General features: G+C 47.0%; 1 protein-coding gene and 1 pseudogene across 1 annotated transcript; one reads left to right on the plus strand and one right to left on the minus strand.

The window, feature by feature from the left end:
* Window positions 1-9795: 9795 nt before the first annotated feature.
* LOC100664087 (suppressor of cytokine signaling 6-like) lies at window positions 9796-13039 on the minus strand (annotated as a pseudogene).
* A 357-nt stretch (window positions 13040-13396) lies between these two features.
* On the plus strand, window positions 13397-99468 carry LOC100676509 (calpain-8). The gene is made up of 19 exons (XM_064276954.1): window positions 13397-13633; window positions 26032-26101; window positions 60139-60257; window positions 61212-61345; window positions 62280-62448; window positions 64973-65056; window positions 68293-68378; window positions 72513-72587; window positions 73832-73992; window positions 77053-77228; window positions 82322-82333; window positions 85324-85558; window positions 90316-90410; window positions 90608-90676; window positions 93392-93449; window positions 94260-94333; window positions 98288-98366; window positions 99194-99310; window positions 99353-99468. The coding sequence occupies exons 1-19, from the start codon at window positions 13397-13399 to the stop codon at window positions 99466-99468; spliced, it is 2166 nt and encodes a 721-aa protein (XP_064133024.1).
* Window positions 99469-144179: the final 44711 nt, after the last annotated feature.

A 144179-nucleotide genomic window follows, 5' to 3' on the forward strand; every position in this document is an offset into this window, starting at 1 on the left:
CTCCAGGGGAAGGCTTTCTCTGTCAGCTCTGGAGGAATGTCCTTGTCACCAGTCTTCCCTTGGCCTAGGAGCTTCTCTGTGCGGCAAGCTTTGGACATACTCTGCTCCTGGGACTGCTTTCTTGGTGGTATGAGGTCCCCATGTCTCTCTGTTTGCTTCTGTCTTTTATATCTCAAAAGAGATTACGGCACTCTCTAATCGTGTAGATCTCGTCCATATAGCTGCCACTAATCTATCTCGTTACATCATACTGATAAAATTTACAACATATAAGGAAATCATGTCAAATGACAAAATGGTAGACAATCATACAATACTGGGAATCATGACCTAGCTAAGTTGACAGATATTTTGGGGGGACACAATTCAATCCATGATACCTTGCCTCAGCGATGTGGGGAGCTGGGCGTGGGAAACTTGTCTGTCTTCCAGTGCAGCTGACAGCCTGCAAGGGAGAAATGATTACAGGGCTGTGAACAACTTTCTTCCATCCTATTACACTCCCAGGTCTGCAGTGGGACCAGGGTTGTCAGATTTGAGGCTCCTGGGGCAGGATTCCCAACCTATAAATAATTTCTCCTCTGCCTCTGTGGAAATCTTTTTTTCCTACTGTCAATTTTCAAAATTGGATTAATTATAATGCTTGATTCATGACACGCTCTCGTCATTACTCAGCGCATGGCTTTCTTTATTATCAACAGCATAACGAACTCCTATGTAGCCACCACCCAACCCAAGAACTAAAACATTGCCTAAAACTTTGTGTTAGCTGCCACGGAGTAGACCCTGCACTGTGGTGACCCCATGCGCAATGGAACAAAACGCTGCCTGGCCCTGTGCCATTCCATGACTGGTTGGGAATCAGACCATTGTGATCCATAGGGTTTTTATTGGCTGATTTTTGGAAGTAGATTGCCAGGCCTTTCTTGCTAGTCTGTCTTAGGCTGGAAGCCTCACAGCAACACACAAGCCTCCACTAGCAGACGGGCGGTGCCTGTGCATGAGGTACATGGTCCGGGAATCACATCTGGGTCTCCAGCATGGAAGGCGAGAATTCTACCACTGAACCCCCCATATAGTCCTTCACATTCCATCTCCTACTCTTTGGGATGGAAGGAACCCCCATCCTCATCTCTGTGTTTCTCTTTCCTTTTTTGGTATGTATGTTATATATTTCCACATTAAAAATTTCCCCACTAAAATCTGAAGAGGAAGACCCTCAGCTTGGAGAAAGCATGTATGCTGTCCATGGGAGTAGAGTCCGGTGGTGTCCTAACATATGTTTCTTACTGAAAACCTTTAAAATTTCTCTCACAAAAATATCTCTAAGTAAAATGACTCCAAGAAAACACGCCATGTTTATGCTGCACATGTCACAGCATCCTGGGGGTGTCCCCAGTTGGAGAGGCACTTCTGGCTTCCATGACTGCTGGCAAAGTGGGCTCCAACAGCCTGCCAGCAGAGAAACGCAGGGGCCAGCTGCTGGAGCAGACGCACACCACAGCCCGTGGGGCTAAAACTGGCAAAGGGAGTCGAGGGGTGTGGGCAGGGTGCCGATGTCATGTGCTTCGGCAGTGAATCCATCAGGTTGGTCAGTGACATAGGGACTGTGTGGCTTGGCTCAAAGAGAAGAGCTGGGCCAAGGGGATTCTCACTCTTGGGAATGTGAACTATGAAACACAAAAAGAATGATTTGCTAGTTAGTGGTGGGAGCTGTAATTGACAAGTTATGAGACGGGGTGGAGCTGGAAAGCCAGTGAAGGGCCATGGGGAAATCAGATTTATGCTGGAGCAAAAGCCGTGAGTTGTCCAAAGAAGCCAGTTGATAGCAGGGCAGGATTAGATGGTTGAGCAGGGCTACGACTCACGGGGGAGCAGTAGCGTGCAGGCCCTCAAGTCCCTCACTCCAACCCCTCTGGATTGTTGATGTTCTCACGGTGCCGGGTGCGGGCTATTCCTTCCTGCCATTGTTCATGTTGCTGCCCCATCTCAATGTCTTTTTCAAAATCCTAATCATCCTCCAAGTGCCCTATTCTTCAGGATTCAACCAGGATGTTACCTCCTCTGGGAAGCCTTTCTTATCAGCCACCCCTCAGAATTAACCACTCCTTTCTTTGGGTGTGGCTCTGTCCTTTCCAATGTACTGAAGTTCCTTGTGTGCAGAAATGGTATTTTATTTGTCCATTTGTCCTTCTAGCCATCATGTATTCCCTTCCCAGTGTAGTGTTCACACAGAGAAGGCTTCTGGGATGGAAGGCTGAATTAATCAATGGGTTTCTTCCTTTCAGGCATTATACCTCACAGCCAATTGCCTAGATCAGGGCTTCTCACTGGTCTGCGATTAGGTCTGGTGTCATGGAAAGAGTGTAGCATTCAAAATCAGAAGACTTGGGCTCAAGTTTGCCACCTGACTAAGCTCAGGACAGTCTCCAAAAAGGGAAGATGCAGTCTGCACTGTAGACTGCCCGTGAGACGCTGATCAGCCAATGGATGAGAAAGTACTATGCAGACCTAACGTTCTATTTAAACATGAGTTCAAAGGAGCCCTGGTGGTTAAGCCTTTGGCTGTTAAACCAAAAGGCTGGCGGTTGAAACCTACCAGTCATTCTGCTGGAGAAAGATGTGGCAGTCTGCTTCTGTAATGATTATAGCCTTGGAAACCCTATGGGGCAGTTTACTCTGTCCTGTAGGGGCTCTACGAGTTGGATTGACATGACAGCACACAACAACGACACAGCGTTAGCATACTGGTCAGCAGGATCTGGGCAGACCACTGGGGGGCAATTGCATCTGGCTACCAACTGGCCTTGGCTGGGATGAGGGTCTGTGGGCAGTGTGTGACTCCAAGAAGTGATGAGAGTGATCCCACAGACTGGGAGAGAGATGAGTCCATGCCCTGATCCATCAGACCTTCTGTTTTCTCTGGGCTGATTTGATAGGGCTCTGTCTTACAGCTCTGGAGCTCTTTGGCCTGGGCACTTGCTTTCTTGAACAGATGGGGAGCCAGTATTTTCCTTAGAAACAATTAGTGAATGCCTGGACCTGAGCAGGCCTTCCCCTCCATAATACTCTTTTTTTTTTAATTAAAAAAATTAATACATAATTCATATAACATACAGTTCACCACTTTAAAGTGTACGATCCTGCAATTTTTAACATAGGCAACCATCACCAGTATCTCATTCCAAAATGTTTCCATCACCCCCAAAAGAAACCCGGTACCTATTCGCAATCAGACACAATCCTTAGCAACTACTAAATACTTTCTCTCTTTATGGATTTGCCTATTCTGGGCATTTTATGAAGTTCAGTCATGCAATATGTGGCTTTTTGTGTCTGGCTTCTGGTTTTCAAGGTTTATCCCTGTTGTAGCATGTATCACCAGTGCTCCATTCCTTTTCATGACTGAATAATATTCCATGTACGGATGTTGTTGTTAGGTGCCGTCGAATCGCTCCTGACTCATAGCGACCCCATGTACCACAGAATGAAACACTGCCCGGTCCTGCACCACGCTCACAATCCTTGTTCTGCTTGAGCCCACTGTTGCAGCCACTACGTCAATCCATCTTGTTGAGGGTCTTCCTCTTTTTCACTGACCCTCTACTTTACCAAGCATGATGTCCTTCTCCAAGGACTCATCCCTCCTGACAACATGTCCAAAGTATGTAAGACCTAGTCTCGCCATCCTTGCTTCTAAGAAGCATTCTGGTTGTACTTCCTCCAAGACAATGTATGGATAGATCACATTTTGTTTATCCATTCATCGATTCACGGACATTTGGATATTTCCACTTTTTTGTTATTATGAATAATACTGCTAAGATTATTCGTGTACAAGTTTTCGTGTAACACGTGTTTTCATTTCTCTTGGGTATTTATTTAGAAGTGGGCTTCTTGGGCTCTATGGTAACCTTTTGAGGAACTGCAGACTGTTTTCCGCAGCAGCTGCGCTATCTTACATTCCCACCAGCAATGGCTGAGAGTCCTGTAATTCTCTCACCATTAGATTCATCCCCTGCTTGCCTTAGAATCTGAGATGGGAAGGCCCAGGAGAGGGAGTTCTCGTGCCAGCCTTTCCCACGTCCCTTGTCCAAGGTTATAGTTCTGCAAGACAACAAGCTCTACAAATGTTAATTGTCTGTAAAGCACACTGGGGACTCTGACGCAGCGGGATGATTTCTCTTCCTTGCAGTGGGGATAATACAGCCTTGGCCTTTCCAGGCTGAGGAGGAGCCGTCTGTGGACACAGCCCGTGCTCTGGCTCCACTGCTGAGCAGAGAAGGGGCAGCACCCCCTGGGTTGTGGTGGTTGTGTGAGCAGGTATCAGGAGTGAGGTTCCGTCCTCAGGCTTCTTGGAAGGGAGCTGGCGCTGGCTCCTGCGTGTGTCTGAATGTAAGCTAGAGAGACATCTGTCCAGGGTGACAGAGCTGCTGTCTTAGTTATCTAGTGCTGCTGTAACAGAAATACCACAAGTGGGTGTCTTTAACAAAGAGGAGTTTATTCCCTCGCAGTCTAGTAGGCTAGAAGTCCAAATTCAGGATGTCACCTCCAGGGGAAGGCTTTCTTTCCCTGTCAGCTCTGGAGGAAGGTCGTTGTCATCAATCTTGCCCTGGACTAGGAGCTTCTCAGTGCGAGGACTCTGGGTTCAAAGGACACACTCTTCTCCTGGCTCTTGTTTGTTGGTGGTATGAGTCCCCCTGTCTCCCTGCTCACTTCCCTCTTTTATATCTCAAACGAGATTGGCTCAAGACACAATCCAATCACGTAGATTGAGTTGTGCCTCATTAACATAACTGCCTCTAATCCCATCTCATTAACATCGTAGAGGTAGGATTTATAACACATAGAAAAATCACATTAGATGACAAAATGGTGGACAATCACACAACACTGGGAATCATGGCCTATCCAAATTAATACACATATTTTCTGGGGACACAATTCCATCCATGGCTGCCATCTCCTCCTGGGCATCTGGCCGGATCACCAGGAGTCAGGCTATGGTGAGTAGCATCGGCCCGACTCCATGAGCTTTCCTGTCTATGACAGGTGAAGAGGGCTCCATGTGGGGCCACTCCACCCACTTGCCCAGATGAGGACAGACTTGTTTGTGCAGCTTCTGGGTGTGGACGAGTGAGGTAATTGAGGCAGGTGGGGTGGGCAGGAGATTTTGAGCCCCAAAGGAGTTCCCTTATGGAGAAGGAAAATTACCAGCTGTGTTTCTTCTGCAATTGGAAGGGGGAAGGGCTTGCTCATTTCAGTCAGTCTAAAGGGATGTTTCAGGGAGGTGTGGGGAGAAACAGAGCCAAGGAAAATAATCCCAGAGATCCTGGCTGACCAACTGATGACCCCGCCTGCAGGTGCCAGGCCCATCATGCTGGTGTTCCTGTATAAAATCACTGCGCTTTTTATACCTGTGGGTGTTTATTCATTCAACACATATTTATTGAGTCCCTGCTATGTGGGTACAGTGATGGTTCAGTGCTAGAATTCTCCCATTCTGTGCAGGAGACCCAGGTTCAATTCCTACCCAGTGCATCTCATGGACAACCACCACCAATCTGTCACTGGAGGCTTACGAGTTGCTATGATGCTGAACAGGTTCCAACACAGCTCACAGGCTAAGACGGAGTAAGTAGAAAGGCCTGGCTATCTACTTCTGAAAATCAGCCAGCGAAAAACCTGTGGTTCACAACAGTCCCATCCCTGACTGATCACAGAGGTGGCACAGGACTGGGCAGTGTTTTGTTCCTTTGTGCGTGGGGCTGCCATGAGGAGACTGACTCCATTGCAGCTAACAACAACTAATACTAGTGCCAGGAGCTTTCTAGGCCCCGTAGGTACAATGATGAGCACAATAAACACGAGAATTGTCCTCGTGGAGGTTAGAGCCTGGTGCGGCACAGGGGCATTAAGTAAATAATTGCAGGGATCAGTGCGGAGTCCCTGGGTGGCACAGATGGTTTGCCCTTGAGTATTAACCTAGAGGTTGGTGGTTCGAACTCAACCTAGAAACACCACGGAAGAAAGGCCTGGAAAGCTGCTCCCATAAAGATTACAGTCAAGAAAACCTTATGGAGTACAGTTCTACTCTGTAACACACGGGGTCGCCGTGAGACGGAATTGACTCAACAGCGATGGGTTTTTTCATTCAGTGCTGAGCAGGGCATTGCAGGTTGCCATGAGAGAGGTAGGGGAAAATGGCTTAGTGTGGGAGATCTGTAAAGCCTTCCCCGGGGCCCCCCGGGTTCTGAGGGCTGAGCAGGAGTTCACAAGTGCAGGGATGGCACGGGGAGAGAGCATTCCAGGAGCTGAAAGAAAGCCAGGAGAGCAGAGAGGGAGACAAGGCAGGGAGGGAGGGAAGAGCCCGTCAATTCAGCGTCTTGGAAAAAAAAAAAAATCTACCGGTTGCCGTCACATTGATTCCTACTCATGGCAACCCCGTGAGTGTAAGGAGAATTGTGTTCCACAGGGTTTTCGATGGCTGTTTTTTCAGAAGTAGATTGTCAGACCTTTCTTCTGGTGCCTTTGGGCGGACTCAAACCTCCAACCTTTTAGTTAGCAGCTGAGCATGTTAACCGTTTGCCCTCTTAGGGTTTTATAGGCTCTGCAAAACATCCCCTTGTTCTTAACCTAAGAGCAATGGGCAGCCATTGGAGGGTTTTAAGCTCAGAAGTGACATGGTCCGATTGGTGTTTGAAATGATCACTTTGGGTAGAGTAAGATTACTCATGGGATTCAATCACAAGACTCAGATAATTAGGCATTAGGTTCAAAAGTGAAGATAAAAGTCTCCGTTTCCTTTCCCACACAGGGTTCCTAGATTTCTCCTGGAATCCAGTGTGTGTGAGGGGACTCTGTGTGGATTCAACGGAGGCGTGGTTCTGGTTTTGGGGGAGGATAAGGCCACCTAACCACCCGAGTGAGACCAGGGTCTACTCTGTGGGCTGGTGAAAAGTAGCTGTGAACACTGGATGAGCTTACTGGGGGGGGGGGTGGTGGATGTAGGGGGGAAAGTGGCGCAGAGGAAACGAAGGTGGGTCCTCCAAGGGGGTGGGGCCAGAGCTGAATCCTTCTGGTGCTGGTTTGATCCCTTGAAGGTCAATCTGGCCTTGAATTTCTGATGAAGTCTAGTGTTATGGATTGAACTGTGTCCTGCAAGAATGTGTGTCAACTTGGCTAGGCCATGATTCCCAGTATTGTGTGGTTGTCCACCATTTTGTGATTTGGCTTGGTTATCCTATGTGTTGTAAATCCTAACCTCTATGATATTAACGGAAGCCTTGATGGCGCAGTGGTTAAGGCTATGCCTGCTGACAAAAAAGGTTGGCAGTTTGAATCCACCAGCTGCTCCTTGGAAACCCTGTGGGGCAGGTCTACTCTGTCCTATAGGGTCTGTATGAGTCGGACTCGACGGCAACGGGTATGATGCTAATGAGACAGAGTATAGGCAGTTATGCTAATGAGGCAGGATTCAATCTACAGGATTAGGTTGTATTTCGAGTCAATCTCTTTTGAGATACAAAAGAGAGGATTGAGTAGAGAGGAGAGGGGCCCCCTACCACTGAGAAATAATAGGCTTTGGATCCGTGGTTCCTGCACTGAGAAGCTCCTAGACCAGGGGAAGATTGATGACAAGGACCTTCCGCCAAAGCTGACAGAGAGAGAAAGCCTTCCCCTGGAGCTGGCACCCTGAACTTGGACTTCTGACCTCCTAGACTGTGAGAGAATAAACTTCTATTTGTTAAAGCCACCCGCTTGTGATATTTCTGTTATAGCAGCACTAGATAACCAAGACATCTAGGAAACCACATTTTATCCTGGACCTCAGGGAAACAGACTCTTTTTTCTGCTTGCCCAGGCTGCCCCCCTAACTGAGGGTTTAGTGCATGGACTGTCACGGATGCACAAGGTCGGAGCTGGAGGCCTCAGAGGTGAGCTGGTTCAGAGAGTCTCAGGGCATGGTCCTTGGCCCCCTTCATCACTGGGGTATGGTTTAAAAGCTGCGGATTCCTGAGTTTTACCTCGGATCTACTGAATCAGAAGTTATTTTTAGATGGGGGCAGTGGCAGGGCCCACCAGGGAGTCAGTATTTTAAGCAAGTGCCCCAGGGCACACTCTATTAGTGCTCTGTGGCTCCTTCCACAAGTTATAACAAACTTGGTGGCTTAAAATGGCAGTTTATTCTCTCACAGTTCTGGAGGCCAGAAGTCTGAAATTGCTTTCACTGGGCAAGCCAAAGGGCTGATGTGACCTCTTTTTCTCTGGAACCTTTAGCAGAGAATCAATTCCTTGCCTCTTCCTGCTTCTGGTGGCTGCCGTCATTCCTCGGCTTGTCGCCACGTCACGCCAATTTCTGCCCATGGTCACTTCGCTTCTTCCTCTTCTGTGTGTGTGTCTGCCTTAGTCACAGGGCCCTTGTAATTGCATTTAGAGACCAGAGCAAAGATGTCACCCTGAAGACTAAGGTGCGCCTGACCCAAGCCATGGTATTTTCAATCGCATCATATGCATGTGAAAGCTGGACAGTGAATAAGGAAGACCGAAGAAGAGTTGATGCCTGTGAATTGTGGTGCTGGAGAAGAATATTGAATATACCATGGACTGCCTAAAGAACGAACAAATCTGTCTTGGAAGAAGTACAACCAGAATGCTCCTCAGAAGCAAGGATGGAGAGACTGCATCTTACATACTTTGGACATGTTGTCAGGAGCGAGCAGTCCCTGGAGAAGGACATCATGCTTGGGAGAGTACGGGGTCAGCGGAAAAGAGGAAGACCCTACGAGGTGGATTGACACAGTGGCTGCAACAATGAGCTCAAGCGTAACAACAATTGTAAGGATGGCTCAGGACCAGGCAGCGATTAGTTCTGTTGTGCACAGGGTTGCTATGAGTCGGAACTGACTCGACGGCACCTAACAACAACAACAACAGGCCATCCAGGATCATCTCTCCATCTTAAGATCCTTAACTTAGTCACACCTGCAAAGACCCTTTTCCCAAATGAGATAATATTTCCAAATTCTATGGCTTAGGACCTCATATCTTCGGGAGGCCACTTTCCAGCCTACCACACACACTAGTTTGAAAATCGCTGAGCTGGTCCACATTCTCACATTCTCAGGGTAGATTTTATTATTATTATTTTTTTCAGTTGCCATGGAGTCGGCTCTGACTCTTGGTGACTTCACGTGTGCAGAGTACAGCTGTGCTTCACGGGGTTTCCAAGGCTGTGTGGACCTTCTGCAAGGAGATCACCAGCTCTCTCTTCTGAGGCACCTCTGGGTGGGCTCAAATCACTTACCTATTTGCACCACCAAGGGACCCTGGGTAGACTAAGACAGAGGAAATTGGAGCCCAGAGAGAAGTAATCAACGCAAGGTCACCCAGCCTGTAGTTATTTTCTTAGATGAGAACCCAAGATTCCGGATTCCCAGGCCTTCTCTTTCTGGTCCTAGTTTGTAGGGATAATGATACTGGATATTTACTGTTTCTTTCTTTTTTTCCATTCTGTAAGTTTTCACTCAACTTTACTTAGGGTCGAATACACATGAGATGTGCTTTTCACGCATAAAAACCGCAGCAGCTAGTAGCAAAGCACTTGGAGAGGGGCTTAAGGAGAACCTGAGAATTTACACTGTGATTATTCTGCACATAGACAACAGATAATTCACACTTCCCAAGCTCCAGACTTCCCCTTTGAAAAAACCAAAATAAATCCAAGATACCTTGCGGACACTTCCCCCACCCCTAGACAAGCTGATGACTCTTCTACCCAGAAAACTGAAACAGTTACGGCAGCAAAGGATTTTGATAGCAATGAACGTTTGCAAACGGCATTTCCATCTCTTTCCTTGTTCCCAAAGTGCAATTTCCAGGGTCTTCAATCTTTCCATAGTGCTTCTCCTGTAGCTAGTCCTTCATTTTGTGTGGCAGAGGCAGTTTCTGGAGGAAGGCTATCCTGGTGTACTGCCGTATCACACAAGGGCCAGGTACTCACTGCAGGGAGCGCACCTTCGCAGAGTGGACACCCAAGGCTGCGACTAACAAAAGCACTGTTCTCAGAGTCCCTGATTGAGTGTTCAGGGACACAGACTGTCGACCTGTATCCTTCCACATCCGGCTGCTCATAGAAGCAAAACCTGCCATTCTAGTGCATGATCCTAGTGTGAAGGAAGTGTTTTGCCATCGGAGCGGAAGCCCAAGCATAAAAGGTGATGGTGCTCAGAACTGTCCCGGGTGAGAGGAGCCACCTGGCATGTTCGCTAGCTTCCCGTCTTGCCTCCCAGAGAGTGATCATCCCTGGTACCATCCTAGTTTTAGCTCCTCGGTGAGGCTTGTCACCACCAGAGGTCCACTACTTGGCACTGAGTCGTAGACTCTTGCTACCCCAGGAGCAGAACTGGATCAAAATTCAAAGGATAGGACACATGTTCAGACATGTGGGCACCTGTGCCAGGGAGTCCGCTGAAGTTCCTTTGGCTGTGGTGGCTCTACATTGGAGGTATCAACATGGGAGTGGATGACGTCCTGGTGCCGTGCTCTCAGGCTTGGCAACAGGACCCCTGTGTGCCAAACAGCAAGCCACTCACCTGCAGGCCCACAGAGAAGTGCTGGGCGCACACAGGTCCTGGTCTACCTGACTCTCATCTTCAGGAAAGAGCTCCTCTCCCTGGAGGAGGGACTGCAGAGACTTCCTTGGGGGTGGAGCTGTCCAGACAGTAGCTCCACAACCTTTCCAGGGGATTCCTCCCCTCACCTGAAGTCCTGAATCCAATGACAACAGGCACGTGTTCGTCAAGGTGAAGGTCCAGATCCCTGTTGCGAGATTCTGTGCTCGTCAGGGAGCCGTCTGCCCTTGGCACACACTCTCAGGCTGTGGGCCATGGAAATCCTTCTGGACCCACCGAGGGCTGGACTGGGCCTGGAGGAGTGGATCAGGGCTTTGACCTTCACCTCCATCTTGATGGATGTCTTCTTGGAGTTTTGGGCCGCGAAGTCCACAGGGCTGGACTCCAGTGGTGATTTTGACTGAGGCCAACCCTATGGGCCTTTGGGCCCTCAAGTCGTTGAAGACCATCAGAGCCAGGAGAAGGAGGTGCCCTCCTTGGCCAAGCTCCCAGAGGGCGCACTGCCCTTGCCTCTCTGCTTCTGTTTCACAGAAAGCCGCCTTTTTAGTGTACCCATGAAGTTTTCACTTTTTGATCCATTTTTTCCACTTTTTTTTATTTTCACTGTTGATATCACAGCTGGCCATATCTTTACTGTAGCAGCTACTGTCTAGTCATCTGGTGCTGCTATAACAGAAGTACTACAAGTGGATGGCAGGCTAGGAGGCTAGAGGTCTGAATTCACGGAGCCAGCTCCAGGGAAAGGCTATCTTTCTCTGTCGGTTCTGGGGAAAGGTCCTTGTCATCAATCTTCTCCTGGTTGAGGAGCTTCTCAGCCTAGGGACCCCCGGATCCAAAGGACATGCTCTGTTCCTGGCACTACCTTCTTGGTGGTATGAAGTCCCCCGTCTCTCTCTCTTGCTTCTTCTCTCTTTTGTATCTCAAAAGAGATTGACCTAAAACAACCTAATCTTGTAGATTGAGTCCTGCCTTATTAACATCATTGAGGTAGGATTTACAGCACGTAGGAAAATCACATCAGATGACAACGTGGTAGACAATCACACAATATTGGAAATCATGGTCTAGTCAAGTTGACAGATATTTTGGGGGGACACGATTGAATCCATGACAGCTACCAAATAAGGGATCATCTTTCCCCAAATCTCTGGCAAGTGCAGGTTGTTACACTACCATGAAATCACTTTCATCTTTACTTTTATTCAAGTTGAAAGATTTCCGGAAGGTTTTAAGACTAATTTTCTTCTTTATGACTAGTCACCTAAGCCAGGGGGATCCATTTCTCTCTGGGATATTGTCCCCGAACATCTGAAGAGGCCGCCGTGCTGTCTCTATGTATTTTTCCAGCTTCATTTAATCTCTGGAGCTGTTTTCTGCTAGAAAATTTCGGGGTGGAGTAGTGACCCCTTTAGGGTTCACTGTGGTTCAGGTCATGGTTTGCCTCCCAGGCCTTCCAAGATACTCTCCTCTCTTTAATGCCGGCTTGTGTCTTCTCTGACTCTGAAGACTCTGCTGCTGAGGAAGACGGGACAGCTGCTGCTCCCCAAACTAATTCTCCAAATGCAATGCCCTCCGAGCCAGTACGTTCGCATGTGGCAGCACGTTCTGGGAGAGGCCCTATCCTGCTGGTCCTCAGCCCTGGCCCCGGAGCAAGGTCTGGGCCCGCTCGCCCTGGCTGTACTGCCTGGCCTGGCCTGGAGGTCCACAGGATGAGACAGGCAGACCTGCAGGCCCCGGCTCCTGGCTCCCAGCTCCCAGGTCACTCGGGCAACAAGGGTCTGCGGGCTGGGATGCGGTGGGCACCTGAGTGTTTCTTATTTACTATTCTAAGCCAATTACATGTACTATCTCATCACTCTTCCAAAGCATCCTATGAAGTAGGCCCTATGTTATCTTCCACTTTACAGAGGAGAAAAATTAAAGGGCAGAGAGATAAACAACTTGCCCAAGGTGAGGGAGCTAATTAATGGTGGAGCTGGGAAGGAAACCCAGACAGTCAGATGCCAAAACCTTCATCTGTAGGTTCAACAACCTCCAGGTAGACTTAGGCTGACTCTGTCCGTGAATTACCCTTCTTGGATAGTTTTGCCCTAAGTCCCTGGGTGGTGTAAACAGCTAATACTTGGCTACTAAAAAAAAGGTTGGAGGTTTGAGTCCACCCAGATGCTCCTTGGAAGAAAGGCCCGGTGATCTACTTCCAAAAACTCAGCCATTGAAAACCCTGTGGAGCACAGGTCTACCCTGACACACATGGGGGCATCATGAGTTGGAATTAATGCAACAGCAGCTGGTTGCTGTTTAGCAAACATGGAAGCAAGCTTCTTTGGAAGGAAAGAAGCCTCCCTTAACCACTTGCTGTCCTCATGCTCAGAATTTGCCAGCTCGTGGGTGACAACTTTCCTCATACTGCATGATCTTAGTTGATGGGCACAATGGGAGCCAAGCAGGCCCTCAAAGAGCTAGGGCTGGGTGTGATCCTAATGGGTTTCTTAGGCTAATGGCTTGGGGTGGGCCCTGGAAGACTCTCAGCGTCTTTAATCATCTGCTGAAAGGCAGAGGGAGGGAGGTGGGGCCCGTCCATTTACACCTTGGGTACATATTTGTTCCAGGCCATGACTCATGCCCTGGAGCAGGACCTCAGGTGAAAGGCTGACCTGCTCCACCTCCCTTCAGCTGCCTTATAGCTCCCTTCCCAGTGGGGCAGGACTGTTGAGTGTGCGGAGCAGCCTTGCCCTCCGGTCCACCCAACAGAGCCCACGGCCATGGCAGCCATGGCCGCTGGAGTATCCAAGAAGCGGGCAGTGGCCCAAGGTCTTGGCTCTAACCAGAAAGCTGTGAAATACTTGGGCCAGGACTTTGAGACCTTGAGGCAACAGTGCTTGGACTCAGGGGTCCTGTTTAAGGACCCGGAGTTCCCAGCATGTCCGTCAGCCTTGGGCTACAGGGACTTTGGACCGCATTCTCCACAAACTCAAGGCATCGTCTGGAAACGGCCCACGGTAAGGAAGTGGACTTGTTATTGAGTGTCACAGTGGGTGGAGGGCCCTTGCTTGGGTCAGAAGGAGTGTATTGAGAGGTCATTGCTCTGGATCTGAAGTTCCTGGACCCCATATTTCAGAAAGCTTCTACCCCTCCTCCCCCCGCCCATTTTTAAAATCCCTTTAGTGAGGAGCCCTGGTGACACAGTGGTTCAGAGCTTGGCTGAGAACCAAAAGGTCAGCAGTTCGAATCCTCTAGCCGCTCCTTGGAAACCCTCTGATGCAGTTCTACACTGCCCTGTAGGGTCACTGTGAGTCGGAATCAACTCCACGGCAATGGGTTTTTAGTGGGGTATACAGGGAAGGGCATGTCAAGATGCTCGCCATTTGTTTGAAACCAGACAAATTGGATTGGAGTCCTGGCTCTGGCATTTTGTGTGTGTGTAGCCTTGGGGAAATCACTTGACCTCTGTGAGCCTCAGTTTACTCATCTGTAAAATGGTGCTGTTGTTAGTTGCCGTCGAGTGAACTCTGAATCATGACGACACCACGTACAACTGAAGGAATTGTTGCCTGGTGTTGCGCCATCTTCATGATCATTGGTATGCTTGAGTCAATTGTTGCAGGCACTTGTATTTTGAGTGTCTTCCAAGCCAGGGGGCTCATGTTCAAGCACTGTGTTAGACAATATTCTGTTGTGATCCATAGAATTTTCATTGGCTAATTTTCAGAAGTAGATCTCTAGGCCTTTCTTCCTTGTCTGTCTTAGTCTAGAAACTTTGTGGAAACTTGTCTACCCTGGTGACCCTGCTGGTATTTGAACTATTGGTGATATAGCTTCCAGCATCACAGTAGCACACAAACCACCACAATAAGACTTATTTTACAGGGTTGCATAGTAGGTACAAAATACACAGTAGGTATTATGGCACAGGCCTCCTGGGGTAGCCCACAACAGAACCAATCAATGCTAGATGCTGTCAGTCCTAGGGCAAACTGTGACGTCATTGCTGAAAGGGGCAGGGCGGCTTGCAGTTATCAACTGCCATTGTTCCATCAGGGCTGGTGGGTAGGATGGTGGGGGCAGTGGATCCATGAATGCAGATGGAAGTCAGGGGTCATGAGTGCTGCTATTGATGCCAACCAAAGCTCAAGGGTAGGGCATAGAGAACTGTCAACCCCAGTTCCCGTCCCACATCTTTCAGCTGTTTAACCTTGGCCCAGGTACTTACTGTGTGGCCCTTAGCAAGTGACTTGAGCTTTGAATCTCAGGGACAAGGCTCCTGTCTTAGTTATCTAGTGCTGCTGTAACAGAAATACCACAAGTGAATGGTTTTAACAAACAGAAATTTATTCTGTCATAGTTTAGGAAGCCAGAAGTCCAAATTCAGGGTGCCAGCTCCAGGGGATGGCTTTCTCTCTCTGTCAACTTTGGGGGAAGGTCCTTGTCTTCAATCTTTCCCTGGTCTAGGAGGTTCTCAGCACAGAGACCCCAGGTCCAAGGGATGCGCTCTGCTCCTGGCACTTTTTTCTTGGTGATATGAGATCCCTTTCCTCTCTGCTTGCTTCTCTCATTTATATCTCAAAAGAGATTGACTCAAGATATAACCTAATCCTGTAGATTGAGTCCTGCCTCATTGGCATAACTGCCTCTAATCCTGCCTCATTAACATCACAGAAGTTAGGATTTACAGCACATAGGATAATCACATCAGGTGACAAAATGGTGAACAGTCACACAATACTGGGAATCATGGCCTAGCCAAGTTGACGCACATTTTTGGGGGACATGATTCAATCCATAACAGCTCCCCTCCACACAGTGTGGTTGTAAGACTTGAGATGATCCATGTGAAGTGCCCTGTCCTGTGTCTGTCACCTAACAAAGTCTTAAAAGAGGGGGCTATTCCATGCACCCACTCCATGCTCTTGGGTGGGGCTCCTTTTGTCTTCTAGGCCACAATGGGGAAATCAAGTCACAGCACCTATTTTACTGGAAGTGGTTGAAAAGGGAGGATAAGGAAAGAACAATTCTTTTGAAATGGTTGAAATCACACCAGCCATCTCTATCCTTCTGCTTTCATCCTATCAAGAATTCCACAACAGCTTCCACCTTCATCCTGCCTCCCCACTGCCACCAAGCCCATCTTACCACCCTTTCTCTGAAAACTATGGGGCTACCCTGCAACATTGGTGAACCCTAGATCAGGAGTGATGGTTTTATATTCTAATTTCAGAGTTCACAGCCACATTTCATTTCAACAGTGTTTTGAGCCTCTGTTTTGTGCTAGGCATTGGCTCTGCCCTGTTTGGAAAGGCGATGTGGGGAGGAGTGAGCTGTGGTCTCATCTCTGATGGAGATGATGAGGAGACAGACATGTGACTAGAGGATTGATGGCCCGGGCAGAATAAGTAGGCAAAAACCCTGGTGGTGTAGTGGTTAAGTGCTACGGCTGCTAACCAAAGGGTCGGCGGTTCAAATCCGCCAGGAACTCCTTGGAAACTGTATGTGGCAGCTCTACTCTGTCATATAGGGTCGCTATGAGTCAGAATCGACTTGATGGCATTGGGTTTGTTTGTTCTTTTTTTTTTTTTTGTAAACGGAGTCATTGACAAGGGGCTATAGGAACCTGGGATGTTACCATCGCATCCAGACAGACTTCATAGAGGTGAGAGCATTCTATTGGAATTGAAGGATCCCAAGGGTTTGGGGTTGGGAGCTTGGGGGATTTCACTTACAGACCAAAGCTCGGTATCAGTTAACCTTTGCCTAGTTTTCTGCTTTCCTTTGAGATTCTTAAAGCCCCTACCTTCTCAACCCCATTGCCCCTTCTTCCCAAACCATGTCTTCACCTGGTCTCACTGTCCACGTAAATACAGTAATGACTAGATGTGCTGATTGTGCCTCTCCACAGAAGATACAAAATTCAAAGGATGAGCAGAGGAACCTTATTAATGTGGAACTGAAGAACTCCTATTGTTTGCAGTTTTCAGACACTTACTTGTTGAATAAATAAACATATGGCAAAATTTGGCCTCTCCGTCTTCAATCATCAATGAAGGATTATCACATGGCTGCTGTAGGCCAGGCTCATGCTCACACACACAAGGGTACATGGGAGGACACAGCCTTATCCTCTAAGATCTTATAAATCATCAAATAGACTCTCGAGTCCCCAAAGATCCTGATGCTATCTCTATTGGGGATGTGGCTTGGAACCTGGGAAAATCAGTCTGTTCCTAAATGCTTCATTTCTGTCCTCCAAGAGGTCTCACGAAGGACTGCAAGCAGGTTGGGTTGTCCAGAAATCAGATGCATTGCAAGGTCACTTGTGACTTTTGAGGGTGACTTCTTCCTTCTTTAGTTCCCAGGGCTTCAGGCCCACTGCCCAGATGTGGCTCTTATGGCCCTGGTTCTCAAAAAGATGTCAATTTTCACCTGGTTTTGGGGGAAAGGCGATGAGATGGCCTGAATATATATGGATACATGTTTTTGCCCTCTCAATAATAAACTGGATATTTAGATGTTTTCTGAAATCACAAAATTTGACATTTTGTCCCTGCTGGGTATTTCCGCCTGTCTTTAATCTGCTGAGTAAGAGGTTGACTTGTGCTCTTGTCTCAAGGGTTAGGAGACAATACTGCCTGACGAAGATCTCAAGTTCAACCATAGGTTCTCAGGATGTGCTGTTGGCCATTCAAGATCCTAGAGCAATTTTTTCCACTAGCAATGGGTAAGAACAATTCTACCGCAAACAAAATGGCGATCTGTGTGTGATCAGGGACCTCTCTAGGCAGCTGCTTCTCTGTAGCCCTCATTTCCCAGCTTCCCCACTGTGCTGGGTCAATGCCCAGCCAGGGCCCCTGCAGTTGGAGGAATGCCCAGTGTGAGCGGGCCCTACTGCAGCCCAGTCAGTGATATTCTCCTCTAAAGTGTCCACTTTTGGGCAGTTAAGTAGTTTATTGATCCAAAGGAGAAATAGAGAGAGGAGTGAGGCAATGTCAGCTGCATAATAAAGAGCTGTGAAATAACCAACCCAAGTTAAAAGAAACATTGAGACGCTAAATTGCTGGGAGAACGCTAGGATAAGGACAAGGTTGGCTTCCATTCTTCCTCCATCCACTGCCTCTTGGGTTAGTGACTCTAGAGTTTTCAATTCAACAATGATTTTTTGAGTGCTGGTCATGTGCAGGTGCTAGAGAGGAGCCTTCGTGGAGCTTCAGCTAGCTAGGGAGATAGTGGACAAGCAGGCAACTGACAGGCAACAGAGTGGTTAAGAGCATGGGTTGGGCAACACATGGATCAGGGTTTTGGTTCCCTCTCTGCCATTTATAGCTGTATGGCCATGGGTATGTTCCAACTTCCCCAAGACTCAGTTCCCACATCTATAAAATGGGAATGATGATATTACCACCTCACTGAGTTATTGTGAGGCTGGAATGAGAGAATGGGTTTAGCACAGTGGCTGGCACGTAATACATACTTAATATAATGAGCTGCCACTAGCTATTATCACAAGGCTGAATGTCCAGAGTGTGAAACAGACATCTGAACACAATGTTATGGGAGTTCAGGGGAAGGAACAGTTAAGTTTAACTCTGGAATTGGGGCAGGTTAATTCCTGGAGACATTTGAGCTGGGCTTGATGGAAGGAGAATCGTGATAGAGACCCAGGAGAACTCTATCCCAGACAGAAGACAAAGATGTGAGCAAAGTCATGAGATTATGCAAGTATATTCAGAGAAAGGCAGTTGTTAGCTGCTGTTGAGTTGGCCCCCGACTCACGGTGACCCCAGGCACAACAAAATGAAATGCTGCCTATCCTGCCCTGTCCCCATGATCATTTGGGGATTGGACTATTTGATCCACAGGATTTTTCCTTGGCTGACTTTTTTAAAATTGTACTTTAGGTGAAAGTTTACAGCTCAAGTTAATTTCTTATACAAAAATTTATACACATACTGTTATGTGACACTAGTTGCAATCCCTGTAATGTGACACTACACTTCCCTTTCCACCCCAGGTTTCCCCATGTCCATCCAACCAGCTTCTGTCCCTTTCTGCTTTCTCTTCCTGCCTCCAGACAGGAGCCGCCCATTTAGTCTTGTGTGTTTGCTTGAATTAGGAAGTACACTTTTTACGAGTATTATTTTATAGTTTTTTTTTTTTAATCTTTGTCTGAAGAGGTGGCTTTGGGAATGATTTTAGCTCTGGGCTAACAGAGTGTCCAGGGGCCATGTCTTCTGGGGTTACTCCAGTCTCAGTTAGACCACTGAGTCTGGTCTTTGTACGTGAATTTGAGTTTTGCACCACACTTTTATCCTGCTCCATCAGGGGTTCTCTGTTGTGTTCCTTGTCAAGGCGATCACTGGTGGTAGCTGGGCACCATCTATTTATTCTGGTCTCAGGCTGATGGAGTCTCTGGTTTATGTGGCCCTTTTTGTCTCTTGGGCTAATATTTTCCTTAAGTCTTTGGTGTTCTTCATTCACCTTTTCTCCAGGTAGGTTGGGAATGGTTAATGCATCTTAGATGGCTGCTTGTAAGCTTTTAAGACCCCAGATGCCAGTTACCAATGTGGAATGCAGAACATTTTCTTAATAAACTTTGTTATGCCAATTGACCTAGTTGTCCCCCAAAACCATAGTCCCCAGATTCCAGCTCCTGTTACCGTGTCTGTCAAAGTGTTTGGTTGTGTTCAGGAAGCTTCTTAGCTTTGGTTTAGTCCAGTTGTGCTGACTTCCCCTGTATTGTGTGTTGTCCTCCTCTTCACCTAAGATAATTCTTGTCTACTATTTTTATCTAGTTAGTGAATTCCCCCCTTCCTCCCTCCCCACACTCGTAACCATCAAAGAATGTTTTCTTCTGTGTTTAAACCTTTTCTTGAGTTCTTATAATAGTGGTCTCGTACAATATTCATCCGTTTGCGACTGGCCAATTTCACTCAGCATAATGCCTTCCAGATTCATCCATGTTGTGAAATGTTTCTCAGATTCATCATTGGTCTTTATCGTTTTGTAGTGTTCCATTGTGTGTATGTACCATAATTTGTTCATCCACTCATCTGTTGATGGGTACCTAGGTTGTTTCCATCTTTTTGCTGTTGTAAACAGTGTTGCAATGAACATGGGTGTACATATATCTGTTAGTGTAAAGGCTCTTTTTTCTCTAGGATATATTTCAAGGAGTGGGATTGCTGGATCGTATCGTAGTTCTATTTCTAGCTTTTTAAGGGAGTGCCAAATCAATTTCCGAAGTGGTTATACCATTTTACATCCCCACCAGTAGTGTTTATGTGTTCGAGTCTTTCCACGACCTCTCCAACATTTATTATTTTGTGTTTTTTGGATTAGTGCTAGCCTTGTTGGGGTGAGGTAGTATCTCATTGTAGTTTCAATTTGCATTTCTCTTATGGGTAATGAGCATGAGCACTTCCTCACGTGTCTGGTAGCTGCCTGAGTGTCTTCTTTGGGGAAGTGCCTGTTCATATATCCTTTGCCCACTTTTAAATTGGGTTATTTGTCTTTTTGTTGTTGAGGTTTTGCAGAACCTTGTAGATTTTAGAGATTAGGCCCTGATTGAATATGTGGTAGCCAATTTTTTTTTCCTGGCCTGTAGGTTGTCTGTTTACTCTTTTGGTGAATTCTTTCGATGCGCATAAGAGTTTGATTTGTAGGAGCTCCCAGTTACCTAGTTTTGCTTCCGGTATTTGTGCATCGTTAGTTTACGGCTTGTATTCTGTTTACGGCATGTATTAGGGCTCCTAGCATTGTCCTTATTTTTTCTTCCATGATCTTTATCATTTTAGATTTTATATTTAGGGCTTTGATCCATTTCGCATTAGTTTTTGTATGTGGTGTGAGGTATGGGTCTCGTTTCATTTTTTTTCAGGTGGATATCCAGTTATGCCAGCACCATTTGTTAAAGAGGCTGCCTTTTCCCCATTTAATGGACTTTGGGCCTTTGTCAAATATCAGCTCCTCGTTGGCTGACATTTGGAAGTTGCTTGCCAGGCCTTTCTACCTAGTTTATCTTAGTCTGGAAGCTGAGATGAAACCTGTTCAGCATCATAGCTACGCGCAAGCCTCTCCTGATGGGAGAGTGGTAGTTGTGCACGAGATGCATTGGCCTGGAATCAAACTTAGGTCTCCTGCATGTAGGTGAGAATTCTACCACTGAACCACCAATGTCTCCTGAGGAAGATAGTAGTCCTCTGTAATTATAGCAGAGATAGCATTGTGGAAAAGATGGAAACATCAAATGGGGTCAGATTAGAGAGGGTCAGGGCGCTGGGCTAAGGAATGTTGGCATCACTGGTGGTATTGATGATGAAGGTAGTGGCCCGAGCTCCTGAGATGCCAAACCTAGACTCTTGAACATGATCTAATGACTTGGGAGAGCAGTGCTTCCAAGCAGCTGTCATCACAGAGCATGTGAGGCTTTACACCCACTTCCTGCCTCGGATTACTTACTGAAACCCACGTTTTCCTTGTGTCCACCCATCAGAGGCTTAGAAGAGGGTTGAGGAGTTAGTGTTTACAGAGTGTTTTGTCATGCTTACCTGAGTCATAGTAAAATGTTATTACTAAAAAGACATGATTATTACTAAGGAAGAAAAATACAGCACCCCAAGTTTGGATAGGTGGGAGCTCAGCTCTTCACAGGGGTCTACATCTTTTAAACGTCTTATTCCTGGGCTGCCAAACTGCCTTGTGCCTCTGATCTGAACTCCAGCAGAAAATTAGCGTGAAGAGAAGATGTGGGCAAATTCTCCCGGCAGGACACTGAGATGCAGTCTCCCTGCAAAGCGGAGGACTTTGTGTTGCCCCTCAAAGACTCATACAGTTGTGTTAATCAAGGCATTTCTGGGCTGTTTTCTGGGGGTGGGGTGGGGTGAGGAAGGTATTTTGAATCCTATTAACGAATAAAGTAGTAAAATGAACATTCCGTCTCCCGATAAACCCCCTAGCACCATTCTGGATTTAACACTTTCTACTTAAACTGTAGCCTTTGCTAACGAATTTGTTTTCCAGCCCAAACTCAAAACTTTAGCAGAACTTGGTAGACCTATTAGATAAGAGTCTAGTGATCTCATATCGTGTGAGCAGTGTGACATGGGTAATTGAATCTACAGCCCAGGGCACTATTTTGCAAGTGTCAGCAGCATTTTCTGTAGTTAGTAGTCGAAGCCATGGCTTTGGATGATTTCACTGTGAGAGAGTGCTTGGCCATGTTATTACTCCATGAAATGGGAGCAGACCAGAGGGCCTGGGGTGCCCTGATGCTAAGGGGTGAGAAGAGGAGAGGAACCCCTAAAGGAAGCTGAGAAGGAGAATTCAGAGAGGTGAGGAGAAATCAAGAGGGAGGAAGGACTCGGAAGCCAAGGGAGGTGAGAGTCTTCAGAAGGAGGAAATAGGCAACATTATCACTCGTTGAAGAGCAGTAAGGAAGGTTGGACTACAGAAATGCCCTGCCAATTTTGCAAATTCTGTGACTACTGGTGACTTAGGTAAGAGGAGTCTCACAGGAGCTGTGGCTGTAGCAGTCAGACTCAGGGCACTGCTGGGTGAATGGGAGATGGGGAAGAAGGGGCTGTCCTAGGAGGTTTTTGAAGGAAAGAGATGCTCCCAAGCCCCTGTTCGGTGTGTTTCCTTCCCCTCCTTCTCAAGGAAACAACCTCTCCCTTCCTGGTCTTTAAAAAAAATATTGTTGTAAAAATACATATATAACACAACATTTGCCAATTTAATGTTTTCACGTATACAATTTAAGCTCTCACTTTCTTTTAAAATACATTTTTAATTAAAAACATTTTTTTATCCCTTCCTTTTTATTTGTGATTTTTCTCATCTCTCCATCTTTTATGCACCAAGAGAGAACTGCCTGAAGACTGGGAGCTCTCAAGCATTTAGGATTGGAATTTGCAGCTGCCCGCTTTTAAACGCCTAGTCTGTCTGATGCCACTTCTCTCTTTAAATCACCAACAGATACTGCAAAAAAAAAAAAAAAGAGAAAAGAAACCAACAAAACTAAAAGTCCGTCCTTTACAGTGAAGTTATAAAGATCTGTGTGTGCTGATAAGACGTACAAATGGAGGTGGCTATAAAAGGTGGGGGAAAGGGGGACTCATTGGTTAGGGGGCATTGAGCTTACGTTACAGGTGGTGGACATGTTTGGGAGCTGACAGGGGCGAGGAAACCCCAGTGGTGCCACGGTTAAGAGCTATGCTGCTAACCAAAAGGGTGAGCGGTTCAGATCCCCCAGGCGCTCCTTGGGAACTCCACGGGGCAGTTCTACTCTGTCCTATATGGTCGCTATGAGTCAGAATCCACTTGACGGCCTTGGGTTTGGTGTTTTGGATACTGGTGATGGTTTCACAATGTGGCGAGTGAAATTAATGCCAATGAATTGTACATGTAAAACACATTGAAATGGCAAATCTTTGTTTTATGTATATATACACACGTACACGTATATACACACACACACACATATATACACACACACACCCCACAGTGAAAAACGGGTATGCGTATGTATACGTAAATGTGCGTTTATATACAACGACAGTTTCTGGAAACATACGTAAGAAATGTTGACAGTGGGAAATCTAGGATGGGAGGGACTTTCTAAGAAAAAAGTTCATTAACGTGTTTTAAGCTAAAAACAATTCAATGAAATGATATATATATTTAATATACACATATTAAAATATAATATATTTAATATATATATATATATATACACTTAAAAAGCTGCAGCCCAAAGGAGCTGTTTCTACCCCTTTAAGCAGGAGCTGGTGACTTTATATTGGGTGTAGGGCTTCCACTTGGAAGGCTCATTGTCAGACAGCAGAATCCCAGAGCCTAGCTGTTCATTGCTCCGCTGTGACCTGTGGGTCCTGGGTGTCTGCCCTCAGCATCACCCTCTTTGCTTTCCCGTCCTTTTTGATCTACGTTTTTCATCACTATAGGTCCCTGGTGGCACAAATGGTTTGTCCTCAACTACTAATCTAAAGATTGGCGGTTAGAACCCACACAGTGGCACCGCAGAAGATAGGTCTGGTGAACTGCTTCTGCAAAGATTACAGCCATTTGGAAGCCCTGTGGAACGTAGTGCTACTCTGACACACACTGGGTCGCCATGAGTTGGAAGAGGCTCGATGGCAATGGGTTTGGTTTTTTTTTGTTTGTTTGTTTCATCGCTATGGGGTAAAGTAGAAATACTCCTTGTTCTTTGTGGTCAGGCGGTCCATGATGTAGCAGAATTCAGGATGCCTCTGACTAAATGTAGGCTGAGTTCTTTTTCGTCCCTTCGTGGTAAAGGTTTGCCTGGGGCTAGGCAGACCCATCTCTTCATAGGCTGCTCCAGGATGGTGTCTTTCTCATGAACACATCTCATCCGCACCTCACAGTCTTTCAGCCAGAATCCACAGTGGACCTTTCTCAGTTCTCTGCCTTTGTGTATGTAGTCTACGCACCATCATTACACACTCATGATTTTTTTCATGAATATCAGTCTTTGTTTCCCACGTAGACTGAAAGTACTTTGAGATGAAAAAAACCCCATGTACTTCGTGTCTTTCCTATCTGCATTCCACGGTGCTTCTTTCCCCTCCCACCCCCATCCGCCAGGATACAAATAGATCTGTCAGTAGAATGAAGCCAGTTGTCCGCAAGTCAACCCCAACGCGTGGCGACCCCGCGTATGTCAGAGTAGAGCTGTGTCCCATAGGGTTGTCAGTGGCCGATTTGTCAGAATTAGACTGCCTAATCTTTCTTCTGAGATGCCTCTGGGTGGACTTCAATCTCCAACTTTTTGGTTAGTAGTGAGCGTTTAACCGTTTGCATCACTCAGCAAAAAAACCAAACCAAATCCTTTGCTGCCGAGTCAATTCCGACTCACAGTGATCCTATAGGACAGAGTAAACCTGCCCCATAGGGTTTCCAAGGAGAGGCTGGTGGATCTGAACTGCCGACGTTTACGGTTAGCAGCCGAGTTCTTAACCACCGCACCACCAGGGTACTCAACAAATCCGTGCTGGGTGAACAAGGAAAGAGAGAACGCCTGAAGAATGCCTTGTGTGCCAGCCGAGCTCTCGGGTCACAGACCGCCTTTGGGCAGATGCTAGTTTGAGGCAGGTGAGTGGAGGAAGTCTAGGTTGGATGCTGGAACATACAGGAGCTGAGGTCCCCTGTCTGCATATGGCACTTCCTGACACCTCAGTGTTTCCATCAGCAAATGGGATCATTATCACTTAGTCAAATATTTAATGAGCGTCCACAGGGCTCATAGCATTTTGCTAGAGTGCTAAACATTATCCTAATCTTCTCTTTCTGTAAATAGGGGTGTTGTCTAAGTGAATGAGGTCACATTTCAGCACCTTATTATTCCAGCCTTTGCCTTTTTCCTACCTTCCGCCCCCAACACCCACATGGCATGCATAGCAGTAACAACTACTGGTCATCACAGGGCACCTGGCTAGCTCCTGCTCTGGTGCTCCCTAGCCGTGTGACTGTGGGCAGGTGGCTTCACTTCTCTGGGCTCAGAGTCCCCAGCAATAGAATGAAGTAAGGCAGTCCCCGACGTACGACGGCATTCCATTTCGACAACTGCGTCCTAAGTCAGTTCTGATGTGAAGTCGAATACCTCTTTTTTTTTTTTTTTTCAATTTCTCATTATTATTGCCTTTTATTATCAGTATCTTTATAAATCCAATCTTTATTAGTCTTTGGGGGCTGGAAACATTACATGTAAACATCGGAGAGTGAACATCTGAGAATGATAACATCAGCAAATTACGTGCCACAACATTGTATGTAGTACAGAAAATTCCAGAACAGACAGTGGTGAGCTGGATTCATTGTAACTCAAATGTATTGTAAATTGGTGACTACCTATATGTGCAGTGGAGCTCTGGTGGCGCAGTGGTTAAGAGCTTAGCTGCTGACCAAAAGGTTGGCAGTTCGAAATCCACCAGCGGCTCCTTAGAAACCCTCTGGGGCAGTTCTACTCTGTCCTATAGGTGACTATGAGTTGGAATTGACTCAACAGCAATGGGTTTGGTTTTTTGGTTTGTATGTGCAGTCAGTGATCTGCTAGGTTTCTTCAGGTCTGGAATTCTGACTCTAATGCTCCTTTGGGAGTCCCTGGGTGGTGCAAACGGTTAACATGCTAGGCTGCAAACCAAATGGTGGGAGGCTTGAGTTCACCCAGGGGTGCTTAGGAAGAAAGGCCTGGCAATCTACTTCTGAAACATCAGTCATTGAAAACCCAATGGAGCACAGCTATACTCTGACACACACGGGGTCACCATGAGTTGAAGTCAACTTGATTGGCAGCTGGTTTTAACGTTCCTTTATCCACGCAGCTAACATCACTAGCATCTTGTGACTTGTGTTTGTCCCTAATTACTTTCAGGAATTGTGTCCCAGCCCTCAGTTTATCGTTGGTGGAGCTACTCGAACGGACATTTGTCAAGGTGGTCTAGGTGAGTAACTGGGGAGAGTCCTGTTTGTTTTGGGAGGGGGCTTGTGTGTTTGGAATGAACAACATCAGATTAAGCTGTTAGACTTGACCTAATACATTATCTACCAAACACATTGCCATCAAGTCGATTCTGACTAATAGCGACCCTATAAACAGAGTAGAACTGCCCCACGGGGTTTCCAAAACTGTAATCTTTACAGAAGCAGACTGCCACAGCTTTCTCCCACGGAGTGGCTGGTGGGTTCAAACTGCTGACCTGCGGTTAGCAGCCAATCGCTTTAACCTCTGCTCCACCAGGGCTCCTTAAGTCATGTACATATGGGTACTAAAATTACGCACATATGAGTGTCCGTACGGGTTTGTGTCTTTGAGAGTGCCTTCTTCACCAGGCATCTGCAATGCTGGCAGTATCTTTTGGCTTCACCTACCAAGAGATTGGAGCCCTGGTGGCAGAGTGTTTAAGAGCTTGGCTGCTAACCAAAAGGTTGGCAGATCGAATCCACCAGCTGCTTCTTGAAAACCCTGTGGGACAGTTCTACCCTGTCCTCTAGGGTTGTTATGAGTGGGAATTGACTGGATGGCAATGGGTTCCCTCGGTTTTACCAAGAGATTTTCAGCAAGCTCATTTAATCCCTTTAATGCTGGAGTAACAAGCCAGGAGTATATGCATAAAGGAGAACCATGTTTACTGTGTTTTTATAATGGGTACCCTTAAGGTGGACATAACCTGCTGTGTGGCAATGTCTATGTAATTATGGATGTTTTTATAGTTTACATCATAATAGATGTTTCTGTAAGTTATAAGAAAACAAGAATCTTATCTCTCTAGCCCAGCTGTCTTTCCTAGGCCCAGAATCCTGGAACCTAGGCCCTTTCTTTCCCAACCTTTCATTTCCATTCAAATCAGGTGCAGTTGAGCTTAAAAATGACTTACTTTGTTTCGTAAGTTCTAGCCTCCCTTGTCAGACCCCAGGTGCTGCTAGAGGGCAGATTTCTTCGCTTTGCTGCTCTCCCAAGCCCTTCTGACCCCAGGGCCTCTCAGGCGGGAGCTTCTGTATTGAGCTGGACAACGCTTAAGTTTTATGGGACAATATGGCCTTGAATTGAATTCACTGGGCTTCTAAATCACTGTCTAGTGACAGCTGCAAAATAGAGAACTGAAAGTGAAGGCCAAGAGGAAACAACACAGCAAAACAAACAAAATACTCAGCATCCGTACACACTCAATGGCCCTTTATTTTATTTGTTTAGATTTTCCCTCTTTCTCCCTTGTTCCAGCCAGGAAAACCTTTCTCCAGCCGGCTTGAAATCCTCGTGATTCTGAAAATCACAAGGCACTTTATTTTAAGTGCTTCCAATGTTCTTTCCCTTAGTGGGTATAGCAAATAGGCCTTAGCTCCAGGTCGTGGGGCGCAGCTCTAAAGCCTGAAGGGTGATCCATTCTCCACACAGGAGGGCCGAGGGCCCTGTTCCCTGATACCCACAGCTCAGAGTCCTCAGCCTTTGTGGCAGGGCTCTGGGGAGAGGAGTAGGGTGCCGCTCTGACCTTTTCTTCTTCTGGATCCGTGTGATGTGCCTTTTCACTTTAAGCTAAGTGTTTAGCCTAATTAGCATGTGTCTCAGGGAAATGAACCAAAGCCTTTAACGGCTCCTTGTTACAGATTTTGTTTAAACTTTGGAAAAGGTATTTAATAAGTGCCTTTTAATTGTCGACTTGGATGGATTTTCCTTTGAATAGTTCTAAGCAAGGAGAGTTAACCCTGGTGGCGCGGTGGTTAAGAGCTTTGGCTACTAACCAAAAGGTCGGCAGTTTGAATCTACCAGGCCCTCCTTGGAAACCCTATGGGGCAGTTCTGCTCTGTCCTATAGGGTCCCTATGAGTTGGAATCGACTCGAGGGCGATGGATTAAGGAGAAGAAAGTGTTTCCAAAAGGAGGCTTGTGAGTTACCATGGTGAGTATGTGCTGCTGATGGAGACAAGGCTGGAAATGTAGGAAATGAACCCAAAGGAGTTCCAACTTGCATCTAAACAAGTGTGGCAGCTGAGCTGCTGTGATTTCTAATGGATCAAGGGAAACGAAATGCAAAGTCAAGGCTCCTGAAAGGGGCTGGAGGCTCTTGGTAGGGGGCCTGGGGGGCCCATTGAACAGATTGAGCCTCAGTAAGTAGAAAAGTGGATGCCTCACACCATAGGGGCATCCCTGGGTGGTGTAAACAGTTAACGCGCTCACTGCTAACAAGGTTGGAGGTTCAAGTCCACCCAGAGAGGCACCTTGGAAGACAGGTCTGGTCATCTGTCTCTGAAAAATCAGCCATTGCAAACCCTGTGGAGCACAGCTCTACTCTGACACACATGAGGTTGCCATGAGTTGAAATCCACTAGAGGGCAACTGGTTTCACCACATAGCAACTCAGCACCAGGGTGGGAAGCCAGGGGCTAAATCTCAACAATGGGTGTGGCCCACGAAATTTGAGCCAGGGCTGGCCCTTAAACAATGCGTGAATTGTGGCAAGATTAAGAGGGGAGACTTCTCACCCGATGACAGGCAGTGTGTGTTCCCAAAGAACAAGGCGGCACCATGTGGCGTTTGTTGAACTTGGGCGGGACGTGGATTAATATTTGGTAAATGTTTCCTTGGCTTTTCTGAGTTCAACATAGCACAATGGGGTCCGCCCTAGGTTTTTCTTTTTTTCTTAAACAGTTGATATATATATACAAATTGTCTTTTTTTAAATAGATTAATCATGTTATATTATTTTTTAACATGACACGGTTCAAACATTAAAACAGCTAAAAGGTACACAGTGAAAAGTCGGCCTTGCACCCCTGTCTCCATTTGCTCCGCGGCACCTTTTCTTTCTTCCATGTGTATCCTTTCTGTGTTCCTTTATGCAAATTCAAGCAAATCTAGGTACATAGTCTTGTTTTTTATCCCTTTCTTGCATTAAAGGTTGTTGTTATCTGCCGTCGAGTTGGTGCCAACGCCTGGCAACCTTAATACGACCAGAACAAAACGTTGCCTGGTCCTGCGCCAGCGTCACGATCGTTGGCGTGTTTGAGTCCATTGTTGTGGCTTTTGGGTCAATCCATGTCACAGAGGGCTCCCCTCATTTTTGCTGAGTCTCTAGTTTACCAAACAGGATACTATCTCCCAGTGAGTGGTAGCATACAGTGCTGCTTATTTCACTCAAATGAAATATCTTGGCGATCTTTCCACATGAATTCACAAAGAGCTTCATCTTTTTTTTAACCCTGAGAATGCTGTACTCTGTAGTGTGGCTGTGTCACAGTTGACTTGACCTGTCTCCTATGGATGGACACTGGGACTATTTTTGCTCTTTTGCGACTATGAAAAACGTTGCAGTGAATACCCTGGTCCATATGCCATGTTGTACGTGTGAGGACATCTGTCAGCAGGTCCGAAGTGCGGCTACTTTGGTCATCATGGGGGCATCCTTCTGCCTTCCCCTTACTGTTCTCGCTATGCCAGACCCTCACCCCGAAAGTGTGAGCCTCTTGGCTCCCATCACAGTTTATGCCCACATAAGCCCGGGAGCTGGCTTTCTTTGGAGACAGAATTGCAGGAAAATAGAGATTGGGCTACCCGTAATGTCAAGGATCCAACTGACCCAAACAGCTCTTGCTGCAGACAGAATGTGACTTCCCTTTGGGTAGGTTATTCTCACAGGAGCAAGGTGTGGCTTGAGCTCTTTTGGTAAAACTGCCCCCAAAGAAAAGCCCTCACTGGATCCCCAGGCCAAACTCCTTTCAGCCTGGCAGACTGAGGAGGGATTTCTCCAAAGACAGTGTCCCATGCAATCCCAGCCTTCCCTCGCTCTGTCTTTTTTGAGGACTCCTTACTCGCCAGGTCCAGCAAGGACCACATACACAGTGTCCTACCACAGAGTGAGGAACCTCAGGGCACTCCACATTGTGATGGAGTGAGTTATGAGCATGTACTCCTCTGTAGGTCATGTCTGTGGGCACCCACTTCTGACGTACGCTCGCGGTTGATACATCGCTTTAGGAACTGCAGAGACCTCGCTGGTCCCTCTGCTGCCTGTTTCAGTGCAGTCTCGCTCTCCCGGAAACTTTGGCACATGCACCTCCCAGAGCATCTTGAGACCTCGGTGCTACCGGAACAGACCGTGTCCTAAACGTGAAGTATGCATTTCTGGCTTTGTGCACCTGACAAAGTAAGTCATGCCTACGTATCAATCCAGACTCCTCTGGTTGCTGGGTTTAAAAGTCTAACCCAACTAGCTTAGGAACCACCACCCATCTGTCAGTTTGTTGTACTGTGGTGGCTTGCTTGTTGCTAGGATTCTGGAAGCTATACCACAGGTTTTGCAAATACCAGCAGGGTCACTCCCGGTGGAAAGTCTTTAGCAACCTTCCAGGCTTCAAGAGACTAGGAAGAAAGGCTTGGTAATCTATTTCCAAAGATTAGCTAATGAAAACCCTATGGATTCCATGGAATATTGTGTGAGACTTTGACTTGCTTACTTTGGACATGTCACTGGGAAGACCTGATTGTTGGAGAAGGACATCATTTTTGGTAAAGTGGAGGGCCAGCGAAGGTGAAGGAAGCCCTCAGTGAGATGGATTGGCACAATCCATCGCTGAAGTAATGGACTCAAACATACCAAGGATCACGAAGATGGCACAGAACTGGGCAGTGTTTCATTCTGTTATGTACGAGATCAGCATGAGTTGGAGCCAACTCAATGGCAGCTAACAACAACGTTAAGAAATAAAGGGGGAATTTATTGACTTGTCTAAGTAGCCCGTGAAAAGAGAGGGACAGAACTGGCTTCAGTGAAGCCTGGCTCCAGGGATTTAAATGTTGCCGAGGCCCTCTCTGTTTGCCTCTCATCTCTGCTGGTCTCTGTGTGTTGGCTTCATTCTCTTTCATGGCTGGCAGGAAATAGGACCACTAGTGCTTCCGAGCTTCATCCCAGTAACATTATAAACCAACTTTGGTTTCACAGATCTCAGAAAAAGATTTTGATTTGATGGTGTCATGGATTGAATTGTGTCCCTCCAAAATATGTGACAACTTGGTTAGGCCATGATTCCCACTATTGCGTGGTTGTCCTCCATTTTGAGGTTGATGTAATTTTCCTATGTGTTATAAATCCTAATCCCTGCCAGTGGTTAATGAGGCAAGATTAGATTACCTTAAAGAGGATTAGGGTGGGATGTAACACCCTTACGCAGTCACATCCCTGATCCAACGTAATGGGAGTTTCCCTGGGATATGGCCTGTACCATCTTTTACCCCTCGAGAGGTAAAAGGAAAGGGAAGTGAGCAGAGAGTGGATAACCTCATACAACCAAGAAAGAAGCACCAGGAGCAGAGCACATCCTTTGGACCCAAGGTTCCTGCACGGAGAAGCTCCTAGTCCAGGGGAAGATTGACGTCAAGGACCTTCCTCCAGAACTGACAGAGAAAGAAAGCCTTCCCTTGGAGCTGACGCCCTGAATTTGGACTTGTAGCCCAGTAGACTGTGAGAGAATAAATTTCTGTTTGTTAAAGCCATCCACTTGTGGTATTTCTGTTAAAGCAGCACTAGATAACTAAGACAGATGGCGTGAGTCTTTACTCCCTCCTTGGACTATTTACTGCAGCCAGAGGGGTGAGGTAATATATGATTGGCCCAGCCTGGGTCACGGGTCTGCTCTTGTGGCCAGGTTGATGCGTTTATGATTGGGTGGCTCCCTCTAAAACCACAGAGGAAATTTTTCAAAAGAAAGGGGCAGTGGCTCTGAGCAGGTAAAACAAAAGAACACCTCAATGTGTAAATAAGGGGTAGGCTCAGGTATGGCCTCTCTACGCTCTCTCTTTCTGTCTTAGTCATCTAGTGCTGCTATAACAGAAATACCACAAGTGGATGGCTTTAACAAACAGAAATTTATTCTCTCACAGTTTAGGAGGCTAGAGTTCCAAATTCAGGGCACCAGCTCCAGGGGAAGGCTTTCTGTCTCTGTTGGCTTGTCATCAATCTTCACCTGGTCTAGGAGCTCCTCAGTGCAGGAACCTTGGGTCCAAAGGACATGCTCTGCTCTAGGTGCTTCTTCCTTGGTGGTATGAGGTCCCTCTCCTTTCTGTTCACTTCTTTCTTTTATATCTCAAAGGACATTGACTCATGATACAACCTAATCCTGTAAATTGAGTCCTGCCTCATTAACATAGCTGCTTCTAATTCTGCCTCATTATTAGAGGATTTACAGCACATAGGATAATCACATCAGGTCACAAAATGGAAGACAGCCACAAAATACTGGGAATCGTGGCCTAGCCAAGGAGGCACACATTTTGGGGGGTCACAATTCAATCCATAACACACTCACCAGATCATCTTTGCTCTCCGAACCCAGTGGCCCTGACATCTTTCCCCTTTCTCTAAATACATTGCCCTGCAAGGGTCCTGGAAATGCCTTTCCCTGGGGACCCCTCCTCTTTCTCTGGGATTTACCATTAGCAGTGATTATTCAGCATGCTGTGATGGAAACAGCATACACAGGGAGACCTGGGTCTTCATGGCCTGCCTGTGGCCTTGCCACCTCAGTTTTCACAGCTATGAAGTGGGGGTACAGTCAAGATCAACTTGCCAGGTGGTTATGATGAGTACAGAATTGACACTTGGGTCCTTGGCCTCTAAGAAGTAGGCACTCCCAAGGGTGGAAGCGGATGTTAATAACTCTGGGAATCCCAAATATACATTGGCTCCATGGGACTCCCTTAAACAAACAAGCAAACCAACCAACCAACCAACCAACCAACCAACCAACCAACCAACCAACCAACCAACCCAACCAACCAACCAACCAACCAACCAACCAACCAACCAACCCAACCAACCCAACCAACCCAACCAACCAACCAACCAACCAACCAACCAACCAACCAACCAACCAACCAACCAAACCAACCAAACCAACCAACCAACCGGTTGCCGTCAAGTTGTCTCTGACTCATGGGCACCCTCTGTGTGTCAGAGTAGAACTGTGCTCTGTAGGGTTTTCAGTGGCTGATTTTTCAGAAGTGGTTCACCAGGCCTTTATCCCGAGGTGCCTCTTGGGGGACTCAAACAGCCAACCTTTCAGTTAGCAGGAAAGCACTTAACCATTTGCACACTCAGAGGCTCCTTAAAAAACTGATTGCTATCAAGTTGATTCTGACTCATGGTGACCCCATGCCTGCCAGCGTAGAACTGTGTGCCATGGGGTTTTCAATGGCTGATTTTTTCAGGTGTAGACTGCCAGGCCTTTCTTCTGACGTACCTCTGGGTGGGTTGGAACTGCCAACTTTTCAGTTAGCAGATGAGTTGCCTAACCATTTGTGCCACTCAAGGATGTCCTGAATATATATTAGTTCCATGGGGCTGTCTTAGAACTCTCTAGAACCACTGCATCTGGGGCACAGCAGTGTTTGTTGACCTTTTGATCTGTTGACCTAAACCTTCTGCTTTTGAAAGCAGGCATACGCTAAACCTGAGACTACTCATGTTCCTTTCTGACTTCCTTGTCCCATGTCATCCTTGACAATAAGGCTGGGTCAGGCTTTTAGGATAAAAATCCCATCCTGAAGTTGTCTGTCTTTATTTTCAAAGGTTTTCAAAATTTCATGCAAACCAGCACATCTGCTTGTCCTGCCTGCCTGACTCGCTGGCTCTGTTGGTAGGAACATAATGGTGCTGGAGGTGCTTGCTGATCCTGGGCCAGTATAGACTGTGACTGAGGTCGTCCCGAGCCTCTGTGGGCTGTGGATAAAGGAAAGGAACACAGACAGAAGCCACCTCTTACTGTTGACTGCATTCTGTGAGCCTTGTGGGGCTCTGCTCTGGGCTTCTCAGAGCCTGCCCGTCTCTCCCAGGCTCAGTGGTGCCTGCTAACTCTCCCTGCCACACAGCTGCATTTAGCCCTGAGCCTAGGTGCACCCACATGCAGGAAACACTAAGAAGTTGTATCACTCATGCCTATGGTTGTGAAAATGCAACAGGACTTGAAACATCTCTAGGTGTAAATGGGCCCAAAGGCCACTTAATGAAGGTGTTACTCTATAATAGGAGAAGATTTTGGCCTCTGAAAAATGAAATACGACATTCACTGTTTTCAGGAATAAACAGCCCTGGTGGCACAGCAGTTGAAGCACTCAGCTGCTAACCAAAAGGTCAGTGGTTCAAACCCACTAGCTGATATGTGGGAGAAAGACGTGGCAGTCTGCTTCTGTAAAGATTTACAGCCTGGAAAACTCTATGCGGCAGTTCTACTCTGTCCTTGTAGGGTCGGTATGAGTTGGAATCATTTCAGTGGCAGTGGGTTTGGGTTTCAGGAACGGCGAGCAGGAGATTTTCTTTGTTAACAAGAGTAACCGAGACTTCTAGAATTTACATACAAATCAGAATGCCTTCTAAATTATGAATGCTACAATGTTTATTCAACATTTTAGTATACTCGGTGGTTTGTTTTCTGTATGAAACCAAACCCATTACTGTTGAGTAATCCTGAGTCATGGCAACCCCACGTGTTTCAGAGTAGAACTGCACTCCATAGGGTTTTCAAGAGCTGTAATCTTTTTTTGTTTTTTGATTTTCTTTTACTGTACTTTAGTTGAAGGTTTGCAGAACAAATTAGCTTCTCATTAAACAGTACACATACCGTTCTATGACATTGGTTAACAACCCCACCACATGTCAGCACTCTCCGTTCTCCGCCTTGCATTCCCTGTTACCAGCTTTCCTGTCCCCTCCTGCCTTCTAGTCCTTGACCCCTGGCTGGTGTGCCCCATTAGTCTCGTTTAGCTTTATGGGCCTGTCTAATCTTTGACTGAAGGGTAAACCTCAGGAGTGACTTCATTACTGAGCTAAAAGCGTGTCTAGGGGCCATACTCCCAGGGTTTCTCCAGTCTCTGTCAGGCCAGTAAGTCTGGTCTTTTTTTGTGAGTTGAATTTTGTTCTACACTTTTCTCCAGCTCTCTCCAGGACCCTCTATTGTGACCCCTGTCAGAGCAGCCAGTGGTGGTAGCCGGGCAGCATCGAGTTGTATTGGTCTCAGTCTGCTGGAAGTTGTAGTAGTTGTGGTCCATTAGTCCTCTGGACTAATCTTTCCCTTGCATCTTTAGTTTTCTTCATTCTCCCTTATTTCCAAAGGGGTGAGACCAGTGGAGTATTTTAGATGGTCGCTCACAGACTTTTTTTTTTTTTAATTAACTTTTATTAAGCTTCAAGTGAACGTTTACAAATCCAATCAGTCTGTCACATATAAGTTTACATACATGCTCACAGACTTTTAAGACCCCAGACACTACTCACCAAAGTCAAATGTAGAACATTTTCTTTACAAACTGTGTTTTGCCAGTTGAGCTAGATATTCCCTACCAATAGCTGTAATCTTATGGAAGTAGATTGGCAGGCCTTTCTTTTGCTTCGGCTCTGGGTAGATTTGAACCACCAGCTTTTCGGTCAGTAGTTTAATTCAAACAGTTAACACCACTCAGGGCCCATGTAGAGCAGGATTAATAAGTGAGATGAGCTTTTCTTTGCAGGCTTTGGTAAGTATTGGGTTTTCGCTTTCTCCATCCTGCCTTCCCTGTCAATTTTTCGCTCTCGGTCTTATACTCTGTGTGTGTTTGCATATGTGTGCTTGTATGTGCTTCTCTCTTCTACCCTCCCCCTTTCTCTACTGGCCTGATTTTTCCTCTACCTCTGTGGAATTGATGTCTTTTTCATCTTTCATTGTATTCATTGAATAGAGTTTTATATGCAGTGTTCTGGACTGTATCTATTTTATATTCCGTATGACTGGACGGTTTCATGTGTCTTGAAAGACAAAGAACCAATAGCCACGACCTAAATTCAGTTGCATTCTCATCTGCACCCCTCAGGTTGATCTTCTCTGTGAGTCAGCACTCCCCAACCAAGAAGGACCTGCGTGCCCGGATCGCGGCCAGGGCGCTTCCGGCTCCTCAGGAGTCAGGAGTAATGCCAACATCTTGAAGAGCACTTTTTAGACACAGCTCTAGTGGCACAGTGGTTCAAATACTTGACTGCTGACCGAAAGGTCGGGAGTTCAAAACCACCAGTTGCTCTGTGAGAGGAAGATGTGGCAGTCTGCTTCTGTAGACATTGACAGCCCTGGAAACCCTATAGGGTCACTATGAGTTGGAATTGACCCGATGGCAGTGAGTTTTTGGCTTTGGTGTCTGTAGCATCCTTGGAAGGCTGGGCCAAAGTAAATCAATTCACTAGGTCTGAATGGTTATTTTAATGAGCAATCAGAGGACACCTCAGGGAACTTAAAGGTCCAAACCTGCTCATTGATTCTGGAAAGTCAGGGGCAGACCTCCAGAAGCAGGACAAACAGCCAAGGACTGTCCCATTTTGCCCAGCCACGGGCCCAATCTTGATATGGGGAAGTTTGCTTTTGCTAATGGGGTCTTTTCCTATCTGTACCGGTTCCCCTTCCTTGTGGCATATCTTGTTTCTCTGTCTTGGTTCCTAGTGCTCAGTGCCCTCATGTTCGGTCCTACCATCACCACTGTCCTGTCTATTCTGAGGCAAGGGCCAGGGACAACCATTTACATGGTAGTGTGAATTTGAGTTAGTGTGTTACATCTTGCATCTTGAGTGTTAACAGCATGAAGTTGTTCCGTTCTATCTTTAGCTTCACTAACGCCTGACTAAAATTTATCATTTTCTTCATTGTGAGAGCAGGCAGTGAAGCACAGTAATAGAAATCAGAGATTATTTTCATATCACATTACAGTTGTTTGTTGCAAACACCTCAAAGTACTATTTCTGCTCTTTACTACCTCAAAATTATGCTGTGTATTAGGCCCTTCTCCAAATCCTTTATATAGACCATTGATAAGAAGCACAGATATAACTGTATTACAATTTTTAACAAATTTTGGTCACTGTGTTTCAATATATTTATTTTTTTATAGTCTTATTTTTTAATTTTATGCATTTAGAAACATTATTCTGAGCACGGACCCTAGGCTCCATTGAATTGCCAAAGGGGCCCATGTACAGAAAAGATAAAGAGCCCTGCATCGAGGGAATGCTTGGTCTCCTCTGCCCGTGGAGAAATCTTTTTGTGAGGACGCTGTCAGCACAGTCCAGTTTTACCTGTCCCTCACTGGTGAGGTGAGCCTGTGAGTCCCCACGGAGAGATCTGCTTACCCTTGAGATTAATTAAACTTATGAGAATTGTGGTATTGGTGAAGAACAATGAATATACCATGGCCTGCCAAAGGAATGAACAAATTTGCCTTGGAACAAGTACAACCGGAATGCTCCTTAGAAGCAAGGATGGCAAGATTATGTCTCACAGACTTTGGACATGTTATCAGGAGGGATCAGTCCCTGGAGAAGGACATCATGCTTGGTAAAGTAGAGGGTCAGTGAAAAAGAAGAAGACTCTCAACAAGGTGCATTGATGCAGCGGCTGCAACAATGGACTCAAGCACAGCAAGGATTGTGAGGATGGCGTAGGCCTGGGCAGTGTTTTGTTCTGCTGCACATAGGGTCGCTCTGGGTTGGAACTGATTCACCTAACAACAACGACAACAGCGAGAAGGTGGTGAGTGGTCCAGGCCACGGGCTTCTCTCCAAGCTTTGTCTCGGACTGAGTAGCCTGAGGTTTGAGTCTGAAAACTGAGCATGACTTAGGCTGGAGCGATGGTGGCTCACTGGTAGAATTCTCGCCTCCCATGTGGGAGACCGAGGTTCCAGTCCTGGTCAGTGCTGTGCAGCCACCGCCTGTCTGTCGGTGGAGGCTTGCATGCTGCCATGATGCTGAACAGGTTTCATCAGAGCCTCCAGGCAAGACAGATGAGGAAGAAAGTCCTGTTGATCTATTTCTGAAAAATCAGCCAATGAAAACATTATGGATCACAACGGTCCAACCTGCAAACAGTCATGGGGATGATGCAGGACCAGGCAGTGTTGCTTTCCTGTTGTGTGTGGGGTCACCATCAAGTCAGGCCCCTGACTCAACGGATGTGAACAACAACAGAAACAAGACTGTGACCGTTTTCTACTCAAATGGATTTTGCTGGAAAACTTTTGTTGCACATGTTTGGTGGATAATCATTTTAATATACTCCACAGAGCCAACAGGACTCACCCGACTAGGGCAGACACCCCACCTAAATAAAGCTCAGCGCACAGCGAAAAGACTGTGGCCCGTCCATTACCATGGGGCTTAGGCTCTGCCTTTGCAGACATCACCCCAGGGCTCAAGGAAGAGTTCCCCACTGCAGGCGGGCTTGTGAGTACAGGCTCCTCCATCTCCCTAACTTGTCAGGAATACACAATTGCCCCCACCCTAGCCATCAGGCCAGCACCCCAGGCTGGTTAAAGGGTGTAATTAAATGTGACCCCGGTGCCATCTGCAGACATGTAGTTGATCTAACACCAGTAATGCAATGTCTGGGTCCCCAAGACTCTGGGGAGCTCGTGTGTGCTGACCTCTGGGGCTGTCACCTAAAAGGAACAAGTTGAGGTGGAGGCAGGCTGGTGCAGGAGCGGGAAGGGTGAAGTCACAGGTGGGCTCAGGCCTCCGTGGAACTCAGAGCGGCCTCGGGCATTTATTAAAGCCCCCACAGCAGCATTTGGGGCTGTGGCACAGAGGCACACGCCTTCAGTTCCCCAGTAGCGATTTCCGTCATCCAGGGAAGGAAAGCAGGCGTTCTCCCTTCCCTTCTTCCATCTCTCCTCGTCCCAGAAGAGCATGGATCTCTAGGTTTGCAGCAGCAAGCCCACGCCACCCACTCCTGGAGAAAGGACGGTGCTTCCTTTGTTCTTAGAGGCTACGCGGACTTGAGGAATGGAGACAAGTGGAGTCTTCCTTGGCACCAGTCTGGGTCACTTCCCAAGCACCACTCTCTGTCAGAGCTTTCTCTTGGTCCTACACTTCTGTTGCCCACCTCTTCCCATCTCAGCTGCTCTTGCTGATCTTGGCTGTGCAACCCAGCGCCGGTGGATAGAAACTGGTTGAGTCTGCCAGTACAGAGGCGTAATCCATTTCCTATAAGCCAACAGCCACCTTGTAAAAATTACAGTTGGGTTTCTTGTTGGTTTAGGGAATTGCGTAAGGCCACTCCATTCCTCCCCATGCCTGCTTCTTGTGGGTGGGACCCTCTCCATTTTGCACTTTGCTTTATTTACCTTCTCACGTTTTGCTCTAAAAGTCCCCTTTATGTCTTGCTTGGAAGTCCCACAGGATGGCTGTGTAGCCCTGGGGTTTGTTCCTGGGCTCCATGACCCAGCCCCTGGCCACTGCAGCCTACATCCATGCCCTCAGTCTTGGTCCCTGGGATTCTGCTACCTGGGCCCTCCATCCTTCTGCTCTGTAGGAGGACAGAGGCCTGGGGACCCTTGTCACATCTCAGGCCCCTTCTGCACACCTGTTCAGGTCTCAGGGACTGTACTTCTCCATCACACTCTCCAGGGCCAATACTGGAGGAGGTGCCTCTGCATTAGGACTGGACATTGAGTTGCTGGCCTTTCTCTTGTGTACCCCCTGCCTTATTGCCTCAAATTCTGTTTGCTCTTACTTGTTCTCCTCACCCCCTTAGGCCCAGAATCTCCTTTCTTCCCTGGATCCCATGTAGCTGGAGTTGGTGGGATCTAGGGGAGAATTAGCTCCAGGGGTTACAGATCAAATACCTACGCAGGCCACAGAGTTGAGTAAAGTAGGGCTGGAGTAGATGGCAATAGAGACTGGTGGGGACTGTGGCAAACTAGAGAGCCTGCTCCATAAGAGGGGGACGCCATAACCACCCATCTTGAGCCAGTTGTTGCCGTGAAGGAGCAAGGAGATTACCCTGACTGCCCTCTGTTAAAATGGCACCCCCCTGGTTGATCTCATTCCCCTCATTCTACATTCATTTTCTGTATGGCGGTTACCAGGCATGTGTCTCTTCTTGTTGTTCGTTTGTCTTCCCACTAAAATGTAAATGCCATGAATGCAAAGCCTTTCCTTCCTTCCTTTCCTCCAGTGTCGTATCCTTAGGGCCTAGCGTAGTACTTGGTACACAGAATCGATGCCCATTAAATGTTTGTAGAATGAATGTCCGTAGGAATTTTGGCCAGACTTGGCAGTTTTTAAGGGAAGACAGACATCTGGATGTTTATGTGAAACCTCCCAATTCGGATATGTAATTGGAATCACTAGGGCAGGCCGGCAGTATACATGCTGAACAAAAATAGAGCTGCAAGCCAGTGGTGACCGGTTTATCACCTTTAGCCTACACCGAGCCCCTGCTGGGGCTGACTCGAGGCACTGACCCTTGGACTTTCTGGTATTCTAGCCAACTTCCATCCTTCTGATCTACATTGAACTACTACTGCGAGCAGTTCTCACTTTGGTCTTTGGAGAAACGCTGTTTTTTGTAGATGAAACTCAGGCACGCCTGCACTGGTTTCTGGATGAAACAGCTTTCCCCTGGCGGTTGCCCTACTTGCCAACCTTGACAGGGTTCCTCCGCCCCTCTGCCTAGGAGTTTTGCTTCCTCCTTGTCTCTTTACATCCTTTTGCTCTTAGGTACTGTGCATAGGCTATTTCTCCAGCCTAAATAAACCTTGTTTCCTGCCCACAACACCCCACCTCCTGGGCAGTATGATACCTGAGTTCACTTCACCTCATCTCTTGATAGTACATTTGAGCTTTGAAGTCCTTCCTCATCTTGCTGTGGACTCTCCACTGTCCTTTGTTTAATATTGTTGGTGGTGCAAACGGTTAAGCGCTCGACTTCTAGCTGGAAGGTCAAACCTACCCAGCGGCACCTCAGAAGACAGGCCTGGTGATCTGCTGCAGAAATGTCGCAGCCCTGAAAACCCTATGGAGCACGGTTCTACTCTGCACACTTGGCGTTGCCATGAGTTGGAATTGATGCGATGGCAACTAACAACAACAAGGACCCACATGTGTATTTGGAAACCTCGTGATCCCTGTCACCCGTCTGGGAGTGCCATGCAATTTACAATCATTTTTGGAGGGTGGGGGGCATTTTAATCACCTCTCACAGGCTGCTTGTGGCATACACAGTGGGACATCACTTTCTACTTGGCCACATGCATCCCAGCCCATCTCGTTATTTCTTTTTCCGTTAGACCTGGGTTCTAGCATTCTGTCTTTTTGAATCCAAAAAGGCATTATCATTAAACTCAGTGAGCAAGCCACTTTGCCTTGCCACTAGCTGTCAGATGTATTTACATACGCACCAAACATATAGGCTTAGTGGTTGTAGCCCCTGGGTGAAACAATCCCATTTATAATCTACTGAGAAATTTCCCTTCTCTAAATAGCATTACAGGTCTGATTTAAAGTTGTGGGGGGTTGGGGGGGGGGAGAGCAGAAAGTCCAGAAGCAGTTTCACATCGTTGAGCTTCATTCCTTCAACAATAGCAGAAATTAGATGGAAATTGGCCTGGTGGGCTTCATGAGCACCTAGAAGAAACTCTGTAATAATCTGAATAAGTCCCCTCGGCTGTGAAGACTTTCTTTCTTTCTTCCTCCCCACTGATAACTTAGAAAGTAAAGCAAGATGGCCTCTGGCTCAAAGATGACCTGCCCACCTTTCCTGGGTTTTCCTTTCGGTTCTGAAGTCATTAACTCTCCGGGGTGCTCTGCAGCTCCTGGAAGCGGAAGACCCCCTGGCCCAGAATTGTCCTCGGCTGAATGCTGCCATGCTAAGCTCCCCTCCGTGCTAAGCTGCCCCCAGCCTGCTGTCAGGTCTCAGAGGACCTTCTGGGTTGCCATGGGAACCAGAGAGTGGAGGCGCAAGGCGACCTATGGGGGGCCACAGAAGTGGATTATTCAGTGTGCTCTATTATACGTAGTCCAGTTTGAAAGGAGTTATTTTGAGGATATAAAATCATAGTTGCCATAAGTGAGTCATACTGCCATTGCTCAGAAGAAATCCCAGTAAGCTTGGGGGTGAATCTTTGAAACCATAGTGATGACACTTCTCCCAGAGTGATCCCAACACCCATATCCTGCTGAGAATATGGCACCAGGACTCTCAAGAAATTTGGGATACCAGGGTTTGAGGTACTCCGGGGTCTTGCTTCTAGAACAGTGGTCTCATGCTAATGCAGCCACAAAATGAAGAAAGATAGTGCAGTAAGGTGCGCCGGATTCTTTAATGTACAAATACAGCTGCGGGGGGCGGGGGTGGTTCACAGCATCGAATGGTGGTGGATTCACGTCTGTTGGTGAAGGGACATGTGGCTTATCTGATGGACTAATCTGTCAGAATCAGGAAGAACTTTCAGAGCTCATTCATTCATTTATCAAATGTTCATGAAGTGCCTTGTCTGTATCAGGCGGGCAGACTCTGGGGAAAAGGGAGACACAATAAGCACTGTCTTTTTTTTTCTCTTCTCCAGGTGAAGAGGGCGGGGAGGAGGGCTGCAGGCAGGCAGCAGAAATCATATGGCCAAAGGGCCCTGGGCGAGAAAGAGCACACCCGCTGGTGGGGCACCCGAAGGAAGAGGTGGGGGTGGAACATAGAGGGAGCAGGAAGCAAGGAGCAGAGAACCTGGGAGTGGAGGGCAGTCCCCGGGCCAGATCATGCAGGGCCTTGGTGCTGCGTTAAGAATTCTGGGCTTTACTTTAAGGGCAATGGGGAATCAGGGAAGGCTTTTAAACAAGGGAGCTGTACAGCCAGATTTGCTGTCGTGTGGGGAATGGGAACACAAGGCAACTGCAATACAAGGACCAGCTGTTGTCAAGTTGACTTCGACTCATGGCGACCCCATGTGTGTCAGAGTAGAACTGTCCTCCGTAGGGTTTTCAGAGGCTGGCTTTTTGGAATTAGATCACCAAGCCTTACTTCTGGGATGCCTCTGTGTGGACTCGAACCTCTGACCTTTTGGTTAGCAGCTAAGCAAGTTAACCTTTTGCACTACCCATGTTTCTTTTTTTATTATTTCATTGTACTTTAGGTGAAAGTTTACAGTGCAAATTAGCTTCTTATTCAAAAATTTATACACAATTGTTTTGCGTCGTTGGTTGCAATCCCCACAATGTGTCAGCACTCTCCCCCTTTCCCTTCCCACCCCACGTTCTCTGTGTCCATTTGTCCAGGTTTCCTGTTCCTTCCTGTCTTCTCATCTTTGTTTTTGGGCAGGTGTTGCCCATTTGGTCTCGTGTATTGATAGAACTAAGAAGAACTTTCCTCACGTGTGTTATTGTTTGTTTTATAAGCCTGTCTAATCTTTGACTGAAAGGTGAGTTAGCAGGGTGTCTGGGGGCCATATTCTTGGGTATTCCTCCAGTCTCTGTCAGACCAGTAAGTCTCATCTTTTTTGTGTGTGTGTGTGAATTTGCATTCTGTTTTACATTTTCTCCCGCTCTGCCCGGAACCATCTATTGTTACCCCTGTCAGAACGGTCGACAGTGATAGCCGTACGCCATCTAGTTCCTCTGGGTTCAGGCTGGTGGAGGCTGTGGTTTATGTGATCCATTAGTCCCTTGGACTAATATTTTCCTTGTGTCTTTGGTTTTCTTCATTTGTCTTTGCTCTGGACGGGATGGGACCAATATAGAAGTATCTTAGATGCGAGCTCTTAAGATCCCAGACGCTATTCAGGCAAGTAGGATGTAGAATGTTTTCTTTACGGGCTATGTTATGCCAATTGACATAGATGTTCCCCAAGACCATGGTCCCCAGCCCTCAGCCCCAGTAACTCTGTCCCTTAAGGTGTTTGGATATGTCTAGGAAGCTTCTGTAACTTTGTGTTTGTCAAGTTGTGCTGACTTCCCCTGTACTGTGTGCTGTCTTTCCCTTCACCAAAGTTAACACTTGTTTACTATCCAGGTAGTGATTTCTCTTCCCACCCCTCCCCTCCCTTGTAACCATCAAAGACTTTTTTCTTCTGCGTGTAAATCTTTTCTTGGGTTTTTATAATAGTGGTCTCATACAATATTTGTCCTTTTGTGATTGACTTATTTCACTCAGCAGAACACCCTCCAGATTCATCCATGTTGTGAGATGTTTCACGGATTCATCATTGTTCTTTATCTTCGCATACTATTCCATTGTGTGTATGTACCATAATTTGCTTATCTATTCATCTGTTGATGGGCACTTAGGTTGTTTCCATCTCTTTGCTACTGTGAATAATGTTGCAATGAACATGGGTATGCATATGTCTATTTGTGTGACGGCTCTTATTTCTCTAGGGTATATTCCTAGGAGTGGGATTGCTGGATCATATGGTATTTCTATTTCTAGCTTTTTAAAGAGGTGCCATATTGTTTTCCATAGTGGTTATACCATTTTACATTCCCACCAGCAGTGCAGAAGAGTTCCAGTCTCATGACAACCTCTCCAACATTTGTTGTTTTCTGGTTTTTTTTTTTTTTTGGTTAGTGGCAGTAATGTTGGGGTGAGGTGGTATGTCGTTGTTGTTTTGATTTGTATTTCTCTAGCGCCTAGTGATCGTTTCCTCATGTGTCTGTTGCCTCCCTGAATGAGGCCCACGTTTCTTAATAAACAGTATTTAAAAAGGTGTGATTGGTTTATTCTTTGAGAAATAAAACAAAAAAATTATGAGTACAATTTACCTTGTATTTCATAATATTTATGTAATAATTACAGCTTTGTGCTAAATCTTAGAACAAGGCATGAATCCACCCTTGACTTTCTGAGAGATGTGATTTTTTCTGAAACAATGACAAGACAGGAAGATGCAGCAGTTCCCACTTCGCACTTGACTTTCTAAGCAGAATCATGAAAACATTCAGATTTTATCAGTTTTCCCAAGGGCCCTTCTCAATCCTTCGATACTCAAACCATTTGCTTTTGAAGTGTCAATCCTGCCGTCGTCCTAGTCGGTTTCCTGTTCCTCAGCTACAACCACTATAACTCTGCCAAGTTCTCCTTTGTCAGTGGCCTGGGAGCACCTATCCAACATCACTTTCATCACCTTCATGAAATCTTGCAACTTTAGCAGATAGTTCAGCACCACTTTGCCATCACTCTGCATCGCGAATGCAGGTATGACTGGCGTGACTTGTAGGGACCGCTGCTAGCGTTTGTGGGGAGGGATGTTTGTGTGCAAACAGATGCATATTTTCAGGTCTTGACAGTTTTGTTTCTTTCTACAATCTTCTAATTACAGCTCCTGGGTAATGAATATTCAGAGAAACTAAACCCAAACCAAACCCACTGCCATGGAGTTGATCCCAGCTTATACTCACCCTGCAGGACAGAGTAGATCTGCCCCATAAAAGGGTTTCCTGGGCCTTAATCTTCCTGGGCCTTAATCTTGCTACGTCTTTCTCCGGCAGAGTGGCTGCTGGGTTTGAACCACCGACCTTTCAATTAGCAGTTGAGTGCTTTAACCACTGTGCCACCAGGGCTCATTCAGAAAAAGAGGGTCCTTTCTAGTCCCAAGTAGGAGAGAAGGAAATGGCAGTGGTGTTACAGAGGAGGGGACAGGGTTTGAGAGATTTTTAGGAATAAAACCAAAAGCTTTGGGAAGCAACTGGATATAGGCAGAGTGAGAGAAAAGGAATCAAATGTCTCTCAGTTGTTTGGTTTGAGCAACTGAGAAACTAGTGGTACCGATGCCTAAGACAGAAAACTTGTGGGGAGAGGCAGGAAGTGGGGGCAAGGTGGTGAGTCCTGCTTCATCAGTCAAACCTGGGGCTGGTATAGGGAATTACCCCACCAGCTTCCTAGCACCGTTTTTATTTTTGTTTTCCTACAGGCGTTGTTGTTATCAGTGTGCAGAGTAGAGCTGCTCCACAGGGTTTTCAAGGCTGTGACCTTTTGGAAACAGATCTCCAGGTCTGCCTTTCGAGGCACCTCTTGGTGGGTTTGAACTGCCAACCTTCCAGCTAGCTGTCAAGGACGTAGCCGTTGGCGCCACCTTTTTATAGGTAGAAGACAATAAATGTTTGCTGACTCACTTGCTTGGGCTCCTCTGTGTTTCGAGTTGTTTGTTTGTTTAGGTGATAACAAGAAGTTTGACTGAGGGCTTGCTTGCTGGCAGACACCAAGCCAGACACTTAGCACATACGATCTCATTCTTATCTTCATAACAACTGACAAGTAGCAACCATTTGATCTTGCAATGTAAGCAGATGCCAGTACATGAGGAAGGTCAGAGGGTGAAATAAACGTCTGCTGACAGGCAGAGGGCAAACGTGATGTGAGGACCAGGGGAGGCTGATGAGAAGACGGAAGATGTGGCTTAAGGGGAGAAGGGACAGTGCCTGAAATGTCTTGCTCCTTTCGTCCAGAAGTCCAGGGCATGTGCTCCAAACAGTGATAATCCTGTTTGCTCCTGCTTGCGAGTGGTGCTGCAGGCCAGTCAGTAATCTTGCTGGGCTAGTCCTGGCTTTGACACTGGCTGCTCACCTTGGGAGGTCACTTAACCGCTCACGACCTCAACTTTACTCACCGGGAAATGGGGGATTAGGTTCCCACTTCATCTGGTGCAAAGCACCGAAGGATTCAAATGCAGGGAGGCCTTAGAGAGCCCCGGTGCAGCGAACTAGTGTGCAGAGGCCTATGTGGTTTCAGGAATCCCATCTCAGAGCCCTGGTGGCGCAGTGGTTAGGAGCTACGGCACTAACCAAAAGGTCATAGGGTTGCTACGAGTCCTAATTGACTTGATGCCAATGGGTTTGTTTGTTTTTAGTTTGGTCTTGGAGGGTATAGATTTCCCAGGGCTTCTCTAACAAAGTATCACAAATCGGGTGGCCTAAGACAATAGAAATTTATTCTCTCGCAGTTCTGGAGGCTAGAAGCCTAAAACCAAGGAGTCGGCTGTGCCATGCTCCCTCTGAAGGTTCTAAGGAAGAATCTTTCCTTGCCTCTGGGTGTTCATTGGTTTGTAGATGAGTCCCTCCAATCTCTGCCTCCGTTGTCACATGGCCATCTTCCCGGTGTCCCTGTGGGTCCTCTTCTCTTCTTGTGAGGTCCTCTTCTCTTCTTGTGGCCCTACTTCCAAACAAGGGCACAGTCACAGGTACTGGAGGTTAGGTCTTCATGTCTTTTTGGGTGACACAATGCAACCCAGAATAGAGGGTGAAGAACTGTGCCTAGAGGTTTTTTTTTTTTTTTCTCATTTCCGTTATGTAGGACCTCACCCTGCCCAGAAACCATTGGATAAACCTACGTTAGGGTTTAGCAGGATTTGTTGAGGGCAACTTCCAGACATTGAAGGTCCATTGATTCCAAGTGCATTTACAAGCTCAAAGAAGGTGAAGGGGACTGGCGTGTAAGGCTGAACCCGAGCAGGCCTGTGGTCGTGGGCTGAAGGCGTGACGGCAGAGCTGGCTTTGAGGCAGGGCTCATGGTACACAGGGCTGAGCGTGAGCCACTGCTTACAGACACATTTCCTTTGGCTCAGTGTTGTTCGTGTGGGGAAAAGCAAAGAGACCCACTGCAGAGAGAGCCTGTGGCCCTGGCAGAAGCCCCACTTGCTGTTCCAGGAGGCACTGCAGGTCCTGTTTTGCCCTGGACCCTGGAAAGCCAGTGGAATTGCCTCTTATTAGCAGAAACCAAGTACCAGTGGCTGTCAAGTCAGCGCTGACTCATGACAACTCCATGTGTGTCAGAGCAGAACCGTGTTTTTCACAGGGTTTTCAAGGTTGATTTTTCAGAAGGTGATCGTCAGGGCTTTATTCTGAGGCACCTCTGCGCAGACTCAAACTTCCAGCCTTTTGATTAGCAGCCGTGTGTGTTAACCCATTACACCCACCCAGGGACTCCCAGGAGTAGCGATAGGCTAAGGAGATAGCATTATCGTCATCAGCAGCAGCATTGATAAAATACTGAGCAACAGTTTAGAACAGTGGACTTGTAAGAAGCCATCTTTTCCACCCTCCCTCCAGTGCAGGAAGCTTTCCTCAGCTCCTGATGTTACTGTAGTAATATTGGTTCCACCTGGGGTTCTGACTCAGTAATTCTCACGGGAGGTGATTTTGCTCCCCGGGAGGCATTTGGCGATATCTGGAGACATTTTTGGCTGTCACACTGGGAGATGCCACTGGCATCTAGGGGTAGAGGCCAGGGATGCTGCTGAACATCCTACAAGCCACCGGGTAGCCCCCACAACGCAGAATTATCTGGTTCAAAACGTTAATGGTGCGGACCTTGAGATATCTCATTCTTGTTCGATATACCTATATTCTAGGAGTTTATTAACTAAGACAGTAGCTCGAAATCTGGTTCTAATAAAGTAGTAATATGTGGTATTTTATCTCTCCCTGTTGGAGATACCAACTGCAAAATGGGCTAAATCATAAGACTTTCTTGCTGGTAGTCAAAGTATAAATTTTCAAGTCAGTTTTGACAAAATCCTAACAAAGTGATTTCATTCAGTAAGCATTTTATGCTGGATTCTGTGAAAAGGATGAAGCCAAGAGTCTGCCTCCAGAGAGCTCTCAGTCTAGCTAGAGAGATGGAAATTGTCAACAAAACAAGAGCCAAAAGCACCTGTGTGTGTGCGTGCTTTTTGAATGTAGTCAGAATGGTATGAACTAAATGCTGAGTGCTTGATGAGGCAAGTTCCCTTGCTGGACAGAGGGCAGCCTCTGTGATAGCTTGCAGAGCTTCGAACCAGTACTTCCCGGTTCAGGCATGGCCAAGGAAGCGAAACTGGAACAGACCTGAATTTTTAAAATTTGGGTGAACTGGAACAATAACTGGAATGGGAAAAATGACCCAGTGAAGCCCTGCTAGAAACCTAATCTCCCTCTTAGAAAACAAGGACAGTGCACGTGTTGCATAGCAACCAAGTCTCTTGTCCATTGGATTTTGAGCAGAGTTGGAAACAGTGGCGTCTCACTCAAAGATGGCGGCTGACCACAATGCTTTGAATGTCTGCCACTCTCCACAGTCCTTCCAAAAACCCAGTGTCACACATCGGGCTCCTGAAAGGGCTCACTACACCTCCTCTGAGTCTCCCATTCCAGGGCTTTGACCCATAATTTTTCCTGTTCCGGATCATCCAAATTGTAAAAATTCATGTCTGTTCTGTTTTCACTTCCTGGGCCATGACTGAGCTGGTTTGAACCAATTCAAAGCCCTAATTTCTTGGCAGTATGTGTGGAGCTGGAACGACAGCCATGGGTACAAAACACTTCGATCAGCCTTACATGGAAGAGAAGGCAAAGGATGCCTCCAAACACCAAACCCACTGCCGTTGTGTGGATTCTGACTCATAGCACCCCAAAAGGATGCCTCAGCTGTGATAAAATATTGAAGATGGGTTGCTAGAAAGCAAGCATGTTTTAGCTGGGTCAAGATCTTCACATTGCATTTAGACGTACAATCAGCGGAGCATTCTTTACTTTTCTTGCCTGTTCTCAGCTTGCTCTGGAGCCTTGATTTCCACAGCGAGTGGGAGGGAAATGTCAAGTATCCAATTAAAGGTATCTCTGTTTCTGCCTGTTTCAGGTTCTCACGTCTTTCGGATAAATATTTCTTATTCAATTACTTTATTTGGATGGTTTCTCGCTTCTTAAAAGAAGCGCTGGTGGCACAATGGTTAAGTGTTGGCTGCTAACTGAAAGGCTGGAGATTCAAGCCCACCACCTACTGCATGGGAAAAAGATGTGGCAGTCTGCTTCCCTAAAGATTAGGAAGCCCTATGGGGCAGTTCTACTGTGTCCTACAAGGTTGCTGTGAGTCGGAATCAACTCGATGGCACACAACAACAGTTGTCACTGATGACTTGCACGCTACTAAATCCAGTGGTCAATTTTCAGTCCTCATCTCAGTCACCCCTCCCTGATACACTTCCTTCGCTTGGTTTCCAGGACACCCATGGGTAGGCTTTCCTCCTAGCCCGGTGGTTGCTCCTTTTCAACACTTCTCTGCTGTGAGAACTATAATTTAAGGAACACCTACTATATTCCAGTTGTTACTGAACTCATTTGATCCCAAAGTACTTATTGCAGTAGGTGTTATTATTACCCTAATTATAGAGATTAGAAAACCAAGGCTCAGAGAGGTAGTATGTCTTTCCCAGGTTCACATAGATAGTCAGTGGTGGAGAAGGGACTCTAACCTGTGTTTTTCTCTAAAGGGATTATATTCCTCACTGTAATCAACCTGGAAAAGGCTCCAGGAATCACTTTTTCTCTTGCCTTTTCATCAAGACTTTCTGAAAGGAGGAGTACCACCAAGCCCTGGGCAGGGTTTCTCATTCCTCGTCATCTTCTTCAGGAAACCCAGAGCTGTCAACAACCAGTTTCTCTCCCTATCCCTTGAGAACCCTCATGACCCTCTTTTTCCACAAGCCCTTTTAAGAGATGTTGGACTGGGTGGGTGCCCTGCTTTGGCCATGAGAACTTTTCTCTGAAAACACAAGGTCTCTTCCTAACAAATAATCAAGGCAGATTCAAAGTGGAGTCCTCTGGCTCCCACTCAGGGCTGTGCTCGCCCCAGTAGCTGTGGTTCCTCTAATGCCTGCCTCCTTTGTGAGCCCGATAAAAGCTACTCCTTTTTTTTTTTTTTTTCCTTCTAAGGCTGCTCCTGGTACCCTCTCCTTTTCCAAAGTCTCTGCAGCTACAGTTTGCTGCAGTGAGACCACATTGCTGGGAAAGAGTTTCCCTAATACTCCACCTTGGGAACCTCTACTTCCTGCCAACACTGCTCCTGCTTGTGCTATACCAGGCGTCTCCTGGCTCCTTCTCTGCATTGGGTAAAGGGGAGAAGAGTGTCTATGGCTAGTCTTCTGTGCTAATCCCACTCAAGTGGGCCAGGCAGAATCCCAGATTTTCCAGGCTCAAACTCCTCTTTCTCTTCTTCTTCTCCTTGGCAACATGCATGCTTGCCCATTATTCACACACGCACTTGCACACATGTGCACGCATGCACACGCACACCACCTGCCATATATGTATGAATAATTCTTACAGATATCCCTTAGAAGAACATCTTTCTTGTATTTCAAAGCATATGCATCCTTACTGGGGGTTGCCACCATGTGTCTGTCAGTTTGTCGTACTGTGGTGGCTTGCATGCTGCTATGATGCTGGAAGCTATGCTACCAGTATTTCAAATACCAGCAGGGTCATCTGTGGTGGACAAGTTTAGTGGAACTCCCAGAATAAGTCAGACTAAGAAAAAAGGCCTGCTGACCTATTTCCAAAAATTGGACAATGAAAACCATGTGGGTGACAGTAGCTTATCACTCTATTACCAGCAATCATGACGATGGGGCGGGACCGGGCAATGTTTTATTGTTGTACGTGGGGCCACCACGAATCAGAGCTGACTCAACAGCAGCTAACAAAAACATTTGGGGAGTTGGTCGCCTCTAGATTTTTTCAGGCAGCCTCCTTTACTGTTCCAGCCCATTGAGGTTCACCTGCAAATGCTGTGACCCCTCCTTGGAGACCAGACACAGGCAGCCCACCTGGGTCTTCCAGGCTCACTAGAATATATTCAACCCAATGCCTTGAATGAGGAGAAAATGTATGTATTTCAACTGTGCCCCTGTTATTAACATTATTTTGAATCCCTTGTGGAATTTTTTCTCAGAGCCAATTAATGGGGCATACCAAATTCCCTTGTAGTCATTCTCATTCAATCGGTTAGGAAAATGTTTGGTTGCAAGTAACATAAAACCCAATAGTAGTGGCTTAACAAATAGGGGCTGATTTTTCTTTTATGATAGAAGTCTGGAGGTAAGTAGTTCAGGGCTGGTGCAGCTGTCAACAATGTGCTCAGACCTCCAGACTCACCTTCTCCTTCTGTTTTACTGTCATAACTTTGACTTTCATCCTGTGCTTGGTGCCTTACAATTGCAAGATGGCTCCTGCACCTCCAGGCATAATGTGGCCTTTCTAGGTGGAAAGAAAGGGAATGGCAAAGCGCAAAAAAGACTCTGCCATTCAACTTGGTTTCATTTTATCAGGAAATCAAAAGTTTTCTCCAAAGTCCCACTGACCTGACTTTTGCTTCGAGCTCATAAGTGAGAACTCTAACCTCTGACTACCCCTAGCTGGAGGGTATCTGGGGAGGAGGGGCTTATCCATTGTCATGGATTGAATTGTTTCCCCCCAAAATATGTGTCAACTAGGTTACACCATGGTTCCCAGTATTGTGTGGTTGTCCTACATTTTGTGATTATAAATTTATGTTAAGGAGGATTAGGGTTGGATTCTAACACCCTTACTAAGGTCACATCCCTGATCGAATGTAAAGGGAGTTTCCCTGGAGTGTGGCCTGCACCACCTTTTATCTTACAAGAGATGAAAGGGAAGCAAGTAGAGAGGGGGAACCTCACACCACCGAGAAAGCTGTGCTGGGAGCAGAGTTCGTCCTTTAGATGCTGGGCTCCTGCGTGGAGAAACTCCTAGTCCAGGGGAAGATTGATGAGAAGGACCTTCCTCCAGAGCTGACATAGAGAGAAAGCCTTCCTCTGGAGCTGACACCCTGAAATTGGACTTGCAGCCTACTCGACTGTGAGAGGATAAATTTCTTTTTGTTAGAACCGTCCACTCGTGGGATTTCTGTTATAGCAGCACTAGATAACTAAGACAGAATTTGGTACCAAAAGAGTGGGGTGCTGCTCTAACAGATACCTAATATGTGGAAGCGATTTTGAAACTGTGAAGGGAAAGAAGACTCAGAAGGAAGCGAGAAGAACTGTTAACACTGGAAAAACAAAAAAACCAAACCCAGTGCCGTCGAGTCGATTCCGACTCATAGCGACCCTATAGGACAGAGTAGAACTGCCCCATAGAGTTTCCAAGCGCCTGGCGGATTCAAACTGCCAACCCTTTGATTAGCAGCTGTAGCACTTAACCACTACGCCACCAGGGTTTCCATTAACATCGGAGAAGGCGCAGATCGTGATAAACAGTAGCAGAGGACTGGCAGCAGCAGTGAACTGGCAGCAGTAGGACCAGAAGACAGTGCTAAACAGTGCTGGAGCCACCCCAGGGAGTTAGAGAGCTGAGTGTCTGTGTGCTGGAGGCTTCCTGGCAGAGTGGGGTGCCTCTGGGCACTTATCAGTGGAACTACTGAGCTTTGGAACACTTCCCCCAGCAGAGCAGATGCAGGCATGAGGCCCAAGGGCTGAGAGGCCAAGGAACACAGGAAGCTGAGCTCCCCAGCCTCAAAAGGTATGGCCATGACCTCTGAGGTTTCAAAGCGTGGAGCCACGGCCTCTGGTGTTTCTAAGGGTGGAGTCACCACTCAGATGGACTAGGACAATAGTGCACCTAAAGCCAAGGGAGCAGAGTTGCCATCCCAGTGGGCCTGGAAGGGGGAGCTGAAGCCCAGAGCCAGGGTGCGGGTGGGGGGGGGCCTCCACTCAGAATCTGGACAGTGTGGCCAATACCTACAGTCTGGAGGGTGGGGCCATTTGTGTAAATGGTCTCAGAGGACAGATGATTATTTGCAAAGCCTTGAGGGCTAATGTAATGTGTTCTGCTGATTTGCTTGGTACCTGTTATGCTTTCTTTCCTTCAATTTCTCCCATTTGTAATGGAAATGTCTAGCTTGTGCCTGTTCTGCCAATGTAACTTGGAAGTAGACAACTTGTATTCTAGATTTCACAGGTGAAGAGGAATTTTTGGATATTGGACTTGGAGTTGATTTAATACTTTTGCTATGAGATAATGGGGTGAATGTGTCTTACATGTGGCAAAGATATGAATTTTTGAGGGCCAAAGGTTGGAATGTCATCGATTGAATTGTGTCCCCCCAAAATATGTGTCAACTTGGTTAGGCCACGATTCCCAGTATTGTGTGGTTGTCCTACATTTTGTGATTGTAATTTTATGTTAAAGAGGACTAGGGTGGGGTTGTAACACTCTTACTGAGGTCACATCCTTGATCCAATGTAGGGAGTTTCCCTGGAGTGTGGCCTGCACCACCTTTTGTCTTAAAAAACTGGAAAGAAGCACCAGGAACAGAGTGCCTTTCTTTGGACTCGGGGTTCCTGCGCAGAGAAGCTCCTAGTCCAGGGGAAGATTGATAAGAAGGACCTTCCTCCAGAGCTGACATAGAGAGAAAACCTTCCCCTGGAGCTGACGCCCTGAATGTAGCCTACTAGACTGTGAGGGAATAAATTTCTTTTTGTTAAACACATCCACTGGTAGTATTTCTGTTATAGCAGCACTAGATACTAAAACATCCATTGATATGTTTTCCAGTGTTTTTATCCACCTTGTTCCCTTTAAGGACTAAGGTGCACCTGACTCAAGCCATGGCATTTTCAATTGCCTCATATGCATGTGAAAGCTGGACAATGAATAAGGAAGACCAAAGAGAATTTGATGCATTTGAATTGTGGTGTTGATGAAGAATATTGAGTATACTTTTTTTTTTTATGGACTTCCAGAAGAATTAACAAATCTGTCTTGAAGACCTACAGCCAGAATGCACCTTAGAAGCAAGGATGATGAGACTTTGTCTCATGTCCTTTGGACACGTTAGGGGGAGGGGCCAGTTCCTGGAGAAGGACATCCTACTTGGTAAAGTAGAGGGTCAGCGAAAAAGAGGAAGACCCTCAACAAGATGGATTGACACCGGGGCTACAACAGTGGGCTCAAACATAGCAACGATTGTGAAGATGGTGCAGACCCGGGCAGTGTTCCCTTTTGTTGTGCACAGGGTCACTATGAGTTGGAAGGGACTTGAGGGCACCTAACAACAACAGTGCAAAGATCAAATCGTTATCTCCACTGAGAGTAGCCAAAGAACGTGCCACAGGCTTCGAGGCAAGTCCCAAAGACAAGTTCCTGAAATGTCCTGAGAAAGAGTAAAGGCCCATCCTCCCCAGAGGACCCTTTGAAGGGGAAAACACTCGTCTGGATATGTTCCATAGAAAAACCATTCTTGTCGTCACAGCCCATTCACACTTGATGTAGTGACTGGCAGGAATCCAGAAGTCCGTGTTCCCACTTCAGCTCCTCCTCAGAGGCCCGTACTTGCTGCAAGAGCCAGGGAGACCCTGTGAAATGTCAGCAGGGAGTCAGACGAAGAGAAAATAAACTCTCCTCCAGCTGGGCAGCCGAGTTTGATGTCAGCAACCAGGGAACCTTCTGCTGTTGTGCGTTGAATTGCAGTGTGTAGAGAGGGTGCCAGGTGGACATGCAAAAAACATGCAGGAGTTTCGGGTTCTGTTCCCTGTGGTGCTCCTGAACCTATGGTTCCCCTCTGCTCTGGGCTCCTCCCGCCTCTCCTTACATACAGACCAGCTGCCGTTGAGTCGATTCTGCCTCATGGCAACGCCACGCGTGTCAGAGTAGAAGTGCATTCCATAGGGTTTTCAGTGGCTGATTTTTCAGAAGTAGATTGCCAGGCCTTTCTTCCAAGGTACCTCTGGGTAGATTCGAACCTCTAACCTTTTGCTTACCAGCCGAGCGTGTTAACTGCACCACCCAGGGACACCCCTCCTTAACCTGGGGCCATGAGAAGAAAGCCAGTAATGGAAGTGTGTGGCTGCCCTGATGAGCCACCTGCCTCAGAGGTGGGGTGCAGCTCAGTTGCCCTGCCCACTCCCTAGGGTCTGTGTCTCTGTATTTGGCCTTCCTTGTTTCTCTCCACCTGCCTAAGAGCTTTGGGTGACAAAGGACCTTGATGCTCGCTGGTGGAGCAGAATCACCAGGTCCAGCACACGAACTTGTTGGCCCTCACTTCTCCACGGACCTGGGAATTGTTGTTGTTTGGTGTTGTCGAGTCGGGTCTGACTCATAGAGACCCTCCCTATGTACAACAGAATGAAACACTGTCCAGTTCTGCGCCATGCGCACAATTGTTGCTATGTTTCAGCCCATTGTTGCAGCCACTGTGTCATTCCATCTTGTTGAGGGTCTTCCTCTCTTTCGCTGACCCTCTGCTTTACCAAGCATGATATCCCTTTCCAGGGACTGGTCCCTGCTGATAACATGTCCAAAGTTTGTAAGTGGCTATAGGGTATTTGCAGAAGAAAATACGATTCACTGACTCATTTGGTCATTGATTATATTAGTTTCCTAGGGCTGTATGACGAATTTCCACAAACTTGGTGGTTTAAAACCACAGAAATTTATTCTCTCACAGTTCTGGAGGCCGGAAGCCAGAAAATCAAGGTATCGGCAGGGCCTCCATCTCCATGTGGTCTTGTGCTCTGTGTGGGTCAGTGTCTTCTCTTCTGTCCCTTATAAGGCACTTGTCATTGGATTTAGGACCCACCCAGATAATCCAGAATAATCTCCTTTTGAGATCATTGACTTAAGACCCCTTCTTCCAAATAAAGTCACGTTCACAGGTTCCAGGGATTAGAATGTGTATGTATCTTTTTGGGGGCCACCATTCAACCCATTGCTTACACACATTTATTTATTTATGCATTCATTCATTTATGGTAAAATATATATATAGTTTTTCTTTCAACTTTTTTTTTTGCTTTAAAAAAATTTTTTAGTGGTAAATATAATATTTGCCATTTCAGTACTGTTTCCATGTATAACTCAGGGACATTAAATACGTTCATCATGTTGTGCAGCTGTCACCGCTATTCACTCCCAGATTTTCCCATCATCCTTAGCAGAAGCTCAGTGCTCTTTAAGGAATAACTCATTTATTTTTATTCATCATTGACTGAGCCCTGACTATGTGCTAGTTGCATGCTGGAAATTCTAAGACGAGCAGATCAACGTCCCTGCTCTGCAGGAAGGTCAGAAAGGAATGGCGGGAGAGAGGAAAACGGTCACACTGGAGTAGCCTAGGAGAGTGCTGGGAGCGCCAGGAAGGGAGTGCATGGGGGTGGTGAGGCAGGTCAGGGCAGGATCAAGGGAAACTCCAGAAGGTAGCTGATGCATGGATGGAGTTTGGAATCCGATATGAGTGATAAACATGATTTGAGGCAGCCTGTGATAAGTACACAAAAAAACAAAACCAAATCATTTACCATAGAGTTTATTTCAGCTCATGGCGACCCCATGAGTGTCAGAGTAGAACTGTGCTCCGTATGGTTTTAAATGTCTGATTGTTTTGGAAGTAGATCATCACCAGGCCTTTCTTTCAAGGTCCCTCCAGGTGAATTCAAGCCCCCAACCTTTTGGTTAGCAGCCAAGTGCTTAACCATTTGCCCCACTCAGGGACTCCCTATAAGTGTGCAAGAGAAGTATAAATAAGGTCTTTAGGAAACACAAAGAAAAAGAGGTGACTTCTGGCCGTAGGGTGAGAGACATCAGGTGAGGCTTTGCAGAGAAGGGGTAAGATTCGGCAGGCGAAGCTAAAGCAAGGACTTTGCAACAGATGAAACAAGTGAGCAGAATCATGGATGTGAGTAAGACCAGGGCATGTTTTCACATATCAGGTCTGACAGGAGGACTAGATTCATGGTAGGGAGTATAATGAGGAAAAGACTGGAGCAGTGGGTTGGAGTCTTGATACCCTGTTCCAAACTCATTGCCGTTGAGTTGATTCTGACTCATAGCGACCCTGTAGGACAGAGTAGAACTGCCCCATAGGGTTTCCAAGGAGTGGCTGGTGGATTCGAACTGCCAACCTTTTGGTTAGCAGCGAACACTTAACCACTGCACCACCAGGGCTCCTTATACTCAGTTGGGAGTTTTTATTTCATCCTTAAGCAATGGAGGCTAGTTGCGGTTCTTGAGCAGAGGAATGACATGACCAAAGGTGTTAATAGGAAGAAGACTGGAGAGAGAGGAGCTGGGTTGGGGGAGGAAACGTAATGTTCTTCTACTCACTCTTTGGAAGTTGCCTTTTAATGAGTTACTGCCCCACTTGGGTCTTCTTTGGTGGGAGGCAATAACCCAGGCCTATAAAAAAAAAAAAAACTTTTCTTTTTATCCATACCTACTCTCCCCCTGATTGCTGGAGCTAATGTCACCCTGGAGCCCTGTTGCCATCATGAAGATGGTGTTTGTTAGTGAAATGGAGCCTGGTGAGAAAGGGGTTGCCTCTTCGATCGGAAAGACTTCAGAAAGTAGATGTGTGTGTGTTTGTGTGTGTGTGTGGTGTGTGTATAAGAGAGACCAGGAGTTGGAAAGAGGAGGGAGAAAGAAATGGATTTGGAACCAAATCATGAACCTCTGTTGAGAAAGGTAAGGGCAGATAGAACAAAAGGGCTTTCCAGGATGACCTGGCGATAGGGTCGTCCTGAGCCGCGATGGAACTTCCCGTGTAGGCTCCTGGGTCACAATTTATTTATTTATTTTTTTGCTCAGGCAGCCTGAGGTAACCGTGCTGGGTCCGCACCTGCAATGTGTATGCAACTTTGCCCACAGTGCTAAAAGAAAACAGACAAGGTCCTGAGTGTCTGAAAGGGTAAAGGGTCTTCCACCTGAAGATACATTGAAAAGGTCCAGATTTTTGATATGGCAAAGCTACCAGGCAGGACTTTGTTCAGCAAATCCTAGCCCCCTAGAGCTGGAGCTCTTCAGTGGAGCTGGAGGGAGGAGCTCTTGGGCCAGTATGAGGAAGCGTTCTTTCACTCAATGGGAAGCACACATAAGGACATTGAGGTGCACAGGTTGGTGCTGAATAAGCATGTAAGTAGATGTGAGAAAATTTTACATCAGTTCCAGGATGATAGATCAGTCATAGGAAGTTAAGGTAAGCAAGGGGTGTTTGAGGCTTAGGCTTTTGAAGATGACACCGAGAGAGACAGTGATGTCTTCCAAGGGAGCACTGAACTCTCACAGAAAGGGGTCTTCTTCTGCATTTACTTGAAGCCCCAGAGTAACCAACATCAAGCCGTAGGATTTTTAACCTCTCTTAACTTTGATTTCTTCCACCCCAAGTTGTGATAATTTAATGCTAATCAATATCTCAAGAGTGGTATAATCAATGAAGCATCAAGGCTGTCACGGTAGCCTCTGAAATGTGAAAGGGAGTGCGCTGATCAGACCACGTAGAGCCAACTCGCCATTATCCAAGGTCAAGAGGGGTGAGGAGCACACACAGACACACAACCCACCCACACTCTTACTGACGCCCACACACATGCTTGTGTATACACTCACATATACACACACATGCACACACACCCACACACACACATGCACACACACATACACACATGCAACCCCAACACACACTGACATACACATACGCAACTACCACACGTGCACACACACTTACATACACATATGTGTACACATGCATTCACATATATAAATGCACACATACATACACACACACATTAATTCACAAAAACACATACACGCAAATGCACACACATATATACACACACACACAGATGCACACATGCATTCACATACATACACACAAAGATGGATACATACATAGACACACATTCATACACACAAATGCACACATACGTATACATACACTACGCACACACACTTAAATACAAATGTGTCCACACACAGCCACATACACATACCCACACACACACAAATGCACACATATACACACACTTACATACACGTATGTATGTACACACATTTGCATTAACACACAAATGCACACATACACATATGCACACACACGTATGCGTGTACACACAAATGCACAATACATATACACATATATGTGCACACATGTGTGCATGTACACATAGTCACAACAAATGTACACATGCATATACACATATATGCTCACACACTTACATACATGTATGTGTGTACATGCATCAACGCACACATATATATACACACACACTCACATACACACGTTCTGGGCTGGCCGAATAGCTTCACTCTTTTCCCCGATCAGGGCTTTATCAGAGTTGCTAATAAGGGCCAAATGGACTGATTTTTATTTCTTTTGCTTTCTTTCCATTTTCTGCTCCACTGATTGGGTTCCTAGGAGATGTGAAATGGCCAGGATGTGGGGGCAGTAGGAAGGCGCAGAGAATTTCCAGTCCTGAGTAAGTGACTCCCAGAAAGGTGTTAGAAGCAGATGGCTGCCTGTGCATTTCAGACCACAGAGCTAGATCCCATGACATGACCCAGAAGGGAGGGCATGACGCAGACTCCAGGTTGACTAGGACAGCGAGGGCCAGGTAAAGCAGGGACCCTGCAGGCCCTGCCGACCAGTGTGTACCTCTCATGATGTGGTACAGGTGACTGCTGGCTTCTGGCAGCCATTGCCTCCCTCACGTTGAATGAAGAGCTGCTGTACCGAGTGGTTCCCAAGGACCAGAGCTTCCAGAAGGGCTACGCGGGGATCTTTCACTTTCAGGTATTGTGCCTTGCTCCTGCTCCTTGACACCGCTTTCCCTACTCTTGGGTTCACCCAGATCCACTGAATCGGAAATCCTGGGATTGGGGCCCAGTAACCTATGTTTTAGAAGCCCTGTGGGCGCAATGATTAAGTGCTCAGCTGCTAACTGAAAGGTTGGCAATTCGAACCTTCCCAGCGGCTCCGTAGAAGAAAGACCTGGCAACCTGCTCCTATAAAGATTACAGCCTAGAAAACTCTATGGGGCAGTTCTACTCTATCACATGGGGTCACCTGGAGTCGGAACCGACTAGAAGGTGCCCAGCAACAACGACAACCTGTTTTGGAGTCCCCGATAGTGCAAATGGTAAATGTGCTTTGCTGCTTAACCTAAAGGCTGGAGGTTGGATTCTGCCCAGAGGTACTTCGGGAGAAAGGCCTGGTGACCTACTTCTAAAAACTCAGTCCTTGAAAACCCTCTGGAGCACAGTTCTGATGTGAAACACATGGGGTTGCTGTGAGTTGGGATCAACTCGACGGCCGCCGGTTTGGGATTTTCTGGTCTGGTAACCTGTGTTTTAACAAGCCCGCCAGGTGACGGTGACGCACACTTAAGGTGGAGAACCGCTGCTTTCATGCACACACCCGTCCCCCCTCACCACTCACCCACGACCTTGAGGAAAGCACTTTGACCTCAGGAAACGTGTGTTGAGCGGCCACAGTGTGGCCACGTGCGAGACTGGGCAAGTGTCCTTACCCGCAGACTCAGAGACTGGACTCAGTGTTTCTCGCACCTGCATGCTATTTGGTATCTCTTACGTGCAAGTGTAAGGTATGGGTCCTGCTCTGACGGAGCCTGAAGTCCAAGACTTGAACGTTGCTGGCCACAGTGCCCCCTTCTGAGGTCGGCTGAGGAGCCTCGCTCTTCCCCTCGGCTTATTCCCATGAGCAGCCACTGTGTTTTCCTGTCCCCAGTTCTGGCAGTATGGCGAGTGGGTGGAGGTGGTCATTGACGACCGACTGCCCACCAGGGACGGGCAGCTGCTCTTCCTACACTCCGAAGAAGGCAGTGAGTTCTGGAGCGCCCTGCTGGAGAAAGCCTACGCCAAGTAAGTGGGGTGGTTAGGGGCTCAGGGGACCTGAGGACTCCACCTGTCCCCCTCCCAGGGTGACATGCTCATGTCTTTCCCAGCACCTGGGACCCCCATGTGCTGAAAAGAAAGCATCCCTCAGTAACTAGAAACTCAGGGCCGTCAAGTCAGTTCCGACCCACAGCAGCCCCACAGGGTTTCTGCGGCTGTAAATCTCCACGGAAGCAGTCTGCGACACCTTTCTCCAAGGAGCCTCTAGTGGCGTCAGGCCGCTGACCTTGGGGCTAGCAGTCCATCGCTTTAACCACTGCGCCACCAGGGCTTCATACTAACTAGAAAGAAACAGAAATTTGAGCCAGGAGTTAAAAAACCTCAGCTCTGTCTCACATGACCGTGTGACCTCACATGAAACTACCCAGCCTCTTGGTACCTGAGCTGTTTCCTCTTTCAAACCCCAAGGTAAGTGCTTAGGTCATTGTGAACTTTTAAAAGAATGATGAATAATGAAAAAAAAAAATTCTTGGATATGAAACTCAACGAAGTCTCCACCCTTTTCTCCGGAGTCTTTCTCTTTCTCACTGGCACTGGATACTCAAAGCCTTCTTTTGAGTTCTTTTAATTAGTTTCATTTACTGGTATCCTTTTCTGCAACCTGAGTTCCTTTCCAACGCTATTCCCAGAGCAATCCTAAGCTGGATGCCTCTCGGCCTCACCCCTACCCTGCCCCCAGACCCCAGAAACCCAAGAGCCTGGGTCAGCTCTGCAAGGGCTGCACTCTGCACTCTGCTTTCTGAAGGCGTGTGCGGCCTGGTGCCAGCATCGTCAGGCTCCTTCCAGGTGACACACTGAGCAGGCCCACAATGGGTCCTGAGCACTGCCCGCAGCCCATGTGGCCCCTCGCCGGGGTGGCTGATGGCTGTGGGTTGGACATGTTTTCTCTCTTTCCTGGCAGGCTTAATGGTTCTTATGAAGCTCTTGTAGGAGGGTCCACGATGGAGGGCTTTGAGGATTTCACGGGCGGCATCTCAGAGTTTTACGACCTGAAGAAACCACCAACCAGTCTGTATCAGATCATCCGGAAGGCCCTCCGCGCGGGGTCCCTGCTGGGCTGCTCCATCGATGTGAGCCTGGATGGCGGCTCTTTGCTCCCCATGTGTGGCGGGAAGGGATCAGCCAGGGGGAGAAAGGCCCGGGAAGGCTTTGACCCAGAGCAGTCTGGAAGCAGAGTGTGGGAGGTCGGGTCACACATTGTCCCCAGCACTTAGGAGCTGGTTAAGACCTCGTTAAAACAAACCCATTGCCTTTGAGTTTATTCTGACTCATGGCTACCCCATGAATTACATAGTAGAACTTCTCCATAGGGTTTTTTTTTTTTTGGCTGTAATATTTACAGAAGCAGATTGCCAGGCCTTTCTTCAGATTGCCACTGGGTGGGTTTGAACTGACAACCTTTGGCTTAGGAGGTGAGCACAAACATTTTGGGCCACCCAGGGACCTTCTAAGACCTAATTATTAGGTGGGGATTGAGTTTGTCTGGCTGAGGAGCCCAGTTTTCCCCCTGCTGTACAGTCCCTGGTGGCACAATGGTTAAGCCCTCGGCTGCTAACTGGAAGGTTGGCAGTTTGAACTCACCCAGAGACTCCACAGGAGAAAGACCTGGCAATCTGTTCCCATAAAGATTACAGCCTAGGAAACCCTCTGGAGCAGTTCTCTCTGTTACATGGGGTTACTATGAGGCGAAAATCAACACAGCAGCACCTGATGACAATCACAGGGACAGTCCAGCCCTTTAGCGCTGCTGGTATTTCCCTAAGTACAAGGCCTCATCCCTGGGTCCCAGCCCCTACAAGGCCTTCATCCATGGGTCCCAGCCCCTACAAGGCCTTCATCCCTGGGTCCCAGCCCCTACAAGGCCTCATTCCTGGGTCCTAGCCCCTACAAGGCCTTCATCCCTGGGTCCTAGCCCCTACAAGGCCCCTCATCCCTGGGTCCTAGCCCCTACAAAGCCTTCATCCCTGGGTCCTAGCCCCTACAAAGCCTTCATCCCTGGGTCCTAGCCCCTACAAGGCCCCTCATCCCTGGGTCCTAGCCCCTACAAAGCCTTCATCCCTGGGTCCTAGCCCCTACAAGGCCCCTCATCCCTGGGTCCTAGCCCCTACAAAGCCTTCATCCCTGGGTCCTAGCCCCTACAAGGCCCCTCATCCCTGGGTCCTAGCCCCTACAAAGCCTTCATCCCTGGGTCCTAGCCCCTACAAGGCCCCTCATCCCTGGGTCCTAGCCCCTACAAAGCCTTCATCCCTGGGTCCTAGCCCCTACAAGGCCCCTCATCCCTGGGTCCTAGCCCCTACAAAGCCTTCATCCCTGGGTCCTAGCCCCTACAAGGCCCCTCATCCCTGGGTCCTAGCCCCTACAAAGCCTTCATCCCTGGGTCCTAGCCCCTACAAAGCCTTCATCCCTGGGTCCTAGCCCTTACAAGGCCCTTCATCCCTGGGTCCTAGCCCCTACAAGGCCTTTCATCCCTGGGTCCTAGCCCCTACAAGGCCCTTCATCCCTGGATCCTAGCCCCTACAAGGCCCCTCATCCCTGGGTCCTAGCCCCTATAAGGCCCCTCATCCCTGGGTCCTAGCCCCTACAAGGCCCTTCATCCCTGGGTCCTAGCCCTTACAAGGCCCTTCATCCCTGGGTCCTAGCCCCTACAAGGCCTTTCATCCCTGGGTCCCAGCCCCTACAAGGCCCCTCATCCCTGGGTCCTAGCCCCTACAAGGCCTTTCATCCCTGGGTCCCAGCCCCTACAAGGCCCCTCATCCCTGGGTCCTAGCCCCTACAAGGCCCCTCATCCCTGGGTCCTAGCCCCTACAAGGCCTTTCATCCCTGGGTCCTAGCCCCGGGCTTTGCTACCTCCTTTTGCTAAGTGATCTTGGGACTTAGGAAAACAAATGTGATGATCTTGGGACTTTGAGATCTCTGAAGACAAGGGAAGAGGTCTGACGCCAGGGGTCATGGTCAGACAGCACAGCTGGCTGAATGAGATTCCAAGGTGGCCACAGAGACCAGAGCCTGGAGACCCTCAGCCCTGAGGCCTGGTTGTCCCCTGGCCCTCCTGTTCTTCCTTCCTCTCTTGCCCCCACCTGGTGATCTCAGGCACGCTAACACCTGAGCAAGGCCATTCTCCTCTCTGTGAAAAATCCCAGCAGGATTTGCACGCTATTGAAAGGGAGGAGATGTGGGGGTGGGGAGGGAGGTGGGGCCACAGAGGAGGGCTGACTGGGAAGCCCTTGTGGGGAAAACGTTGGAGAGCCAGGACGTCCAGACCAGCTGTCGTGGAAGTCTGTCTTCCTTGGGCAGCACGGGGTCACTCTGGTGAATAAATGAATTCCTGGCTTCCTGGTGGCATTTTAAAGGCTGGCAAGTCATAGTCTAGCCTTGGCAGCCACACAGCACCCTGCGTGGACCTGCGGCCCTGACCGAAGGAGGGTCGGATGGAGATGTCTCTATTTAGCTGAGGCTCAGGAAGCACACCTGTACTCCCAGTCCCTCTCTGGGTCCCGTCCCCATGGCCAAGTAGCACGTTCTTAGAAGGCATTGTAGGGGTGGTTCCGTGAGGTCAAGGATAGCCTCCCTGAATGGACTTTGTGCTCAACCTAGGTCTCCAGAGCAGGTGAAACAGAAGCCATCACCAGCCAGAAGCTGGTTAAGAGTCACGCGTACTCCATCACGGGGGCTGAAGAGGTAAAGTCAGGTTGGTGGCGGTGGTGGACAGTAGTATGTAGTAATATTGCTGTAAATCCAGGACATCCCTGAGAGGGAGGGAGAGGACCAGAACCGGCTTTTCCGCTCCCTGCTCTCTGCTGAGGTGCAGTCTCTCCCTGTCTGGGCAGAGCCGCCGATGCTCCAGGTGTGCAGTTAGCACTTGCTCCTTACCTGGGAAGGCGCTCTGACTCTTACCTGTGCTGAGAAGACGGCAGCTGGAGCTCTGTAGTTTCTAAGGGAACACAGGCTCCCTTCTCTGAGGTGTGGCCAGGAAGAGGAAGAAGGTTCTGGAAGAAACTTGCAGAGCTTCTCAGTTACATTCGACACACATTCCTACAAGTGTGTTTGTGTAGGTAAAGCAGTGGAAACCCACAGGAAAGCCAGCAAGGCCTGCTTGACTTTCAGGGTGGGCCATAGTAGTGGGAAGGAACTCAGCTATTTCTCGCTCTTTAACCCAAAAAGAAAGCTTAGGCTGTATTTTTCATCATTTCCTGTTATCATATTCTGTCTACTTTTTTAAAAAAACCATATTCTGTCTACTTCCAAAAAGGACTTAGGAGACTTATGATAAAAGGGGAGGCCTGGTGGCACAGTGGTTAAGAGCTCAGCTGCTAACCCAAAGGTTTGCAGTTGGAATCTACCAGCTGCTTCTTGGAAACTCCAAGGGACAGTTCTACTCTGTCCTATACTGTCAGATTCAACTCGATGGCAACATGTTTTTAATGGGTTATGATAGAAGGCATAGACACAATAAAACCATACAACTAGGTAAGAAGCATCAGACCATCTAGGCTAAAGACAGTGCTACAGCTGAGACATTAGTTTTGCTTTTGGTTTCCTGATGACCAAGGCAAAAAGGGAAATACGATGGGTGTCGTATTTATTAAAATGGGATGAATGCTCACTACAATGTGTTTGTGTTTCATGAATATGCCCTTCAAGCAAGTCAGTTCCACAAATATGAATGGAGTACCTATGCGTATACACTGGGTTAGGGCGTGACAGAAGATACAAGGGAAAGTCAAACACCCAGGTTCTAATAATTCATTGTGTTTGTGTGTGTGTTTAAGAGTGCAAGCATGTGTGCTGGGGTGTGCGGGGCTCCAAGTGAGAGTTGTAAGAGAATGTACAACTCAAAAAAGAAAAAAATGGTTAACTTCCCCTCGTGCAAAAAGGAGAGAGATTCCCTCCTCCCTTGGAGCATTTTCTTTAGAAAACTTGTAATAGTAAATTCTTTCTCGGCCCATTTCAGATGTATGTAGAGCTCTTTAAAAGCTAAATAAGCCTTTTGCCAAGGCTTGATTGGTTGCCGTTGAGTCCATTCCAACTCATGTGTCAGAGTCCAGCTGAGCTCCACAGGGCTTTCAATGGCTGACGTTTTGGGAAGTAGATCAGCAGGCCTTTCTTTCCAGGTGCCTCTGGGTAGACTTGAACCTTCAACCTTTTGGTTAGCAGCTGAGCATTTTAACTGTTTGTACCACCCAAAGACTCCTTGCCAATGTTACAACCCAGGAATGTCTTTCTCAAGGATCTGGGAGCCATCTTTTTGAAATGTAGTCATCGAGGAAGATAGTGTTGCTGTCTCCCCGTCTCCGTCATAGAAATACGAGAGGTTTATTATTCCTTTGGATAAAGACACTTAGCAAACACAAATGGCCTCCTCCCCATTACCAGGTGAATTTAGGATGAACTATAACCTAAAGGTTAGTGGTTCAAACCCACCCAGCGGCTCTGGGGGAGGAAGACCTGGAGATCCTCTCCCGTGAAGATTACAGCCTGGAAAGCCCTGTAGTGTAGTTCTACTCTATCACATGGGGTCATTATGAGTTGAAATCAACTCGATGGCACTTAACAACCACCACAACGTGTGTGACAAATAGTGCTGTCAAATCCTCTTGTTTGAGAACTAGTTACTGTTTATCTTGGCGACATGGATGAAATGAGTTGCATCTGCTTGCCGTGTCCAGGCTCAGAGCTCTTTCTGTCTTTGTAGTCTCTTTATGAATTAATTGCCTGTGATACATCACATTCTGGCTTAACGCTTAGTCAATAATGAAACTCTTTTCTTTCTCTTCTGCCTTTGTGGAGAGGTTTTCTGTGTTGGGAGCGGATTATGTTTTTAACTATATTTCCCCAACAGTGTTCAAAAAAATAGTCAGGGAAGGCAGCATGTGTGGGTCCCAGTATGGGCTTTGGAGACAGACTAGATTCCCATCCTGAATCTCCCACTTCCTACCTAGGTCATCCTGATGACTGAAACGCTCCAAGTCTCAGTCTTCTGGTGGTAAAATGAAAATAACGCTGGTACCCCCCAGGAGGATTGCTGTGAGGTTTAAGTGAGGCAAAAATGCACTGGAAATACTTAGCACAGTGACTGGCCCACAGTTTGCCCTGAATAGGTGCTACCTGCTGGGCTATGGCTTGGTGCACGTTTATTGTCGTTGTTGTTAGCTGCCGTCGAGTTGGCTTTGACTCGTGGCAACCTTACGTATAACAGAATGAAACGTTACCCAGCCCTACATCGTCCTCACGATCACCAGCATGTCTGAGTCCATCATTGCAGCTACTGTGCCAGTCCATCTCACTAAGGGTCTCTCTCAGCCTTGCCGGCCCTCCACTTCAACCAAGCATGATGTCTTTCTCCAGTGGTTGATCCCTCCTGATGACGTATCCAAAGCAAGCAAGTCCTACATCGTTCCGTTGTGGTCCATAAGGTTTTCACTGATTAATTTTCAGAAGAAGATTGCCAGGCCTTTCTTCCTAGTCCATCTTAGACTGGAGGCTCTGCTGAAACCTGTCCACCATGGATGACCCTGCTGAAATTTGAAATACTGGTGGGAAAGCTTCCAGCATCACAGCAACACACAAGCCACCACAGTAGGACAAACTGACAGACGGGTGGTGGTGATTATCGTCAGGTCCTACATATTAGGATTGGGGAGTCAAGCTTAGTGAACTATAATATTTAAATCTAAGTGAAAGCACACATAAACTTGTTTTTATGCTAGTCTCATTCTTCATTTATTCAACCCAACTGGGAAAAATTGAGCACTTGGCAAAAGCCTGAAAATACACGTTAAGATAAAATAAAAGTGAGCTTGTTTAGGGATGTTTGAACAATTTTAAGCAAAACCTTCTCTCGCGCAGATGTAAAGGCAGGACAGCCGTAGTCCAGTAACTCAGCACCTGAATTTTTTTGTGTGTGGGACTTGCAGGTGGATTTCCGTGGCCGTCCAGAGAAACTCATCAGACTCAGGAATCCGTGGGGCAATGTGGAGTGGAGGGGGGCCTGGAGCGATGAGTAAGTAGGTCCTGTTCCCAGCCCCTGCCCTTGCCTCTCCTATGTAAAGGCCCTATGTAAAATAAACAGTCACGACGAGCCTGACATTACAGGAATTCACAGCACTGTCTGTCCACAGAAACCCTGGTGGCGCAGTGGTTAAGAGCTACGGCTGCTAAGTAAAAGGTTGGCAGTTCGAATCCACCAAGCACTCCTTGGAAACTCTACGGGGCAGTTCTGCTCTGTCCTATAGGGTCACTATGAGTTGGAATTGGCTCGACGGCAACAGGTTTAGTTTTTTTTTTTAGTCTGTCCACAGATTATCTGGTATGCTCAGAACAGAGTAATAAATGTTTCCAGGCGGGGAGAAGCAAAACAAAACCCGCTTAGCTGGAGTCTTTGACAGTGGTGTCACTAGGGTTGGGGTCACCCATTGCGGTAACTCATGGTGTCACCAGACCATACAGAATCCTTAGTAATGTTTTCTGTACTAATAAAAAAAAATTGTAGTTCCCGTATATCACTCCTTCTTTTCCTTTAATTTCTACTTCATTCTCAAAAAAGTTATTGAAATTAGGTCCACTAATACTAATTACCATAATAAAAAATAATACTGTTAGCTAAAACACCAGAAAATTTGACAAAATCAATGACTAAAAACACCAGCAGCAACGAAAATAACAGTGCATCTTTGTCATGGAAGCAGACGAAACCACGTGATCTGCAGCGTCACTGCACTGGGTGATAATGACAGCTCTGACTGGAGCCCATTAGAAGTTCAAAAAGTAAATGAGCATAGAGTTTTACCTCATAGGTATATTGATACATGTAAGTTGGGCTTATGGAAAATGTTTTTGTTGTTATAAGTAACAACAGGTTATTTTTATAAAAAATAATAAATTTCTGCTGAAACACTGCACAAAAATTTTATAGACAGTCCTTTTGGGGTCGCCTCCTCTGACAGTGTTGCCCGGTACGGTCTGTATCCCCCTCACGCCCTCAGTGATGCTGCTGGTCTTTGATTCTGGATTTCGGCTCTGGCATTTGGAAGTCTGGCAGCTCAGTCAGATTTTGCTTAGCTCTGAAGGGTTTGCCCGGCTCTTACCTCCTACACTGTGGTGATCCAAAGGTCAAATCGATCATTCACGATCGAATTCTTTCCACTCCACAAACCCCAGTCACTCTGATAAAGGCCAGGCCCCTCAGCACCGAATGGAAACGACGCTTAGAAAATGGAACTTGATCCTAGGAGCCCAGGGCAGCGGGATGACGCATGAGAAGGGAGCCCGTTCCTGGGGGCAGATGTTGATCTCCCCTGACAAGATCACTAATGACTGGAGAGGCGGGCATGTTAGGCAGCCTCTCGCTGGTGAGAGAAAGTCAGTCAGAGATGGTGGCTGGACCCCACCCAAAGTCCCCCGTGATGCCAAGGGGCAGGTGTGCCCTGGAGCTGATACCCCCAGGGGCAGGAGGAAGGAAAGCATGAAGCTGGCATGAAGGAGACAGATTGAAGCTGGGGAAGGACTTAGAATTTGCCAGTATTTTCAACACAGAACCACCAGAGATGCTACCAGTCACAATAGTAACCTCCTCCCAGTACGCCCTGGTGGCACAAGGGTTAAGTGCTCAGCTGCTAACTGAAATGTTGGTGGTTCAAACCCACCAGCCACTCTGAGAGAGAAAGACCCAGCGATCTGCTCCCATAAAGATTATAGCCTAGAAAACCCTCTGGGGCAGTTCTGCTCTGTCCTATAGGGTTGCTATGAGTCAGAATCCCCTTGATGGCACTCGGCAACAACAACATATCCGTAACCTCGAGTGCACCCTTCAGCGCTGTCCTTACTCAATGATGCCATTTAGGGCTTTTGAAGGGATCTTGATTACGTTTAATCACAGCATCGTTGCTGCTCCCACCTGCAGCGTTTCCTCTCAGGTTTGTGTCATGAAGAAACTTGTGTCCCAGGGGCCATGGATTGGCCCCCTGTATTAAAGGACTTTTTATTTCATTGTCTAAGATTGAAGGGGACCCCAAACGTCAATTCTGCCAGTTGCCCAAAAAGGATGACGTGGCTGAGTGAAACCGAAACCCCAGGTTTTGACCGTTTTAGCCAATAGCCGTTTGCCAGGCTGACAGAAGGACTTCTGTGATTTCACCTCCCTTTCTGGGGTCACCGAGTCCCTAGGAGGCTGGGCAGCTGATAGGAGGTGACTGGTGAGGCTGGTTCCTCACCAGCTGGGAGCCCGGGGGAAGGTGGGAGGTAGGTGTCTCCCAGGTAACATTTCTTAGCTCAGTCTAATGCCTACCTAAATTTTTATGCATTTTTTTTTAATTAAAAAAAAAATCAACGGGGAGATTTAGGTCAGATCTGAAATTCTCCAGCATGTTCTCTAACCTTTGTTAACAGCTAGAACATTCTGAGATTCAGCTCTGAGCAAATTAAAGGTTCAGTGAATTAAGGACCCAAGAACTCTTCTGCCTGATCTCCCAGGGGACTTAGAGGCTGAGAGAGAGACACACACACACAGACAGAGAGACAGAGACAGAGAGAGAGGGGGAGGGACTGGGCTTATGTGTGCCTCAGTTTTATGCAAGAGAGCAAAGGCGTTCTGGTTTTGCTGAAGGTATTCAGCAGAAAGGGTATTTTTAAACGGATCTTGACACTGCTCAGTTATTTAGATGTTGCATAATTATTTCAGGAAGACCTAACCTTGCACAGGTCTGCTGGCTGGAGAGGGCACTGGAATAAAGTGTCTGCAGAGGGAGTGGGCAGCACCATAGAAAGGCCGCCAGCAGGAGTCCTCCCAGGGTGACATTACTTCAGGGAGATTGCCAAAAACTGGGCCTGATTGTCATTCTTGCAGACCCAGAAAGTAGACCATGTCCCTACACCCCGAGATGGTCAGACCCTGTCACAATGTGCTTACCCAGACTGATAAAGAGGCCAGGGTGACAATTTACTAATCAATTCTGGTGTGCCTCCCTTTCTGGTGACAGGAATTCCCACAGTTCTGGTCTTGGACATCCTCATTCCTATTATCAAGGGCCTGGGAGTCTCAATTAGAAATGAGAACGTGCCTTAAAAACGCCCAGCTGCCGCTGAGTGGACCATAGCTCATGGAGACACATGTGTCGGAGTGAAACTGTGCTGCATAGGATTTTCTTTCTCGTCTTTGCTGTTGTTTTTGTAAAAATAATTTATGTGTGTTGTTGAGAATATGTATGGCAAACGCGTACCGATCAGCAGTTTCTACAGGCACAATTCGGTGACATTGACTACCTTCTTGAAGTTGTGAAACCATTCTCACCCTCCTTTTCTGAGTTGTTCCTCCCTTATTAACATAAACTCACAGCCCCTCAGGTTCCTATCTAATCTTTCAAGTTGCTGTCGTCAATTCGATCTCCTATATCAAAAAAAAAAAGATTCTGACTCATAGCAACCCTGTAGGACAGAGTAGTACTGCTCCATACGGTTTCCAGGGAGCACCTGGTGGATTTGAACTGCTAACCTTTTGGTTAGCAGCTATAGCTCTTCACCACTATGCCACCAGGCTTTCCAATCCCATAGAGACAGATCTTAAAAGAGCGTAATGCTCAAGACAGACATTCTTTACTAGTTAAGCTAAATTACTGTTTGGTTTTCAGAAGACTTCAGGGGATATTTTTGTTTTAAAATTCAACGATTATCTCAGGGCAATAGTTTTGGGGGTTCACCAGCCACCACAGCTCCAGAAAATCTAAATTCCATGGGAATTTGAAATTCTGTTCTGCATTTCCCCTCCCCGCTGCCATAGGGTTTTCAATGGATGATTTTCCAGAAGTAGGACCACCAGGCTTTTCTTTCAAGGTGGTGCCTCTGGGTGGATTTGAACTGCCAACCTTTTGGTTAGCATTGAGTGCTTTCACCATTAAAGCAAGGCCCATGACCTCAGCGCTCCTGCCACACATTGCCCTCTGCTGCCCAGAGTCCAGGACCCTGATCTGCACCCCTTCCCCAGGCTTTGCACCCCGGCACACCATCTTCCTGCCTGCCTGCCTCCCTTGCTGTTTTTCTGCATTCCGTTTCTGGCCTTTTGGGGAAAGTTAGCTGTGGTAAACAGCTTGCACTACAGCCGAACCCCCCAGGAACAGCCTCCTCTGCTTTGTTTTTTTTCCAGTGCACCAGAGTGGAATTACATAGACCCCAGGCTGAAGGAAGAGCTGGACAAGAAAGCTGAGGATGGGGAGTTTTGGTGAGAGCGTCATCTCTGGAGAGCTGTCCTGTTAGCCAGGGTTCTGTTCTAGGCTCTGATGGTGGGGGCAGTGTGTCTCTAAGTGTTCTAGGAATGCAGCAAGCTTCTGACCAGGGGGCTTCATTTCTCTCCCCTCTTTTGCCCTCGTCTAATTCTCCCTCTATAGCAGCATGTCTAAAGCATTGAAGCCAACATATCTGGGCCATCAACATGAATTAGCCATCAGCCTGTCTTCCTCAGTTTGTGTCTTTCCTACAAAATAAGACCAGTACTGCTATCTCTTTAAGGTCTAGTCCAGAAACACCCTAAGATTTAGGTGACCATCACAATAGAGCTGCCTTTGCTGGTGGGCTAAGGACGATAATAAGGGCACCTTGAATATAATGTGACTGAGAGGAGGTGGTGGCATCTCTGTGCTGACATCAGTAACAAATACAAACTGCTGGTGGAAATGTAAAACCACGCAAAACAGTTTGGCGGTTCCTCAAAAAGGTAAACACAGAAATTACCGTATGACCCAGCAATTCCACTCCTAGGTATATGCCCAAAAGAATTGAAACCGGGGACACAAACACATTCTTGTACACCAGTGTTCACTGCAGCCCTGTTCACAGCTGCCTAAAGGTAAAACCAGTACGAGTGCCTTCAACAGATTAACAAAAATGTGGTCTATCCATGCAATGGGATATTAACCAACATAAAGAAAAATGAAGTCCTGATACATGCTACGACCTGGATGGACCTTGAAAACTTTACGCTGAGTGAAATGAGTCTATCACAAAAGGACAAATATTGTATGATCCCACTTATGAAATATCTAGAGTAGGTAAATCCACTGAGACAAAGAAGATTAGTGGTTACCAGGGATTACTAGTGATTACCGTGGGGGGAGGAGGAAATAGGGAGTTAAAACAAAAAGGTGCTAACAACAACAAATAATTAAATAGGAACCAACCTCTTATGGGTTTAGATGGAACACAGCCTCCTGGGGTCTCCTTCAGTTTAGGGTTCAGACTCTTTGCAGGTTGGGTGGATACGTGAGGGGGCTCTCTAATAAGAATTGAGATGCTAACGGCAGTGAGGAAGTTGGTCATGGTCTCTGCATACTTGTATCAGTGGTCTGTAGAAAGGTTTCCAGTTAGCCCAGGGCCGCCAAGGCCACTGTCATGGCTCCTGCCTGGGCCCAGTAGCATGCGTGTCCTCAGCTTCCATCCCACCTGTCTTAATGGGTGCTCCGTCAGCAGGATGTCCTTTTCGGATTTCTTGAGGCAATTCTCTCGACTGGAGATCTGCAACCTGTCCCCAGACTCCCTGACCAGTGAGGAGGTGCACAAGTGGAACCTGGCTCTGTTCAATGGCCGCTGGGTGCGGGGCTCCACCGCCGGGGGCTGCCAGAACTACCCAGGTAAGGTGAAGGGCCCACCTGGTCTGGTGGCTCCTTGTTGTCCCCAAGCTAGGTGCCTTTATATCTTTGGAGAATGCCTTTGGACTTTGCTCTCTGGCTCCTGGGTGCCCCCTGGTGGCGCTGCTACTCCCCTGGGCTTGGCTGCCAGGGCAGCAATGGTGGGCAGCGGTTCTGCAACCTGTACCTGAGGGCTGATCTGAGGTAGTGCTGTGCTCAGGTAGCGCTGTTCTTCGGTGTCTGTGTGTTCAAACCACACTGCTTCACCCACCTGTCCCTGAAACTAATCATGCTCTTTCCACCCTACACTGAGCCCTTCTGTTCTTCTCTTGGGCTTCCACCATCCCAACCCAACCTGCCGGAGACCCCAACCCACTGAGCTCTGGGATGGTGTCTAATGGTGTGCTGGAGGAACGTGGCGTAAGGTCTGCTCTTTCAACAGCCTGAATCTATGAGAGCAGCCGCTCTGCTTTGTATTTGCGCCTGAGTCATAGGCGAGGGGTGATTGTGGCAGGAGGCACACACGAGGCCTGGGGTGGCTCTCCCCACTCCCAGATTTCAGATCCATGGCTGGTGGAGATGGTTGGCTGCACACCTTTGCCTCCGCACTAACTCTGGGCCTCACCTTAATAAAGGTGGAAGCCTTCCCCAGTCTACAAACTGGCACTAATACCTATACAGGCTCCTTCTAGGGTGAATCAGCTGAGGTGAGGCAGCACCTGATGAAGAAACTCCGAAAATCCACCCCAGCTCTCTAAGGAGAAATGAAGAGAAGCAAAGCCAGCTCTCTCCACTTTGCGCCTCCCCACCGCTGCTCTCCCTCCCTAGTTTGATGTTGGTTGATGATGTTGATTGACAGGCCATAAACACCGAGGCAGGGCCATCCTGGGGCTATGCTCACAGTTGTTGGAAGTGACATTATAATAAAAATCCCGCATGGGTACAGTCCTGGGATCTCGACAAAGTTCCTCCTCTATCCTCCATCTAGTCCACAGCGACCCATTCTAGCAACAGAGACAAGCGCTGAGTGAGGGGAAGGAGCCAAGCTAGTTTCCTGTCCTTGTTGCTTAGCTTAGGGACCCTGGGGATGTCACTTCTCTTTTCTGAGCCTCAGTTTCCTGACCCTCAAAACATGACAATGAGACCCATCTTGCAACCTCACTGGGTTACTGTGAGCATTGTAACACAGAATGTGTAGGAAAGCACTTTGTAAACTGTGTAGCATCATACAAATGGGACGTATTATTTTTATGGCCCATTCTCTTCCTCCAGTTCTGTTAAGGAGTAAACAGAAAGTGTAGGGATGGCAGTAATGTTGCATTTGGGAGAAATTAAAATATGCTCACCATTAGCAAGCTCTTAGAAACGTATAGGAAATTTGCGTGGATCATTTTGGGAGCTCGGAACTGTAGGAGATGCCCAGGCATCTGTGTGCACCAAACCACTGCTCCGTCTGTGCTGCCAGCTAGCTGTCAGGAAGGGATGGATTGCCCTTGCCCCTTGGTAACGGTGTAAGTATGGAAAATTACAGAATTTTCTCTGTCTTCTCTGGAATCTACAGGTATTTGGCTTTAAAATCCATTCACTTGTGCCTTCAATTAGAAAAAAAAACCTAGAAGCATAGATTCTGGGAAGTACATTTGAATAAGTAATTTCACTATTAAGAAGAAACATAACCAGTAGCTCTTGGTCAGCTGTGTCTTGTTATTTCACCAAGTCAGACCCTATTTTAGAGGATATGAGGGAAGCCCTCCCCTCTCCTCCCCACCCCCTTTCTTTCCTGGTTAGCCACCAGCATTTAGGTTAGCAGTCAACTCGAAATTGTTGAGGCTTTAGCGTAGAAATGCCTGTCAGGCTTGTCTTCTTCAATTATGCTCTGCTGCTCAGTTCCTGTTGCAGAAGTGCTGTGTGCCCTTGGATAATCTGTTTGACTTCTCTGTGCCTTGGCAGGTGTAGTCACTATTTTGAAAGATTAAAAAAAAAAGAAAAGTCATCTTTGAAACAAAGTGGTCTTTAAATACTCATAGGTGATGTGGCAGGAATGCTTCCTAATTGCCAATTATCATTCCTCATGCATTATTAAATGACTTAGTCTTGAAGAACGTGTCTCATCTGGTCTGTGGCACTGTTGCCGTCAAGTGAGGCTGCTGGCTGACAGACAGGGGAGCAGTTCTGGGGCTGCTGGGGCTGTGATCTGAAGCAGGGTCCTCCCTGAGGGAAAGCGCACGTCAATCAGGCTGGGCTTTCTGGGGGCGGCAAGAGTGGCCAGCCCTGTTTCTAGCCTGTCAGGCAGAAGCCCCCTTGGTAGCTAGTCTCCTCTGGGACTTTGTCCTCATTTGTCCAAGGGCTGTATTTTTTACTCAGAGATCTCCCTTCGTCAGGAGGTGGGGTTGCCTTCATAGGCCAGGGAGCTGAGAACAAGGAGATGTTAACAGTTTCCCAGGTAGGCCTGGAGGTTCCTTCCCAGTGGGGTACAGAGGAGCCCTGGGATCATGGCCCTTGATAATTCCCACGCAACCATCCCTGGGCTGCAGCTCCATCAGTCAGAAGTACACAAACACCAAATGCTATGGGATATTTATGTGTCTTTGTCCGTCTGTGCGTCAGGGTGGGGTGGGGTGGTAGGAGGAAATGCCTGGCCACCTTGTAGAGAAAACTTTCCGGGGCCTGCGTACAAGGTACTGTTTGCCTAACTAGTAGGTTCCTGGGTGGCACAAATGTCTTGTGCTTGACTGCTAACCTAAATGCTGGTGGCTAACCAGTTGTCGTTGAGTTGGTTTTGACTCATGGCCACCTGCGTGTGTCAGAGTAGAACTGTGTTCCACAGGGTTTTCAGTGGTTGATTTTTCAGAATGTAAAATCAGGCCTTGTTTCCGACTCTAAACCTCCAACCTTTTGGTTAGCAGCTGAGCTTGCACTAACCATTTGCAACACCCAGGGACTCTACAGTTTGCCAACAGTCATGCTTGCACTGGCTTGATCAAGGTTCTCCCCTTTCGTTTTATTCTTCCCCTGTCCTCACCCCCCTGTGGGAGGAACCACCACCACCTGGGTGACTTTCAGCCACCTACTGGACCAATCCCCAGTTCAAAATCCGTTTGGAGGAGGTGGACGACAGCCACGAGGAGTACGCCGGAGAGCCCCACTGTACGGTGCTGCTGGGTCTGATGCAGAAGAACCGCAGGCGGCAGAAGAGAATAGGACAAAGCGCCCTGAGCATTGGCTACGCCGTCTACCAGGTACCTCAGCTGGGCTTGTCCTTCTCTGCACGCTCGATTCTTTGGCCTGAAGATTTTGGGTGGTGATGGGAGCACGTGTTTTCTATTGCTTGGACGGTCCTAATTGAGCATTCTTGCTTCCCTGAATACATCTCCCAGTGGCCTTATTGAGGTCTGAATTCCACCATTAGAGATTCGTTCTTATGGCTCAAGTCTTTGTCTACTGTTAACACTGAGGCATATAATTCATTGAACTTTGCCTGTCATTTGGATCTCAGTATAGATCCGCTAGAGCCCTGGTGGTACAGTGGATAAGAGCTCGGTTGCCAACCAAAAGGTCAGGAGTTCAAATCCACCAGCCGCTCCTTGGAAACTCTTTGGGGCAGTTCTACTCTGTCATATAGGGTCACTGTGAGTAGGAATGGACTTGACAGCCATGGGTTTTATTTGGCTGGTATAGATACACTTATTAGACTCTTTCCAAATATGGACTTTCCAGGGGGCAGGAACCAAGGATATGGGGGCACAAGGCATTCAAGGGGACACGAGAAGGATGAGGGGCAGGTGTGAGTGGGGGGAGAGAGGCTGGGTATGGGAGCCAAGGGCAAACACTCCCTTCCTCTCACCCTGGGCAACCTTGAGACACTTGTTGGGGTACACAGGATGTGGAGTGGGGTGAGGGAAGCCACACAGCCACTTCTAGTTCACTTGGCTCTGGCTCTGGAAACCGAAGCTGGCTGTGGTCTCAGGCTGCAGTCCGTGGCTCGATAGTCCAGTTGGTACTGGTAACCCCCCACTACGGACTTAACAGCCTCAGAGATACGTTAACACAAGACCTTCGGGTCTTTACAAGCCTAGCCAGGAATAGATGGGAATCCACTTTTATGTACAGGCAAAGGCTCCTTATAACAAATTCCAGAGGGATTCATAGTGGTTGTTTTTGTACAATTTTGTTAGAAATAAACCTCCAGAGAAACAATACAATTGTAATCAGGAAGACCAATGTATGACACAGAGCTGGCTGTAGGTGCAACAACTCAGCATAAATTAATGTTTAGAGAAGAAATATTATAATTAGAACCAGTAAGGACAAGTGAAGGAGCCCTAGTGGCACAGTGATGAAAGTAATCAACTGCTAACCAAAAGGCCAGTGGTTCAAGACCACCAGCAGCTCCTTGGGAGAAAGGTATGGCAGTCTGCTTCTGTAGAGAGTTCCAGCCTTGGAAACCCTATGGGTTGGAATCAACTCAACGGTAGTGGGTTTGGTTTGGTTTTGAAAGGAAAAGTGGGATTGTCAAGTGGGCTTCTGCTCGATTAAATGGAAGGGCAAGAATTCCAAATGGCATGGGTTGTTTCCAGCCTCTTCATTTCTTTTATTCTGGAATTTAGGGCTTTAGAGTTTAGGGGGTGTGCGTGTGTATGTCTCTGTCTCTGTGTTTTAGGTTGGAGGAATGGAAGTTAGGAAATAATTGCTTCTTGATGGCAGGACACAAGAATTGCAGCTAAATCAGCTCCAATTCTGCTTTAGCTTAGCTCTTCCATCCCACCTAGAAGGTAAACAGCACAGAAGCAGAGTCTCTGCTTACAGGTTAAAAGCCCGAGAAATCGCTTACAGTATACAGGCCAATTCAACAAACTTTAGGGAGCAGGGCAGTGGTTAAGCGTTTGGCTGCTAACCAGAAGGTCGCCAGTTTGAATCTACCAGTCGCTCCTTGGCAACCCTATGGAATAGTTCTACTCTGTCCTACAGGGTCACTATGAGTTGGAATTGACTCAATGGCAATGGGTTTGGTTATTTTGGTTTTTAGTGGACCCTTACTATGTGCCAGGTCCTGTGCTGAAAGCTGGGGACACTGAGAAGACAATCACATGGCTACTGCCATCGAAGTGCCCACAGTCTGGAGTGGGGATCAGACACACGCCCAGTGAGCTCTAGTGCACTCAGATTGTACTGCGATGGGAGCCAAGATGGTGGGCTAGAGCCACCTCCAAGAAGGACAGCTTCATGGAGACTTTTGACCGGGGCTTCGGGAATGAGTCAGATTTCAAAGGTGAAGAAGGGAGTGGAGAGTAGGAGGGCAGGGCTGAAGGTGGGTTCCTCAGGGCTGTGTGGCCACCAGGCTCATTGTGCATCAGGCCAACTTTCTATAAACTGATCCACAAAGCCTTCTTTCAAAGGCACATGAGCTAACACACTGAAATAGTTTTGTTTGGCACGGCTTTTGCTCTAATAAATAATATATAAGGCATGCCAGTTTTTCAGATGCCAGATTATAGCTGCTTATAAAACAGAGCAGTGCATGAGATCTGTGGACCTTCTTATGGCCAGAGGCATATCATTCAGAGCATGACAGCTGTGAGTGGAAGATTTTGAAAGTTAAGTTGAGGAGGAGGGTGTAGGGAGGTAGAGAGCTCTCTACTCTGACCCCTGCGTCTGCCTCTTCTGGCTTTAACTCTCTGCGAACTAGAGTCTGGTTTGAGGTTGCAAACCTGACACCGATTGAGAAGCAGCCAGGATCCCTGAAGGCTAGAGAGCCCAGCTTGTCCAGATTCCTCTCTCTCTCCTGTTATCTTCCTGCCGTGATGATGGGCTCACGCCAGGCAGGCCTGTCATTTGCATTCAGGATCCTGCGTTTCAAAGAGGGCCGTCCCTTCCATGCATCAGTGGGCAATGGCTAAGGCATGCACTCCTGCCTCGCTGCCTGGATTTGTGCCATGGAGAGCCCCCCACCACTCGCCTGGCTCAGTTCCTGCCCAGGGACTCTTGGCAGGGTGGATTCAGAGCATATAGATACACGGTGGTCGGGTTGTTAATAGGACGGCAGCCAAGGTATTTCTGTCCCCACTGGCTGTTTCCAGTTGCTGTCTGGTCGGCTTCAGCTCATGGTGACCCCAGGTCTGTTAGAGTAGAACTGTGTTCCATAGGGTTTTAAAGGGCTGGTTTTTCAGAAGTAGATCGCCAGGCCTTTCTTCTGAGGTGCTCTGGGTAGACTTGAACCTCCAACCTTTCGGTTAACAGCAAGTGTGTTAATCATTTGCGGCCTACATGGAAGGGGCAGAGGAGGGAAAGGCCCAAATGGAGACTTGAACCTCTTCTCTCCCCTGGCATAGGACCTCTGGTGCCCTGGGCGTGGGAGGGCTCCACTGTGGATCTGAGATCTGATCTTCGTGGGGGCAACATTTTCAGTTGCAAATTAGTAAGTCCTTGGGTGGCACAAATGTTTTCTTCTCGACTCCTAACTGGAAGGTTGGTGGTTCAAATCCACCCAGTGCAGCCGTGGAAGAAAGGCTTGGTGATCTACTTCAGTAAAGATTACATCCAGGAAAACCCTACAGAGCAGTCCTAACCTGTAATGCATGGAGTCGCCATGAGTTGGAACTGACTCGATGGTTATGGATTTGGTGGTTTTTTTTTTTAACTTGAGCTAGAATAGTGGAAAAAGAATTTATCAGGTCATGTCACCAAACGAAGGGAAGGGCAGGAATGCTTGGGACGAGGGCCTTGGGTGTGTTCCCTCCACATGTGATCTATGGTATCTGCGCCCTTCTAGTCTAGCTTTTTTCATCATCTTCCTAATATCACCCACATAAAGGAAGGGGCCCCCTTTCCTTAGTTCCAATTTAAAAATCCCAGAGAAGTCTCTGATGGGCTCAGCTTGGCCATGTCCTTGGACCAATCACCGTAGCCGAGGGCAAGAGAAACTGTGGCCCAGCTTGAGTGAGATTCCCTCCTCCGGCCAAGCACGGGACATGGGGGGTTAGGTCTGTAAGATGTTGTCAGTAGTTGCTGTCGAGTCAGCTCCAACTCATGGCCACCTTACATATAACAGAGTAAAACATTGCCTGGTCCTGGACCATTTCCATGATCTTTGGCATGCTTGAGCCCATTGTTGAAGTTAGTGTGTCAGTCCATCTCATGGAGGTTTTTCCTCATTTTTGCTGACTCTCTCCTTTAGCAAACATGCTGTCTTTTTCTAGCGAATGGCCTCTCCTGATGATGTGTCCAAAGTAAGTGAGCCAAAGGTGTTAGTTTTCTTTAAATTTCAAGGTTATAAGAGTTTGGGATCCTGGTAGATTATACAGAGCCCTGGTGGCGCAGTGGTTAAGAGCTTGGCTGCTAACCAAAAGGTTGGCAGTTTGAATCCACCAGCCGCTCCTTGGAAACGCAATAGGGCAGTCCTACAGGGTCACTATGAGTTAGAATTGACTGGACGGCAACTGGTAGATTATCATTACTCGTTGCCATTGAGTGGATTCCAACTCATAGTGACTGTCGTGGATTGAATTGTGTCCCCAAAATTTCTGTCAGCTTGGCTAGGTCATGATTCCCTTGTATGACTGTCTACCATTATATGCGATTTCCCTATATGTTGTAAATCCTATCACTATGATGTAATAAGATGGGTTAGCAGCAGCTATATTGATGAGGTCTATAAGCCAACCTCTTGTGAGATATAAAAGAGAGAAGTGGGGACCTCACACCAAGAAAGCAGTGCTGGGAGCAGAGCGTGTCCTTTGGACCTGAGGTTCCTGTGCTGAGATGCTCCCAGACCAAGGGAAGACTGATGACAAGGACTTCCCTCCAGAGCTGACAGGGAGAGAAAGCCTTCCCCTGGAGTCAGCGTCCTGACTTTGGACTTCTAGCCTACTGGACTGTGAGAGAATAAACTTCTCTTTGTTAAAGCCATCCACTTGTGGTATTTCTGTTACAGCAGCACTGGATGACTAAGACAGTGACCCTACAAGACAGAGTAGAATTGCTCCATAGAGTTTCCAAGGACTGTCTGGTGGATTTGAACTGTCAACCTTTTGGTTAGCAGCCATAGCACTCAACCACTACACCGCCAGGGTTTCCTGTCATCTCTAAGATAGAAGAGCTCTGCTCCCCCTCCCCCGCCCATATTTCTAGGGCTTAGTGCTCTACAGCTGGCCTTGAAATTCACAAGGACTTTCCAGTTTCAGAAGTGCTGACTCATCTCTCACTTTAGCACGCATCTCCTCCCTGGTGGCCCAGGACTGCAAGTCTGTCTGCAGGATGCGGGGGCGGGATGCGAAGGCAGGAAGGGACAACCTCAGGGCTCTCAGATGACTGGCTCCTTTCTTCTGCCCTGCAGGTTCCCAAAGAGGTATGTGAGTGCTGACAGGGGTGTCCTCCTTTGCTAAGTGGCGTGGCTGCCTTCGGGGCAGGCACGGCAGCATCTGCTTCTTCTGATGGAAGCCTGTGCTCCCGCGGACAGACTCCCGCGTGATCCGGTGAGCTGGTAGCTTTGGGAGTTGTAAGGACAACCCGGAGTCCCACCTGCCAGGCCCCCACGAAAGAGGATGGTGGTAACCTTTGCCTTCTGTGTACCTGGTGGTCTGACCTAAACAAGACGGTTATAGCACACTTCAGGTTCCTATTTATCTGACCAACAGAAATAAATGCCCTGATGCCTGAGAAGAGTAGGAAGCACTGACATTATCTCTTTGGCTCCTCAATAATTTGTAACTAGGCTAGAAAATCCTACCATCAGTATCATACTTAATACACTGGGGTTTCTTCCTGCCATCCTGGGCTTCACTGGCTGTACCCTCCGCCTCAGCCAGGTGAAGGTAGGAGCTCTGGGCAGCCTCCTGGGGAGGGGCCTGGTGTGGCTACCTTTGAGAGTGCATTCTGGGAATATTCTTGGCCCCCCTGGTGGCAGCCAGCACAAGGCCAACCCCAATAAATTCGAGCTCAGTGATCCTGTCCTCAGCTGCATGTTAGAACCACCTGGGGAGATTTTAAAAATCAATGTTCAGGCGCCACTGCAGACCAGTTACATCAGAATCTCTGGGGTGGAGCCCAGGCATTGAGTGTTTTAATAAACTACTCAGGTATTCCAGTGTGTAGCTAAGGCTGCAAACCGCTGTTCTGTCTGGGGCTCCCTCCAGCTGGGGTCAATTGCACGAATTATGTAGCGGTACATCTGTTCTGCTTCGTTCTCACTCCCACTGTCAAGGGCTCTCAAGCTTAACCAGCTACAGCTTGTACCAACTTGACCTAAATTCACAGGCTCCATCCCATGCATTATTCCAAGGCTGCAGACTACTGGTCTACCCTGTCCCTGTTATTGATGATGGAGGGAAACGGACAAGGGAGTAGGGATACTCTAGAGCAAACACCTCTTCACTCACCTCTTCACGACTGGAAAACAGGACAAAACCTGATTAAGTCCAATCGCTGGTAGTTCCCATCAGGAACATCACATTTAAACGAGTAAGGAGTCATATGCACAGATGGTGGAACGCCCTGCAATAGTGCCACGGGGTGCCCTCAATATGTCGCCATGGGTCCTGTGCTCTGCAAGTGCCGGGGGTCTTCAGGTCTGAAACCACTGTGTTAGAATCCCCTGGAGGGCCTGTCAGAGCACAGACTGCTGGGCCCACACTCAGAGTTTCTGATTCTCTAGGTCTGAAGCGGGGGTGAGCAAGAATTCACATTTCTAACAAGTTCCCAGGCGATGCTGATTCTGGGCCCACACTTTGAGAACCACCCTCAGTTAAACCTGCCCTACCCTTCCTGTCACTGCTAGTGGAGCCATGTTGAGAGCAGTGTGAGGGCCAGGGACCTGGTGGCACCTGCCTGTTTGGGTCCCTGATAGGACAGAGGGGACCCAGCTCTTGCTTTAGCATTATCCCATTCCCACTCTGGCCTCCCAAACAGAGTTTGGTTTCTCTAATCTTCCCTGTCCCTGGATTATTGATGAAACTCAGTTTGTTCCCTTCCCACCCCAGCCCTAAGGTGGCTTCTCTACCTCAATTCTACAGAGTACTGTCTCCTGCTTGTTCTGTCTCCTCTCCTTGCTCCCAAGAGCAATGGAAAGAATGATGTTCAACTCCATGACCCTTGGCCTTTGGCCACAGCCTGACACTCTCAGCATTGTCCTGCCCAGAGTGTAAGCATTTTCAGGGGAATCCCAAGCTCTGTGGCTGCCCATGTGCGAGGTCAGTGGAGGTGCTGGGGTTCCATGGAGTTCTGACCAGGGCAGTGGGGGCAGGTGGCTTTGCAGACAGATGGTCCTAAGAGGGCCTGCTGACTGTGAGTGGACACTGTCCGCTCCGGAGTGGGCCTCCTGGCACTGGGTCACACAGAAGTCACAGCCCCGTGCAGCTTGTCAGCACCTGTCCTCTGTCACGGGCATCTTGATGAAGACTGATCATAAAACTACAGTGCTGCAGGGAAGCTCAATTACAGCAGTAGGGACACTGGCACCTGTGTCTTTGAAGCTCCCCGCGGTTACTAATTACCTTGTGTCATACAGCAAAAGCCTCCCTTTCCCCCCTCAAAACAGGTGGGTCATGGGGAGCATCTCCCCCCTTCCCAGGAGATCCCAGGCTCTGAGGAGCAAGGAGGGACCCAGAGCCAGGCTGTGCTGTGGCCACCCTCTCTGTCTGCCTCCTTAAGAGCTGCCACCTTGGCCCCGTGGCCTGAGCACCCTGGTGACCTTGCAGAGCAATTTCCCAAATAGTCACAGGTGAGAAGGCCCTTCTGGCTGCTTCTGCTCACAGGACTGGGATTTAAGCCTCAGGCCGGTCCTGGGATGTCATTGCCAACACCTCCCAGCCCTCCCCCCACACCCTGGGAGGTCAGTGTCATCACCCCCCAACTTTCCCCCTCACACCCTGGGAGGTCAAGGTCAACGGCCCCCAACTCTCCTCTTCACACCCTAAGGGGTCAATGCCAACTACAGAATAAAAGATTCAAAGAGCTGGTGACTCATGAGGAAAAATATCCAGTGAGAAGCTGAGCACACACCACAGACCCTGCTGTTCAACTCTTCCTTTCCTGGGGAGGAAGCAGGAGCCCAGAGGCAAGGGGTCTGGCTATGGGCACAGTCAAGGGCAGTACTCAAACAGGGCCTGACACACAGAAGGCGCTCGCAACACAGCTGGTGATAGACACACGGCGAGTTAGCGACAGACCCCAAGGTGGGAGCTCAGGCGAGAACGCGGGCCTCCTGATGCTTAAAAAAAAAAAATGCTTAGCTTGGTGTTAAAAACCAACAAGCTCCAGATTAACGTCACAAAACTGAACTCTTCTGCCCCATCTTCCAGAATTTAAGGAGAGATTGACTGTGACTCTCACTTTGTGCAGCTGGGGAACCATACCGATGTGCACCTGGGCCAGGACTTCTTCCGGGGCCACCAGCCCTCAGCCCGCTCCAGCACCTACGTCAACCTGCGTGAGGTCACCGGCCGGGCCTGGCTGCCCCCGGGGGAGTACCTGGTGGTGCCGTCCACCTTCGAGCCCTTCAAGGATGGCGAGTTCTGCCTGAGGGTGTTCTCGGAGAAGAAGGCCACGGCCCTGTGCGTGCTCCTTGCCCTCCCTGGTGGGGGGTGTTGTCTGAGAGCTCGGGCCAGCTGAGGGGAATGACCAGAGGCAGGCACTGGGCCCTGCTGGCTGATGCTCCTGGCTGAGGCCTCTCAGAAGATACCTGTCAAGTACCACAGGACCCAAGGGTCCATAACTGGGTGTCCCCTTCTGTCCCCACTATTTTGGCCTACATGACACAGGGGAAGTTTTTTCGAAAAAGAGGCCAAGGGGTGGTTGGCAGTGGCACCAGGAGCAGCCCGGTTAGAAGGTCTTCCACCCGGCATGGGGGGGCACCAGAGGCCCAGAGAATCCGATCTAAATGGCAGTACCACCTTCTCCTCTGTCTGAGACACGCACGTATACGTACACATGCACATGAGTGCACACGCATACACATACACATGCGCACACAGATGCACACGCATGGACACGCACACACATGCACACGTGCACAAATATACACACATGCACACACCCCATGCATATGCACATATATGCATGCTCTCATGCACATGCACACACATGCACACACACATGCACACATACACGTATTCACATGCACACCCACCCACACATGAGCACACACACGCACACACACCCATGGATGTGCACATACATGCACACACTCACGCACGTGTACATACACATATACATGCACACACATGTGCACACACATGCACACATATACACGTACACACACATGAACATCCACCCACGCATGAGCACACACACGCATACAGAGGTGCAGGCATGCACACGTGCACACACACACAGGCACACACACGCACGTGCACACGCATGCACACGTTCTGCATGGGCTCGCTAGCTCATTCCAACAGGGGTTTATGCAGCTGTGTTCCCAGGGAGCGCAGGCTGGGGGAGGGGAAGAGCGAGAACTGGGACAGGATGGGGAGAAAATCCCCAAGAGGAGTGGCCCCCAGGGCGCAAGTTCTAGGGTCCGTTAAGTCAAACGAAATTGGCAGCTCTTTTCTCTGATGAGGAGTCTCCAGGTGACGCAAATGGTCAATGCGCTTACCCGCTAACTGAAAGGTTAGAGGTTCTAGTCCACCCAGCGGTGCCTCAGAAGAAAGGCTTGGCAATCTCCTTCTGAAAAATCAGCCACCGAAAATTCTTTGGAGCTCAGTTTTACTCTGATACACATGGGATCGACATGAATCAGAGATGACTCAATGGCAGGTGGCTTGTCTCTGGTGGAAACTCAGGGTAGGGTGAAGGCTGGGAAGGGAAGAAAGGATGCTGGTTAGAGATTCAGTTCATGCAGTTTGGGGCTAGTAGGAACTGAAGTTCTGGGATGGGAAGCCAATCCCTCAGGAGGTCAGAACTTCCTAACTTGGCCATGAGCTGTGCATTTTACTGACTTCATTCTTTCTTTGCATTTCAGGGAAATTGGAGATGTTGTGGCTGGAAACCCACATGAGGTATGAAGTCTTTTAGGATGCCAAGCTCTGACATTGTTACACAGCAGAGATTCGAGGTTTCTTTTTTTTTCTTCTTTTATTGTACTTTAGATGAAAGTTTACAAAGCAAACTAGCTTCTCGTTAAACAATTAACACACATATTGTTTTGTGACACCAGAGGTACCACAGAGAGCTGGGTTGGCTCTGTTTGGCCAAAGTGGGGCAGGGCGTATTCTATTGTTGGGCTTAAATCAAATTTGTAAGCTCATATTTCTGCAGATACAGAAGAAGGTGTCAAGTAAGGATCCATCTTATCCTGTTGGTTTATGTCATGAGTTTGTTAGATAGAAAATGCTTGCCCACATTGTCTGCTAACCCCTGCCCTTGACAGATGTGACTTCTCCCAAGTCTCCTGGGACTTGGTGCACTGTAGTTAAGCCAATAGCCTAACCACCTTGAGTCAGCTGCAATACCTGGCACCAGAGCCCCTTTCTGTGCTTGCGGCTCTTGGTGAGCTGAGCTCCTCAGAACTCCTCCAACCCTGCCCCAGCTACAGGTGCCAGTTCAGGCCCCTCACTGTCCCCAGGAGGACATATCTAACTATCAGTCCCAGGTGTGTTAGAAAGGCCAGTGTGCCTGTGAGGAGGGTGTGGATTCTGATACACAGCTCAGGGGATAAAAATTATCCAACCCCCTCCCCTTTTTTCTGGTTTCCACTAAGTCAACTTAAAACTGACCCTAGGTTCGCATTGCACCACGAGTCCAATGGCAGTCATGCTGTCATTATTGGGGCTCCCATCTCCACCTCCTATGGTCTTGGGGTTCTCTGAAGCACCAAAAGCAACTGGAAGTCCCTTCCAGTCGTGGGTCCACATTGGCCTCAGCTCGTGCCTCAGCTCACGGTTCCTTCATGTCTGATGGCTGTTGACCTGGAATCTTTGGTGAACTGACAGCCCCAGGCCGAGGGTCCATTCTTCCCTTCAAAGGTCCCAGGCATGGCCATGGAGCCGTGCAAGGATTCCCAATACTTCAAGGCCCTGTAGACTTCAACTTCTTCTTGGTCTCAGGAAAACTCTGCCTTTTCTCTCTCGGCACCCTCCCTACCACACACACAGAGACACCCAGTACAATGTCTGTAGGGGACTTGGACTTTTACAAGAGGCAGGAAGAGCCATTGCCTTCAAGAACTTCTGTTTTTCTCCCTCCAGAAATCTCTAAGGCACAGTCAGACATTGGAACAGACACACTCTTGGAATTTAGATACGTTCACTTTGAGCAGGACTGTAAAGATGCCGTCACCTCGTGACGTGACAATAAAGTAATTTCTTAGTTTTGCCGTGCTGCCTTACTATTTACAGAGCATTCCACATCTATTTCCCCAGACAACAGATGACTCCACTCTAACAAGTTCCTGGAGAACAAGGACCATCTCTTGTTCTCCATTGTATTTCAGGCACAGACAGGAGAGTTCCCAGCATGTGCCAGTTGTTTAGTAAATCTTATTTATTTATTTTTTAGTTTTCCGTATGTTCTTTATTCATCTTTTTTTTTTTTTTATTATTGTACTTTAGATGAAGGTTTACAGAACAGACTAGCTTCTCATTAAACAATTAGTATACGTATTGTTTTGTGACATTGGTCAACCACATGTCAGCACTCTCCCTTTCTCGATCTTGGGTTCCCTATTACCAGCTTCCCTGTCCCTTCGTGCCTTTTGGTCCTTGCCCCTGAGACAGCGTACCCCTTTAGTCTCATTTTGTTTTATGGGCCTGTCTAATCTTTGGCTGAAGGGCGAACCTCAGGAATCACTTCATTACTGAGCTAAAAGGGTGTCTGGGGGAAATCTTTTTTTTTAGTAAATGAATAAACTGTGAGGTATACAGTATTTACCATCATGTAACCGCATCTTCCTTACTCCCAAGTTTCCAAAAATTACCCTGTCTCTGATGACACTCCCTAGTGGTGGAGCGACTGCTATGTACCAGAATTTATTGTTGGGTGCCCATGATTCCGACTCATAGAGACCCCATGTGACAGAGAAGAACTGCCCCACAGCGTTTTCATGGCAGTAATATTTACGGGAGCAAATCGGCAGGTCTTTTTCCAGTGGAGCTGCAGGGTGGGTTCAAACCACCAACCTTACGGTTAGCAGCTGTGTGCTTAACCCCAGTATTGATATCCACGTAAGTGTTCTTTTCTTCTCTTCCCTTCTGTTGCTCTTCCTCCTTCTTTGCTGTGTGACGTTATCCTGTGTTCGCCCCAGGAATAAGGTAGTATTAGTCCATGTCCAGAATTTATGAACTTCCACTACATTTTGGAGTATAGTATATGGGATTACATGAACAAAATAATTTTTTTCCTACAAAAGTACTTTAAAGTCATGTGTGATGAGACACGGTTATCACTTTTCTTCTAAAAATTTAGATACATTCTGGGATATGCTCACCTTATATGTGAACAAATGTGGTAGGCATTAATATCCCCATGTTACAGATGGGAAAACAGAGCCTCAGAGAGGTTGAGTGTAGTAAAACATAGAGAGTATCTGCTCTGGTTATCATAGTAGAGGGTGGAGGGGTTTGTATCCTGGCTCCCCATTTACTGCTGTATGATCTCAGCCTGTTACCATTTGAAATGTCAGTATCTCCATCTGTGAAATGTGGATAGTAATGGGACCGGCCTCACAGGATGGCTGTGAGTATTAACTGAAATAATCCACGTAAAGTATCTGATAGGTATTAAGTAGACAGTACTTTAAGTATTAATGCTATTACTACTCTTATTTGTATTGTCAGGCCATATTGGACATGTTGTACTTTTCTGAATGACTGTCTTAGAGGGCATTGACTTGGCTTTCTGGAACCTCTTCGAACCATCTGGGACATATGTCATTTTCCCCGTTATGTCTAGTGGTGACAGTTTGGGGAGGATCGTTCTATTTTGGACAAAGCCCATTGTCATATCAGAAAGATTCTGGACAGAGTCATTCGTATAATGGTTTGTAATTTTCAAAGGATTTTGACACACATTAGCTCTCATTTAGCTCTCAAAATGACCCCGTGAAATAGGCCTCATTGATTTAGATTTCGAGTTGAGGAGATAGATGCCCAGAGCCCTGGAATGGTGTGCGGTACGTGGCCAATCTGGCTTTTGTACTCAGGCCTTCTGTCTCCTCGTTCTGCTATTTCTCCTAGGCTGTGCGCTTAACTACTTTTTAATCATGCTGCTCTTTGAGAACCTGACGAAAGCTAAGAAAATGCATGTGAACACTATCAAAAGTTTTCTTCTAATTTCGGGCTTTTGAAGACCCAGGCCAGGGTGCTCTGCCATCAGTTTTTCTGCCCTTCTCTGCAGGAGATTCACCCAAGTCCCCTAAGCTGAAGGGTAGTGGGGATTACTTCCCCGCACTCCTGGGAGAGGAGCCCCCTAGGCCCTGGCACTGCGTCCCTGTTGGACTGTAAACTCCCCACGGGCAGGGCCTCAGACATGTCTCTTGCTTGCCTCCGCATGCCCCCATTCAGCCCAGTGCCTGGCATGTCGTGGGTGCTCTGTAGATATCAATGGCTGAATGAGTGAGTTCTAAATCTCAGTCTTTCAACCTCCTCAGCAGTTCCCCTTTTAACCTTGCAATTGTCCTTTGTTTCAGCCACACCCCAGTGAGGTGGAGCAAGAAGACAGCCAGTTCAAGAGCCTGTTTGAGAAGCTGTCAGGGCAGGTGCGTGTTTGGTGGACAGACAGGTGGGCATAGCGTGCAGGTATGTCAGTCTTTCCTTCCGTGGGTACCTGTGAATGAAACAAGCGAGGCTGCTGGTCTCGGGCCCCTGGCCTCTGTGTCTGTTACTATGTCCTGTCTTTAGTACCAAGGACTTTTTCTGCGCAGCTGGCGGAGAATAGTCCTGGGTGTCTCTTCTTGCCGCATTGTTGACTGACTCTTGAGAAAACAGGAAATGGAATCTGCAGGTCCTGCCAGAAACCTTTCTGTTTATAAATTGGCCCTGTCAGCTCAGGGCCTCTGACTAAACGGCCAGGGCAGCAAAACCTCTAGATTAATACGCTTCAGAGGTGGGAAGGATTGCCCAGCCCGGGTGGCAAGCGGCTCAGCTAACCTGGCCTGGGATTGGTGTGCAGAACCGCAGTCCAGCTCACTCTCCCACCCCACGGGAGACCAACAGCACTCTCTACTCCTGAATTCAAGTGTGGCTGGGCCCGCTCGCATGACTCGGGGGCTCACCAAGCCGAGGAGAGCAGCCGCCAGCACCCACCACTCCTTCCCCCCTCCCCTCATGACATGGCTCTTTGTGATTCCAGTCCCGTGGAAGCCATGGAGCATTAGAGTGGCCCTGGGACCAGAGGCGTCACCACTAGTCCCATAAAGGCATAAATGCACTGCCCCTTGGCGGGTAGTAAGGTGTGCCAAAGGGCCTTGGACGGAGAGAAACAATGCTTGCTGCCACCAGGGAAATCCCGGCGGATGTCTAGACTGGAGCATGGAACAGAGAAAATACATTAGAATCCTCAGCATGAAGCAGGACCTGGGAGCACCGTACCTTTGCAGAGCCATTGAAGAAACCGTTGCAAAAACAAGTCAATTTATGTTTTAAATGGCTGCTCAGACTAGTATTTTTACTAACAAAACCTGATTGCCTTAGATGCCAAGGGACCATATTTTCTTAAGAACATCAAGAACAATAAAAAATAAAAGCTTATATTGTATAGTTCTTCTAGTACCTTATCTTACTGCTGTGTGGGGCAGGGTCTGTCACTCTCCCGTCTGGGTGGGTGAAGTGACCAGCACAGGGAGGTTAAGGAGGGACAGGGCAGGGTTCAAACATAGACTCCCTGACATCCCGTTTCTTGCCTGGCAGGCTAATAGGGGCCATGTTCTTGGCCAGGTACCTTTTCAGGTCTTAAACAAACAAACACAAAATCCTTTCTGTTGAGTTGATCCTGACTCATGGCAACCCCGTGTGTTACAGAGTAGAACTGCTCCATAGGATTTTCTTGGCTGTATTCTTTATGGAACAGATCACCAGGCCTTTCTTCTGTAGTACCGCTGGGTGGATTTGAACTGCCAACCTTTAAAGTAGTAGTTGAGAGCAAACCATTTCCATCATCAGAGACCTTCTCAGGTCTTATAGAGGTGGCTACTCTGTGGCTGAATGAAGCCAGCTGCCCTCCCAGGAGACCCTGGGTGGTAGGAGTCCCTGGGTGGTGCACATGGCTAACACACTTGGCTGCTAACTGAAAAGTTAGAGGTTTGAGTACACCCAGAGGTACCTTGGAAGAAAGGTCTGGAGATCTATATTTGAGAAATCAGCCATTGAAAGCCCTGTGGAGCACAGTTCGTCTCTGATACACATGGGGTCGCCATGAGTCGAATCAACTCGACAGCAACTAGTTTGGTTTTATCTGGCAGGTAGAGGGTGGGAGCGAGGACATGGGGAGGCGTGGGGCTGCCCTGGATACAAAGGGCAAAACCACTCTTCAAGAGGGCCAGTGACTTTGCTAAGGTCACACAGTGAATAAGGGGTGGCGTCACCATTGGAACCCAGATCTGGGCCTGGCAGTCTGCATTTTATTCATCATCCTGCCTGAGGTCTGTCTCCCAGCTGAGAGTTAGGGGACAGATCTTCCCTCTGGCTCAGTCTTTACCCCAGACGAACATGGGAAATCCTATTCCCCTAAGCCTCTGCTCTCAGTTTAGGTGGGCTGCTCCATGAAACAGCAGCCCCCAGGGGCAGAAACGTGGTGCAGGGGGGAAAGCTGGTGCCTTGGGGTGAGATTGTCTTAGGGGATGAACCCCAGCTCTGCTACTTAGTAGCTGTGAACCCCAAGCAATTACATCATGTATGAAAATGATAAATTATATTGCTTATGTATACAGGTCTTAAAAACCAAAACCAAACCTGTTGTCCAGTTGATCCTGACTCATAGCGACCCTATAGGACAGAGTAGAACTGCCCCATAGGGTTTCCAAGGAGCAGCTGATAGATTCGAACTGCTGACCTTTTGGTTAACAGCCGAGCTCTTAACCACTGCACCACAACTCTAAAGTAGACATGGAGCTGTTTTGAAGATTAAGGGGTGTCCACACAGGGCAGGTGGCACGTAAGTGCTAGCTCCTGTTATTACCAGTCGCCGGATTTTGCCCTCTGTTTAAGCAAGTGCCGTGCCAGGGATCGAGGCCCTGGCGTGGCAGCCTTCAGCTACAGTGTGGACAGATCTCGTGCCATCAACACACACCTCCAGCCAGGCTGTCAGGGACCCCAGAGGAAAGGGAATTTGAGTTTTTAAAGAAAAAACTCTGTGTTTTATGAATGCAGTGTCGCTGGACCTGGTGACTTGACTGCAGAGAAGGCTCCGTGTCAGTTTGAGGTCTTGAAGGGCTTGTCGGGGTCTGATGTGACTTATATCCCATTGCTCTTTCCAGGACTCAGAGATCAGTGCCAGTGAGCTCAAGACGGTTCTGAATGGGGTGTTTTCCAAACGTAAGTCCCCCCTTGAGTTCTTTCAGAGAGTCTACAGGAACCTGAGAAAGATGCCGGGGTCAGGGTGGGGCCAGGCTTTGGGCCCCAGAGTCAGAGAGACAGGGCACCTCAGGTGGGGAGAAGGGGGTCCTATTCTATCCAGCAAGAGCACAGAGCCGGGCGGCAGGGGAGGCAGGCGGCGGGGGGGGGGGGTGGGGGGGGTGATGCTGGCCGGCCAGCCTGGACTTGAAGACCTTCGAAAACGAGCCGCTGTGCGCCAAATGAAATCATGTGCCAAGTCCTGACAGGAAGAAGCAGGGCTGGGAGTGACTTTTGTGAAACTTTTTCATAGAATGAATAACTTTGACACTGTGGAAAACCACATGCAGATGAAGGGTCTTATTGCACGTCTTCGGGGGAGGGGTATGGAAGGGATGATCCTGCCCCAGATCGTGCTTGGTTCCCTCAGACTCATCGTCACACTTTAGCAAGGCTTGGGGACTGTCCGAGGGTTAAACTGCACCCAAGAGGAAAGGTTTGCTCTGCCCCATCTGAACCCCAGGCTATAGGCGCTGGCCTGGAGCTGGTTTTTTCTGTCCAGGGATGGGCCAGGCCAAGTCTGCTGGCTGGCTGTGTACTGGGCTCCAGTGCACCGCTGCAGCACGTCCTGGTGTGAGAGTGCCGGAAGCAGGTCTCAGCAGATGGCCAAATGGGACGGATGCCTCTTGGGGACAGGGTGGAGCAGCTCCCCAGGGCTCAGGCCCAGGCACTGGCTCAGGACCGCCTTCCCACCCTCGGCTCCAGCTCTTGCTCCTACCTTCCTCTTGGCAGGGAACGAGTGGCTGATGGGAGCAGGGCCAGGAGGAGACGGCTGCAGGGTCTTTGGCTTCTGCCTTGGCTCCCAGGTGTGAAGAAGGTGAGGGCGGAAGTCGGGGATGGCTGGAGCTTCAGGGAGACGCTTGGCCATTTAGCAAGTACTGATAAAAGCTGCCTTTGAAGAGACAGTAGGTCAGTTTGTGGCAGTATGGTAGCTTGTGTGTTGGAAGCCATGGCACCAGTATTTCAAAGACCAGCCAGGTCACCCACGCCGGACAGGTTGCAGTGGATTTTCCAGACTAAGACAGACTCGGAAGAAAGGCCTGGTGATTGACTCCCCAAAAATTAGCCAAGGAAAATCCTGTGGATCACAACAGAGTGTTGTCTCTGACGTAACGCTGGAAGGTGAGCCCTATGTTCGAAGGCGCTCAAAATACACAGTGGCTGCAGCCATGGACACGAGTGTGACGATGACATAATGCTGGAAGGTGAGCTCTGTGCTAGAAGGCGCTCAAAATACACAGTGGCGGCAGCCATGGACACGACTGTGATGCTGGCCTGGGACTGTTACACACAGGGTTGTCGTGAGTCTGCTCAATAGCAGCTAACAACAACAACGACAAGTCGTGGTTAAAAGCACAGGCTTTGGAGCCTGATGGCCTGCATTTAAATCAGGGCTTCGAACCCCTGCTAAGAATTTGCATTTCTAACAGGTTCCCGGGTAACGCTACTGCTGCTGGTTAGGGACTGTCCTGAGGGTTCTAGGAGAGCAGTGGTTCTCACAGTTTGTTATACATCAGAATCACCTGGGGATCTCACTAAACTATAGATTCTGATTCAGTATATCTGGGTTGAAAATGCAAACTCTCAGCAGGGGTTCAAACTGGACCGAACCTATTCTCTGCCCTCTACTGTTTGTGTGAAGTTGAGCAAATTATTTCATCTCTCTGTACTCCAGTTTCCTTATCTATAAAATGAGGGTAATGATCGTATCTACCACAGAGGTTATTCAGAGGAGTAGATGCGCAGTGCTTAGAACAACACCTAACTAATGAGAAGCTATCTGTTTTACTAAAAATGCACCATGTCCCAAACGCTGCACTAAGAACTTCATTTACATTATCTCATGTCATCTCTGACCTGTCTTTGGGACGAGTAGTAGTATTCTCCCTTGCTGGAAGAGGAAATGAAAGGTCAGTGGTATTATTAATTCACCAAGGTCCCAAGAGTAGCAGAGCCAAGAGTCAACCATGGACCCCCCGCCAAGTGCTGATACTCCTAACCACTCCACTGCACTGCCTCCTGGAATCTGAGCGGTCTCAGGGGGCATCTGCTGAGGGACTTGCCCCAGGGCTCTGCCTGTTTAGCAGAGACCACGTTCAGCTCCATACCGCAACTGGCATCTTTGGTGGTCTCCTACCACGGAGATTATTTCCCTTGGTCCTGACTCTCACTCCCCCTTTCTATTTAAATATTTAGGAACGGACATAAAATTCGATGGATTCGACATCAACACTTGCAGGGAAATGATCAGCCTGTTGGATGTATCCTTTCAATGTACTTTCTTCCTGTTTTTAATGATACCTCATCCTTTTCCAGTGAGGAGGAAGAGAAGGGTAAACAAGAGAAAGGACGAGAAGGGAAATGAGCAATTATTGAGCATCTGACAGGCATCATGCTGGAAGCTTTTAAATATATGTATATTTATACATATTATATATAACATTATTTGTTACTTATTATCTATCATCCATCCATCCGTCCATCCGTCCATCCGTCCATCCGTCCATCTGTCCATCCATCCATCCATCGGTCCATCCATCCATCCATTCATCTATCTATCAGCTATGGCGAGCTACTGCTGCTAACCAAAAGGTCGGCAGTTCGAATCTACCAGCTGCTCCTTGGAAGCTCTATAGGTCAGTGTTCCTCTGTCCCACAGGGTCACTATGAGTTGGAATTGTCTTGATGGCAATGGGTTTGCTTTTTTTAGTTTGGTTGGTGCTCAGGGTCAAGGGCTTTGGAACAGGTAGGGGTTCAAGTCTAGCTCCACTGCTTACTAGGTGGGTAACCTTGGAGAAGTTACTAAATGCTCTGGATCTCGGTCTCTTCTCCTAGCAAATGAGATCACAATGTCTAGCTCATGTGGTTACTGTGAGGATGAAACGAGATACAGTATACAAAGTGCCTAGTGCTACAGAGTGTGTTAGCTCTGCCTGAATACTCCAAGTCTGAGATATGTTGGCTGGATTATTAGTAGGAGTTTGAAGACTGTGGGGCATTCGGTACTCAGTGTCCATCACAGGTACAAGAACACAGACTTTCCTAAGCGGAGGGGCTCACACTCTCGGGTGCAAAGGTGATGTTTTGTTTAGCTAGTTGAAGGGGGTACGAATGATGGTCAGTTTCAGAATGTTAACATCGGTGCTGTAGCTGGTGAACGCTGACTAGCTGTAATTGCCGAGAAAAGGGTAGCATTTCCAACAGACTTAACTTGATGAGGGCAGGGAGAGCTCCAAACCAAATCCCTATCACCTAGCACAGTGCTCAGTAAATACCTGCTGAATGAATGTAATTTGGGGGCAGAGAATTCCACGCCCTCCGACCCCCACCTATTTTGGTTGTCGAGTGGCCTCTGAGCCAGGTGTGCTTCTGGGGCTGTGGCCCAGAGCCCAGGAATGATTGCTGAGAATTCCAGGCGTCCCTGCGTGCCACACCGTCAAGTACACGTAGACTGCCGTGGCTGAGAACCCCAACCCCCTGCCTCCGATGGCTTTCCTGGTAACACCTGGCATTCTAACCAACTTTAGTTATTTGAATTCTCAGTTACAGAGATTTAAAACTGGAAGTGCTTGATGGTGCCAACAGTTTGTGCTTGACTACGAACATAAAGGTTGTTGGTTCAAAACTATACAGCAGCACCACGGAAGAAGGCCTGGCAGTCTGCTTCCATAGATTACAGTCAAGAAAACCCTATGGAGCAGTTCTACTGTGTAACCCATGGGTCGCCATGAGTCAGAATAGATGGCAACAGTCTTTTTTTTTTTTTTGCAGTTCAAATCTTTCCACAACCCAGGATGATCAGAGTGTTAACCAAGGAGTGGGGAGGAACCACTGCTCTTGAGTCGATTCCAGCTTATAGTGACCCTATAGGATAGAGTAGAACTGCTCCATAGGGTTTCCCAGGAGTGGCTGTTGGATTCGAACTGCCGACTTTTGGTTAGCAGCTGAGATCTTAACCACTGCGCCACCAGGGCTCTGACTAGAGTGTCAGCCCTTTGCCCTCAGGCAATCCTGACTGTGTTAGGGGCTAATTAACGACGCTGCTCTGAGATCTGTTGGCTCATGTCTTGCCCTTTGTTCATCCCCCTGTGCATGGCCCAAAAGAAGGGCCTTCAAGAGTGTTTGACTTTTTAATCCTCACTTAACTTTGTTTCCAACCAACCCATACCACCACCATCCACTGCCCTGCTTACTGCAGACATGGGGGATCATGAGAGAGAGACATCCATAAGATATGTAGAACGTTGGTCTTTAACATGCCCAGAGCAATGAGACCGGCACCTTGGGACTGGTGGAGTTCAAGACACTCTGGTTGAAGATTCGGAAGTACCTGGTAACTACTCTCCCCTGTTGGGCATCCTCTGGACTCCGGCTCCTCTGCTCCGTTCTGTTTCCAGGCCCTCACCTCTCCCTGACACTCATTCCTGGTCTGTTTCAGACCCTGGTCTGACCATATCCTTAACCGTGGCCAAACACCACAAAACCTGGACATATCATTCAGGATGGAACAAGAGGCCATGAGAAAGCCACACATGTCAATTCCTGCACTGAAAGGCCCACCATTCAGAGGGCAGGAGAAGCCAGCCCTGGCCCTCAGCCCACTTTCTTATCTCTGTTCTGCATTCTTCTTGGGAAGACTCAGTGGAGTCTGTTTTTTACGGTGTCCCTGGCCTTCCACGAAAGCATTGAGGTGGAGGGAAGATGGTTCTGATGGCCCCATGAATGGCTATTTTCTACCTGGAATTTCTTTTCTGCTTTAGGAGATTTACCAGGAAACCGATTATAACCACACTGGGACCATCGATGCCCACGAGATGAGGACAGCTCTCAAGAAGGCAGGTGAGGACGCAGCCTGCAGATCAAGCCTTAGGAGCCAGGCGTGCATGTTTTAAATGGCAGCTCTTAGGATGATGACCGCTATTGATCGTCAGTGGCGGTTACCCTGTTTGGATTTGCTGAGTATTTTCTGTATACAGGGAAAGCGAACACTGCTGGGTTCGGTATAACATAACACTTTAGACTTTTTCTAGGAGACGTCTTGTTACTGGGAAGGTGACAGCAATCGCAGAGGGTGGGGCTGTGCAGGAGACAGGCAGGAGACAGGTCAGAGAGGCAGCCCCTTCACCTTCTCTGCTTTTTCTTGCTGTGGCTAATGTGACCCACAGTGTTAAACTCATGAGTTGTATTTGTTATGGAGTCCTTGGGCGGCACAGTTAAGTGCTCGATTACTAACTGAAAAGTTGGCAGTTCGAACCCCCAGAGGTGCCTTGGAAGAAAGGCCTGGTGTTCTGCTTCTGAAAGGTTGCAGCCTTGAAAACGCTATGGAGCTCAGTTCTACTCTGACAACCCTAGGGTGGCCATGAGTTGGAATCAACGTGACAGCAACTGGTTTTTTATGTTTGTTATACTGTTAGTGTTGAAGCCCCAGGTCTACTCTTAGGACCAGGGAGGAGGCTAATTCCGATGAGGATTACCTAAAAGGAGATCAGCTGGATGACCAGTCACCTTCTGGGGTCCCTTGGAGGAGGCAGAGTCAGGCCTGGTTTGCAAATTTATACAGAAGCATGGTGGGCCCTCTGCATGGCCAGCCACTTGTGTTTTTATTGGAGACGTGCTGAGTGCAGCTCTTTCTATTCCACCTGTGACCTGGGCCCTCTGCTCCTCAGGTTTCACCCTCAGCAACCAGGTGCAGCAGACCATCGCCATGCGGTATGCAAACAGCAAACTCAGCATCGACTTTGAAGGCTTCGTTGCTTGCATGATCCGCCTGGAGAGCCTCTTCAGTGAGCCCCTCTCTCCTTTACCCCGTCTCCCCTGCCGTGCAGGCTGTGGCCAAGGGAGGACCAGGAGACAGAACCAACTGTTGCCTTTGGGTGGCTGGGGTCAAGGACAACTCCAGTGTCTCTGTGGCACCCTGGGGGCAAGGGGAAGCAGAAACTGAAGGGGTTGAGGAAGTCCAGGCTGGCTAGAGCCAAGGTCTTGAAAAGGTGCCATCCAGATTTTTGTATTTTTTTTTTTTACTATGTGCAGACACTGGGCTGAGATGAACAAGTCCCAGTTGTTGTCCTTAAACAGCTTCTAGTGTCTGTTCACGTTTATGCCAGTGGCGGGGGGGGGGGGACTACTGAGGAGCTGGGGGCCCCTGTGGAAGATAATAGGCATTCTCCTGCCACCTTGGGCCTTGGGCTTGGGTTAAAGTATCCTGATAAAGGAGGGGGTTTGCCTTTCACCGAGGGGTGAGAGGTGGTGAGTTCCAAAGGGAAAAGGTCAGGTGTCTAGAAAGAGGCTAAGGAACTGGATCACCCACAAACGGGCAACCACAGTCCGTTCCTCCCCGCTTCCCAGCCCACGCCCCCCTAAAGAGTGACAGGTTTCTGGTATGCGTATCTGAGGGTGGAGATGCTCACAGTTAGATTTGTCCATCTGGGCAGGGGACGCCACTGCTGAAAACTCTCACCCTGGGCGCTGGGTCTGGATTTAGCTTTTCAAGGTCCTTGGGGCTAGATAGGAGCTGGCAGGTGGGAGGGGTGTATGGGGGTAGGGTGGGGATGTGGTGGAGAGCAAGGGGGAAGGTACCAGGCAGGGATGGGTGGGCAGAGACAGCTTTCTGGCTGTTCCAAAGTCCTGGAAAATCCCCATCTAATTTCATTCCTTCTCTGGCTTTGCAGAAATATTCAAAGTTCTAGACAAGGAGCAGAATGGAATCATCCAGCTCTCTCTGGCTGAGGTAAATGGCCTGAGGTTTGGTGAATGCTTGCTCACGGTCCTTTGAAATTCTTGGGCTGTATAGATGCTGAGTGGTGTTTGTCCCTTCATAGTGGTCTATAAGAATTCCATGGGAATACCACGTGTGTTCTGTGGCAGGATTGCGGGGAGGAATACGGCCGTCTGTTATGTAGCCTTGCGAACATTTTCATTTATTACTATTATTATTTTAAAGATAGGCTGCAGTTATATTTCAACTCATTTCAAGGAGACAAGCCCTTGTTGACTTGGATGGAATTGTGGGTGGTGGACAAAAGCCAAGATATCTGACTTCTAGGAGCGAGAAGGACGCTGGAAACAAAACGTTAACTCGCAACAAGGCAGAATGGAGATGCAAAGTGAATGAGTGCTTTTACTGTGTACAAGTCACATAAGGTTGTAGGCAGGAAACATCAGAGCACTCCCACCCGGAAGGCTGCGGCCCTGTAAAGCAGAGCCCTTTGTTGGCCCGAGGGGACGGCAGGAGGTATGGACAGGTGCTGAGGGCCTGGCCAGCAGGGAGGCATTGACCCTTGATCTGCATCTGAGCCCCCACATTCTTTTCTTCTCTAAAATGGGAATGTCATTGGCCCGTCTTCTGTGATCTAGGGAAGACCTTCCTAGAAGCATGTCTGTGGATTCTTACAGATACCAAGAAGATAGTGTTAAACTAAAATTAAATATATATATATATCTTCTATGTATGTAGATAAGAATTGGTGGCGCAGTGCTTAACAGCTTGGCTGCTAACCAAAAGGTCAGCAGTTCGAATCTACCAGCTGCTCCTTGGAAACCCTATGGGGCAGTTCTACTCTGTCCTCTAGGGTCGCTCTGAGTCGGAATTGACGGGTTTGGTTTTTTTGTTTATAGGAATATATTTATGTGTGTGTGTATGTATATCTCCTGTATATGTATATAAGAATTATAAATATTTCCTTATTTTTTATAGGAATATATATATATATGGGTGTGCATAAACAGACACACCCATACATCTATTTCTGAAAGTTTCTTTTGGGGTCTAGAGGTTTTTCTAAGTCACATTTCTATAGTGCGCTAGCTTAAGAGACAGTAGCTTAGTTAAAGGCCTTCCCATTTCCTGTTATTGAGCAAAGACTTACTGGAGGACAGAGATACTAGAAGATCCTGTCCACGTGAGGCAGGAGAACACCCACTGCTGAGAGCCCGCAACACCCTGAGAAGCATACACTCACCCTTGTTCTCTTTCCTTTTAGTGGCTGTGCTGTGTGTTGGTCTGACCCAGCATTTTGGACGTCTGTGACACTCCTTGCCTGTCTCTTTTCTCCTTCTCTATGATTTTGTGAATCCATACCCACCCCATTACCCATTGCCGTCGAGTCAATTCTGACTCATAGCGACCCTATATACCCACCAGTGGCATGGATTTGTTACTCACACCTTTCTTGCCTTTTGCTGCTTCTTGAGATCCTGGCCTATCCCAGTGAAGCCATTGGAGGAAACCCTGGGCCTCTTCCAGCAGCACCGAGCTTCCTGAGCTGACCCTGGGGCCACGGGGGAAAGAAATCAATTAAAGTTGTTGGCCAAAAAAACGGTTCCGCCTTTCTCTGGTGATGTGTAGTCTGGGGACAGCCTTGGGCTGTGCATATTTTAGGAAAGAAGATGCTCCTGAGAAACGACGTGGCCCAGAACTGCTAAAAGGTCGCGAATGTGGGTTAACTTCCTGGAAAGAGGCCGACTGCAGGCTGCACTGCTCCAAGGGCTGGCCTCGGAAAGGAGGCCTGCCTCAGCCCACCGGGAGCTGGGAAGGGAGCAGGGAAGTTGCTATATTGTGCGTGTCAGCATCTGCCCAACGCAAAGTTAAGTTCTCGCTGAGGGGAAAACTTATCTGACAAATAGCTAGTGGGGAAATACAATTCAGGTTAGTTTTGCTCACAGCTGAATACAGGAATCTTTGTTGTTGGTAAGAAGATAGACACCGCTGCGTAGTTTCCTAATGGGAAGACGGGGATGGAGCTGGCTCTCAGATGCAGACTTTGGAAGTGAGATATAAAGGAGGCTGAACTGATGGAGAACGTGCACACACAGACACACATACACGCACGCATGCACACACACATATACACATACACACATACACACACGCAAACTCACTTTGGCCCCTGTGTTAGTCTGATTAATGATTAACTTTCTACTTCCAGGAGTGGAGCTAAAGGCTCTGAGTGTCTCCTTGTAAGAACATGACTCATAAGTATGGCAAAATGCAAGTCAGGTTTTATTGTTGGCTTCATTTCTCTCAAGACCCAGTGGGGCAGAAGGGGGAGGTGAAGCTCTGGGTTCCCTCCTCTCAGGGAGAACTCCGGGGTCACACCATTTCGGGTAGGGTTCAGCTTGTCTGATGGTAGGAAAGGAGGTATGTTTACTTTGACAGTCTGTGGGGCTGGAAGGAAGGGTCCTTCCTTGTCCGATTGGGGCGGTGGTTCAGGGAGGGGCCAGAGCTTCCAGCAGCGGGCCTCATCATGTGTACCTAGCCACCCTCCGGCTGCCCAGAAAGACCTTGGCCTGACCTCCATGAGCCCAGCTTCTGATGTTCTAGTGCTTACCACGCATGGATGGGCCACTACCCAGGTAAGAGCCCCCTCCCCCAGTCTTTTAAAACCCAGTGCTACCAGCCAGTTCTCCTTTACATTTCATAGCTAGCATGGCTGGCTACTTATGTTTAAAGTGCTGTATTTTTTTATTATAAATAAGTTGTAATGGGTAGTTTTGTATTTAAGGCCTACAGGCTTCAACTACTCTAGGGCATAGCCTGGTAACCAAAAAACTAGTCTCATTACAAAACGGATCTCTTTAGGGTTCTCTAGTCTCCAGGTAAGGATTGTCCTAGGGACTCTCAACCAAGACAGCATATGAAGCAAGTTGAAGATCCCAACAGTGCATGTTTTTCCTCTCAAATACCTTGTAGTTTGCTTTATATCCTCTTCCCACTCCCACCCCATGCCCCTCAGATTAAGGCAGTGGTAGGTGTTGCTGTTGGGACATTCGTGGTTCAGTGGCAGAATTCTTGCCTTCCGTGTGGTGGACCCAGGTTTGATTCCCAGCCAATGCACCTCATGAGCAGCACACATTCATCTCTCACTGGTGGTTCTGTGTTGCTATGATGCTGACATGATACTGGTTTGTTGACAGGATGTTGGTTTCTATGTTGCTATGATGCTATAATGCGTGCAGCTATGAAGAAGAACATGGCATCAGGATTGGTGGAAGACTCGTTAACCTTGCTTGCTGAAAGCACTTACTGATGAAAATCAAAGACTACAGCCTTCAGTATGGATTACACCTCAACATAAAACAAAAATTCTTACAACTGGACCAATAAGCAACATCATGATAAATGGAGAGAGGATTGACTGTCAAGGATTTCATTTTACTTGGATCCACAATCAACACCCTTGGAAGCAGCAGTCACGAAATCAAATGATGTATTTCACTGGGCAAATCTGCTGCAGAAGACCTCTTTAAAAGTATTAAAATGAAAGATGTCACTTTGAGGACTAAGGTGTGCCTGACCCAAGCCATGATATTTTCAGTCACCTCGTATGCATTTGAAACCTGGACAATTTAGTAAGGAAGACCGAAGAATTGATGCCTTCGAATAATGGCATTGACGAAGAATATTGACTATACCACAGACTGCCAGAAGATCCAACAAGTCTGTCTTGGAAGAAATACAGCCAGAGTGCTCCTTGAAAGCTAGCGTGGTGAGATGAGGAAGACCCTCAATGGGATGGCTGCAACAATGGGCTCAAGTATTAACAAGGACTGTGAGGATGGTGCAGGACCAGGCAGTGCTTCGGTCTGTCGAACATAGGATTGCTGTGAGTCAGAACTGACTCAACAACACCTAACAACCTAACAACGACATGATGGTGAACAGGTTTTGACAGAGCTTCCAGACTAAGACAAATTAGGAATAAAGGCCTGGTGATCTGCTTCTGAAAATCAGCCACTGAAAACCCCATGGAACACAACCCTCTGATCTGTACCTGGTCATGGGAATGGTGCAGAGCCAGGCAACCTTTCATTCCATTGTTCCTGGGGTTGCCGTGAGTTGGGGGCTGACTCGACAGGAGCTAACAACCATAACAGCAGATGTTGTTGTTGTTGTTAGGTGCCGATAAATAGCGACCCTATGCACAACAGAATGAAACACTGCCTGGTCATGCGCCATCCTTACAATCATTGCTATGCTTGAGCCCATTGTTGCAGCCACTGTGTCAATCCACCTCACTGAGGGTCTTCCTCTTTTCTGCTGACCCTGTACTTTGTGAAGCATGATGTCCTTCTCCAGGGACTCATCCCTCCTGACAACATGTCCAACGTATGTAAGATGCAGTCTCGCCATCCTTGCCTCTAAGGAGCATTCTGGCCCCACATCTTCTAAGACAGATTTGTTCGTTCTTCTGGCAGTCCGTGGTATATTCAATATTCTTCACCAACACCACATGCAAAGGCATCAATTCTTCTTCGGTCTTCCTTATTCATTGTCCAGGTTCACATGCATATGATGCGACTGAAAATACCATGGCTTGGGTCAGGTGCACCTTAGTCTTCAGGGTGACATCTTTGCTCTTCAACACTTTGAAGAGGTCCTTTGCAGCAGATTTTCCCAATGCAGTCTGTCTTTTGGTTTCTTGACTGCTGCTTCCATGGCTGTTGATTGTGGATCCAAGTAAAATGAAATCCTTGACAACTTCAGTCTTTTCTCTGTTTATCATGATGTTGCTCATTGGACCAGTTGTGAGGATTTTTGTCTTCTTTATGTTGAGGTGCAATCCATACTGAAGGCTGTGTGTGGTCTTTGATCTTCATTAGTAAGTGCTTTAAGTCCTGCATAACGCAGGTTGTTAATGAGTCTTCCTCCAATCCTGATGCCCTGTTCTTCTCCATATAGCCCAGCTTTTCGGATTATCTGTTCAGCATACAGATTGAATAGGTATGGTAAAAGAATACAACCTTGATGCATGCCTTTCCTGGCTTTAAACCAATCAGTATCCCCTTGTTCCATCTGAACAACTGCCTCTTGATCTATGTAAAGGTTCCTTATGAGCACAATTAAGTGTTCTGGAATTCCCATTCTTCACAGTATTATCCATAGTTTGTTATGATCCACACAGTTGAATGCCTTTGCATAATCAATAAAACACAGGTAAACATCCTTCTGGTATTCTCTGCTTTCAGCCAGGATCCATCTGACATCAGCAATGATATCCCTGGTTCCAGGTCCTCTTCTGAAACCGGCTTGAATTTCTGGCAGTTCCCTGTCGATATACTGCTGCAGTTGTTTTTGAATGATCTTCAGCAAAATTTTGCTTGCGTGTGATATTAATGATATTGTTCTATAATTTCTACATTCAGTTGGATCACCTTTCTTGGGAATAGGCATAAATACAGATCTCTTCCAGTCAGTTGGCCAGGAAGCTGTCTTCCATATTTCTTGGCATAGATGAGTGAGCACCTCCAGGGCTACATCTGTTTGTTGAAACATCTCAATTGATATTCCTTCAATTCCTGGAGCCTTGTTTTTTGCCAATGCCTTTAGAGCAGCTTGGACTTCTTCCTTCAGTACCATCGGTTCCCGATCATATGCAACCTCTTGAAGTGGTTGAATATTGACTAATTCTTTTTGGTATAATGACTCTGTGTATTCCTTCCATCTTCTTCTTTTTTTTTTTTTTTAATAATTTTTGTTGTGCTTTAGTTTTTTTTTAAGTGAAAGTTTACAAATCAAGTCAGTCTGTCACACATAAGCCTATATACACCTTACTACATACTCCCATTTACTTTCCCCCTAATGAGTCAGTCTGCTCCCTCCCTCCAGTCTCTCCTTTCGTGACCATTTTGCCAGTTTCTAACCCTCTCTACCCTCCTATCTCCCCTCCAGACAGGAGATGCCAACACAGTCTCAACTGTCCACCTGATACAAGTAGCTCACTCTTCATCAGCATCTCTCTCCAACCCATTGTCCAGTCCCTTCCATGTCTGATGAGTTGTCTTCGGGAATGGTTCTTGTCCTGGGCCAACAGAAGGTTTGGGGACCATGACTGCGGGGATTCTTCTAGGCTCAGTCAGACCATTAAGTCTGGTCTTTTTATGAGAATTTGGGGTCTGCATCCCACTGTTCTCCTGCTCCCTCAGGGGTTCTCTGTTGTGTTCCCTGTCAGGGCAGTCATCGGTTGTGGCCGGGTACCATCTAGTTCTTCTGGTCTCAGGATGATGTAAGTCTCTAGTTCATGTGGCCCTTTCTATCTCTTGGGCTCATAGTTATCCTGTGACCTTGGTGTTCTTCATTCTCCTTTGATCCAGGTGGGTTGAGACCAATTGATGCATCTTAGATGGCCGCTTGTTAGCATTTAAGGCCCCAGACGCCACAGTTCAAAGTGGGATGCAGAATGTTTTCATAATAGAATTTATTTTGCCAATTGACTTAGAAGTCCCCTTAAGCCATAGTCCCCAAACCCCCGCCCTTGCTCCGCTGACCTTCGAAGCATTCAGTTTATCCCGGAAACTTCTTTGCTTTTGGTCTAGTCCAGTTGAGCTGATCTTCCCTGTATTAAGTATTGTCCTTCCCTTCACCTAAAGTAGTTCTTATCTACTAACTAATCAGTAAATAACCCTCTCCCTCCCTCCCTCCTTCCCTCCCCCCTCTCGTAACCACAAAAGAATGTGTTCTTCTCAGTTTATACTATTTCTGAAGATCTTATAATAGTGGTCTTATACAATACTTGTTCTTTTGCATCTGACTAATTTCACTCAGCATAATGCCTTCCAGGTTCCTCCATGTTATGAAATGTTTCACAGATTCGTCACTGTTCTTTATCGATGAGTAGTATTCCATTGTGTGAATATACCATAATTTATTTAACCATTCATCTGTTGATGGACACCTTGGTTGCTTCCAGCTTTTTGCTATTGTAAACAGTGCTGCAATAAACATGAGTGTGCATGTATCTGTTCATGTAAAGGCTCTTATTTCTCTAGGGTATATTCTGAGGAGTGGGATTTCTGGGTTGTATGGTAGTTCTATTTCTGTTTAAGATAACGCCAGATAGATTTCCAAAGTGGTTGTACCATTTTACATTCCCACCAGCAGTGTATAAGAGTTCCAATCTCTCCACAGCCTCTCCAACATTTATTATTTTGTGTTTTTTGGATTAATGCCAGCCTTGTTAGAGTGAGATGGAATCTCATCGTAGTTTTAATTTGCATTTCTCTAATGGCTAATGATCGAGAGCATTTTCTCATGTATGTGTTAGCTGCCTGAATATCTTCTTTAGTGAAGTGTGTGTCCATATCCTTTGCCCATTTTTTGATTGGATTGTTTGTCTTTTTGTGGTTGAGTTTTAACAGAATCATATAGATTTTAGAGATCAGGCGCTGGTCGGAGATGTCATAGCTGAAAATTTTTTCCCAGTCTGTAGGTGGTCTTTTTACTCTTTTGGTGAAGTCTTTAGATGAGCATAGGTGTTTGATTTTTAGGAGCTTCCAGTTACCTGGTTTCTCTTCGTCATTTTTAGTAATGTTTTGTATTCTGTTTATGCCTTGTATTAGGGCTCCTAACGTTGTCACTATTTTTTCTTCCATGATCTTTATCGTTTTAGTCTTTATGTTTAGGTCTTTGATCCACTTGGAGTTAGTTTTTGTGCATGGTGTGAGGTATGGGTCCTGTTTCATTTTTTTTGCAAATGGATATCCATTTATGCCAGCACCATTTGTTAAAAAGACTATCTTTTTCCCAATTAACTGACACTGGTCCTTTGTCAAATATCAGCTGCTGATATGTGGATGGATTTATATCTGGGTTCTCAATTCTGTTCCATTGGTCTATGTGCCTGTTGTTGTACCAGTACCAGGCTGTTTTGACTACTGTGGCTGTATAAGAGGTTCTAAAATCAGGTAAAGTGAGGCCTCCCACTTTCTTCTTCTTTTTCAGTAATGCTTTACTTATCCGGGGCTTCTTTCCCTCCCATATGAAGTTGGAGATTTGTTTCTCCATCACATTAAAAAATGCCATTGGAATTTGGATCAGAAGTGCTTTGTATGTATAGATGGTTTTTGGTAGAATAGACATTTTTACTATGTTAAGTCTTCCTATCCATGAGCAAGGTATGTTTTTCCACTTATGCAGGTCCTTTTTAGTTTCTTGCAGTAGTACTTTGTAGTTTTCTTTGTATAGGTCTTTTACATCCTTGGTAAGATTTATTCCTAAGTATTTTATCTTCTTGGGGGCTACTGTGAATGGTACTGATTTGGTGATTTCCTCTTTGATGCTCTTTTTGTTGATGTAGAGGAATCCAAGTGATTTTTGTATGTTTATCTTGTAACCTGAGACTCTGCTGAACTCTTGTATTAGTTTCAGTAGTTTTCTGGAGGATTTCTTAGGGTTTTCTGTGTATGAGATCATGTCATCTGCAAATAGAGATAATTTTACTTCTTCCTTGCTGATCCAGATGCCCTTTATTTCTTTGTCTACCCTAATTGCTCTGGCTAGAACCTCTAGCACAATGTTGAATAAACGGTGATAAAGGGCATCCTTGTCTGGTTCCTGTTCTCAAGGGAAATGCTTTCAGGTTCTCTCCATTTAGACTGATGTTGGCTGTTGGCTTTGTATAGATGCTCTTTATTATGTTGAGGAATTTTCCTTCAATTCCTATTTTGCTGAGAGTTTTTATCATGAATGGGTGTTGGACTTTGTCAAATGCCTTTTCTGCATCAATTGGTAAGATCATGTGGTTTTTGTCTTTTGTTTTATTTATATGGTGGATTACATTAATGGTTTTTCTAATATTAAACCAGCCTTGCATACCTGGTATAAATCCCACTTGGTTGTGGTGGATTATTTTTTTGATATGTTGTTGAATTCTATGGGCTAGAATTTTGTTGAAGATTTTTGCATCTATGTTCATGAGGGATATAGGTCTGTAATTTTCTTTTTTTGTGATGTCTTTTTTTACCTGGTTTTGGTGTCAGGGATATGGTGGCTTCATAGAATGAGTTAGGTAGTATTCCATCATTTTCTATGCTTTGAAATACCTTTAGTAGTAGAGGTGTTAACTCTTCTCTGAAAGTTTGGTAGAACTCTGCAGTGAAGCCGTCTGGGCCAGGGTTTTTTTCCTTTGGGAGTTTTTTGATTACCTTTTCAATCTCTTTTTTTGTTATGGGTCTATTTAGTTGTTCTACTTCTGATTGTGTTAGTTTAGGTAGGTAGTGTTTTTCTAGGAATTCATCCATTTCTTCTAGGTTTTCAAATTTGTTAGAGTACAATTTTTCGTAATAATCTGATATGATTCTTTTAATTTCAGTTGGGTCTGTTGTGATGTGGCCCATCTCATCTCTTATTTGGGTTATTTGTTTCCTTTCCTGTATTTCTTTAGTCAGTCTGGCCAATGGTTTATCAATTTTGTTAATTTTTTCAAAGAACCAGCTTTTGGCTTTGTTAATTCTTTCAATTGTTTTTCTGTTCTCTAATTCATTTAGTTCAGCTCTAATTTTTATTATTTGTTTTCCTCTGGTGCCTGATGGATTCTTTTGTTGCTCACTTTCTATTTGTTCAAGTTGTAGGGACAGTTCTCTGATTTTGGCGCTTTCTTCGTTTTGTATGTGTGCATTTATCAATATAAATTGACCTCTGAGCACTGCTTTTGCTGTGTCCCAGAGGTTTTGATAGGAAGTATTTTCATTCTCGTTGAATTCTATGAATTTCTTTATTCCCTCCTTAATGTCTTCTATCACCCAGTCTTTTTTCAGCAGGGTATTGTTCAGTTTCCAAGTATTTGATTTCTTTTCCCTGATTTTTCTGTTATTGATTTCCACTTTTTATGGCCTTGTAGTCTGAGAAGATGCTGTGGATTCTGCAAAGGTTTGGATTCTGCAAAGGTTTGTTTTATGACCTAATATGTGGTTTATTCTAGAGAATGTTCCATGTGCGCTAGAAAAAAAAGTATACTTTGCAGCAGTTGGGTGGAGAGTTCTGTATAAGTCAATGAGGTCAAGTTGGTTGACTGTTGTAAGTAGGTCTTCCGTGTCTCTATTGAGCTTCTTACTGGATGTCCTGTCCTTCTCCGAAAGTGGTGTGTTGAAGTCTCCTACTATAATTGTGGAGGTGTCTATCTCACTTTTCAGTTCTGTTAAAGTTTGTTTTATGTATCTTGCAGCCCTGTCATTGGGTGCATAAATATTTAATATGGTTATATCTTCCTGGTCAATTGTCCCTTTAATCATTATGTAGTGTCCTTCTTTATCCTTTGTGGTGGATTTAACTTTAAAGTCTATTTTGTCAGAAATTAATATTGCTACTCCTGCTCTTTTTTGCTTGTTGTTTGCTTGATATATATTTTTTCCATCCTTTGAGTTTTAGTTTGTTTTTTGTCTCTAAGTCTAAGGTGTGTCTCTTGTAGGCAGCATATAGGCGGATCTTGTTTCTTTATCCAGTCTGAGACTCTTTGTCTCTTTATTGGTGCATTTAGTCCATTTACATTCAGCGTAATTATAGATAAGTATGTGTTTAGTGCTGTCATTTTGATGCCTTTTTATGTGTGTTGTTGACAATTTCATTTTTCCACTTACTTTTTTGTGCTGAGACATTTTTCTTTGTAAATTGTGTGTTCCTCATTTTCATAGTAGTCGAATTTATGTTTGCTGAGTCGTTATGTTTTTCTTGGTTTTTGTTTTGAGTTATGGAATTGTTAGACCTCTTTGTGGGTTACCTTAATATTTATCCCTATTTTTCTAAGTAAAAACCTAACTTGTATTGTCCTATATTGCCTTGTTTTCCTCTCCATATGGCAGTTCTATGCCTCCTATATTTAGTCCCTCTTTTTGATTATTGTGATCTTTTACATAATGACTTCAATGATTCCGTTTTGAGCATTTTTTTCTTTTTAAAATTAATCTTTATTTGTCTTTGTGATTTCCCTATTTGAGTTGATATCAGGATGTTCTGTTCTGTGACCTTGTGTTGTGCTGGCATCTGATATTATTGGTTTTCTGACCAAACAATTTCCTTTAGTATTTCTTGTAGCATTGGTTTGGTTTTTGCAAATTCTCTAAGCTTGTGTTTATCTGTAAATGTTTTAATTTCCCCTTCATATTTGCGAGAGAGTTTTGCTGGGTATATGACCCTTGGCTGGAAGTTTTTCTCCTTCAGTGCTCTGTATATGTCATCCCATTGCCTTCTTGACTGCATGGTTTCTTCTGAGTAGCCTGAACTTATTCTTATTGATTCTCCTTTGTAGGAGACCTTTCTTTTATCCCTGGCTGCTTTTAAAATTTTCTCTTTATCTTTGGTTTTGGCAAGTTTGATGATAATATGTCTGGTGATTTTCTTTTTGGATCAGTCTTATATGGGGTTCGATGAGCATCTTGGATAGATATCCTTTCATCTTTCATGATGTCAGGGAAGTTTTCTGCCAACAGATCTTCAACTATTCTTTCTGTACTTTCTGTTATCCCTCCCTGTTCTGGAACTCCAATCACACGCAAGTATTCTTGGTAGAGTTCCACATGATTCTTAGGGTTTCTTCATTTGTTTTAAATTCTTTTATCTGATTTTTCTTTAACTATATTGGTGTCAATTGCTTTATCCTCCATCTCCCCCACTCTGAATTCCAATTGCTCGATTCTGCTCCTCTGACTTCCTATTGAGTTGTCTAATTCTGTAATTTTACTATTAATCTTTTGGATTTCTGAATGCTGTCTCCCTATGGATTCTTGCAGCTTAATTTTTCCACTATGTTCTTGAAAAATCTTTTTTATTTCTTCAACTGCTTTATCAGTGTGTTCCTTGGCTTTTTCTGTAGATTGCCTTATTTCATTTTTGAGGTCATCCCTGATGTCTTGAAGCATTCTGTAAATTAGTTTTTTATATTCTGCATCTGGCAATTCCAGGATTGTATCTTCATTTGGGAAAGATTTTGATTCTTTAGTTTGGGGAGTTGTAGAAGCAATCATGGTCTGCTTCTTTATGTGGTTTGATATCGACTGCTGTCTCCGAGCCATCTATAAGAAATTGTAATGATTTATTTTATATTTGCTTACTGAGTCTTATCTTGTTTTGTTTTCTTTCAATATATGTGGATGGTCTACTAGATTGTGCTGTCTTGATTGTTGTAGCCTTTGAATCACTTATGTCCTATTACCAGCTAGTTTGGGCTGTTACCAGATATATAAACCCAAGAGTCTCTTCACTATTCTTGAGTAGAACCTGATTTTCAGTCACCAAGTGTGTGGTGTAGACTGTCACCTATTCACTTAGAGGAGTAGTGGTGATAGTTGTGTGTACCAGATTCTAGTAGCAGCAGGGGGTCACACTCCGGGGGTGGGGGGCAGGATGCAGACAGACTTCTCCCAAGTGCTAGTGAGGTAGGTGTGTCTCTATTCCTAAAGCACTTTGGTGGGTGGGCTCTGCAGCTGTACTTTAGGCACCCAATGCATGTACCTCTACAGATTGGTAGGTGTCACTATCCTCAGACCCCTATGGCAGGAGGCTAGGTGGTTTGGGTGGATCTTCAGCCCTCAGTTCCCCATTGTGGGTCAGTGAGGGTTCTGCTTAATAGGTAGAGATATCAGATCTGGGAAATTTGTCTTTCCAGTAATCTGCTGAAACAATTACAGTCAGATCACTATCAGAATTGCCTTTGCATTATATTAGCCACCTTGTTGACTGTAGGGATGAAAGCCCCAGACTGTGGATCTCATATGCTTGGCTGGAGCTGGTTCTGTATTTTTAGTCCAATTTCGGGAAGTCAGGGAAGGATTTTTGGTCCCTGGGTTTTTTGTAGCTGCTTCTCTCAGGGCAGGAGAATGGGTTAGGAAAAGAAAAAATCAAAACAAAACTGTAGAGCACTTCACTCTCTGGCCCAGGAAATTCCAATGTTAATGAAGCTGCCTGGGAAGGGAAGGGGAGGGATCAGATAGATAGGAGAGAGTAGCACCCCGGAATATAGACAAAGTTACTTATCTTGCTTGGTGATGACTGTTTTATCTGAGATTCCCGAGGGGTATGTAGCCTGTGTGCATTGGCTAGGTCAAGATTGCCCCCGAGGGTCAGGCCCGTGTCCCGTGCTTGTGCTGTCTCAGAAGCCGTGGTCAGTTCCTCCACTCCCAGTCCAAAGCCCAGCGCCAAGGTTCCCTGGCTGGGAAGCCGCACTCCAGGCTCCAAAATCAGTCGCCGCCCCTGGTGATTTCTCCTCTTGTCAGCCACGTTGCAGCGCTGCCTGCATTCACTGGCTGGGCTTCCCCCGAGGTCACTTCTGGGGGCTAGGGCTGCGTCCCGTGTTTGCACTGTCTCGGGATGCCGTGCTCAGCTCCCCTGTGCCCAGTCCAAAGCCTGGCACCAAGGTTTTCTGACTGGGACACTGGCTCCAGGCTCCAAAAACAGTTGCTGCTTCCCTGTGGTTGCTCGTTCTCTCGTTAGCCCTGTCAGTGTGCAGCCTGCTTGCACTGGCTGAGTCTCTATGGAGGTTACCCCAGGGTGCTAGGGGTTAGGGCTGTGTCCCGTGCCTGCCCCACCTCAGCAAGTCATAATCAGCCCCGCCACTCCACACCCGGGAACCGCGAGGGCTCAAGGCTGTGGTGCATGTCGCTAGTTCCAGAAGCAGTCGCTGCTTCAAGATGCAGCTTTTTGCTCCCTTGTCACTCAGGTCAACTCTTTAGATCTGTGTTTGATGGTCAGGGTTCGTAGATTGTCATGTATATGATCGATTCACTTGTTTTTCCAACTCTTTGTTGCAAGAGGGATCTGAGGTAGCTTCTACCTAGTCTGCCATCTTGGCCCCGCCTCCCCATCTTCTTTTGATGCTTCCTGTGTCGTTTAATATCTTCCCCATGGAATCCTTCACTATTGCAACTCGAGGCTTGAATTTTTTCTTCAGTTCTTTCAGCTTGAGAAACACCGAGCGTGTTCTTCCCTTTTAGTTTTCCATCTCCAGCTCTTTGCACATGTCATTATAATACTTTACTTTGTCTTCTCAAGGAGCCCTTTGAAATCTTCGGTTCTTTTACTTCAGCAATTCTTCCTTTTGCTTTAGCTGCTCGACGCTCAAGGGCAAGTTTCAGAGTCTCCTCTGACATCCATCTCGGTCTTTTCTTTCTTTCCTGTCTTTTCAATGACCTCTTGCTTTCTTCATGGATGATGTCCTTAACGTCATTCCACAACTCGTCTGGTCTCGTCTGGTCACTAGTGTTCAATGCCTCAAATCTATTCTTGAGATGGTCTCTAAATTCAGGTGGGATATATTCAAGGTCATATTTTGGCTCTCATGGGCTTCCTCTGATTTTCTTCAGTGTCGGCTTGAACTTGTATATTAGCAATTGATGGTCTGTTCCACAGTCAGCCCCTGACCTTGTTCTGAATGATGATATTGAGCTTCTCCATCATCTCTTTCAACAGATGTAGTCAATCTGATTTCTGTGTTCCATCTGGCGAGGTCCATGCGTATAGTCTCCATTTATGTTGGTGAAAGAAGGTATTTGCAATGAAGAAGTCATTGGTCTTTCAAAATTCTATCATTTGATCTCTGGCACTGTTTCTATCACCAAGACCATATTTTCCAACTACTGATCCTTCTTCTTTGTTTCCAACTTTTGCATTCCAATCACCAGTAATTATCAGTGCATCTTGATTGTATGTTCGATCAATTTCGTACTGCAGCAGCTGATAAAAATCTTCTATTTCTTCATCTTTGGCCCTAGTGGTTGGTGAGTAAATTTGAATAATAGTCGTAGTAACTGGTCTTCCTTGTAGGCATATGGATATTATCCTATCACTGACAGCGATGTACTTCAGGATAGATCTTGAAACATTCTTTTTGATGATGGATGCAACACCATTCCTCTTCAAGCTGTCATTGCCAGCATAGTAGACTATATGATTGTCCAATTCAAAATGGCCAATACCAGTCCATTTCAGCTCACTAATGCCTAGGATATCGATGTTTATGCATTCTATTTCATTTTTTACTATTTCCAATTTTCCTAGATTCATACTTTGTACATTCCAGGTTCCAATTATTAATGGATGGTTGCAGCTTTTCTTCTCATTTTGAGTGGTGCCACATCAGCAAATGAAGGTCCCAAAAGCTTTACTCCATCCACGTCATTAAGGTCGACTCTACTTTGAGGAGGCAGCTCTTCCCCAGTCATCTTTTGAGTGCCTTCCAACCTGGGGGCCTCATCTTCCAGCAGTATATCAGACAATGTTCTGCTGCTATTCATAAGGTTTTCACTGGCTAATGCTTTTCAGAAGTAGACTGCCGGGTCCTTTTTCCTAGTCTGTCTTAGTCTGGAAGCTCAGCTGAAACCTGTCCTCCATTGGGTGACCCTGCTGGTATGTGAATACCAGTGGCATAGCTTCCAGCATCACAGCAACACACAAGTCCCCACAGTACAACAAACTGACAGACACGTGGGGGATGTTGTTGTTAGGTATTGCTTTTTCATGGAACCTAGAAGTTTGGCATCTCAGGAGGGATCAGTCTCTCCTTGAATCCAGGGATCCATCCCACAGCCTCCTGCACTCGCCACTCTTTCTTGTACTAACATGTTTAATTATCTGTCTTGCCTATTCCAGTTGGATAGTTTGTGAATGCAGAGTGGTGTTTTTCTGGTTCCCCCAGAGCCTAGAACAGTGCCTGGCACAAAGTAGGCATTCAATAAATGAAAAAGGTGTCCCTCCCTTTGCAAGTGAAGAGGCTTCCATAGAGCACATGCCCGCATTGTGTTTCCAGTAGAGGATGAACGTGCCGTGGTCGGTCCCAGATGACACAGTTCCAGGCCGAAGGAGCCCCAAAGGGAATGCTGCTGATGTGTGGATGTGTTAAAGCCAGTCTCTGGGTGTGGGGGGCGGGGTGTGAAGGCTGGGGAGCTCTGGGGACAGAGATGGCTCCTGTGGAGCTCCTCCTGCCCCCTCCCACCATGCCTTCTATGAGCTGACTCCCATGTCAGCTGGTCTGATTTGTGTGAAGCCTGTGAATGCTCTTGGATCCCCCATCTTCTGTAAGGAGAGTCCAGAGCAGCTCAGTGGGGGCTTAAGTCAGCTGGAGGGGCAACTGCGGGGGGTCACTATTCATCCAAGCACAACCGTCCTCCTAGCCTACGAGCCAATTTACTTCACTTCTTAAAAGCATGCTGTGTTTCCTCCTTAGTAACCATAAGGAAACACATGTCCCCATCCAGCCCCTAGACCCAGCTGAGAGCTGGAACATGGCAGCTGACTTTCAGGTAAGAGGCATTTGGGGTGTATTGTATACATTGGGTAGTTTCACACCAGCAAGGCCATCTCCAGCGAGCCTCTTCCCTGCGAGAGTGCAGAGTCAGGATTAGCTTTCTCCTCTCCCACCTGCCCAGGCAGGGCTTCGGTAATGACACACAATCCCAGAAGCAGCTTGGAGCTGGGCCGGGGGAATCAGGCAGACAGCCCTTCCACGGGCAACAGGAGGCTTTTCCCACCCAGTGTCTCAGTAGCCAGGCCCTGCAGGAGCCGTTCATCACCCTCATCACAACTGGCAGAGGCTTGCCCACCTGACCTGCGTGGTCTCGCTCTGGCTCTTGGCTCCTCTCTGATGCCAGATACTCTTCTGTGTGGGACAGCAGAGCCATAGAACAAAGTCTTCTCTTCCTCAGACTGTGGTTGCTTTCTCTGCCTGATTAGGCTGACTTAAGTTTACTTTCTTCTCACTTCAAGCTTCAACCTGCCTAGTTCTCAGATGTCCAGCGTCTTCTCAGCTTTAGATGTTTCAGTTCCCTAGAGCCCCCTACCCTGCAAGTGCTTCTGGCTCTACTCCGGGGCATGATCATTTCATCACACCCCAGCCCACTGCTTCCTCTGGGGGTCCCAAGTCCCTGATCCCTGTCCTCTTTTGTATATCAACCCTTTCTTTTGATCTGTGGGTGTGGTTGACCTTGAGAGTTCACATCATTGACCGCAGGGAATTAAGACACTCACTGACCTCTTTCTGCAATTCAGAGAAGATAGCATCAGAAAGGACCAAAGGAGGGGAGGCTTATCTGCTGCCTTCCGTACTCTTTAGTTTCAAGTTATAGGTGGTGTTACCATGCAGGACTCTGTGGTGCAGCAAGGATGGAGAGAAACATTCTGAGTATCATCTGCCTTCCATTCTGTCTGATGGGCAACTCGCCATGTATGAGCTCTATCTATCTCACTGGATTTGGTCTTTGGGAAGGATAGCATTAGGCCCTAGTCAGTGGCAGCTGCGTGGAGAAAGAGGGCCCACCAACGGGGAAAGGCAGTGATTTGTAGTTTGCAAGTTGTGGAGACAGATGTAGCCTTCTCAAAATATTGGGAGGCCTGTGCTCCGTTCACCGATAGATTGAGCGTAGGTCTGTTGGGGGGATGGAAATAAGGCGCAGGATTTTGTCCCAGCCACTGAGCTGCTTGAGGGCTAGTGAAGGCTGACTTCTGTGATGCTCCAGGGAAGGCTGATGATGCTTCTCCCATCTCCCTGTGATGCTTCAGGGGAGCATCCTGGGGAGATCTTTTTTTTTATTTATTATAAAATATATATAACACAGCATTTGCCAAGCCAACATTTTTCAGGCATATAATTTAGTGTATCAGTTACATAAATCATGTGCAACCATCATCCATGATCATTGCCAAACTTGCCAGCTCCCCAAACAGAAACTCACTGCGTCCCAGACAACGGCCCCTCCTTGTCCCCTTCCTCCAGACCCTGGTCACAGCTAATAAACTTTGGTCTCTACACATTTGCCTGTTCTTGCCATTTCACATAAGTGAGATTGTACAGTATTTGTCCTTTTGTGATTGACTTATTTCCCTGACTATAAGGCTTGTTCATGTTGTAGCATGGGTCAGGACTTTATTTCTCTTTATGACCGAGTCTGTGGAGATCCTTTAATTAACTAAAACCTTTACTTTTTGAAAATTTGTATTATGAACAATTTTAAGTATAAACAAAAGAGAACAGCATGCTGAAGGTCCATATATTATCAATTAGATTTAGCAGTTTTTAACATTTCCTGTATCTGTTTTATCATTCAAAGTATTTATTTTATTTTTGGTGAAAGTATACAGAGCAAAACACGAACCCATTCAACAACTAATATCCATACAGTTCAATGACAATGGGTACACTCTTCACTTTGTGTCAAAACTCTAACTCTTTCTACTCAAATGGTTTCTCCTCTATTAACTTAGACTCCCTGTACCCGTGGCCTTCTCATCAGTGCTTTGGAGTTACTGTTGTCAATTTGGTCTCATCTATATATAATCTTAAACGAGCACGATACTCAAGGCTTATGTTTTTACTAATTGAATTAGACAGTTGTATCATTTTTTGCTGAAGAAATTTAAAGTCACAAGTATCATGGTATTTTAATCTGTATTATGTTCCTCTAAAAAAGGCCCGTTTACTACAGAGTCACGACAATATTATCCAACTTAACAAACTTGAGGATAATTCTTAAGTCGTATCTAACAGCCGTGGAAGCAGAAGTCAGGAAATCAAACGATGCATTGCGTTGGGCAAATCTGCTGCAAAAGACCTCTTTAAAGTGTTAAAAAGCAAAGATGTCACTTTGAGGACTAAGGCGCACCTGACCCAAGCCACGGTATTTTTAGTCACCTCATACGTGTGCAAAAGCTGGACAATGAATAAGGAAGACCAAAGAAGAATTGACGCCTTTGAATTGTGGTGTTGCTGAAGAATATTGAACATACCATGGACTGCCAGGATAACAAATAAGTCTGTCTTGGAAGAAATACAGCCAGAGTGCTCCTTGGAAGCAAGAATGGCGAGACTTCATCTCAAGTACTTTGGACATGTTATCAGGAGGGACCAGTCCCTGGAGAAGGACATCATGCTTGGTAAAGTAGAGAGTCAGTGAAAAAGAGGAAGACCCTTGACAAAATGGATTGACACAGTGGCTGCAACAATGGGCTCAATCACAGAAACGATTGTGAGGATGGTGCAGGATTGGGCAGGGTTTTGTTCCGTTGCACATACGGTCGCTATGAGTCAGAACCTACTTGACAGCACCTAACAACAGCAGCCAATCTATATTCGAATATCCTTGTTTGACTTCCAAAAGCATTTTTCCAGTAGGTTTTTTGAATGGGGATTCAGACAAAATCCTCACCTTACATCTTTTAATCTGGAGCAGTCATCCCCTTTTTTCATGTCATTGGACAGTTAATAAATCATTCAGCTTTAAAAAAAAATGCTGGCAATATGACTTAGCTCTACATATTTTTCAGTCTAATTAAATCTTACATAGAGATCTGATCCCAGCAGGCTTCCTCCATCTCCCCAGGCCACACAGGAATCGGGATGGTTTACTTGGCACTGGAAAATGGGAAAAAGGGAGTCTAATTTTCACTCCACCACCATTGCCACTGATGTCCTTGTCGTCTGAGCCTGCTTGCCCTTGGAGGTGGTGTCTCCTAATCAATGTTGATTCCAGCAGTGCCTGGGCTGGGGAGCCTTCTCTCTGGAGGCCGGCCCTGGTCTTTGTTTTCCCTCAGCCCCTGACTAGGAGTGGGGAGCAGGTCCCTGCTGGGAGCATCTCCTTCCTGCCTCTAGAATTCTTCCTCCTTCTGAATCCTTTCTTCCCTACTTCTTGCTCCCTCCAGGAGCCCCAGCTTTCAGAGAAAAGACAGCATCAGCAAAGACAAAAGAAGGAGGTTATCCTCAAGGTGCTTCTGTTGGCCACCTTGTTCCCTGGAGGCCAGAGAACACAGAGAACACGCAGCCTGGCCACCAGCTTCCAACAGTGACAGAGAAACTCACAAGGAGAATAAACTCAGTTGAGGCCTTCGTGAGTTATTCTGGGTGTTACAGAAGCAGCTAGTTGATAAAGGGGAAGGTTGCCCTTCAGACCTCTCCAAAAGGGTTGGGGCCTTCTGGGCTGGAATTTCACATCACTCAGTCATTCATTTAAACACTAATCACTACCCCCCTCCATCTTCAAGCAGATTTCTATAGATTTCCTAGATTGCCATCTTACTGCTAGTTTCTCTGTGCCTCAGCTTCCTCATCTGTAAAATGGGATGATAATAATAATACCTTACGTGATTGTTTTAAGGATTAGGGTCCCTTGGTGACACAAACAATTTGCACATGGCTGCTAACCGAAAGGTTGGCAGTTCAAATCCACCCAGAAAGCGCACAGAATAGTGTCTTTTCCTAGGAAATATACCATAAGTGCAGTTATTATTATTTTTTTTGTTGTTGTTGTTATGTATATTTTGAGCCTTGCCTGCTGGGTTTCCCTTTGGCTGATCAATTTGAGGCCTAAAACAGACATTCCTGAGGTTCAGCAACATCCTCAGAGTTGAGGCCCCACCAAGCGATCCTTTTACCATGGGGATAGGGCTGTGCCTGCCCTGGCCCCTCGGAGCTCTGATGGCGCTGGGCCCAGGGGAGGGCCACTGCCCAGGGGAGTCAGCTTCTGAGTCTCTGCTGAAGGCGATGGCTCTGTGAGTAAAAGCAGAGGGAAGCTGGTGGGAAATCTCCAGGGTACTGTTGTTCTGTGCATATTGTGACCCTTCGATTTAGACTTGTGGAATGGAGCTCAGTTCAACAAGGAAGAGAGGATTAGGAGAGACACGATCTGGTGATAAAACTCCAGTCAAAATGATCCCGTAGTCAAAACCGTCCAGCTTATGCTCTGGAAGGGCTTGCTAGGGAGTCTGTTCTGGAGCTTCGTGGCCACTAATGATGGGTTTGCACAGTCGACTTACCCAGTGAGCACGGGACGCTCCTCGGGGAACCGGGAGTGGAATCACCCTACCATCCTGAATTTGCTCTCTTAAATTTGACTCAGTAATTCAATCAACAAACATTTCTTAAGCTCCAACTGTGTGTCAGGCCCTGGGAGTTAAAGGGAGTTAAAGGGAGGGGTTGTAAAGATGAATAAGACAGGTCCCTGCCCAAGAAACTTACTGTCGAATGGGGAGACAGACCCATACACAAGGAATAATAATTTGAAAGAACATAAGTGCTGGACAGAGGTACAGAAAGTCAGGTCAGCCAAGAGGAGAGAGGGCAATGCTCTCTTAGGGAGCAGAGCTGGCTTTATGCAGTGGTACTGAGCTTTGAAGCGTGGGTAGGACTTTGACAATGGAACTTCATTCATTCACTCAGTAAATATTAAGCATCAGCTATATTCTATGTGGCACATTGGTAAGAGCTATGGCAGCTAACCAAAGGGTTGGCAGTTTAAACCCACCAGCTACTCCTTGGAAACACTGTGGGGCAGTCCTACTCTGTCCTGTAGGGTTGCTATGAGTTGAAATCGACTCGACAGCAACAGGTTTGGTTTGGTTTTTTTTTTTGTGTGTGTGTGTGCAGGTATTCTAGGTTCATCACCTGTCTGTCAGTTTGTCATACTGTGGTGGCTTTCATGTTGCTGTGATGCTGGAAGCTATGCTACTGATATCTCAAACACCCGCAGGGTCACCCACAGTAGACAGGTTTCAGCAGAGCTTCCAGACTAAGACAGACTAGGAAGAAAGGCTTGGTGCACTACTTCCGAAAATTAGTCACTGAAAACCCTTTGGATCACAAAGGAACATTGTCTGATACAGTGCTAGAAGATGAGCCCGCTAGGCTGGAGGGTACTCAAAATACAAAGTGGCTGTAACAATGGACTCCAGTATACCGATGATGGTGAAGATGGTGCAGGACGGGGCCACATCTCATTTTATTGTATGTGGGGTCACCATGAGTCAGAGCCTACTGGCTGGCAACTGACAACCACAACAACATATTCTAAGAATCTTGTGAGTCACTGGAAAACGAGAGGGAAAGGTATTCAGGTGGAGGGAGCAGCATCAGTGATGGGAGGGGTGGGAAAAGACAGAGCCTGTTTGGAGAAGCCCGTTTGTCTCTTGTGGAGGATTGGGAGCTACTCTGCGGCTTTGAGGCTGTCATTGCAGCCCTGCAGGACAGCCTGGGTGAGGGAGCGACAGGTTCCTTGCTTATTCCTGTCTTTTTTTCCATGATCCGGTCTATGTTAAGCACATAACTTTTCCTTTCTCTATCAGAGGGAAATCATTTCAGACTACTCCCCAAATGGGGCAAGGTTCTTAGACTCCCTGAGGCTCAGGTTGCTTGGCAACATCTATCTCAACCATTTCCTGGCCTGGAAGGGCCCAGAGAGCTCCTTGGGCAGCTGAGAGAACCTTCTGTGGCTGCTGCCCAGCAGTGGGCCAAAGCACCTGAATACGTAGCCAGCCTGGGGCCTTTGGAGCTAACCTCCCCACCAAGGGTGAGGAAGAGAGGACCAACCTCAAGGACCACAGAAGCCCTGGGGAGTGCCATTTATGGGGAGCAGCCCTGGGTGACACCTGAAAACACTCCCCTGGAGCTGAATAGCAAGCCAGGTGCATGGCTGATAGAGTGCAGTAGGCCCCCACCTCCACCTGCATCTTAAAAACATTTACTACTGATTAATTTCTGAATTACACAACAATGCACTTCGTAATTACACAGAGGAAGCACTCACGGCTATAACAGGGCTATTATCTATCACACACATGATTCTAATAGACGCTTTCCCAGAAATGAGAGAGCAGGGGGAGGGGAGGAAGAGGAAGGGGAAAGGAGGAGGAAGAACGAGAGCGAGACAGAGAGACTGGGAAGAAAGCCTGTGGCTGATGGCAGGGCCCTGCGTCACCTGGAGGGGCTCAGCTGTGTGGTGAGCTCAGCAGCCCTTCCAGGAGAGGAGCAGCCGGCAGTGGGCTCTGGGCTCAGACAGGAAAGTCTTCCTTGGGAACGCTGCCAACTGTGCAAACACAAATATGGAAATGCAAATAACAACATGCAGACATCAGCAAATGTAATTATAGCCCAACATTAGGAGCGGGGAGACTCACTGGGGACCGGCCACGTTTTAACGTCGGAAAGTTCCAGTTTGCATTGTGGTAATTAAAATAGAGACTTTGGTTTCTTCCTGTCTCTCTTTTTTGTTTTTGTCTGATTTGTTTTTATTGCCATGTGGATTTTATTTTAGCATTTATACCAGGTTGGACGATGCATTTAAATGAGTGGCTTTTATGTCATGTTAGAATATCTAGATAATCAAATGTTTGCTAGGATCAACAAACATTACTGAGCACCTACTATGTGCTGGAAGTGTGTTGGGCAGGAGGGCTACAAATCTGAATAAGATATGATCCTTGCCTATGGGATCATATGTCACCCTAGTCTAAAGAGGGTTGTTGTTGTTATGTGCCATCAAGTCGGTTCTGATTCATAGCGACCCTATGCACAACAGAACGAAACACTACATGGTCCTGGGCCATCCTCACAATCGTTGTTATGCTTGAGCTCATTGTTGCAGCCACTGTGTCAGTCCACCTTGTTGAGGGTCTTCCTCTTTTCCACTGACCCTGTACTTTGCCAAACATGATGTTCCTCTCCAGGGACTGATCCCTCCTGACAACATGTCCAAAGTATGTAAGATGCAGTCTCGCCATCCTTGCTTCTAAGGAGCACTCTGGTTGTACTTCTTCCAAGACTGATTTGTTCATTCTTTTGGCAGTCCATGGTATATTCAATATTCTTTGCCAACACCACAATTCAAAGGGATCAATTCTTCTTCAGTCTTCCTTATTCACTGTCCAGCTTTCACATGCATATGATGTGATTGAAAATACCAAGGCTTGGGTCAGGCGCACCTTAGTCTTCAAGGTAACATCTTTACTTTTCTATACTTTAAAGAGGTCCTTTGCAGCAGATTTACCCAATGCAATGCATCATTTGATTTCTTGACTGCTTCTTCCATGGCTGTTGATTGTGGATCCAAGTAAAATGAAATCCTTGACAACTTCAATCTTTTCTCCCTTTATCATGATGTTGCTCATTGGTCCACTTGAGAGGATTTTTGTTTTCTTTATGTTGAGGTGCAGTCCATACTGAAGGCTGTGGTCTTTGATCTTCATTAGTAAGTGCTTTTTTTTTTTTTTCAAGTCCTTTTCACTTCCAGCAATCAAGGTTGTGTCATTGCATAACGCAGGTTGTTAATGAGTCTTCCTCCAATCCTGATGCCATGTTCTTCTTCATGTAGTCCAGCTTCTCAGATTATTTGCTCCACATACAGATTGAATATATATGGCGAAAGGATGCAACCCTGATGTACACCTATCCTGACTTTAAACCACTCAATGTCCCCTTGTTCTGTCTGAACAACTTCCTCTTGACCTATGTAAAGTTTCCTCATGAGCACAATTAAGTGTTCTGGAATTCCCATTCTTCACAATGTTATCCATAGTTTGTTATGAACCACAGAGTAGAATGCCTTTGTATAGTCAATAAAACACAGGTAAACATCCTTCTGGTATTCTCTGCTTTCATCCAGGATCCATCTGACATCAGCAATGATATCCCTGGTTCCAGGTCTTCTTCTGAAACTGGCCTGAATTTCTGGCAGTTCCCTGTCGATATACTGCTGCAACCATTTTTGAATGTATTTACAATGGCCTGCAAAGCCATTAAAGAGGGAGACAGGTGTAAAAACAAGTGCCTTTGATATGAGGTGATGGGTGCAATATCAGAGACACGTCTAGAGAGCATGAGGGAGCCAGAGCTCCATCTTGAGGTTCAGGAGAGGCTATGTGGAACAGAAACCAGTTGCTATTGAGTTGATTCAGACTCATGGCGACCCCGTATGTGTCAGAGTAGAACTGTGCTCCATAGAGTTTTTGCAAGTAGATCACCAGTCCTTTCTTCCAAGGTGTCTCTGGGTAGACTAAACCACTAAACCCTTTTGGTTAGCAGGCACCTACATTCACTGTTTGCACTGCACAAGGACTGCAGTCAGTCTCTACGTGCCGTCTACTGGCAAAGCCTAATATGGTGCCAGGTGGCAAAGCAGAAAGATGGTTTGCAGGGTCCCAGCCCCAGCATCACAAATCAGAGATGCAAGACAGCAGCTTACTAACCAGTACATGGATGTTTCTGGCAGCTGGCCAGTTGTCAAGGTTCAGGACAGCAGATGGTGGCAGAAGAGGGAGATGACTGGATGCTGGTACATTGGTTATGGGACTCAGTCTATGGGAGGGTGTGAGAATCAAGGCTTGGGTTTTAAAACAACAACTCAGTTGCTGGAGCTGGAGTACAAGTCAGAGGTTATTATTTGTGAGGGACAAGCGAGAAGTAGATCTGGCCTTCACAGTCAGAGCTGTGCAAGCCTGCCCTAAACCTGAGCTTATGAGCTATGGGCCCAGGGCCTGTAGTGTTCCCGGGTTCAGGGACTGGGTGGATCCCAGGGCCTAGAGTGGGACTAACCAGTGGGTGAGGCTGGAGGCCATCATGGCAGGAAACCAGGCTAGTTATCACAGCAGGCATAGACTCAGAAGGTGATATCATCCCATAAGCCAGTGATTCATTGATTCAACACAGATTTACTTGAGTATCTACAAAGTTTTTATAGCCCTGGGGACACAACAGTGAACAAAACAGACAAAAATCCTTGTCTTCATAGACTTAACTTCTAGCCGAGGGAAACAGACAATAAACAAATAAATGAATAAATTACATAGCGTATTATACGCAGAGAAATAAAGCAAGGTGGGAGGATAGGAAGAGGGTGTATGCATATGTCAAAACAAACAAACAAACCTGTTGCTGTGGAGTTGATTCCAACTCATAGCAATCCTACAGGACAGAGCAGAACTGCCCATGAGATTTCCAAGGAACGGTTAGTGGATTTGAAATCCACTAGCTGACTGTTTGATTAGTGGCTGAGCTCTTAACCACTGCACCATCAGGGCTCCATTGTGTGTGTGTTGTTGTTGTTCTTAGGTGCTGTTGAGTCGGTTCTGACTCACAGCGACCCTATGCACAACAGAACGAAACACTGCCAGGTCCTGGGCCATCCTTACAACCATTGTTATGCTTGAGCTCATTGTGGCAGCCACTGTGTCAGTCCACCTCATTGAGGGTCTTCCTCTTTTCCGCGACCCTGTACTCTGCCAAACCTGATGTCCTTCTCTAGGGACTGATCCCTCCTGACAAAATGTCCAAAGTATGTAAGACGCAGTCTCACCATCCTTGCTTCTAAGGAGCATTCTAGTTGTACTTCTTCTAAGACAGATTTGTTCATTCTTTTGGCAGTCCATGGTATATTCAATATTCTTCACCAGCATCATAATTCAAAGGCGTCAATTCTTCTTTGGTCTTTCTTATTCATTGTCCAGCTTTCATATGCATATGATGTGACTGAAAATATCATGGCTTGGGTCAGGTGCACCTTAGTCTTCATGGTGACATCTTTGCTCTTCAACACTTTGAAGAGGTCCTTTGCAGCAGATTTGCCCAATGCAATGCTTCTTTTGATTTCTTGACTGCCGCTTCCATGGCTGTTGATTGTGGATCCAAGTAAAATGAAATCCTTGACACTTCAATCTTTTCTCCGTTTATCACAATGTTGTTCATTGGTCCAGTTGTGAGGATTTTTGTTTTCTTTATGTTGAGGTGCAATCCATACTGAAGGCTGTGGTCTTTGATCTTCATTAGTAAGTGCTTCAAGTCCTCTTCACTTTCAGCAAGCAAGGTTGTATCATCTGCACAACACAGGTTACTAATGAGTCTTCCTCCAATCCTGATGCCCCGTTCTTCTCCATATAGTCTAGCTTCTCCGATTATTTGCTCAGCATACAGATTGAATAGGTACGGTAAAAGAATACATCCCTGACACACACCTTTCCTGACTTTAAACCGATCAGTATACCCTTGTTCTATCAGAACAACCACCTCTTGATCTATGTAAAGGTTCCTCATGAGCACAATTAAGTGTTCTGGACTTCCCATTCTTCACAGTGTTATCCATAGTTTGTTATGATCCACACAGTCAAATGTCTTTGCATAGTCAATAAAACACAGGTAAACATCCTTCTGGTATTCTCTGCTTTCATCCAGGATCCATCTGACATCAGCAATGATATCCCTGGTTCCAGGTCTTCTTCTGAAACTGGCCTGAATTTCTGGCAGTTCCCTGTGGATGTACTGCTGCAGCCATTTTTGAATGATCTTCAGCAAAATTTTGCTTGCGTGTGCTATTAATAATACTGTTCTATAATTTCCACATTCAGTTGGATCACCTTTCTTGGGAATAGGCATAAATACGGATCTCTTCCAGTCAGTTGGCCAGGAAGCTGTCTTCCATATTTCTTGGCATAGACGAGTGAGCACCTCCAGTGCTGCATCTGTTTGTTGAAACATCTCAGTTGATATTCCATCAATTCCTGGAGGCTTGTTTTCCTCCAGTGCCTTCAGAGACGCTTATATAGATTTGTGTGTGTGTACAGGGACTCAGTTCAAAATAGGAGCAGAGCCTTCTAGGTAGAGGAAACCAAAGAATTCACGTCTGACAAGTTTGAGGAATAGCAAGGTGGTCCATGTGACTGGAGCAGGGAGGTCGGGGGAGAACAGGCATGAGGTCCCAGAGGAAGGGGGAGGCCGGACCACAGGGCTTTGCAGGCCATTGTAAATACTTTGGATTTTACTGGGTGAGATGGGAAGTCATTGGAGAGTTTGAGCCAAAGAATAACAAGGTCCCGCTTGCCGCTTATCAAGACCATCTGGTGACTGAGTTGAGAACAGACAGAAGAGAGGCCAGAGGAGCAGCAGAGAGCCATGTCAGGAGGCTGGGCCACAACCTGGCTGAGAGGTGACAGTAGCTTGGAGCTGGTGAGGAGTGGACACATTTTGAAAAGAGAGTTTATAGGATCTGCTGTCCTGTTAGACACAGGACATGAGCAGAAGGGAGGAGTCAAGAATGACTACACTCATTTTGGCTGGATCAACGCAAGGATGGAGCTGCCAATAACTGAGGCTTTTTGTTTCTTTATTTTAAATACTGTCCCCATGGTTATAAAGTTATGAAAAAGATTCCATTTTAATTCATTAAGAGGAGATTAATCTGTAGACTGCAAAGTCATAATAACCTAAAATAGAAAAATTATTCTTCAGACTAACCCAGAATGTTTGCATGTTTTTTTTTCAGCACTCCTATGGCTCACGTGGAGCCCTGGTGGCGCAGTGTTCAAGAGCTTGGCTGCTAACTAAAAGGTCGGCAGTTCGAATCCACTAGCCACTCCTTCGAAACCCTATGGGGCAATTCTCCCCTGTCCTATAGGGTGCTATGAGTTGGAATTGACTGAACGACAACAGTTTTTTGTTTTTCTTAATGGGTCACGTAGGGATAGAAATTCTCATTTCTCTTACAGGCACTGGGAGTTGAAGTGACTTCCTGAATCCTGGGGCTCCATTTTCTCACCACATACCCATTTTTCCACCTCTTGTCGCGTTTTTCTTTCTCCTTTTTTTTAAAACTCCAGTTTACCTTTTCTTTACTCCCCATTGCTAGCTACTGAAAAAAAAAAAAAAAAAAAGACTGGTCTATTCTGACCTTTAACAGCTCTACATTCTCTCAGTTTTCCTCCTGATATTTCTCACCTTTCCTTCTCACCTTCCATCTTTAGTTCCTTAGTGTTGTCAGCTGCCAGATCCCCATCCCACCTTCATCCTAAACAACTCTGACTTAGTCTTGAATTTCTGACTGTCTTCTGGGGATCTCCAAAGGTTGTCCCAAGGGGATCTAAATGTCTCCACGTCCCCAGCTTACCTCATTATTCTCCCTTTAGGCCTGACTCTTTTTTCCTTCTGAGATCCTTGATGCTGCTTGATGCCATCATTCAGCCGTCCTGGCTCCAAAACTCGGTCGTCTTTGACTTCTTCCTCTTTCCCAACCTCATAGCCAATCCATCACGGAATATCATTAGTTTTTTTTTGTTTGTTCGTTTTTTTCCCATTGTCTCCTAGTTTTCCCCTTTCTTTCCCACTGCTTGAATTCAGGCTATTACTCTATCTCTCCCAGGCTGCTCGTCTGCAAAAGGCTCCTAATTAATTCTTCTCCTTTCAAACTCTTGCCTCTCTCATTTATTCTCTACTCTGCATCTGGAGCTACTTCCTCAAGCATGGGGTGACTCACTTTCTCTCCTTCTGAAAACTTCCACTGGTGTTCTATTGTCAACAGAATGAGTGTCAAGCTCCTTGGCATAGTATCCAAGACCCTCCTTGGATCTGACTCTTCTCCAGTTTTCTCCCTAAGTTTGAATCACCCAGGACGAGGTAGTGCTCATGCCTTTGCTCTGGCTATTCCTTCTGTTCTGTCCTTTTGACCTTCCTTACCCTCTACAGCTGCCCTGCCCCTTTCCACCACCCATTAAGATGGGAAAAGAAGGATTTCTTTCCAACATACCCAAAACACAAATTATACTGTATGCGGTCCGACTCTACCATTCTGATAGAGAGAGAAGCCAGGGTCCTGGATTGGAGAGAAAGGATCTGCATGCCCTGGACTTAGGCCACTAAAGGCCCATCTGCCTGTCCCAGACATAATTTCAGGCCAACCCGGAACTATGATTCTGCCCTGTCCCTTACCATCTCTAGAGAAGGAGGTGCTTCCTACAGCCCGCAGTGGGCAGACCCTGCATGAAGTTACTGTGAAGTTTCCTGTATTTAGCCAAGTCTCTGCAAAGCAAGCCCATCGCCGACCAAAGTGGGGTCTTCTGGGCTGTCTCTGACTCACCTTTTGCTCTCAAGGGGGGGAAGAATCCCACAGAAGTTCCTGATGTCCTAGGGTCCCAGTCCAGTCTCTTCTTAATCGCAGCTCTCAGGTCCCCCTCCCCAGGTCTCTTCCACCAGCGGGGGCTACCCCAGCCCAGGTTCATGCCAGTCTCTTCCCCCTGCTCCTCCTTGGGCTCTAGTGGAGAGAGCCTGGCTGTTCCTGGGCCTTCAGTCCTGGTCCTTCTCCCCCTCCACCACTAGGGCTGACTGCTTTATCAGCTTCTCTTCCCCAGATGGGCAGCTCCTTCGATTGCCACTGCGGGTGTTTTTAGTTCTCTCTCTCCCCCTGACCTACTCCCAATCTTTGCCTGAGTCCAAGCCCAGAGTAGAGCCTGCCTTCTCCAGCGATATGCCTCCTGGAGACCACTCACATCATACTGTACGAGCCCCAGCACTTAACTGTCTTTTAGCTCATCTGCTCAGGGTATTTGGGTCTTCCCGGGGCAATTCCTTAGGAGATGCAAATATGAGTTGATAGGGGAGGCTTAGTGGCAATCCTCGGGTACCTCCCTCCACAACCAGGGAAGACATTGCATTCCAGCAGGGGCTTTGTGGCAGCTTCACTCAGAATGTGGCCATAATTACAGGGCTGGGAGTCAGGAGACGTGGGTCTTGGTCTTGGCTGTTTTTAACGGCCCAGTGGTCTTCACAATGTCACTTTACCTCTCTGGGCCTCAGTGTCCAGTGAGCATCCATACAGGCTGTGCTGGGTGGCCTTGTGTGTTGGACCTGTGTTTGGATCCTAGATAGACTGTCATGGAAGGCTTCAGCCGGTGGCTCCTTATAGCAGCTCCTGGGTTGCACTGAGCCCAGGGGTGACTCAATAACTTCACCTCAGGGACCCGCCTGACTGCACACCACCAAGGCTGCACGGTGCACGACTGCCCGTCCCCACCAGGCCCTTAGCAGGCCCTGCCTTGCAGCCTGGACTCCGTTATGTATTTCATGTGTCAAGTGTTATTAAGTTTGAATTCAGGGTTCATAAATTCTTTTATTTTGTTTCACACACGGAGTCTCTGGAGCCCAACATGCAAATTTATGGAAAGCAATATGCAAATAAGAGCGTAGCACATCCAGCGTGCTGTGGAGGAAAAGCTCTGAGCTGCCAGGAGACAAGGCTCCATGCTGGACTCTGCTCTCATCGGCTCAAGGACGTTTCCAGGGCTGAGTTTTCTCTGCTTTAATGTGTGAGAGTTGAGCCAGATGGTCCCTCAGCTTCCAGTTCAGTTCGCAAAGCCTAACATTCTATGTTTGGGTAAATTATTAAAGCGTCTACGGAGGGTGCTGAGGCATTGGTGGTTCAGCGATAGAATTCTTGCTTTTCATTTGGGAACCCTCATGTGCAGACATTGTCTGTCTGTCAGTGGAAGCTCGCGTGTTGCTGTGATGCTTGAAGAGGTTTCAGAAGAGCTTCCAGACTAAGGTGGGCTTGGAAGAAAGGCCTGGCAATCTGTTTCCAAAAATTAGTCAGTGAAAACTCTATGGATCACAATGGTCTGATCCACAAGCCACCATGTGGATGGCGCAGGACTGGGCAACATTTTAATTAAGCGATTAAGGGCAAGGGATATGGAGACCAAACACCTAGCTTCAAAGACCAGCTCTGCTATTCACTAGCTGCATGACCTTGGGCAGATTAGTTCCGTGAGCTTTCTGAACCTAGGTTTTCTCATCTGAAAACAGGGATGATTATTGTACCTACCGCATGGGATTGTGACCAGGACTAAATGAGTTGGTCCATGTGAAGTGTTTAGAACAATGCCCAGCACATAAAACCAAAAACTAAACCCATTGCCATCGAGTCGATTCCGACTCATAGTGACCCTATAGGACAGAGTAGAGCTGCCTTGTAGAGTTTCCAAGGAGTGCCCTGGTAGATTCGAACTCCTGACCTTTTGGTTGGTAGCTGTAGCTCTTAACTGGTACACCACCAGGGCTTCCACCCAGCACATGGTAAATATCAATTAAAATTTAGCTCTTGTTATTGCAAGTGATAATCCTTACAACATTCCTGTGAGGCAGGTTCTGTTCTCCTCGTTGACTCCTGAGGAAATTGAGGCTTGGAGAGAGTCTTAGCTTTCTAGTGCTGCTGTAACAGAAGGCCACTGTGGGTGGCTTTAAGGAACAGACATTTATTTTCTCACAAGTCTGGAGGCCAAAAGTCTAAATCAGGATCTCTCTCGGCTGTGTTGATGCCTTCTGTGAGCCTCTGTCTTAGTACTTGGTTTCTGCTGGTGATCTTTGGTCCTCCTTGGAGTTCTTTGGGGTCTGTCTTCCCCCTGTGTGCATCTCTGTGTCTATTCTGGTCTTTTTAAAACTTAAAAGTGATTAGGTTTAGGATCTACCCTACATTGGTATGGTGTCATTGACATAACAAAAGAAAAACCCTGTTTCCTGACAGGGTCACATCCACAGGTACAAAGGCCAGGAATTCAACACACATTTTTGAGAGACACAATTCAATCCATAATGGAAAGGTTAAGGGCCTTGCCCTAAGTAAGGTGATCCATGTGGAACTTAAAGCTGAAACTGCCCACACTTGCCTATCCCACCACTCAGTGCTCTGGAATGGTCCTCTCTGGCCTATCCCTCATCACAGTGTCCAGACCCAAGAAGTCTGCCTTCCTTCCTTTCCCCTTCCTCAGGGCGTGATCTCCAGCTGTTCTTTGAGACTCTCAAATTGAGAGGAAAGCATTTGACATGCTAATTCATATGATTTTCCCCTGAAACTCAAGAGGGGGGCAAAAGGCAAAGCCAAATAGCTAAGAGGCCTTTTGGCAGCCTGATGCAACTCTCAAGGGTAACTACTGGTGTCCAGGGCTGCAGCTTGTGAGAGGAGACCGATGGACCCCAGACCATGCTGCCACCAAAGATTCCAGCTCTCCCAGGTCCACTCAGGCCTCCCCAGGACCCAGCATCTGTCAGGGTGGCAAGCTCATCTACACGCCACGCACACACACTCAGGTTTATCTACAGGACTAATGAATTCTGCCAATGCGATAATCAGCAGGAAGGGAAAAGTCAACCAGAGCTAATGCTTTCCAGAGTGCAATATAATTAATTTAAAATGACTTATTTAGTGAAATGGCAATGATGAGGCTAATGTTATCTCCCCAGACGACAAGCCTATTAGTTTTATGCTGCCTGTGGGGTGAAGCAGGGAAGCAGGGCAGTCACACAGAAGTGTGTGACACCTTGAAGGGCTTCTGCTTCCTCCCTTGGCTCCTTTGGCCTCTGCTTTGTGCTGGGGATTAGTAGGCTTCTGCTTCTTACTAGGACAGAGCAGCTGCAGGAGCCCCTCACTGCCACAGATCCTTCCTACAGTCCTAGGGAGAGGTAAGCCCACAGCAGCCAGCGTCCTCTTCTCTAGCCATTGGACCTCTTTAGAGTGTCAAAAAGCAGAGATGTCACCTTGAGGACTAAGGTGCACCTGACCCAAGCCATGGTGTTTTCAATCACCTTGTATGCACAGGAAAGCTGGACAATGAATAAGGAAGACTGAAGAAAAATTGATGCCTTTGAATTATGGTGTTGGTGAAGAATATTGAATATACCATGGACTGCCAGATGAACAAACAAATCTGTCTTGGAAGAAGTACAGCCAGAATGCTCCTTGGAAGCAAGAATGCTGAGACTTCATCTCACATACTCTGGGCATGTTATCAGAAGGGACCAGTCCCTGGAGAAAGACATCATGCTTGGTAAAGTAGAGGGTCAGTGAAAGAGAGGAAGACTCTTGATGAGATAGATTGACACAGTGGCTGCAATGATGGGTTCAAGCATAGCAACGATTGTGAGGATAGCACAGTACCAGGCAGTGCTTTGTTCTATTGTACATAGAGTTCCTAAGACTGACTTGACAGCACCTGACAACAACAACAACATCAACAAGGTGGTACCACTATGGCTGGAGGAAGGGACACAGGCTGCTGATGGGCACTTGTTCAGGAGGAAGCTCTGGCCGAGATGAATGCCTGGAGACATGCTGAAAGGAGGGGCCTGGAGAAAGAGTCTTATTTGCAGTATTAGAAAAAAAAAAATTAGAAAGTCTCTGGTAATTGGGCAGTCCTAGATTTAAGTCTCAGCCCTATGACCTTGCACAATCACTAGATTGTCTGGTCTGCCTCCTCACCTGTACACTGGCAATGGTAGCACCTGCCTCATGGAACTGTTTAGGTTCTCCTTTTACTGGCTGCATGAGACATTCAAGACAAAATCATGGCCCACTCATAGCAAAGACTTCATGTAGGAAGTTTTGCACTTAATCTTGGTGTATGTGTCCTGTTACTTTTCTTTCTTCGTTTGCTTCGGCTTTTAATTCATGCTAGTTGGTCTTTTATGTACTCTCACAAGGGTTCTTAATCCATTTCTGGAATAAAGTGAAGAACAAATAAATGACAAGTTGTTGTGAAGATTAAGTGACAATTGCAAAGTGTGTAGTACTTCATGGATGCTTCTTCCCTCTCTTCTTGATGGGACTCCATTGTCTGCTCCCCGTTCTCACTGGGGGAGGGCTGCACAGCTTCGGGAGGACCCTGTCTGGAAGGGGGTCGGGAGCCAATGAGCAAACAATGGAAGCTCAGTCTAGGGACTCCAGGTGTAAGCTGAATAGATGGTCCAAGAACTAGGTCACTTCATAGTCAGAGGGAAAAGGTAGAGCCAAGAAATGAAGAGTGGATGAGTTTAGGGAGAGCTGATGATAAGAAGGGTCAAGGTAGATGGTGTGTGTTGGGGGGTGCAGCAGTTCTTGTGCTGAAAAACTGACAATTGTGGCAGCTTTTTATGGTGTTATTACTTACTGTGGCCCCACGTACAATGGAACGAAATGCCGCCCAACCCTGCACCATCCCCATGATAGGTTGCAGATCAGACCGTTGTGATTCATAGGGTTTCCAGGAGATCACGAGGCCTTTCTTTCTCATCTGTCTTAGTCTGGAAGCTCTGCTGAAACTTATTCAACATCATAGCAACTCGTAAACCTTCACTGACGAATGGGTAGTAGCCGCACATAAGATGCATTGGCTGGGAATCGAACTCCAGTCTCCTACATGGAAGGTGAGAATTCTACCAGTGAACCACCAATGCCCCATGTGGTGTGTAGGGTACTTAAAAGGAGCCAAAGTGGGGGGGGCACTTGGGAGGTGGTGGAGGAGCGTAGATAATCTGGCAGGTTTCTGTGTGCCCGGAAAGGGCAAGAAAAGGGGGTTCTGGAATGACTTAGGTATGACTGAGGCAAGAAGTGGACCCCAGTGCTGTTGGCCAATGAGGGTTCAGCAAGCTCTCTTCAATTTTGCCCAAACAAAATAGTGCGAGAATATGGGTCTCAGAAAAGCAGGACTGATAAGGCCTTTAATCTTTTAAGTCATATGGCAGCAAAGCTGAAGGACAACAGACTCACTGACTCGCCTTTGCATAGAAATGAATTCTGGAAATTTTCTCTCTGACCCAAGAAATAAATGAACATCCAAAAGGATAGAGGACTTTTTTTTTTTTTACCTCTATCTGGGCAAAAGTTTAGTTTTCTCAAGCCTGTGAAGCTGATAAAACAGAAGCTCTAGAAGCAGCAGAAATGGAGAAAGTTTAGACAAAATTTCAGCAAAAGTCAGGATGAGTAAACTTGAACTCTGAGTTAGACAGACTTTGAATCCCCACTTACAAGCCCTGTGACCTTGAAAGAGTTACTTAGCTTCATCAACCCTCCTTTTCTTCATCTGTAAAATGGGGGTAGTAGTGGCTCCTGCTCTCTTGGCTCTCTGTGAGAAATTAGGTGAATTAACGTGAGCACCGCATTTAGATCAGGGACTGTCACAGAGCAGACTCTCAACAAATGTATTGTCATGGTGTGCCGTAGAGTTGATTCCGGCTCATAGAGACCTACAGGACAGAGAACTGCCCCGCGTAGAAGCTGACTGCCACATCTTTCTCCTGAGGAGCGGCTGATCGGTTCGAACTGCGGACCTTTCAGTTAGCAGCTGAGTGCTTAACCACTGCGCCACTAGGGCTACTTTGATAAATGTTAGCTCATCATTATTAAAAGCAAATATGTTCAGAAACGATATTCAGAAAATTTACATTTTTTTATTCTTTAAAAATACATTTTCTTTATCTTCTTGACATCTGAGACAATCTAGAAAAGAAAATGACTTTCTTTGTTATGATAATACTGACGGTTTCTGCTCTATGACTTTCGCTCATTTCCCGTAAACTAACAAAAGCCAAGAGGTGCTAGATTCAGTAGCTCAGAGCTCCATTTGCAACAGAAATTTAAAAATTTGAAGTAATTTGTTCAAATTAAAAAAAAAAAAAATAGCTTCTGTCGATTGCCTAGGGGCTTATTTACATGTAATTCACCAAATAAAATAATATTTAATACAAACAAGTTAGACACAATATATTTTTCTATTTTCTGACACCTGTAGAATATTTTAAAAATGCAACTTTCATTAGTATCTGGGGCCCACATTTGGGTGGGTGATGCTCTGTGGTGAGATTTAAGCGGGTCTGGGCATGTCAGGAGGCACCCTGGTGATGCAGTGGTTAAGAGCTCGGCTGCTAACCAAAAGGTTGGCAGTTAGAATCCACCAGGCACTCCTTGGAAACCCTATGTGGCAGTTCTACTCTGTCCTATAGGGTCTCCATGAGTAGAATCAACTTGACTGCAATGGCTTTGGGTTTTTGCAGCCTTTTGTAGGGGCTATTTTGCATGGGGGTGGGGCACACGGAGGAAACGGTCTGCAGGGGCCTCAGGTTCCACATTGGTGATGGGAAGGGAAGGTTGGCGGTGCTGCTCTCCCACTCAGTCCCCTCCCTGGCCCCTGGACTGGCACCTGGGCCTTCTGCAGAGGAGGCAGAAGAGCTGCTTGAGGGAGGGCGAAGCCGTCAACTAATAGGTTCTTGTCAAGCATACTAGTGAATTGAAGTCAGCCAGACACAGGGTTGTAAGAACAGAAAGGTTTATTCAGTTTGCAGACTGGGAGGCAGGCAGGATCTCCTGACCTAAGGCTGCCAGCTCCCTGAACCAGGGCAGATTTGCTCCTTTTAGAGGGAGTGACATACGTATGCATGAACAGTGAGGGCAGGATCTTCAGTCTTGTGATGCGTTTGCAGACCGCATAATTTTAGTGAATGGGTTTTTGCGCACAGCTCTAAAAATACTGTGGACAGCCCTAAAAAAATGGCTATGGCTCACTACTGCCACCCCAGGAAGGTCATATAGCTGGTAGATTCAAAGTCAGTGCACCCGCGCCTGCGCCTCCTGCCAGAAGAAGACAAGAAACCTGGGGATTCGACCAATTACGGTGAAGTGTTGTAAAAGTTGTAACAAAAATGTAGCAAGAGTAGACTTTGCACAACTATTACGGGATGGTTAACCATTTCATGACTGCCTACTTCAAGGACACCAGGAGTGTGAGGAGGGGAGCTGGCCTTCTCCCTCGCAGAGGACGGCTTGGTGAGGATGGAGGAGAAAAGGGTGCTCCTTCTGCCCCTCCAGTGTTCATGGCTTTGGCAGCATTCGGAGGGAGCACCAGGCAGCCCCCCAGCTTTCTCACAGGAGACCTCAGACACAGAGGAGCCACGGCAGCAGGGAGAAGCTGCCCTCAAGTGGCTTTTGGGCAATGGTCATTAAAAGCAGCGAGGGGTCCTGAGGCATGCTAGGACATGGGTGAATCTTGAAAACATTATGCTGAGTGAAATAAGTCAGACACGAAAGGACAAAATACTGTACAATCTCACTTATATGAAATATCTAGAACAGGAGCATGTACAGAGACACAAGTTCATTGGTGGTTACGAGGAGCTGGTGGGGAGGAGGAGACTCCTTGTTTAGGGGACACTGAGCTTCTGTTAAGGGTGATGGAAAAATTGGGAAATTGCACAACATGATGAATTGAATTGTACGTGTAAACAATGTTGAAATGGCAAATATTTTATTGTGTATATAAATTTACCATAATTTAAAAAAAAGTAGGGAGGAGGCTGGGGCAGTAGTGTGGGAAAGATCTGCTGCAGAGAACACGTGTGAGACCCTGCCCATGGACCTGTGGAAACGAGAGGCTTTGAGAGTGGGCGGGAGGCCTTGAACCTGGCAACTGGTAGAAGGAGTCAGTGAAACCTGAGTTTTATCATTAATATGACTATAACGGGAGCCCTGCGGACGCAGTGGTTAAGAGCTCAGCTGCTAACCAAAAGGTTGGCAGTTTGAATCTACCAGCCACTCCTTGGAAGTCCTATGGGACAGTTCTAATCTGTCCCATAGGATGGCTATGAGTCAGAATTGACTTGATGGCAAAGGGTTTTTTATTTTTATGACTAGAACATAAGCAAGGTGTGGTGAAGACTGAGTATACTCGGGTAACAGGTCTATTTTCATTTATTATTATTATTTTACCAAAATATCTCAGCTTTGCTCTGACCACAGTATCTAAGAAGAAAAATGTACATGTTTTCCTCCCTGGCTTCAAGGTTACCCTAATTTTGACACCTCTAGGCTTCAGTTGCATTAATTTCCTAGGGCTGATATAACAAAGTACCAGAAGCTGGATGGCTCAAGGTAACAGAAATTAATTTTCTTACAGTTCTGGAGTTAGGAGTCCAAAATCAGGGTGTTGGCAGGGCCATGGTCCTCCGAAGGCTCAAGGGAAAGACACCTCCTGGCCTTTTCCAGCTTCTGGGGCCCAAGGTGCTCCTTGGCTTGTGGTGGCGTTCCTCCAATCTGTACCTCCATCTTCACATGGCGGCTTGCTTTGACTCTAAGTGGAACCTCTCTGGAGAGTTGTAATATGGAAATACACCTTTGAATAGTCCTGAGAGAGAGAAAGAAGGGAGATAAATCTGCCCAAATCCCCCCTTTCTCATTTCCTATTGGTATAGGTTTTCCCTTCCGGGAGGTAACTCCACCGGACTTCTGGGCTGTGTCATCTGGTTCCTCGGCAGCAACTCAAGAAACCGGACCCCTCACCCTGTGATGTTTAAGTGCAGAGGGCATTGACCAAAAAGGAGAGAAAGAAGGAGGTGATCGAGGAATCTAAGAAGGCACTCAAGGTTTACGCCTTAATACAGTCTACCCTTTGTACACTCAGATCCACTTACACCCTCCCTTTCTGTCTAGGTCTCACATTACTACCTGGGCCCTCCATTTTTCCCCGTAGAATTGAAGATATGTTCTTTTGCTGACAGGGTAGGTACAAATCTAATCAGTTATGGAGTTCCCTTCAAGGTGGTGGTCATTTACGATCTCCTAGAAGACCAAGGCAAGAGTACTAATGCAACGAGCTACTGTCCCACTGCCATAGCTACTTCTGAGGCCGTACTTGGTATTTATTACCTCCCTCCTCCAAAACAAAACAAAAAAAAAAGCCAAACCCACTGCTATCGAGTTGACTCCAACTCATAGTGACCCTGTAGGACAGAGTAGAACTGCTCCATAGGGTTTCCAAGGAGCACCTGGTAGGTTCGAACTGCTGGCATTTTGGTTAGCAGTTGCAGCTCTTAACCACTACGCCACCAGGGTTTCCCCTCCTCCTCCACTCTTTCTATATTCTCTTTACTGTTAGCTAAGTTTTGCCTAGTCTGGGTTGTTTATACGGTGGGGTGACCCAGACCTTCATTTCCAAAGGGTCTAAGCCCTTAGAAGTCCTGTTTCTGCTGGATTGAAACTGGTATAGTTGCCCATCAACAATAATCACAGGACACAGAAGTATTAAGAGATAGACTAGTGAATTCCTTGGGTTCAGACATCTCTTTCCTGCCCCTATGTGGTCTTTTCCTGGTAAGCAGCATCACTCACCCCAGCCAATGCAGAAACTCCCTTCTAGGTCCATCTCAACGAGGTGCGGGAAGTTGCCAGGCAGTAGCCACTGCTTCTAGTTGAGTAGAATCCTTACTACGTCCTTTGACAGAAATGTTCCACTCCTGTGAACTAGGATCTCTGATGAACTTAAGTGCAGAGTATGGTACAGTGAGAGGACCACTTCTACTTCCGACTCTTGGTTCTTGGACCCAGGCATTTTAGCTATAGTGAACACGGTATTGTACATCAGTCATCGGCTCAAGGTATATTATCCTTTCTGGAAGGTAGCAACCCAGCAATGTGGTGTCGTTCAGGCTTCGCCTAGCCTTATAACATGACATTGTGCCATCGTTTCAGGCCAGCTGTTTCTGGTGATATGGCACATGATAAGACCAGTGAGTCATATGGTCAGGAGCTGATTGTCATACGTCTTTTGCTGTAAAAATATGTCCTTTGTTATGAAACAATATGGAGTAGGCTATTATGCCAATGGATAATGTATTCTCTAAGCTCTAAAACGGTGTGGTGGCATGGACATTGTGGGCAGGGAAGGCAACCCCACATCCAGAGTTTGTATTGATTCCAGCAAGGACAAATTCCTGCCCCTTCCAATATGAACAGTGTCCAATGAAGTTAACCTGCCACCAGGTGTTCACCAATTCCCTGAAGAATTATATCAAGGGTTCAGCTTCCACCAGGGGATAGACCTGGAAGGACATTGAACTGGAAGTCAAGACTTTTTGGACTTCTCATGCCAGTGAATCAACAGGAAAAGAAGGGGTTACCGTACTGGCTGTGGTGATTGATCCTGACCATCACAGGGCTGCTACTAGGCAATGGGGGTAAGGAGGAGAATGTCAGGAATGCAGGAGCTCCTCTAGGGTATCAGTTAGTACTCCCATGTCTTGTAACAGAAGCCAATGGAAAATTACAACAATTCCGTTCATTGGGGATTGCTAATAGCCCAGACCCCTTAAAGAAGAAGGTTTGGGTAACCCCACCAAACCCCAAACCAAACCCATTGCCGTCAGTCAATTCAGACTCATAGCGACCCTACAGGATAGAGTGGAACTGCCCCATGGGATTTCTAAGGAGCAGCTGGTGGATTCGAACTGCTGACCTTTTGGTTAGCAGTCAAATGCTTAACCACTTTGCCACCAGAGCCCCATGGGTCACACCACAGGCATGCTGAAAGCACTCCGCCAGGTGGCGCACTTGCTGAAGTCAAGTGGGAATATGGGATGGAAAGTGGGAGAAGGGAGTGACTAGATACAATCGGTTACAGAAATGAACAATATTACCAGTCAGTCTTAAATTTGCAAACGCTGGTAGCATGTATCAAGACTTCATTTCTCCTACTGGCTGAGTAGTATTCCATTTTAAGTATGTACCACATTTTGTTTATCCATACATCTATTGATTATTGTTCTCACTTTTTGGCTACTGTGGCTAGTGCTGCAATGAACATTGGTGTAGAAATCTCTTTTTGAGTCTCTGCTTTCAAATCTTTTGCATATACACCTAGGAGTAGAATTGCTGGGTCATATGGTAGTTTTATTTTTAGTTTTTCGAGGAATCGTCACACTGATTTCCACAATGGTAACCCATTCTATATTGCCACTAGCAATGGGTTAGGGTTTCAATTTCCCCATATCCTTGCCAACATTTGTTACTTTCAGTTTTTTTTTTTTTTTTTTTTAACCTTGGCCATTCCTTCAGAGGGTTTTCAATAGCTAGTTTTTTGGAAGTCGATTGCCAGGCCTTTCTTCCAAGGCACCTGTGAGTGGACTCAAACTGCCAAACTCTCAGTTGGCAGCTAAAGGACACTAAAGGATTGGGTGGTAACTTTCACACAATCATATTCTATTTCTGATTTTTTTCTCACACTTCTATCAAAGATTGAGGGGAATGTGTGTATGTTTGTGTGTGTGTATGTGTGTGCGTTTGAGTATAAGTAGTTTGGCCTTGAGCTGCCTACATGAATGATATCTAACTAATACCAAACACCCTGCTATTGGGGGGAGAACACTTGTAGAAGGTTCTAGAAGGTGCTCAGTGAGAAAAAAATTAGCAACCACAGGTCAAACTTCAGGCTTAATGGTTATGTTTCATGATCTCACACTTTTCAGAGAATTAAAGGCAGTAATCACTAGAATCAATGTCACCGTAAACACTCCACCTCGAAACCAAACCAGGTGCTGTTGGGTTGATTGACTCGTGGTGACCCCATGTGTGTCAGAGTAGAACTGTGCTCCATAAGGTTTTCATGTGGCTGACTTTTCTGAAGTAGATCATGAGGACTTTCTCCCAAGGGAGCGCTGAGTGGACTGCAACATTTTGGTTAGCAGTCAAGTGCTTAACTGCTGGCAATACCCAGGGACTCCTACCCCATATCAAAACCCATTGCTGTCGAGTCTATTCAGACTCCTAGCGACCCTATAGGATAGAGTAAAAGTGTCCGATAGGGTTTACAAGGAGCTGCTGGTGGATTCGAACCTTTGGTGAGCAGCCAAGCTCTTAACCACTGGGCCACCAGGGCTCTCTACCCCACGTCAGGGCTGTTTCAATATTTTAAGTGGATTTTGTTACTGATGATTTTTAAAACACATAGACCCATGTCCTGAAGTCCGCACTGTGGTCCCAGGGAAATGAAGACGGGGGACAGGGGCTTTCTGACATTGATGTCTCAGTGTCCTGCAGATGCCTCACTCCCAGGGACCTTCCTTCCTGGCACAAGTTTATGTCTCTCTGCCTCTAGCAATAATTTTTTTTCTTTTTTGCCATTTTATATATATGACAATCACTTACATGGAGAGTTATTTATGTGGCACTTTGCAAAGGGCTTTAAAAACACAATTGCTGTTCAGTTATTCCTTACAGCTCCCTTGTAGGGACGATCACGTCTACACACCAAGGTTTTCAGGATACGGCAGCACACTGCTTCTTGTATAGGTTGCACCAGAAGTCGGGAGCAGGAATCCTAGCTGCCACCCCAGGGCTGCCCAGAGGCTCTGAATATCTCCATTTGTGCTGGAAGCTTCCTCTGCAGGGGATATTTCCAATTCAAATGGGAGATTCACAGGAAGCTGGAGCAATGTGAAAGTTGGTACCTGGCGTTTGGTCAGAGCGTGGTGCTCAGGGCACCCAGGACCTTCGCCATCTGTTCCTGGAGCCTAGGAGCTTTGGGCAGAAGGCCCAGCTCTGTGAACAATGACAGCCCAAAGGACACTCTGTCTGGATGGTTCCTGTGAGCTATTGTTCTTGTTTTGATAATCACTGACCATGCAGACCATTTGGGGGCACGGGTGGGTCCTGTCCAGGCGCTCCCAGGTGTAGGTGGGAGGTGGGGATATGTCTCTGGTCCCTGAGGGCCAGAGCTGCTCCTAACAGGCTGCTGAGTGGGCGCAGCAACCCCCATGAGGGCAGACCAGGGTGGGTGGCTTGGAAGGAGGAGGCAGGAGTAATGAATTCCTGACTTCACAGCAGCTGCTGTCATGTTCCCTGAGGCTCTGGCATGGCCTCTGCTATAGACTGAACTGTGTCCCCCAGACACTTATGTTGAAGTCCTAACTCCTACACCTGTAAACATGGCCCTGTTTGGAAATAGAGGTTTTCTTGTTGTGAGAGGGAGATCATAGCAGAGCAGGGCAGGTCCTCAACCTAACGCCTTCTGAGCCCGGTCTCTTATAAAACGAGCAGAACAGACACAGAAGCACACACAGGGGAGATGCCATGTGACAATGGAAACATGAACCTACAAACCCAGGAACACCACGGATTGCCGGCAGCTGAAAGAGACAAAGAAGGACCTTCTCCTAGGGGCTAGGCCATGAATTCTCCTAGAGCCCTGGCTTAGCCTCCAGAGCTGTGAGAAAGAAAATCACTGTCCTTTAAGGCCACCCACTCGTGGTATTTTTTGTTGCAGCAGAACTAGGTAACTAAGACGGTCTCTGTGCATTTCCTTGGAGTGCTCAACCTTTATCCATGCCCTGAGTGACGCCACCCTCACAAGGCCACAGCGGGGATTCCTGGTGTGCTCTAGCTCATTCCCCACAGCTGGCAGGTCCAGAGTTGTGATGGGGAGAAGAGTGTCTATGCCGCCTCCAGGAGCCTCTAGGGGGAGTGAGGGAGGGATAGAAGGGCAACAGAGAGCCTGCCGCAGTCACAGCGACTTCCTCGTCTGCAAAAACGCCACCCCCACGTGCTTTGTCTCATTTGAGGATCCACGGCACCCTGTGCAGTTAACATTATTAACTCCATTTTACAGATGAAGAAACCAATACTCAAAGTGGTTATATGGCTTCTTCAAGATTACACAGCTAATTAGGAGTAGCACGGGGGCTCATTAGCCTCTTCAATGAGCCAAGGTACCTGAGGTCTCTCTCTGGGGCTTCTGTTTTCTTACGTGTAAAGGGAGGGTCTCTTGTATTTCTTCTAGCATAGAGGGCCTTCTAGCTGCATCTGACG

Source organism: Loxodonta africana, chromosome 25 (genome assembly GCF_030014295.1).
Source record: "Loxodonta africana isolate mLoxAfr1 chromosome 25, mLoxAfr1.hap2, whole genome shotgun sequence".
In the NCBI taxonomy this organism is placed as follows: Eukaryota; Metazoa; Chordata; class Mammalia; order Proboscidea; family Elephantidae; genus Loxodonta; species Loxodonta africana.

Coding starts and splice junctions, on each gene's coding strand:
- LOC100676509 (XM_064276954.1), top strand. CDS start 13,397: ATGGCAGCCATGGCCGCTGGAGTATCCAAGAAGCGGGCAGTGGCCCAA. Junction 85,559..90,315: donor CGTGCTCCTTGCCCTCCCTG/GTGGGGGGTGTT, acceptor CCTTCTCTGCAG/GAGATTCACCCAAGTCCCCT. Junction 90,411..90,607: donor GGCCCTGGCACTGCGTCCCT/GTTGGACTGTAA, acceptor CCTTTGTTTCAG/CCACACCCCAGTGAGGTGGA.